This window comes from Budorcas taxicolor, chromosome 6 (assembly GCF_023091745.1).
Source record: "Budorcas taxicolor isolate Tak-1 chromosome 6, Takin1.1, whole genome shotgun sequence".
NCBI classification, from domain to species: domain Eukaryota; kingdom Metazoa; phylum Chordata; class Mammalia; order Artiodactyla; family Bovidae; genus Budorcas; species Budorcas taxicolor.
In genome coordinates, this window is record NC_068915.1 from 3829310 (window position 1) to 3973488 (window position 144179).

General features: G+C 38.6%; 3 protein-coding genes and 1 non-coding gene across 5 annotated transcripts; 2 read left to right on the forward strand and 2 right to left on the reverse strand.

The window, feature by feature from the left end:
* The first annotated feature begins 19914 nt into the window (after nucleotides 1-19914).
* BBS7 (Bardet-Biedl syndrome 7) lies at nucleotides 19915-58602 on the forward strand. The gene is made up of 20 exons (XM_052642129.1): nucleotides 19915-19950; nucleotides 22684-22749; nucleotides 24828-24890; nucleotides 26389-26564; nucleotides 27811-27997; nucleotides 30979-31051; nucleotides 31483-31599; nucleotides 33049-33179; nucleotides 36995-37079; nucleotides 37845-37947; nucleotides 40935-41127; nucleotides 42477-42551; nucleotides 45271-45336; nucleotides 49929-50068; nucleotides 51369-51533; nucleotides 55463-55572; nucleotides 55689-55792; nucleotides 55943-56066; nucleotides 57806-57951; nucleotides 58502-58602. The coding sequence occupies exons 1-19, from the start codon at nucleotides 19915-19917 to the stop codon at nucleotides 57937-57939; spliced, it is 2148 nt and encodes a 715-aa protein (XP_052498089.1). The 3' UTR covers nucleotides 57940-57951; nucleotides 58502-58602.
* Nucleotides 58603-60166: 1564 nt separating this feature from the next.
* Nucleotides 60167-65555, forward strand: CCNA2 (cyclin A2). The gene is made up of 8 exons (XM_052642240.1): nucleotides 60167-60373; nucleotides 61157-61400; nucleotides 62713-62825; nucleotides 63010-63233; nucleotides 63852-64059; nucleotides 64477-64590; nucleotides 65054-65187; nucleotides 65507-65555. Exons 1-8 carry the CDS (start codon nucleotides 60167-60169, stop codon nucleotides 65553-65555), a joined length of 1293 nt encoding a protein of 430 aa, XP_052498200.1.
* Nucleotides 65556-66174: 619 nt separating this feature from the next.
* EXOSC9 (exosome component 9) lies at nucleotides 66175-79138 on the reverse strand. Of its 2 annotated transcripts, XM_052642054.1 has the most exons (12): nucleotides 79001-79138; nucleotides 78572-78666; nucleotides 77811-77930; nucleotides 77584-77686; nucleotides 76531-76668; nucleotides 74061-74143; nucleotides 71097-71229; nucleotides 70004-70092; nucleotides 69193-69339; nucleotides 68420-68604; nucleotides 66644-66722; nucleotides 66175-66316 (listed from the first exon to the last, which is right to left on the reverse strand). In XM_052642054.1, the coding sequence occupies exons 1-12, from the start codon at nucleotides 79064-79066 to the stop codon at nucleotides 66232-66234; spliced, it is 1323 nt and encodes a 440-aa protein (XP_052498014.1). In that variant the 5' UTR covers nucleotides 79067-79138; the 3' UTR covers nucleotides 66175-66231. The 2 variants fall into 2 exon arrangements, with proteins under 2 accessions (XP_052498014.1, XP_052498015.1); XM_052642055.1 differs by lacking the exon at nucleotides 66644-66722.
* A 5750-nt stretch (nucleotides 79139-84888) lies between these two features.
* TRNAW-CCA (transfer RNA tryptophan (anticodon CCA)) lies at nucleotides 84889-84960 on the reverse strand. The gene has a single exon. It is a non-coding gene; the product is annotated as a tRNA-Trp (tRNA).
* Nucleotides 84961-144179: the final 59219 nt, after the last annotated feature.

A 144179-nucleotide genomic window follows, 5' to 3' on the forward strand; every position in this document is an offset into this window, starting at 1 on the left:
ACCACTGAACTAGCCTACAAGATATATTAAAATGTCTTTAAAGAAAGTTTTTTAAAGGCCATAAAAATAAGAAAATATGTTAAGGAAAAAATTTCACTGGTAAAGGCAAATACATAGTATAGGTAGTGGACAAACCACTGCAAAAAGCTAGTACAAAGGATGAAAGACAACATTATAAAAATAAACTATTACTACAATAAATAGTTAAAGAGTTACAGGTAAAGATTTAATACATTACATCAAAAACATAAAATGTGGGGTGGTTTATGTTATGATAAACATGTAGAGCTTTTAGAATGTGTTTGCATTTAATTTCAATCACTGTAAGACAAATGTAGTTAAAGATTAGATATATCTGTATGGAGCTTCCTGGATGGCTCAAGTGGTAAAGAATATGCCTGCAATGCAGAAGACCCAGGTTCCATCCCTAAGTCAGGAAGATCCCCTGGAGAAGGAAATGGCAACCCACTCCAGCATTCTTGCCTGGAAAATCCCAGGGACAGAGGAGCCTGGCAGGCTACATAGTCCATGAGGGTCACAAAGAGTCAGACAGGACTAAGTGACTAACATAGACACACACACACACACATATAAATATTATGGTAACTTAAAAAAAATGATGTACTATAGAACCAAACGGAGAAGGCAATGGCACCCCACTCTAGTACTCTTGCCTGGAAAATCCCATGGACAGAGGAGACTGGTAGGCTGCAGCCCATGGGGTCGTGAAGAGTCAGACACGACTGAGTGCCTTCACTTTCACTTTTCACTTTCATGCATTGGAGAAGGAAATAGCAACCCACTCCAGTGTTCTTGCCTGGAGAATCCCAAGGACAGGAGAGCCTTGTGGGCTGCCGTCTATGGGGTCGCACAGAGTTGGACACAACTGAAGTGACTTAGCAGCAGTAGTAGCAGCATAGAACCAAAAAAAAAAAAATAGGAGCACAAATATAACACTAAAGAAAATCATCAGGCCACAATGGAAGACATGGAAAGGAGAAGAAAAAGAATAGAAAACAACTATAGTAACAAGCAGAAAACAAGTAGCAAAATAGCAATAAATGCATAACTATCAACAATCACTTTAAATGTAGATGGACTAAATACTCAAATCAAAAGACCTATAGTGGCTGATTGGGTAAAAATCAAGACCCACCCATATGCTACCTATGAGACTTACTTAACTGAAGAAACACACAAGCTGAAAATAGGTAAGGTGAAGTTGCTCAGTCCTGTCTGACTCTTCGCAACCCCACGGACTGTAGCCCACCAGGCTCCTCCGTCCATGGGGCATATAAAAAGATATTCTAGGCAAATGAAAATAAAGTTGGGGTAGCAATGTTCATATCAGACAAAATGGACTTTAAAGCAAAGTCCATAACAAAAGACAAGAAGGGCATTATATAATGAAAATGGGTTCAATCCAAGAGGAATGGGTTCAATTCAAATGGAATGGAAGGCCAGCACAAAGATGGAGAGAAAGGGAAAAAAGAAAAAAGTAGGCGGACCTTCACACAGCCCTGGGATATGGCTACCTAGTATAGGTGAGATGTAAATAAAATGGTATGGGGACCCAGGGAAACGCAGAGGAGATGAAAGCTGATCAAGTAGAAGAAGAAGCAAGCAAACCTGTTCTCTGTTTCTCCAAAGAACAAAACTTGGACCAGTAGTCTGAAGCAGCCTTTGGGCTCAATACAAAGGGATTTTTTAACAGCTACTGTTGTCCCAAAATAGACTAAACCAGCTGTCTGGAAAAAGTAGCAGGGTCTGAATCACAGCCCCTGTGATTTATTCAGAGGCTGCACAATGGACATCTGTCAGAGTATGTCACGATAAGTGGTAGGAAAAATGAAAAACACATGATTTCCAAGGTCTCTTCCCTCCCCCAAATTCTGCTCTCTACTTCTAAGTTATTTGTGCTTGTCCAAATCTATCTTGTTACTTTATATTCATACTTTATAGATGGCTAAAATTCAGAGTATAGAACTTGCTGATATCGATCAATTTTGGCTTCTCTGTAGAAGTAAATGAGAAGATGAATGTAAAAATGTGTGATAGAGCACTTAACAATTGTTAGTTGAATTTTGTAATATTTATTTATTTATTTATTTGGCTCCATCAGGTCTGTTTCCGCATACGGGATCTTTCGTTGCGGCACACGGACCCTCTTGCTGTGGTGCACAGGCTCAGTAGCTGTGGCTCGTGGACTTAGTTGCTCTGAGGCTGATGCGTGTGGGATCTTAGTTCCCCAACCAGGGATCAGACCCATGTCCCGGTATTGCAAGGTGAATTCTTAAACACTGGACCAACAGGGAAGTCCTGCCAATTGTTAACTGAACTTGAATCAGTAAAAAATAAGCAAGGAAAAAGAAAAGCTTTGATGCCTTTTGGAAAAGCAGGGCATAGCAAATATCCAACCATCCAAATCTCACTCCTGTTTCCAGTCTTAGTGGAAGACTGAGAAATGAACTTAAATTTGTTTGCAAGAGTTAATGTTTGAGGTAACTACCGCCAAGCTTTCCATACTCTGGACAAAGAAAATCCATAGTCCACTCAATAAAGTAACAATGTCTCCTTTAAAGAGTGACCACAGGCTCATTCAGAGAAATATGGGTAATTCAAGGAGGCCTGCGGAACATGGAAGTTAATTTATAGACTTTCCTTGCATTAGTTGGCAATTTGACCAAGAGGGAAAGAAGATGATTCTGTTATTGACCAATTTAATTTTTGATACTGGCTTTGATTGAACAATCCATTGTAAATATAGGTAGAGATATTATTTTAAATGATACTTTTACTTATTACTTGGAAGTTTCATGATCTTTGCCTGCAGTCCCAACATTATTGGTTAATAAAGACTTTGCTTTATAAAAGAAGCATAAATGCTAATAAGGAATAAAACTAAGGGATGATAGCTATATTAATTAAGCAACTTCTATGTAATTTACTTATATTGCCTTTTACAAGATAGATTCTAATATTTACACTACACAGATAGTCACCAAGATTCCATAGCTTGTAAATAACTGAAAACACATTTAAATCCAGGCAAGTTGGTAGGTTCAGAACTGGTCTAGAGATTCTCAGTGAGCTCTGAAGGGAGGTGGCTGGCTCCAACTGAAGGTGGCAAAATGGTCTTACACCATGGGGTACTTATCATCCTTTATCATCAGTTTGGGGTTTATCAACAATTCTAGGACAAAAGGAAAAATCCTGTTTGACATAAGATTACATGTTGTCTGGCATCCTTCCTAATATGAAAGTTTTAAACTGTCTTAATATGGTTAGCTTCATCAACCTTTTCCTTATGGCTTATCCTTTTAACTTCCCTGTAAGGATGATCCATTGTCCCAGAGCTATTTGTTGAGTAGTCTTTTCTTTCCCACTGATTTGTATTAGTGCCTTTCAAGCTGCTTTTAACTGATAAAGATTTGTTTTTTCTTTCTATAAGAATATGCCTACACTGTCCCCTAAACTTAATAACATACCTGATATGTTGACGTGTCATAGTGAGTTGTCCCAGTAACGTTTCATTGGAGCAGTGATTGTGTTCCATGTTACATCCACAGTGTCTAGTATGGTACCAGGAACAGAGCTACGTATTGGTGAATGAATGAATGAGTCCTGGTTAAGATCTACCCAGCCGTGAGTCTGTCCTGAGGTTCTGATTCCACACAACTCAACACATTTTATATATATTTTATGATGACTGATAATATAGGCTTTTCTTTCTTGATAGCAAAGACTCCCTCTCAACTTCTCTGAGGCAGACGTTTCGAATTATCTTGCATCTCTGTTTTTTACTTGACCTTGGCATCTAGTAGGTCACTTCAGTTCATAATTTTTGCTTTCTTAAAACGGAGGTATATTTTCCACCCTCCCTATATTTGCATTTCAGTTCAGACATTTTTACTTCTTTATCTTTTTAATGTGATGTATGGTATATGCACAAGAATGTGTGCAACACATGATCAGTTATGACGTGATCAATTACACACATACCTAGGAATCCACCACGTCCCCAGGAGAGAAAACCAAGTCTGTCCATTGCCTCTGCCCGGCTGCGGCTCCCGAGGCCACACCCTTGTCACCACCTAAAGGGTAATCACTATCCTGAAATTTGGGTTTCTCACCCTCTTGCTTTGGTTTTCTTTTCAAATATAGGCTTATTACATATATGTTGTTTAGTTCCTAAGTTGTGTCTGATTCTTTGCAACCCCATGGACTGTAGCCCACCAGGCTCCTCTGACCTTGGGATTCTCCAGGCAAGAGCACTGGCATGGGTTGTCATTTCCTTCTCCAGGGGATCTTCACAACCCAGGGATCGAACCCTAGTCTCTGGCACTACCAGGTGGATTCTTTACCTCTTTAACACTGAGCCACCAGGGAAACCCTAATACATATATATACAGTCTGAAAAAAATGCACTATGTAAATTTACTTGTTATTGGGTAAGCTTTATGAGAATATAATTTCATGTTTAATAAAGTCTGCAACTTGAATTTTTTATTCAACATTTATGCTTCTAAGATTCATCCATACTGTTGTGTGTGGCTCTGGTTCATTAAGTTCACTAATTAATTTCATTGGTGAGCAAAATGACATTACATTGTGTAATATACCATGATTTGTCTATTTGGTATTTGTTTGGATTGTTTCCAGGTTTTTTGTCTCTTGGTCCACATATGCAGTTTCTCTAGGCCTTGTACCAAGGAGTGGACTTTCTGGGTGACAGGATATGGAAATGTTTCACTTTAAAAGATAATGCCAAATTGATAAGGGGTTAAGAGGTACAAACTACTATGTATAAAATAAGCTCAAAGATATATTGTATGGCACAAGGAAAGAGAGCCATTTCTTAATAACCAATATTAAATCACTGCATTGTACACCTGAAGCTAGTAGACTATTGCAAATCGACTGTATTCCAGGAAAACAGAGAATGCTGAACTGCTTTTCAAAATGATCTTATACACATGCCAGTAAAGTACAGAAGTTCCATTGATCCACATCGTTTCCAACACTTGGCGTTGTAAGATCTATTAATTTTTCCCTTTTTAGATATAACATTGTATCACTTTTTGTCTTTTTTCGAATTTTATGGATATATAATGGACATACAGCACTGTATAAAGTTAAGGTGTACAGCATAATGATTTGACTTAAGTACCCCACATCCAAGGAGCAGTGACTGCACGGTTGCAGGAGGGCCGAGAGGAGCTACTCCATATTCAAGGTCAGGAGGGGAGGTGGCGAGGAGATACCCCTCATCCAAGGTAAGAGAAACCCAAGTAAGACGGTAGGTGTTGCAAGAGGGTATCAGAGGGCAGACACACTGAAACCATAATCACAGAAAACTAGTCAATCTAATCACACTAGGACCACAGCTTTGTCTAACTCAATGAAACCAAGCCATGCCCATGGGGCCACCCAAGACGGGCAGGTCATGGTGGAGAGGTCTGACAGAATGTAGTCCACTGGTGAAGGGAATGGCAAACCACTTCAGCATTCTTCCCTTGAGAACCCCATGAACAATATGAAAAGGCAAATGATAGGGTACTGAAAGAGGAACTCCCCAGGTCGATAGGTGCCCAATATGCTACTGGAGATCAGTGGAGAAATAACTCCAGAAAGAATGAAGGGATGGAGCCAAAGCAAAAACAATATCCAGTTGTGGATGTGACTGGTGATAGAAGCAAGGTCTGATGCTTGGAATGTTAGGTCCATGAATCAAGGGAAATTGGAAGTGGTCAAACAGGAGATGGGAAGAGTGAATGTCGATATTCTAGGAATCAGTGAACTAAAATGGACTGGAATGGGTGAATTTAACTCAGATGACCATTATATATACTACTACAGGCAGGAATCCCTTAGAAGAAACGGAGTAGCCATCATGGTCAACAAAAGAGTCTGAAATGCAGTAATTGGATGCAATCTCGAAAACGACAGAATGATCTCTGTTCATTTCCAAGGCAAACCATTCAATATTACAGTAATCCAAGTCTATGCCCCAACCAGTAACATTGAAGAAGCTGAAGTTGATCGGTTCTATGAAGACCTACAAGACCTTTTAGAAGTAACACCCCAAAAAGATGTCCTTTTCATTATAGGGGACTGGAATGCAAAAGTAGGAAGTCAAGAAACACCTGGAGCAACAGGCAAATTTGGCCTTGGAATACGGAATGAAGCAGGGCAAAGGCTAATAGAGTTTTGCCAAGAAAATGCACTGGTCATAGCAAACACCCTCTTCCAACAACACAAGAGAAGACTCTACACATGGACATCACCAGATGGTCAACACCGAAATCAGACTGATTATATTCTCTGCAGCAAGAGATGGAGAAGCTCTATACAGTCAGGAAAAATAAGACCAGGAGCTGACTGTGGCTCAGATCATGAACTCCTTATTACCAAATTCAGACTTAAATTGAAGAAAGTAGGGAAAACTGCTAGACCATTCAGGTATGACCTAAATCAAATCCCTTATGATTATACGGTGGAAGTGAGAAATAGATTTAAGGGACTAGATCTGATAGACAGATGAACTATGAACTATGGGCAGAGGTTCATGACATTGTACAGGAGACAGGGATCAAGACTATTCCCATGGAAAAGAAATGCAAAAAAGAAAAATGGCTGTCTGAGGAGGCCTTACAAAGAGCTGTGTAAAGAAGAGAAGTGAAAAGCAAGGAGAAAAGGAAAGATATAAACATCTGAATGCAGAGTTCCAAAGAATAGCAAGAAGAGATAAAAAAGCCTTCCTCAGTGATCAATGCAAAGAAATAGAGGAAAACAACAGAATGGGAAAGACTAGAGATCTCTTCAAGAAAAACAGAGATACCGAGGGAATATTTCATGCAAAGATGGGCTCGAAAAAGGACAGAAATGGTATGGACCTAACAGAAGCAGAAGATATTAAGAAGAGGTGGCAAGAATACACAGAAAAACTATACAAAAAAAGATCTTCATGACCAAGATGATCACGATGGTGTGATCACTCACCTAGAGCCAGACATCCTGGAATGTGAAGTCAAGTGGGCCTTAGAAAGCATCACAATGAACAAAGCTAGTGGAGGTGATGGAATTCCAGTTAAGCTATTTCAAATCTTGAAAGATGATGCTGTGAAAGTGCACTCAATATGCCAGCAAATCTGGAAAACTCAGCAGTGGCCACAGGACTGGAAAACATCAGTTTTCAATAACCTCAGATATGCAGATGACACCACCCTAATGGAAGAAAGTGAAGAGGAACTCAAAAGCCTCTTGATGAAAGTGAAAGAGGAGTGTGAAAAAGTTGGCTTCAAGCTCAACATTCAGAAAACGAAGATCATGGCATCTGGTCCCATCACTTCATGGGAAATAGATGGGGAAACAGTGGAAACAGTGTCAGACTTTATTTTGGGGGGCTCCAAAATCACTGCAGATGGTTGCAGCCATGAAATTAAAAGACACTTATTCCTTGGAAGGAAAGTTATGACCAACCTAGATAGCATATTCAAAAGCAGAGACATTACTTTGCCAACAAAGGTCCCTCTAGTCAAGGCTCTGGTTTTTCCAGTGGTCATGTATGGATATGAGAGTTGGACTGTGAAGAAAGCTGAGCACCAAAGAATTGAAGCTTTTGAACTGTGGTGTTGGAGAAGACTCTTGAGAGTCCCTTGGGCTCCAAGGAGATCCAACCAGTCCATTCTGAAGGAGATCAGCCCTGGGTGTTCTTTGGAAGGAATGATGCTAAAGCTGAAACTCCAGTACTTTGGCCACTTCATGTGAAGAGTTGACTCATTGGAAAAGACTCTGATGCTGGGAGGGATTGAGGGCAGGAGGAGAAGGGGGCGACAGAGGATACGATGGCTGGATGGCATCATTGATTCGATGGAGGTGAGTTTGAGCAAACTCTGGGAGTTGGTGATGGACAGGAAGGCCTGGCATGCTGCAATTCATGGGGTTGCAAAGAGTAGGACATGACTGAGCAACTGAACTGAACTGAACTGAACATCATGAAATGTTTATCATAGTAAGTTCAGTGAACATCCATGATCTCATATAGATATAAAATTAAATAAATAGAAAAATTTTTCTCTTGGGATGAGAACTCTTCAGATTTACTCCTTTATCAACTTTCATATAATGTACTGGAGCATTAATCATACTTATTATGTTGTATATCATGTCCTTTGTACTTACTTATCTTAGTACTGGAAGTTTGTACCATTTGACTGCCTTCATACAAGTCTCCTTTGCACCTCCCCCCTGTATCTCTTGATTATAATTTGCATTTCCCCAAGAAGGCATTTTGAGATTGTTTTATATGCTTGTTGACCATTCACAGTTCCATTTCAGTGAAGTGCCTGTTTGTTTTATGCCTATTTTCCTGTTGGATTATTTGGGTTTTTCTCAATAAAGCTCTTCACAAATCTTGGATCCAAATTCTTTGCATGTTGTAAGTATCACCAATATTTTCTCCCAGTGTGTAGCTTGCTTTCTTTCTGGTATCTTTATAAACAGAAGTTTTAATTGTAATGAATTTGTGTTTATCAATCTTTTCTACTATATTAGAATTTTTAATATTGTTTGAAAAACATCCAGTTGTATACTAAATTTATATTATTCTATACTTTCTTTAAATTATTTAAAAGCTCTGTCTTTCATATTTAAGATGCACATGGGATTCATTTTTGTGTGCTTCTGTGAAGTAGGGCTCCAATTTAATATTTTCTGTATGGATAAGCAGTTATCTTGTAACAGCATTTATTTAATTTGAAATGTAGTTACAGTATATATTATTGTGAGAGGAAAACATAATATAACAATGTATGGTATTTAGAAAACATAATGCATATAGTAATTAGTATATATACAAAATTTTAAAAAGATGTTGGAAAAACATACACTAAAATAACAACAATGATTATCTTTGGCTGCTGGAATAATTGATTAGTTTTGTTAATTTTTTGTTCTCTTTACTCTCCAGATTCTCTGTATTGAGCATAAGTTCACAGATTTCTTAAATAGTGAGAAATATAGTAGTATCTGTAGGTGAGAAGTGTCTATAGATGACCTAACAGAAGCAAAAGATATTAAGAAGAGGTTGCAAGAATACACAGAAGAACTGCACAAAAAAGATCTTCACGACCCAGATAATCATGATGGTGTGATCACTCATCTAGAGCCAGATATCCTGGAATGTGAAGTCAAGTGGGCCATAGAAAGCATCACTACAAACAAAGCTAGTGGAGGTGATGGAATTCCAGCTGAGCTATTTCAAATCCTGAAAGATGATGCTGTGAAAGTGCTGCACTCAATATGCCAGCAAATTTGGAAAACTCAGCAGTGGCCACAGGACTGGAAAAGGTCAGTTTTCATTCCAATCCCAAAGAAAGGCAATGCGAAAGAATGCCCAAACTACCACACAATTGCACTCATCTCATATGCTAACAAAGTAATGCTCAAAATTCTCCGAGCCAGGCTTCAACAGTATGTGAACCATGAACTTTCAGATGTTCAAGCTGGTTTTAGAAAAGGCAGAGGAACCAGAGATTAAGTTGCCAACATCTGCTGGATCATGGAAAAAGCAAGAGAGTTCCAGAAAAACATCTATTTCTGCTTTATTGACTATGCCAAAGCCTTTGACTGTGTGGATCACAATAAACTGTGGAGAATTCTGAAAGAGATGGGAATACCAGACCACCTGACCTGCCTCTTGAGAAACCCATATGCAGGTCAGGAAGCGACTGTTAGAACTAGACATGGGACAACAGACTGGTTCCAAATAGGAAAAGGAGTATGTCAAGGCTGTATATTGTCACCCTGCTTATTTAACTTATATGCGGAGTACATCATGAGAAATGCTGGGCTGGAGGAAGCACAAGCTAGAATCATGATTGCTGGGAGAAATATCAATAACCTCAGATACGCAGATGACACCACCCTAATGGCAGAAAGTGAAGAGGAACTCAAAAGCCTCTTGATGAAAGTGAAAGAGGAGAGTGAAAAAGTTGGCTTAAAGCTCAACACTCATAAAACTAAGATCATGGCATCTGGTCCCATCACTTCATGGGAAATAGATGGGAAAACAATTGAAACAGTGCTAGATTTTATTTTTGCGGGCTCCAAACTCATTAAAAGACGCTTAGTCCTTGGAAGGAAAGTTATGACCAACCTAGACCGCATTTTAAAAAGCAGAGACATTACTTTGTCAACAAAGGTCCTACTTGTCAAGGTTACGGTTTTTCCAGTGGTCATGTATGGATGTGAGAGTTGGACTATAAAGAAAGCTGAGTGCTGAAGAATTGATGCTTTTGAAGTGTGGTGTTGGAGAAGACTCTTGAGAATCCCTTGGACTGCAAGGAGATCCAACCAGTCCATCCTACAGGAGATTAGTCCTGAATATTCATTGGAAGGACTGATGCTGAAGCTGAGACTCTATACTTGGGCCACCTCATGCGAAGAGTTGAGTCATTTGAAAAGACCCTGATGCTGGGAAAGATTGAAGGCAGGAGAAGGGGACGACAGAGCATGAGTTGGTTGGATGGCATCACTGACTCGATGGACATGAGTTTGGGTTAATTCCAGGAGTTGGTGAGGGACAGGGAGGCCTGGTGTGCTGCAGTCCATGGGGTTGCAAAGAGTCTGACACAACTGAGCAACTGAACTGAACTGAACTGAACTTAAAAATGACAACTGCAGGGATTCCCTATCATTTCAGTGGTAGGGACTTCTTGCCTCCACTGCAGGGGCCAAGGGTTCCAATCCTAGTTGAGAAATTAGAATCCTTGTAGCACAGCCAAAATTTTTGTTTGTTTTTAATGAAAACTACAGCTTTCAACACCAATGAGTTGCTATTAGATCTTCTACACTGATAAGAAAGAGCTGAACTAAACTCTTTATGAGCTCTGAAGCCATTACTTGATTAATGCATGGAATCCCAAATCTCAGTCAACACAAAGGTATGTGTTTGTAGCACTGAAATCCAACAATCTATTTTTGGGAACCAGCAAAAAGTCCAATCATGGTCATCTAGAAACAGTCTCAGAGACAGGACTGTAATTGAGTTTTAGTTTAGAAAGGAGAAACCTTATCAGTTGTGCCATAACCTCCCTGAAAACAAAAAAATTAAGTGACTTGCAGACCTAAGCCACCATGACAGCTTCAGAAAAAAAGGAGCTGTCTTCTAAATCCTTTTACACAAAAGAGGAAAATGAATTAATGAGAATTAATGAATTAAAGAGAATTTACAGTTTGGGACAAGTTCTAACTAAAAGAGTGTATCATATAATGTAACCACCTCATTTAATAAATATATTTCCCATATTGATAAATACAACACTTGGTGTGTAGGCTTTCCATAACTCAAAAACAAGGAAGAAGGAGATGGTAGTAGAGAGGCAAGAGAAAGCTCACTGGCTTATGGTCCTAATATGATACTAAATGGTGTGAGAATCCATTTCTTCCATGGAAGCCTTGTGATTTCAAAATTGATCAGTTTATTTCCTATTGCCATATGTGAAAGGAAAATCACCTCCATTTTTTCTTTCTTTGCCATGAAAAGATGAAAAGAATGAATATGTGTTTTGTATGTATTCTTGAATAAGAGTTAGGATTCCTTAAAATAAAAGGTCCTGTCTTTTATATAATAAAAGAACATGGATTATACTTTAAAACATCACAAAGATACCAGGAAGTATCATAAAAGATATGTTTTACGTGTGATTCTATTACAAAATGTTGTTAAAGTGCCAATGATTCGAAGAATCATTTCTTGGATTCAAAATAAGTTCATACCCCCAAAGGTTACTTTTCAAGGTCAGTGACATCTACATTTCAGTTCTTTGCAAGAGAATCCAGTTTTTAACTGAAATCTACAAATTCTTAAAATATTGCCAAGCTAAACTATGGGAATAGTTGTATTTTAGCCAGAAGTTTCCTATAGCCTTCTGTGTGTGTAAACCTTGCGTGGTATCACAACCAAGCTTCTTAATTTCACCATTGCTTGTTGTCTCCTTCTATTAAATACATCATTGCCTGTGCCACACAACCTGATCTGTTCGTTCCCTGACTCCATAGTCATTACCATTGGCTTCCCTAAGAAAAACCTTTCCTCTTTTTCCTTGCTTTCCCTTCCTTCAACCTTAACCTCAAATATACTGCTTCCATGTGAGCATTTGCCTATTGAATAGATTGATTCCTTTTCAGTAATATTTCCTTGACTAGGATTTCCTTCTAGCCTAGCAGTGGGAGATGATCTATGTAGGTGTCAACCCTTATGGCTCAGGGAACCAGAGGAACTCTCTGAAGACAGAAAGGAGATACCCCGATTATAGATTACATCCTGATTATAGATTACTAGTTAACAGATAAATCTGCCATCTGGGAACCCCCAACAGATAAATCACACTGTGTTAAAAATGGGCTGAGCCAGGACAACACTTTAGTTGATGTTTACTTTTAAAACACAGCTGGACTACTGTTATAGCTTTTCCCAAAGTCAGTGCATTTTTAAAAGAAAGCATTTCTTAAACATTTTAAATGAAAAAATCCAAAGTAACCATGTTGGAGATATTATGAGACAGATGTATTCATGTTGTATGAATTTAATTCTTCTCCTTCTTTTTTTTTCTAAATCCAAAGAGCAAATTACCAATTATGTTTTTAATACAAACACTACAGGTGAATTAGAAGAAATCAAGTAAGATATCTCCAGCCTTCATTATGAACTTCTGGGGGACAAGAGCCAGGCAACTGAGGAATTAGCCATTCTAGTTCATAAGCTCAGTGGGAAACTGAACCCAGCATGCTGAGATGTGAATGACTCAGTAACTGGAATTACGGCTTTGACTAGAGCACAACTGTGGGCAATAATAATTCTAAGTATAAAATACTTGGAAAACTACGGTGTAAACTTTTAGTATTGACTACCTTTATCATGTGAATCTTTAAAAGTTAGGTCTTAATGATTTTACTGTTTTATCATATGCAATGGTCTTCATTTTAATGGCTTGCCTTGACATTACAAATAATGACATGTCATTGCATGTAAAGGCCCAATATTAACTACATTACTGACATTTTTTGTCCATTTTAGAATAAACACTATGTCTCTGCACTACCTGTTTGCCTACAAGCGACTGTAAGCTCTTTGGGGATAGGACCCAGGTCTTATTCATCTTTATGTCTCCAGGATCTAGTACAGTGCCTGGCACACAGTAGGTGCTCAATAAATGTTGTCAAAACCAACCAAACTGCCAACAAAATACAAATAAAAATTCAAAGGCCATCATTATGTAGCATATCTTCCCTTGTGCAAATACTGAAGACATTTTTTTTAATAGAAACAGAAAATTTATAAACAGCTATGACTTGGTCAGATTTTCTTAGATTTTTGGCATCGCTGATACTCCTAGAACCTTTGAATCCTGAATGAAGAATTTCACAATGAAATGGGTTAACAGAAAATATAATTACATTACATATTTGTTACATAGACTTGTTCAAAGCAACACATTAAAGGTTTTTCTAAAGTATGTGCTGTTTGCTTACTGTCTTAGATTTTCATTTGTTGTTTTTCAGTAATGTGAATTTAGTCAGCAGGGTGGTGAATTTTTTTTAAGTTGGGGGTTATGCAGGATTGTTAGTTATGACCTCTTAATTTCTGCATCTGATGATTTAATGCTAATAAGTCATCAACAACTGGCTTCATATCTTGGCTGTTAGCTCCACTCTGAGTTTTGGAGGGCACACTATGGGAAGCAATGGAGCAATGGCCATGTGCCTGCAAAGGCACGGCCAAGCATCACCAGCTGTGTTTCATTTCCCTTTGCGGCCTCTCTTGCCATTACAGCTTATGCTGAGTAACACCTTTTTTTTTAATTAAGGCATTTCAGTTACACTTGTTACATGGAATAGATAGTGATATGTCTGTATCTGATTTACTATATAAGTGAGCTGAACACTGGTAATATTGAGGCTTCTTGACTATTAGGAAAGGGGATACAGGCTGGTAAGCTCCCTCATCTCTTCATAGACAATAAAATATGCAAAGTATTTGTTTTTTGACCAGCTAGGTTTAAATCTTTCATTATCATCCTGATTCTCTCCCATCTGTTCCTACCAAATCTATACCAGAATACAAATTATGGTCATAGCTCAAAGATCATTTTATAGGTTCTAAAAGTCAATTAAATATATAATATTTTAACAGTCACTACATCACACAGAAAGGGTTTCTGGATATGAAGACAAACATGAACATTAAAGGAACTACATAAAGCCCTTTAAAGATTATTTCTTAATTTCTACTTTTGGAGACTTAATTAAATTAAGAAAAGAACTCTATACTTGCTAACATTGTAGGATATTTCATTAACTTTTGTGCTATGCTGATAGTATTTTGTCTTAAACATTTTTAAAACTTTATGTATTTTATGTTATGCCTCAGAACTGAATAAAATACTTTTTTCATTGCTATATGTTACCATATTTTATATGAAAACAGTAAAGATATGAAGTTTCCATGATAGACAATACTTTGTCTTATATATAGTATTGTTTAGGCCTCCAAGTGTGAATATTTTTGATTACAGTTATGGAGCAGAATATTAAGTAATAGTTTTAACTGGGGGTGGAAAGATGTTGAATGTAAAAGTGTCAAATTCAGCTAGTTTAAGATTCTTAGAGTCTTGAGTGAAGATGAAATTCATGTGAGTCCATACATCTTATATTTTAGTCCATACCTTTTGCAATTCTAGAACTCTCAACATAGGTTGTTTTTCCATTATTTATTATGTTTGTGTAAAACTAGCATTTTTTTCAGTGTTTAGGAGTTAATTTATTCAATCAATATTTATTGCATGTTAATAGGTGTTTAATAATGTTCAAGGGAAAAATCAGGGTAAATAGCAGACAAAAATCCCCAGTCTCCTGGAGCAATTAATTACAGTCTAACATGAAAATAATATATAACATTTATGTCACACAGAAGCAAAAGTTTCCATGCTGGTGGTCTGTTACCTTTGAGTCTCTTCTTGGGTCATGTCCCCAGGGGCTCCAATTTCAGCATCATGTGTAAAATAAGTATGTTATGATACTTCACATTTTTCCTCTCTTTACACTTTCTGGGTGAGCTTCAAGAGAAGGACGTGACGCCAAGGCGTGGTAGATGCTGGTGCTATTATGGAAGCCCCCCGCCCGGATCCCTTTTAACGGACCAGTGCATGTGTCTCTGAGATCCCAGCTGTCCTGTTCCCCAGGGAATTGCCATCAGATGAAAGAAAGCAGCCTCGTCCTGGTCTGGTAGTCAACAACCAATTTCTGTGAAAGCATGAAAAGCTGTTTTCTTGTGTCAAGGTGGGGCCAACTCTTTTGGTCCAAGTCATGCTTCAGAACTCTAGAAAGGATTTAGTCTATGGCTAGAGTCTAGCAAGGCTTCCATGGTGGCTCAGATGGTCAAGAATCCACCCGCAATGAGGGAGACCTGGGTTTAATCCTTGGGTTGGGAAGATCCTCTGGAGGAGAGCATGGCAACCCATTCCAGTTTTATTGTCTGGAGAACCCCATGGACAGAGGGCCCTTGCAGGCTACAGTCCATGGGGTCGCAAAGAGCACAGCACTCAGCACAGCAGACTCTAGCTGAGACCAACTCTGTTTAGCTTCTTCCCTGTTATCACTTTCAATGGCTGCATAATGGCCCACAAAGTGAATGCACTATATCCCTATTTAGTGGATAGTTAGGTTTCTATTTTAAATAATGCCTTGAGTATGGCTTCTAACCTATTTTTTGTGGTTTTCATAGACTAAATATCCAAAATTGGGGTTATGAGTTAAAAATATAGCCACATAATTTATACATTTGGATACATATTACTAAGTTGCTTTTGAACGTGGTTTTATTAGTAGTTTAAACCATCATGGTTGAGCTCATATTCTCTCTACAGCATATATGGTATCATTTAAATGTTTTTCTCATTCAAAAGGCAAAAAAATGTATCTTACTTTAGTATTATTGATTACAAGTGAAGGTAACACAATTTTATGTGGTTGTGCAGAAGCCATCTTCTTTGTGAATTGTCTGTTCATGTTTTTCTTATTGGAATAATTGTATTTCTTTTTAAAATATTTGTAAGAATTGTTTATAAGAATACTAACTGCACACATTTATCCCATTTATTTTTATATTTTAAAATTTTGTGATATATGAAATGTCTAATCTTTATTTTTCATACTGTTTTCTCCTTTGTGGCATCTATCCCTTTTGTTATTGTTATAAAATTTTTTTTTCTTTGACATCCAGTGGTCGCTTTCTAACTGCCAGAGCCCCTGCTTCCCCTCCCAACCCCTTCTCCCACATGTCCTCTGAGAGACAGCCATTGAACTCCCACAGACCAGACCCCTTGGGGTTAGGATGGTTCTATTCCTTTTAAGATGAGACAGATTTCTTTCTGTTCTGGGCTGAATTGTGTCCCCTCTGCTCCCCTCCTCGTCTCCAAATTCATCTGTTGAAGTCCTAACCCCTAGTACTTAGAATGTGACTGTTTTGGGAGAAAGGACCTTTAAAGAGATAATTAAGTTAAAATTAGGTCACTGGGGTGATTCTTTATCCTTCATGACGGTGTCCTTATTAGAGGAGATTAGAACACGGAAGAACACGGAGGGAAGACGACGTGATGACACAGCGAGAAGACGCCAGTGTATGCACCAAGGAGAAAAATGCCTTCCACAACTGGTTTGGCTCCCTGCTGACACACTAATTTTGTATTCCTACCCTGTGAGGTCTTACAGGAAAATAAGTTTCTGTTCTGTAAGCCACTCAGTTTGTAGTACTTTAATATGGAGGCCCTATTTAACTAATATACCTTCCAACCCCCTACATTCCATAAAATTCTGTAACTATTCTATTTCATCTTCTTCATGGCTTTATTTTTCTATTTACTTCTACAACGTATATGTATTTTTATTGAGTCTAAATTGATATTTTCTCCAAATTGCTGCACAGCTAAACCATCTTCAAGCATTGTTGTATATTTCCATACAGAGTTATTTTAGCCTCAGAAAAGAAAATTGTCCATAATACCCTGGGACCGAGGTAGAACCTTCTCAGATCTCTGTGTAGGAAATCATTTTTTTTTTTCTTAAGAAACTCTTCTCAAGGGATTAATTTTTGTTTCACAAACATCTCTGAACTCTCCCTTAGTAAGCCACAGAAATCATTTGTGAACCCTCTCCTTATAGACCATAGAGACCACTTATTCATTTGCAGTATTTCTGCAGGCAGAGTATGACAGGCACAAAGGACAGACTGGTGAAAGTCAGTCAAGGAATGTCAGTGCTCAGATCCTGGATCACCACTATAGGCCAGCAGCAGTGTGAGGATTCCTTAGGCCTTTTCGGAGATATGTGATTTTGAAGGTATTTTCATAATACTAAGATTCTATTTGCCTTTTTCACTGTGTTGACATTTGTACTGATGGTACAAAAACAAGGGTTAATACTGCTGGTACTTAAGCATGGATCAAGGCAAGGGCTTTAAACTGTTGTAGTAGTCATTTTATTCTTCATCCCTTTGTTACCAACAAGAAACAATGCTTCATGTATTAAAAAAAAAATGTCCTTTATGAAGCAGTGGAAATAGTTAATTTTAAGTCTCTATGCTGGATTATCTTTTTCAATATTCTGTGGGGTGACATGTGAAGTATGCACAGAGAATTTCTAGTGAATACAGAAGTACATTAGTTGTTTCAAGGAAAACCACTTGTAAGATTATTTGAGTTGCTGGCTGAATTCACTGATTTTTTTCCATGGTACGTTTTTTTTGAAAGCATGACTGACAGGCAAATTATGATTATTTAGACTTGGATACTTGGCATATACTTCCTTATTAATTCAAGAAGTGAAACTATCATTTAAAGGAAAATAATTGACATTTGTTGCCAATGCTTAAAATTCAAACTTTTAAGCACAAATTAGGATTTTGCAAAAATTTGTGTCCATCATCTGAGGCTGACAACTTTCCAACACTTCAGATTTTTTCTGATGGAATCTTTGATGACATATACAACATGCTCAAAAGTCTGTTTGTTAAATGAAGCCACATTCCACATTGCAACTAACTTTTCAAAACTACCACTTGTTGAGTTTGGGCCTCATTTTCTTCATATACTTACAGTAACAAAAACAACAAAAACTACATATACCAGTAAATTGTATGCAGAAGTAGATCCCGGACGTCCTTGCTTACTCTTCAGGTGGGCAGTCAATAGATTTGCAAACAAAGCCAGTCTTTTTACTTTTATTTTGGAAAAGAATGCTTTTCATTAAAATATATACATAATGAGTTCATTATCTTTTCAATATTATTTTTAGAAATTAGTTCTTTTTGGTAAGTATCAACAGATAATTCATATAAACAAATGTCTTTAGGGTCCTCAACAGTTTATAAGAGTTTTGTAAAAGGGTCCTTTACAAAATAGGAAAAGGAGTACGTCAAAGCTGTATATTGTCACCCTAGTTATTTAACTTATATGCAGAGTACATCATGAGAAATGCTGGGCTGGAAGAAATGCAAGCTAGAATCAAGATTGCTGGGGAAAATATCAATAACTTCAGATATGCAGATGACACCACCCTTATGGCAAAAAGCGAAGAAGAACTAAAGAGCCTCTTGATAAAATTGAAAGAGGAGAGTGAAAAAGTTGGCTTAAAGCTCAACATTCAGAAAACGAAGATCATGGCATCTGGTCCCATCACTTCATGGGAAATAGATGGGGAAACAGTGGAAACAGTGGCGGACTTTATTTTTGGGGGCTCCAAAATCACTGCAGGTGGTGATTGCAGCCATGAAATTAAAAGACGCTTACTCCTTGGAAGGAAAGTTATGACCAACCTAGACAGCATATTAAAAAGCAGAGACATTACTTTGCCAACAAAAGTCCGTCTAGCCAAGGCTATGGTTTTTCCGGTGGTCATGTATGGATGTGAGTGTTGGACTATAAAGAAGCTGAGCACTGAAGAATCAATGCTTTAGAACTGTGGTGTTGGAGAAGACTCTTGAGAATCCCTCGGACTGCAAGGAGATCCAACCAGTCCATCCTAAAGGAGACCAGTCCTGGGTGTTCATTGGAAGGACTGATGCTGAAGCTGAAACTCCAGTACTTTGGGCACCTGATGCGAAGAGCTGACTCATTTGAAAAGACCCTGATGCTGGGAGGGATTGGGGGCAGGAGGAGAAGGGGACGACAGAGGATGAGACGGCTGGATGGCATCACCGACTCGATGGACGTGAGTTTAAGTGAACTCCGGGAGTTGGTGATGGACAGGGAGGCTTGGCGAGCTGCGGTTCACGGGGTCGCAAAGAGTTGGACAAGACTGAGCGACTGAACTGAACTGAACTGAAGCGGTCCTAGGGCCAAAAGTTTGAGAACTGCTCCTTGTAAACTAACTCCTACGGCGATGAAACATATTTCTTTGAGGGAGCCTTTCCAGTGGCGGTGAAAGAGGTCAGAATCTACCTTGGTTTCAAGTCAGTGCTCCACACACAAAGAGAAAGACTTGGGACTCAGCGCAGTCGTGGCATCGTAGCTCCTCTGCGTCTTGGTCTCCCTGGAAACCACTCTTCTCAGGGCTCCTGAACCCGGCCCTCCTTTCGTTTCCGCCTCTCATTGGAGCGGGGTCAGTCAGTGGGCGGCCTGTCGGGAGGTGGGCGTGGCTTCATGCCCTACAGAGTCCACTCGCAGGAACGTCCTGACGTCACGCAGGGCGCCGCTGCCCTGACGCTCCGCCTTTGCATCCCCCACTGAACCCACCACAGTAGCTGGCGTTACCCCTCAAAGGAGTCGCGAGCAGTTTCCCCTGAGGCCTGGGATACCACACTCTTTGACCCACCTAGCCTGGCCTGGCGCTGTCCGCCGCGTCCGTGCCGCCGTCATGGATCTGAATCTAAACCGAGCGGATTATTTGCAGGTAAACCTGAGGGGTTGGGGCCGACGCTGCGCGTGGTGAGCCCCGCTCTAAGAGAGGATTCGATCCTTCCACTGCCGTTTGTTGGGGTCTGTGGGAGCCGAGCGGTGAAGGAGTGGGTGTGAGTGGAGCCCTCCAGACGCCTTCCGCAGAGGCTTGCCCGCGGGGCGGGTCCGCGGGCACTTGGGAAGAAGGAGAACCGTCCCCGCCCCCCCCACCGCCCCGCCCCGCCCCGGTGTGCAGGCGTCCTGAAGATGCTCTGAGTGTCCTGACGCAATGCGGGATTCCTCCCCAAGGCCCTTCCTTCTCCTCCCGACTGGCTGCAGCTCCCTGTGGGCTTCAAACTCCTGACTCTCCTTCTCTACCCAGTCTCGTGTCCCTCGGGCCAGACACTTATTTCTTACTGTGAGCTGGACCTGGCGACCCGGACAGGAATAAAAGCAATGGTAGCCGTTTTCGAGGGTCTGGTTTATTCTCAGAACTTACCTTTTGTGCATATATTATACTGTTGTTCGTCGTTCAGTCGTGTCAGATTCTTTGGGACCCCATGGACTGCATGCAACACGCCAGGCTTCCCTGCCTTTACTGTCTCCTGGAGCTTGCTCAAACCCATGTCTGTTGAATCAGTGATGCCATCCAACCATTTCATCCTCAGTCATCCCCTTCTCCTGCCCTCAGTTTTTCCCACCATCAGGGTCTTTTCCAGTGAGTCAGCTCTTAGCATCAGGTGGCCAAAGTATTGGAACTTCAGATATATTTTCCTTCACAAAAATTCTCAAAGTCGGTACGTGACTATCAAAGGGAATTTTCATATTAGCCAAACTGATGCAGTTCCTATCTGAAGCAGAGCCTCTTTCTGTTACACCACCCTGCCTCTCAGTATTTCAACCGTAGACTTTCCCTCTTCTCCATCCCCTTTCCCAGTAATCCTCTTTTTGCTAATGGTACAAATGTTTATCCTGCCACTTTACTTGAGACTTATGCCAGATACTTACCACGTTCAGTTCAGTTCAGTTCAGTCACTCAGTCATGTCCAACTCTTTGTGACCCCATGAATTGTAGCACGCCAGGCCTGCCTGTCCATCACCAACTCCTGGAGTTAACTTAAACTCACGTCCATCGAGTCGGTGATGCCATCCAGCCATCTCATCCTTTGTCATCCCCTTCTCTTCCTGCCCCCAATCCCTCCCGGCATCAGGGTCTTTTCAAATGAGTCAACTCTTCGCATGAGGTAGCCAAAGTATTGGAGTTTCAGCTTCAACATCAGTCCTTCCAATGAACACCCAGGACTGGCCTCCTTTAGGATGGACTGGTTGGATCTCCTTGCAGTCCAGGGGACTCTCAAGAGTCTTCTCCAACACCACAGCTCAAAAGCATCGATTCTTCATCACTCAGCTTTCTTCACAGTCCAATTCTCACATCCATGCATGACCACTGGAAAAACCATAGCCTTGACTAGACGGACCTTTGTTGGCATAGTAATATCTCTGCTTTGTAATATGCTATCTAGGTTGGTCATAACTTTCCTCCCAAGGAGTAAGCATCTTTTAATTTCATGGCTGCAATCACCATCTGCAGTGATTTTGGAGCCCCCAAAAATAAAGTCAGCCACTGTTTCCACTGTTTCCCCATCTATTTCCCATGAAGTGATGGGACCAGATGCCATGATCTTCGTTTTCTGAATGTTGAGCTTTAAGCCAACTTTTTCACTCTCCTTTTTCACTTTCATCAAGAGGTTTTTTAGTTCCTCTTCACTTTCTTCCATAGGGGTGGTGTTATCTGCATATCTGAGGTTATTGATATTTCTCCCAGCAATCTTGATTCCAGCTTGTGCTACTTCCAGCCCAGTGATCCAGGTGATCCCACCTTAATATCTTCCATATCCATCTGGTCACCATATTTTGCTGTTTCTATCTCGGAAGTATCTGTTGAATCTGTCACATTTTCTCCCTCCCTCTCTGTTGTCCTAGTTCAGTCCTCATCTCTTGGATAATGGAAATAGCCTCCATCCTCCTCTCCCTCCAACCCATACTTTACAACACTGGCTAGACTGATGTTTCAAAAATACAAATCTAAGTAGATTAGTTTAAACTTTAACACTATTCCATAGAATACAGAATAACAGGATAGATCTGTATTTACAATATGTAAATTCTTTCATGGTCTGTTGTCTCAATTTCTCTCCCTTTGGTCCCATTCTCCTCCCCTAACCATGCCCAACTACTGACATTTCTCTGCTGAGCAAACCATGCTGTTTTCAACTTCTGTATCCTTTGTAAAATAATCTTCATCATCAGTTAGATTGGATGTCATTGTCATCAGCATGTTGGTGTCTTAGCAAAAATCTTCTCTGTTTCATTTTCAATAATAATCTATTTCTAAAGATTTTTCAATACAAACTTCTTTAACAGCTGTCTGAAGTTGTAAAAAAAGGCTTCTAGATATAATTTTTTCGTGTGACGTACCTTGCCAGTAATGTCACATAATTATATTTGACTTGACAACTGTATAGCATGAAGTTTACTGTTTTTGATTGTTTCCTATATTCTGACTTTTGTGGCATATTTTATTAGAAAATAAGTTCACTTCTGATAAGAATTATTTTATATCACTAATTGTAATGAAAAAACTAAGGCTTACTATGATTAGAATCTGCTGGCCCTTTTAATATTTGAGGTATAACTTTAAATTAGTGTATTAGAAAACATTAACTATGCAGCTGATGTGTTTCCTTAGGTGGGGGTGACCTCTCAGAAGACTATGAAGCTACTTCCTGCCTCAAAACATAGAGCCACACAAAAGGTAATGTAGAGATACTGATTCCTCCTTATCTCTCTAGCTCTTACAGAGGAAAGGTTTATATTCCCTTCTTTATTGACAAGTTTTTCTTAAATTTCAAAGCTAAAGTGGAAATAGATTTCTGTTAATTTGAACAGAGGTTGGAATACCAAGGGACACTTATATACAGTAATTTTCTTGTACATTATAAGTATCATGTACAATCAGTAAATAGTATTAGCAAACTAGTTGAAAACCATGTTCCGTTTTTCTGGGAATAATTTTCCCTGAGTGTACTTGTGCATACCAGATTGTATATATGAAAAAAGAAATATAAAACACAATATGCTGTAGAGAAAATACTTTCAAAAAACTTTGTCATATTTTTGAGAGTAATTTTTATTTTAAACGTTATATTTAGCAAACAATATTGATTTTTTTATAGAAATATTAATCCTGAAATTTCTATAAGACAATATAATTTCTTAGTGTACTAATGGGATTCTTTAATAGCTGCAAAATAAATACAGTATTACCATATAATAATTTTATCAAGATAAATCAACAGATTTTTGATTATCATTTATTGTATTCAGTCTACTAAAGCAACACTTTTCAAACTTTTTGGTCTTAGGACTCATTTATAGTATTTTTAAGATCATTTTATTATTTTGTTTATTTTTTATTGAAATATAGTTGGTGTACAATATTATGTAAGTCAGAGGTATGCAATATAGTGATTCATAATTTTTAAACATTATATTCCACTTATAGTTATTATAAAATATTGGCTCTGTTCTCTGTGTAATACAGTATATCCTCGTACCTAATTTTATACATACTAGTTTGTATCTCTTAATCCCTACTCCTGTGTTACCCCTCTTCCTTCCCTCTCCCCACTTGTAACCCCTGGCAGTTTGTTTTCTGTATTTGTGACTGTGCTACTTTTTGTTATATTCACTAATTTGTTGTGTTTTCTAGATTCCACATACAAATGATATATGGTTTGTTTTTCTCTGTCTGACTTATTTCACTAAACATTATGCCCTCTAAGTCCATCCATGTTGTTGCAAATGGGAAAATTTCATTCTTTTTTATGACTGAGTAGTATTCTTTATCCATTCATCTGTTAATGGACACTTACATTGTTTCTATATCTTGGCAATTATAAACAGTGCCATGAACAATGTTTTTGGTTTTTTCAGATATATGCCCAGGAGTGGCATTTCTGGGTCATATAGTAGTTCTATTTTTAGTTTTTTGAGAAACCTCAATATTGTTTTCTACAGTGACTGCACCAATTTATATTCCCACCAACGGAGTACAAGAGTTCCTTTTCTCTACATCTTTGTCAGCATTTGTTATTTATGTTATTTTTGATGATTGCCATTCTGACAAGTGTGAGGTGATATCTCATTGTGGTTTTGATTTATATTTCTCTGATGATTAGTGATGTTAAGCATCTTTTCATGTCCCTGTTGGCTGTTTGCATTTCCTCTTTGGAAAAATGTTTACTCAGGTCTTCTGCCCATTTTTTAATCAGGTTGTGTTTCTAATATTAAGTTGTATGAGCTGTTTATATATTTTGGATATTAAGCCATTATTGCTCATGTTATTTGCAAATACTTTCTCCCATTTGATAGATTTTCTTTTCTTTTTTTTCTATGGTTCCCTTTGCTGTGCAAAAGTTTTTGTCTAGGTAAATCAACTATATTCAATAAAAATTAAAAAACGAAAAAAGCTTTTAAATATATCAAATAGGTCTGTCACAAACTTATTTTCATAATGCTTTAAAAATTAATCTTACAACATTCTTATGCCTTGGTGATGGGGAAAAAGTCAGCTCCTTGCCATATCCATCTGTATTCTCTTGTTCTCTTTACCTTGTAGGAAACCAGCTACTTCTGTAACAACTCCCACAGGCTTCTCTTTGTCCCTTTCTTGTAATTCTTTAGTGAATATTTTTTTGTAGGGCTGTTTTTACTAGGTTTTCTGATCTCTGTTTTTTTAAATTATAATTTCTATATTGTGGATCTTGTTTCCCTATATAAGTTAATAAGGCATAATAACAGTAATTTTAGATTCTCTTCAATCTGTTACAGGTGGTTGTTGGAGATCATGATGGCATAGTTATGTGCTTTGGCATGAAGAAGGGAGAAGCAGTGGTATGTGTATGTTTTCAATACTCCCAGGTTAAGCTTTTTCTAAAGCACAATGAAAAATGGGTTAAGGGAAGTAGTGATATGAAGTATAAGACTTCAGGCAGCATAAGAGTCATTTGCTAGCTGTTTGTAAAACATCTTTGACATTCTAAGGTTTTTCTGCTGTGTAACAAATTACCTCAAATTTAGGGACTAACAGTGAAATACATGTATTATCTCTCAGAGGCAGGAATCCAGTCTCGAGGCCTCATGTGGCTGCAACATGGATGTTAGCCAGGTTCAATTTCTTTCTGGAGCTCAGAGTCCTATTCCTTGCCCACTTGGCTGTTTGAAGAATTCAATTCTTTATTATTACTGAACTGAGATCCCCACTTTATTGCTGTCTATAAACCCAGGCCTGCTTTCATCATTTGAGGCCCCCACACTTCCTTGCCGTGTGATCTTCTCACAGTCCCTCTCACAACATGGCAACCTGCTTCTTCAGGCCAATGGAAAAATCTGTCCAGTCTTCTGAGACAGAGTCTTACCTAACAGAGTGCAACCTGGAAATGACCATCACATCACCTTTACCATTTAATATAGCCTAGTCAAGGAAGTGATTATTACATTATCATATTCACAGACTGTAATTTAAAAGTGATAGGTCTGAGATGTGAACTCTTATCTTCATTATACCTTATATGGAATTTGCAAAAAGATGAAGCAGGTAAAAACGATCAGAAACTCAGTGTTTCCATTATCCATATATTCTTCCAGATATTTTGTTCTCTGTGTATAAAGTCATTGAGGGTGAAGGAAGAAACTGATGCCAATAATAAAATAGAAATTAAGGAAAAAGAAATTAATAATGCAAATACTTCCAATTAAATAGAGAGCTATGACGTTATACACTCAGGTTTTCAGTAGATTCTGTAGTCCTTTGTTTATACTACTAAAATTTTTAAAACTGTAAGGGAACCATGAGAAATTAGTTTTAAAAAGATGATTAAAATACTGGAGGAGGTAGCTGTTTTCTTCTCCAGGGGGTCTTCCCAGCCCAGGGATCAAACCCAGATCTCCTGCATTGCAGACAGATTCTTAGCCAGCTGAGTCACAGGGAAGCCCATAAAAAGATGATTAAAGTGTAAAAACATGTCCATTAGAACCAGATGGGGAGTCTTGGTAAAGTGCACATTCTCATTCAGTAGGTCTACAGTTGAGCCTGAGGGTCTGAATTTCTAAAAGGAAAGTGATGCTGTGCTGCTGCTTAGTGAGCCCTACTTTGAGTTGAAAGAATTTAGATTTTAATGATGTTATTGAAATATGTGTTGGGAATAAAGTTTGAAGATATTTCGCAAAAAATTCCACAAGATGGTTGAAGTAAGCACATTTGTACCTACAGGTGTTCCTATATAGTAAAACTATAAACTTTTGTAAGTTTAAAAGCACTACATTTTTATGGTAAAGGAAAATATTTGCAATAAGTTTGTGTACTTAATTTTTCCCTTAACAATTTTTGCAGACAGTGTTCAAGACTTTACCTGGGCAGAAGATTGCAAGATTGGAACTAGGAGGGGTTCTTAATGCACCCCAGGAGAAAATTTTTATTGCTGCAGGATCTGAAATTAGAGGCTTCACAAAGAGAGGAAAACAGTTCCTCTCTTTTGAAACAAACCTCACTGAAAGCATTAAAGCTATGTATGTTTATTCTTTCTTTTTATTTTTACATGTACATTTACAATATTTTGGATAGATGACAAACATCTGATTAAGTATCATATCTTAATAGGTTATCTAGGAAATAACTAAAAATACTTTATGAGTCAAAAATTGAATTTGACCTGGAATCAATACATAATCAACTGGTTATTGAAATCTTTTCAAGACATTTGTAGTATTTGTATTCAGTTATGATTCATAATCGAAGTGTAGAAGAAGTGAAAGAACTCTCTAGATATTTACATTCAAATAAATATCCTCTTTATGATCATAGGTGATGATAGCTATCTGGTGAAAATAATATATTAGTATATAATTTTTGTCAAATATTTTACCTCCCGCAATGAAAACTTGATTCATTCTAAGAATTAGAATATAGTGATGATTATTATCTAAATTTTATTAACTGTAATTTTAAATGAACTTATTATTTCTTTTTTCAAGTTAAAATTCTAATGAAATCATTTTTTTCCACTGTTTATTATTTAGTTTCAGGTAGATTCAGTTTAGATAGCCTTATTCTATTTAGTGTGGTACTAAGAAAGATATGGAGTAGGAAATGGCAACTCATTCACTCATTCCAGTATTCTTGCCTAGAAAGTTCCATGGACAGAGTAGCCTAGTGGGCTACAGTCCATGGGATTACAAAGAGTCAGACACAACTGAATGGCTGAACATGCAAGAAAGATAACTGTAGAGTTAAAGCTGCCTGAGTTGCAATCCAGTCTACTGTCTACTGTGCATTTAGGCAAGTTACTTAACATTTTATTAATATTATTCCCCTTAAAAAGGGATAATTGTATAAACTAGGAATAATTGTTCCTAGTTTATAGAGTTAGGAGGATTGAGCTAATATATTTAAGTCACTTAGGACAGTGCTTCGCTCAAGTACACATTAAAAAAAACCCTACTTTTTGATATATTAACTGTCTTCAGTTGTAGACAGGTGAATTACCGTTATCCTGTCTTCATTTACAGTTTTTCTGAACTCAATTTTTGAGAAGCCCAAGGCCTTAAGAACCTCATTTTCAGCTTTCAAAATCATGGCTATACCAAAAGACTAGAATAAGTATGGGAAATGAAAACAAACAGTGTTCTCTGAGTCTATGATACAATGATAGTAAACTGTAAATAAATAAACTTTTCATCTCTGAAAATAATTCAGGAGTTTCCTATGCTTCTTTTTTAAAATGTGGATGTCTTAAATTACTTTTCATACTCTCAGGCACATATCCGGCTCAGACCTTTTTCTCAGTGCAAGTTACATCTATAACCATTATTGTGACTGCAAAGACCAACATTATTACCTTTCTGGGGACAAAATCAATGATGTCATCTGCCTTCCAGTGGAAAGACTACTTCGTGAAGTACCAGTGTTGGCCTGCCAGGACAGAGTACTCCGAGTTTTACAGGTTACTGTTATTTGCATTTTTATAGTTTTTCATAATTTAGGTATGTAAATATTGATGAACAATGTATAATTGAGATAAATTACTTTAGTGACCACTACCACTTTAAATATCTTAAAACTATATCTGAAAATTTTTTAATGTTTTACTTGACTAACTTTATTTTTTTTTTTACTTGAGGCAAATGTGTTGAAATCTTTAGCAAGTTTTTAGAGAGGCATATATGGAAAAAAGACTTTTCTCCCTTTCAACCCACACATGATATCTGAGTTAGTTTAATCAGAATGTAGTACCTTTACTACGTTTACTTCCCCACTTTTATTTTTTTTCCCATCTATCACCCTCAGTTCAGGTCAGTCTCGCAGTCATCTTTGTGACCCCATGGACTGCAGCACACCAGGCTTCCCTGTCCATCACCAACTCCCGGAGCTTGCTCAAACTCATGTCCATCAAATCAGTGACGTCTTCTGTTGTCCCCTTCTCCTCCTGCCTTCAATCTTGCCCAGTGTCAGGGTTTTTTCTAATGAGTCAGTTCATTGCATCAGGTGGTCAAAGTATTGGAGTTTCAGTTTCAGCATCAGTCCTTCTAGTGAATATTTAGGACTGATCTCCTTTAGGATGGACTAGCTTGATCTCCTTGCAGTCCAAGGGACTCTCAAGAGTCTTCTACAACACCACAGTTTGAAAGCATCAATTCTTTGGCACTCAGCTTTCTTTATAGTCTGACTCTCACATCCATACATAACTACTAGAAAAACCATAGCTTTGACTATACAGACCTTTGTTGACAAAGTAATGCCTCTGCTTTTTAATATGTTGTCTAGGTTGTTTTCTTCCATGGAGCAAGCGTCTTTTAATTTTATAGCTGTAGTCACCATCTGCAGTAATTTTGGAGCCCCGAAAAATAAAGTCAGCCACTGTTTCCCCATCAGTTTGCCATGAAGTTATGGGACTGGATGCCATGATCTTAGTTTTCTGAATGTGTCTATCACCCTCCTCTCTCCCAAAAAATCAAACTAAAAGAGGAAGTTGGGTTGGGGAGAAGGTGTTAGGCTTTAACAAGGGAGAGTTGAGATCAAGATTGTATCATTTGAGTTTATCCAGCATTTATGACACTATGTTGAACAGAATAAGCACTCAGTAAATATTTGAAAAATCATTTATTATCTTTATATTTTTATTAAAAACTGTGATTGGCTAAAGCAACTACTTAAGGCCATTGTTATTAATAATACTAGTTACAACTGTCTTCTTGAAAGTGACTTTTTTTTTTTTGACCCTGCTGTGCAGCTTGTGGGATGTTAGTTCCCTGACCAAAGATTGAACTCAGACCCTTGGCAGTGAAAAAGTGCAACGTCCTAACCACTGGACCACCAAAGAATTCTGAAAGTTACTTTCAATAAAATAAACCCACTCTCTCATACACACACATACACACACACCCAGGACCCATAAAACAAAGTTTAAATGTAAATGGTAAAAATATAATAAAAGTTTAAATGTAAATATAATGGATGAATTAATTGGATCAAAATTTAGGATGATGATGGTGCAATTGAGCAAAAAGTATAACTATTTATTCTGTACTACCAGATGGCCATTTGTTAGCATCAGCCCCCCTTTTTTAAAATTAATTTTTATTGATGTTTATTTGCTTTAGGATGTTGTGCTACTTTCTGCTGTACAGCAAAATGAACAGCTGTATGTTTAGACATCAGTTCTTTTTTTTTCCCCTATGGGTGACTAAAGTAATGTTCAAGGTTCTCTCTAGCAGCATGAATGACTGATCTCTCCCCTAGCCTATGCTCCCCAATATGAGTTGTTTGAGTAAGGCTTTTAATAGGAGCTGGCTCACATCCATTTAGAAATTGACCTGACTGAATTCTAGGACCCTGCTTTGTTTAACCAGTGACCCATGTGCTTACTGTGGAAAGTAAAAACTTGAAATCTTTCCTCTGACCTGCACACTCTTTCCCTACTTCCCCTCTGCCTCTGTATGCAATCCATTACCCCCAAAGGTAGCCTTTTAAAACAGTTTGTGTTTATATAGTTAGATACAGATATCTGTGAATATTTAATGTTATTCTAAATAAGGTATAAAGCATATGACTCATATATTCTATATGTATTTAAAATGTTTAAACAAAATGGTATATCAGATTTACTGTAATTTTGCAAATGTTTCTTCATTGAGAGATTTATCATATTTTTTCTATGTGAATTTAATATTCTATCTCATTCTTTAACAGCTTCACAAATACTATGCACCAAATTAAAGCATTATAGGTGACAAAATTGAAAAAAAGACAGAATTTAACTTGTTTTCTTATCTAAATAGCAGGGAATTCTGCCTCTTACTAGAGTGGGTTTTGGAGATACAGAAAGGCAAGGCCAGAATTTTCCTTAGGAAGTAGCTTTGAGTCTGTTTGAATGTGCCCCAAGTTAGGACAGAAGATAAACGTTGTTCCTAGAAAGTTTTGATAGGGAAATTTACCAGTGTCAAGTTTTCATGCAAAGTACCTAAAGTGAAAATTATTCAAAGTGGAGAATATTTGAAATACTTATTTCCTTGCTCTCTTTATTATATATATATCAGTTCAGTTCAGTTGCTCAGTCTTGTCCAACTCATTGCGACCCCATGAATCACAGCACGCCAGGCCTCCCTGTCCATCACCAACTCCCAGAGTTTACTCAAACTCATGTCCATCGAGTCAGTGATGCCACCCAGCCATCTCATCCTCTGTCGTCCCCTTCTCCTCCTGCCCCCAATCCCTCCCAGCATCAGAGTCTTTTCCAATGAGCCCGTATAAAATGAGTCAGTGTGCAAAGTTGCTAACAAAAGTTAATATTCACAATCTAGTTTTTTTCAATTGTTCTATTCTAGAGTTCTTTATATGAATATTGATGTTATCTGTGAATCATTTTATTATCAGTATTTTCAATTTGTATTCTGTTTTAGTTTTAAAATACTTGTTCTCCTTCAGGGATCTGATGTGACGTATGAAATTGAAGTTCCTGGCCCACCTACTGTTTTAGCCCTACACAATGGAAATGGTGGTAATCAGGGTTTAATTTTTGACAATCAAATAAGGGAGTGAGTTATGTTATTTAAGTTTAGATGTTTCAGGGTTTTAATCATTTAACTATATGTTAAGTGGAAATGGGAAACTATAAAAAGAACTTGAACTGAAATAGAGAAAGTTGTCTTCTAACTTGCCAGTAGCTAACAGTAATGAGTCACTGAACTTGGCTTTTCAGTTTCCTCATCTTAAGATTACTTGATGAGGAAACCATCTCTTATGGTTATAAAATTCTGCAAATGTATAACCATCTTTCTAAAATAAGTAAATTAATTAAAATCTGTCTTTTCATAATATTTTAAATGAGGTTTTTATAGGAAAGCCAATATATATGAAAGTATTTTAATTTTAAAGGAATAGTGTGAGCTGTGAGATAACCATAATATGTTGACTTTTAACTGTAACTAGGTGACTCTGGAGAAGACCTTTTGTTTGGAACATCAGATGGAAAACTTGGGCTTATTCAGATCACTACATCCAAACCAATACACAAGTGGGAAATTCGAAATGAGAAAAAGAGGGGAGGTATGTTTTTTATGTAACTCAGATTCTGAATTTTAGTGATTATTGAATAAAACAGCCTGGGAATTCCGTGGCAGTCCAGTGGTTAGGACTCCATGCTTTCACTTTCAAGAGCATGAGTTTGATCTTGGTCAGAGAACTAAGACCATGCCTGCTGCATGGTGCTTGGCCACAGAGATAGATAGATAGATAGACCAACCTGCATTGTATAGTTCATCCTGTTTCCTTTATCCGTAAGGCAGAGCAGACCTAGCAATTTACAGAGCCACCTCATGTTTATTTACTATTTGTTTATTTAGCAGGTCTATCAGTTTTGCTGTAATTTTTTAGAGTAAGATGTACTAATGGGGCTTCCCAAGTGGCTCGGTGGTAAAGGATCCACCTGCCAGTGCAGGGAACATAAGAGATACCGATTCAATCTGTGGATCAGGACAATCCTCTGGAGTAGAATGTGGCAGCTCACTCCAGTATTCTTGCCTGGAAAATCCCATGGACAGAGGAGACTGGTGGGCTACAGTCCAAGGGGTCAGAAAGAGTCAGACATAACTACTGAGCACACACACGACATACTAATAGTAATTTGGGATGGATAGGCACTGGAGAAGGAAATGGCAACCCACTCCAGGGTTCTTGCCTGGAGAATCCCAGGGACGGGTGAGCCTGGTGGGCTGCCGTCTGTGGGGTCACACAGAGTTAAACACGACTGAAGTGACTTAGCAGGCTTTTATGGGCTAATGTTTATCTATGACATCAATCTCTGCTCAAATCCGATTTTCATTGTTTGCTGTAGAGAATTAATTGCAATTTGGGAGTACTTGGTATGAGTCAAAGAAGTACAGTGAGATCAGAGAATATTCCTTTTTTTTTTTAAGGAATTTATACCTTTCTAAGGGGAATTTTTATCTGACTTGGTAAATTTGGATGGCTGCTTATAAGTACAGCATGAAATCCGATTGATGAGGAAATGTGTTAACAATGCAAAACATTTAAGGGAAAACAATGTCTGGGAAGAGGAAAAAATAAAGGCAGAGAGCTTGAGGCAGAGATGAATTCTGTTCATTTGAGGAGCAGAAGGAAGACCAGTGTGGCTAAATACGGCATGAAATGAAGTCAGAGGTAGGCTAAGGCCAAGTCATGGAGGTGGTCCTTGGGAGCCTTGGTAAAGGGTTTGAATTTTAGTCTAGGTGCAGTGGAGAGTCATTGGAAAACTGTAAGCGGGAATATGATGTGATCTAATTTACCAAAACTAAAACAAAAACACTCCATAGAGAGTGGATTTGCCAGCAAACAGGTTGAAATTAAAGACAGGGAATTGAATTAGGAAGTTATTGCTATAGTTGTAATTTACTTTTTTTTCCCTACTCTGATATATAGATTTTTTTCATTCATAGTTAGTATATTTGACTGCAATATCAGTATTATTGCTGATTTATCACTTACCTTTTTTTAAAGGTATTTTGTGTGTTGACAGCTTTGACATTGTGGGTGATGGGGTTAAAGATTTACTTGTTGGAAGAGATGATGGAATGGTGGAAGTATATAGTTTTGATAATGCCAATGAGCCTGTTCTACGATTTGATCATGTAAGTTCATTTTTAAGAAGACTATATATGTTTATATTTCATCAAACAATTATAGAAATGGCTGACAGTTTGTGTTTTCTTAAATGATTATGTTAAAATCTTGTGTTTGGCTTAAAATATTGCTGCTTTGATATTATCAAAATCTTGTCTAGACTGCTCTTATGTTTGAATAATAGATATTGCCCTCAAGCTAAACAATAAATTACTTTTTCATTTGATTTCTAAATATTCTATATCTAGAGTATTAAATATTTTACCTTAGTTTCTATAACGCATAATATATTATAGGAGTGACATTTATATGTTTGGGTAACATAAATGAGATTGTGTTGTTTTAAAGTAATAAGGTTTGGAGAATAAACTTCATATTGTTAAGATGATATAAAAAATATCCTTAAACAGAGAGGGCAAAGTAGCAATTTCACTTTTAGTCACCCAAGGTCCACTGTATAAGAAGAAATACTAGATAAGAGTAATTTTTAGCTCACAAATTTTAAGCATAATTAGGCTTCTTTATCCCAATCTTTCATTTTCATAAAGTGGTGTTCTCCTGCCCAGGGTTTCCCTCTTCTGCCTCATGCATTTTGTGTTGAGGCTGTTTAAGAACAACAAAAAGCCACAACTCAGTATCAACTTTTCTTTCTTTGTCTAGTTTCTCTAATTGTGGTAGAAGTTCTCCCAGTACCTACTTTAATTGCATGTCAGTAAATACAGATGTTTTGATGCACAGATAAAGTAAAGTATTATATAGATAATATGGGGATAAAAACGTTATACAACATATTTTCTAGATATATTTCATATTCATCTTACTTTGGTATAAAAAGTCACCTTGTTAATGATGCAAATAATAGTTTAGGCTTAAACATACATAATGATCCTATTTGGGGATCTCTTAGTTTTTCTTATTAACCCTTGGGAAACTTCCCTATTTAGACCTCAAATCTCTTTGACTTCGTTTCCAAATGCCAATAATGACATAGCGTGTGTCCCCTCTGCCAGGTGTGGCACTAAGGATTCCTGTCTTTCAAGTCTTTCTTCTGTTTGTTTGATGATAGAGGTACTGCTTTCACATTATGTTAAAGCTGCAAATTTGTTGTCTCAACTTGATTCCTGATGTCACTCACTTTGCTGTCTTTCTAATCAGGACAAGTCCTCTTGTTTGACACAGTCTGGATTGACAGTTGGTTAATCAAACAAGTTAAGGAGCAGATCATTAAAAGATAATATGCATATACCTTAAACACTGCATTTAAAAATATGTTTTTAATTAATTTATTTTTGGCTGCACTGGGTCTTCGTTGCCATATGCAGGCTTTCTCCAGTTACAGCGAGTGGGGGCTACTCTAATTGGGGTGCGTGGGCTTCTCACTGTGGTGGCTTCCCTTGTGGCAGAGCGTGGGTCTAAGTGTGCAGGCTTCAGTAGTTGTGGGGTGTGGGCTCAGGGATTGTGGTGCAAGGGCTTAGTTGCTCCACAGCATGTGGAGTCCTCCTGGGGCAGGAATCGAACCTGTGTCCCCTACATTGGCAGGTAGACTCACAACCGCTGGACCACCTGGGGAATCCTAAACATCACATTTTAACTTAAACTTATATATTTACTCACCAATATTTTGAACCATGACCAAGGTCTTTTTTTGTGAATTCCCCTAATTAGCATTCTGTGTTGTTACTTACATAAACCATGTCCATACTGTGTTGCCTAGGATCTCTTGTTTTATGGTTTGTGACTGGTTTTACAAAATATAAGTTGAATTAACTAATTCTACAAGTCTAGGACTTTTATAAAAAGATGCTTGAATTTCATAAAGTAAATGAACTTCATTAAAATGTTGTATTGGCAAAAAAATGTAGAAATTATAGTTTTTTTAAATTTTCTAACTTTTCCTGAGTACATTAGGTTAAATAAGGTACTTCTAAGTGAGGAGAGAGTAAGTTATAATTAATAGTCACTTGAGGGGTTTTCCCTGTTGCTCCAGTGGTTAAGAATCCTCCTGCTAACGCAGGGGACATGTGTTCAATCCCTGCTCCAGGAAGACGCCACATGCCTCGGAGCAGCTCAGCCCATGAGCCGCAACTGCTGAAGCCCATGTGCCTCCAGCCTGTGCTCCGCAGCAAGGGAAGCCCCTCCCTGCAGGGATAGCCCCCGCCCGCCAACAAAGGGCGGCCCCCATTCTCTGCAATTAGAGGAAGCCCACAAGCAGTGTTCTTGCCTGGAGAATCCCAGGGACAGGGGAGCCTGGTGGGCTGCCGTCTCTGGGGTCGCACAAAGTTGGACACGACTGAAGCAACTTAGCAGCAGCACAAGCAGCAGCAGAGACCCAGCGCCACCAAAAATAGACAGATAAAAGAAGATAAGGGAGGGAGGGCGGGGAGGCAGAAGGCAGAGAAAAAAGGAAGATGGCTGAAAACAGTAACATAATGAAATAATAAGAACATAACCCTTATAATATTGGTGATAAGAGAATATCCTGAGCAAGATAAAAAAAACTTCAGAAGTCAGAAAGCAAAGACTAAAAGTTAAATAATTTAAATATAGTAATGATGAAAATCTGAAAGTTGAAAAATGTACACAGGAATGGATGCAGTTTTGTTTTTTTCAGAATTAACTTTAGCAGGAACATGAACAAAAAACTTCAAAGAATTCTAGTGTATATTAAGTACACTGGGACACTCATTAAAAATGCACTTATACTAAAGACTTCCCTGGCAGTCCAGTGGTTAGGACTCTATGCTTCTATTGTAGGGGGCATGGGTTCAATCTCTGGTAGGGGGACTAAGATCCTACAAGCCATACAGCATGGCCAAAGGGAAACAAAATGCACTTATGAGCCTAATTTCATGCAGATATTTAATCAAACCTCTGTTACTTGAAACCTTCAGGTAATTGGCTCAGAAACAGCTAAGATAGTGTGATTTGCGGAATAGCTCAGTGGCTTGCCTTCTACAGGGAGGGTGAGGACGACTAGCATTTTTGATGCTGGTGTCCATTCCCTCTACCTTCTCCTTTAGAACAATGGCTTTGGGCTTTGCCTAGTAAGAGTTACCTAGCAGAGCTGCTGGTCAAACCCATTAACGGGTTGCCAGCCCATTTTTTTCCTTAAAGAAAGAGAATAGATTAGAATATATCAGAGTACAATATAGAATACAATATTTAAGCCTTTTAAGTTATTCCTGTTGTTGTCTATGTTCATATGTGAAGTATACCAGATTGCAGTATAAAACTTATTGATTACTTTTCAAATAGCTTGAAAGCCACTGACCTAGAGTGTTTGTTAAGAACAGATTCCTAGTTGACTTATCCAAGTAATTATTGTCAGACAAGTTTGGGAAGTATTGCTTTAAAGAGATACAAACTCCTGAAAAACAGGGTTTCTCTCCATAATAGCAAATTCCCTAAAGGTCCCATGTTAGCTACCATTTTCTTTGTTCTTCTAAAAAGCTACTTGGAGAAAACACATGAGAGGTGGTCTGTGGAATTCAGATAAACTAAATGTGTTAAGAGTTTTGCTTATATAATGTTTTTTAAAAAATAAATTCTTTATATAAATAAATGATCTTTGCTTATTAATGACTACTGTAGCTGAGTGGTACACACAGATACGTGAGTCATTTTCAGTCTCCTTTCCTCATACTGAAAAACACTGGAATTTCTGGCCACTTGTACAGGATTTTCACCTTTCCAATCTCAGTGTCTTCAAATAAGTATTCAGTAAAAATATATTTAATGTTTGGAGATAGGAAAATAAGCTTTGTAGCTTATTTAACTTTGTGAAATTTTATTGATGACGTGCTTGATCTTAAATTCATTGTAGACGTTGTCTGAGAGTGTCACATCAATCCAGGGTGGCTGTGTAGGGAAAGACGGCTATGATGAAATCGTGGTATCCACATACTCAGGTAAGGTAAATGGAAATGGTAATAGCTAGTTGAAAGAATCAATCATAAAAAATATAAATTTGATAAACTGCTTTTAAAGATATGTAAATTTGATAAATTGCTTTTGATTTTTTTTTTCAGTTTATTAGTAAGTATCCCTTACCTATAGCATTAAAAGCTTTATTGGTTAAAAATAAGAAAGAAAGGAGTGTTATTGATTTATAAAATAATCTCTTTATTAATGCTTTTTAAAAATGTTTAGTATATCTTTAGTATCTTTGAAAATTAAATGATATCCTTTGACTTAAAAATTATTTTTTACTGAAATTTAGTTTGTTTTGTTACTATGTACATTTCTTATAAAACTTGCTTTCTTTTGAGTTGGTCATTTTTGGATTTTCACAATAGTTATATGAGATTTTAACTTTCCGTGAAAGTAATTTTTGAAAGGCAACTCTTACTCATCAGCTCTTTTTTGCATTTGCTAGACTATGTTGACTTATTTCATCGCTGAAAGCTAAAGTTACAAATTAAGAAGGATTTCTTTAATTGCAGTATTACAGTATTTCAGGCAAAGCAAAAATGGTATCCGAAGTAATTTCCTTATAGTTTGAATATCTTCCAGCTTGATTTCTTTTGTTTTTTTTTGTTTTGTTTTGCTTATGCTTTTTTGAAAAAGAATAAGTCCAAAACTAAATGAGGTTGATGTTGGTGGACAAAGGGGCATGCATTTGGGGTTTAACACTGGCAGCACTTAATGGTGCACGATTTAATTCATCTCTGCAGGCTGGGTTACAGGTCTGACAACAGAGCCTGTTCATAAGGAAAGTGGACCAGGAGAAGAAATAAAATTTAATCAGGAGATGCAGAATAAAATTTCTTCTTTACGGTAATTTTGGATTTGGGTTTGCCTTTTTTTTTTTTTTTCATTTCATGAAGTATGTGATTGTTGTTTTCTTTATTACTTATTGGTACTGTATATTTTACTGGAAGAAATTATATAATTAATTAATTTATCACCTTTTTAAGTGAAAGTTTATCCATTTGAGAACATTAGCAGTAAGTGCTGATTAATATTTGGAGTTAGAAATACACTTTTTATGTGTATTTAGATCAAAAATCTAAGAAAAACCTAAGAATATGTTTTTGCATTTGTCTATTATAGAGTGTTTTTTTTATAGACATTAGAAAGTAACCAGTATAGATGGCTCCATTCCTCATTAATTCTAATATTCACTGCTATTGTGGACCTTTCTGAATCTATACTTTGGCTTATAAGTTTTGTTTCTGGAAATGAGTAATGTTAACTCCTTTAGACACAGGGATCACTTTCACAGCCTGTTCAGTTTGACAAGTCCTATGACAAGGGCCTCAGGGAAAATTGCTTCATATAGTAAAGAAGTGGGAGTTGCTGAAACTTTTTTTTTTTTATTTTTTTGCTTTACAATATTGTATTGGTTTTGCCATACATTGACATGAATCTGCCACGGGTGTACATGTGTTCCGCATCCTGAACCCTCTTCCCACCTCACTCCCCATCCCATCCTTCTGGGTCATCCCAGTGCACCAGCCCCGAGCACCCTGTATCATCGAACCTGGACTGGCAATTCGTTTCCCATGTGATAATTTACATGTTTCAATGCCATTCTCCCATATCATCCCACCCTCGCCCTCTCCCACAGAGTCCAGAAGACTGTTCTATACATCTGTGTCTCTTTTGCTGTCTTGCATACAGGGTTATCGTTACCATCTTTCTAAATTCCATATATATGTGATAGTATACTGTATTGGTGTTTTTCTTTCTGGCTTACTTCACTTTGTATAATAGGCTCCAGTTTCATTCACCTCATTAGAACTGATTCAAATGTATTCTTTTTAATGGCTGAGTAATACTCCTTTGTGTATATGTACCACAGCTTTCTTAGCCACTTGTCTGCTGATGGACATCTAGGTTGCTTCCATGTCCTGGCTATTATAAACAGTGCTGTGATGAACATTGGGGTACACGTGTCTCTTTCAATTCTGGTTTCCTCGGTGTGTATGCCCAGCAGTGGGATTGCTGGGTCATATTGCAGTTCTATTTCCAGTTTTTCTAAGGAATCTCCACACTGTTCTCCACACGGGCGGTACTAGTTTGCATTCCCACCAACAGTGTAAGAGGGTTCCCTTTTCTCCACACCCTCTCCAGCATTTATTGCTTGTAGACTTTTGGATAGCAGCCATTCTGACCAGCATGAGATGGTACCTCATTGTGGTTTTGATTTGCATTTCTCTGATAATGAGTGATGTTGAGCATCTTTTCATGTGTTTGTTAGCCATCTGTATGTCTTCTTTGGAGAAATGTCTATTTAGTTCTTTGGCCCACTTTTTGACTGGGCCTTTTATTTTACTGGAATTGAGCTGCAGGAGTTGCTTGTGTATTTTTGAGATTAATTCTTTGTTCGTTGCTTCATTTGCTATTATTTTCTCGCATTCTAAAGACTGTCTTTTTACCTTGCTTATAGTTTCCTTTGTTGTGCAGAAGCTTTTAATTTTAATTAGGTCCCACTTGTTTATTTTTGCTTTGATTTCCAATATTCTGGGAGGTGGGTCATAGAGGATCCTGCTGTGATTTATGTTGGAGAGTGTTTTGCCTATGTTCTCCTCTAGGAGTTTTATAGTTTTTGGTCTTACGTTTAGATCTTTAATCCATTTTGAGGTTATATTTGTGTATGGTGTTAGAAAGTAATCTAGTTTCATTCTTTTACAAGTAGTTGACCAGTTTTCCCAGCACCACTTGTTGAAGAGATTGTCTTTTCTCCATTGTATATTCTTGCCTTCTTTGTCAAAGATAAGGTGTCCATAGGTGCGTGCAACTTTTAATGATTATTCTCCTTACTTCAGCCCTTGCCAACTTCTTGGGGGAGTGAAAGTTAATCTTTTTTTGGTGGTAGTTGCTACAGAAGTTTTTGAGGCAACAAATTGCCACAAGTACTAGTTCACTAAAGCCTCACCACCAGTTCACCACAAACCAGTTCACCAGAGTCACTAGGAGAGAAAGTTCTAATATTCTGCAGTAAGGATACCAAGTAGAGTTAATGAATTGCAATCTTATGACCTCAGTACTATACCTTATATTTATAACTAAGTCAACTCCTTCCTGATTTCACTGGAATGTATGCTTATGAGAAGGTTATGTCTGTTTTGTTCATAGAGTCACTCAGTAAATATTTCTTGAGTGAATGAATCTTTTCCTTGGTTAATTGCACAAATCTCTTCCAAGATCCTTCTCAGACTTTCCCCCTAAACTCGAGGTAGCTAAACCTCATATTGTTCTCTCCCAGTTACTGTTTGCTTCGTTTGCATTTGGCCTTTCCTTTTAACTAGAGCAACTGAAAGCAGTGCCTGCACAGTTCAGTCTCTAGCACTTGGAACTTCAGCTGGCTCATGATTATCGTTGATACTCTGCAGTCTTTGTTGTCTGTCTGCTCTAATGTTTCTCTGAAAGGTACATGTTTATTGATTTCACACATTTTGTTTCTTCTCATTAAATATAAGTTATTCTACCCCAGAACAATCAGTTTGTCTTCTGATTAGTACTACATGTAACTGAAGCCAGACTCATGTGTATTTGCAGCTTGCCTTGATTCTTACAACTCTTTATTAATATTGCTGGTATGGGGCTGAGAAGATATTTTAGTTTTTAGATTATAGATAGATAATATGGAACCAGTTGGTCAGTGATAGAAGCAAAAATTTTGTTTCTATTTGTGTTATAGTTCAAGTGCAACCAATTAAAAAAATCCGTTTTGCAGGAGTAAATGTCTGTCAAATTTTTGTAAACATTCTGAGGACCTCAAATGGTTATAGGTGATGAAGTTCTATATTTTCATCTAGGAGTGAATTGGAACAGCTGCAGTATAAAGTGCTACAGGAGAGAGAGAAATATCAGCAGTCTTCTCAGTCAAGCAAAGCAAAATCAGCAGTACCTTCATTTAGTGTAAATGACAAGTTTACATTAAATAAAGATGATGCCAGCTACAGCCTTATCTTAGAGGTGCAGACAGTGATAGATAATGTCTTAATACAGGTAAGTATGCATAATTTCTTTGTTTTATGACTGGATATATTTTAGTGTCCACTAATTATTTTGGACACTTTTAGTTTTAGACAGCGATTTTAAACATTTATCTTAATCTTCCATTAGATAATCAGTTTACTTATAGATTATTTAAATATATCTTTACTTTCACCCTATACATATTAAACAAAAGGCTGGTGAACTTAAGTTTCAGAAAGATTAAGGAAGGACATTTAGGATTTTGTTCTTTGGAGCCTTTAGGAAAATTTTAACAGAGATGTGATTTGTAAAACTTCAATATTTAATATCCTGAATAGGATCTTTAAGTTCCAAATACTGAAGTAAGAGTTTACAGTACAGACTGCTCATTAACCATCAGTTTCCAGCTAGGTCAATAGGCAAAGCAGATGATTTCGAAGGGTGAAACCTAGAGATAATAATGTATAGCACCATTTTTCAATTTATTTAATTATTTTTTTTCTTACACTAGAAGAGAGTGGAAAAGGATGATAGTAGGATAAATGGAAAATAAGAGTAAAGAGGAGGAAGAAGACAAAGTTTGAAAAGATATGGGGGAGGGGGAGGATTATTAATTAAAACTTGAAGGTAGAAATTTCTCTTGAGTAATGTTAGCTCTGGGACTGCTACACTGAACAACTCTAGGTGCATCACTTATATAGAGCACAGTGCAAACTCATTGTCCTAGAAGTTAACTCTCCAGAGTAGATTAAAAATCACCCTCTTTCTGTGTTACAGGTGAAATAAAAAATTATAAAAATGAACTGCTATAAATAAGCATGGGCTTCCCAGGTGGCACTTGTGGTAAAGAACCCGCCTGCCAATACAAGAGATATAAGAGACTCGGGTTCAATCCCTGAGTCGGGAAGATCCTCTGGAGAAGGGCATGGCAACCCATTCCAGTATTCTTGCTTGGAGAATCCCAGGGATAGAGGAACCTGGCAGGATACAGTCCATGGGGTCACAAAGAGTCGATATGACTGAAGCGACTTATCATGCAAGCATGCATAATAAACATGACCATATGTAGCCCATGGTAGCATTTTTAGCACTGACAGAAAGGCCTAAGAAGACTATACTTTAAAAAGAGCAGTGAGAGATTAAAATCTGTAATCTCTGATTAATCCAAATTAGAAAAATAAGTTATAATATGACATTTATTCATATTATATTTATTTTCTAGAAGTACATATTATCAAATATAAGTTTAGAGAGTTCATACTCTCATATTTAGAGATTAACATAAACTAGAACCAAAGAAAACCCTAAAAGAAAATATGGGTTGAAAAATTTCTAGTTTTCTACCTGAACCTTTCTTTTCCTTTTAATATTGATTGTAGAGTGATGTTCCAATAGATTTACTTGATGTGGATAAAAATTCTGCTGTTGTCAGCTTTAGCAGCTGTGATTCTGAGGTGAGTAAAAAATATAAAGAATTCTTTAGATGCTTTCATTTTCATTATGCCATTTTGTATGAAACCTGTAAATGCTATTAGGGTCATTGTTCCTTCAATATTTCCTTCCATAACCTTTCCCTCAAAAGCTGTTTATATTCTCTTTCTCTGTATTCATATAATCCAGAAACTGGAGTGTTGTCTTTTAAATTCTTTCCTTTTTTCTGATCTGTTTAATCCAATTATAGTGGATCCCTCCCTCTTATCTGCTGGAGATACTGTGCATTCTAAAAGCCCCAGTGGATGCTTGAAATTATAAATAGTAAAGAACCCTTGAATAATACTGTGTTTTTTTCAGTATCATTACTTTTGCACTTTGGAGCTATTATTAAGTAAAACATGGGTTACCTGAACACAACATGTCATCTGATAACAGAGATGGTTACTAAGTGTAAGGGGCAGGTAGCATGTATGACATGAATATGCAGGATAAAGGACTGATTCATGTCCTGGATGAGATGGAGTGGGATGTTACAAGTTCTCATCACACTACTCAGAATGGTATGTGATTCTGTAAGCAAAACGTATGAGTTGCTTCTTTCTGGCATTTTCTATTTAATATCTTCAGACCACAGTTGACCATGGGTAACTGAAACCCCAAAAAGCAAAACCACAGATAAGGGGGAGACTACTGTAGTCACTGATTTCTGCCAGTTCTCACTCCCTTGCTCTTAGCTGTCTACTTTGCTTCATTCTACTTCTGTTAACCTTCCAGCTCTCACCATGCTTGCTTGAACCACCAGCTTGCTTGTATCCACCAGTTTCTCTGCCTTCAGTATTGCCTCTCAGTCACAGGAGATGCTATGCACTTCCGTCCAAGAGGCCTTCCTAAAATACAAACATCACTGTGTCATTCCTCTTCTCACAACCTTTTAAAGCCTTTCCTGAGCTGCATGTAAGTCTAGACCTCTCACTGTACCATAAAAGCTTTCCATAATTCAGCTCTGATTACAACTCCAACTTAATCTCTCACCAGCTGCTACCTTCCCTCCCAGGCACATGATTTCTGCCAAACTGAAGTTCTTACAATTTCTTCAAATGCTATATAGTTTCACACACTCCTACAGTTAAACACAATCTGTTCCATCTGCCTGCCTTTCCACACTATCTCTTACTGACTCTTGCTTACCCTTCATTCAGTAGACATTTACTGAACACCTACTCTGTGCAGAGTTCCCCGGGATGAGCCCATAGCCGAGCTTTCAGATGCGTTTGCCGTTCACTTCTCTCTATGTTGGTACTAGCTGACTAGCAGTCTCGGCACTAGGTTCAGCTCCTGAGGAAAAGTTAGGGTACAGAGAAAGTCTGGGGAAGGCAAGCCAGAGAAGAAAGTGTGACTAGAACTGGCATTAAAAAGAGAAGGACAGAAAGAATAGATAAAGAACAAAGTTGATAGTTATATTAGGGAATAATTTTCAAAATAATTTCAGAGTAAAACTTTTTTTTGATAAGAGATTTATCAAAAAGCAATTGTATTGTTATCATATATGCTTTGCCATCCCTGTTTGAGAATAAGATACAAAAGATTAAGACCTATGTTTTTATGATCATTAAAAAAAAATCAAGTTAGTATGAACTTCAGATCTTTAATTCCTAAGTTACAGTGAAAAATTAGCCTGTTTATATCAATGCAGGATTTGAGTATTTTATCCTAATTTAAAACCTGTTTTCTAGAATGATAACTTAAAAAACAAATCTTATAGAGATTTCAAACATATACGAAAGGAAAAGAATAGCACCACCTCCATGAACTCATCACTAACTTTAACATATGACCAGTCTTGTTTTCTGCTCTTTACCCTCTTCTCCCCATGCCAAACCTAACTCCAGACATTTTATCTCTTTTAATTAGTCATTTTATCTGTAAACACTGAGATACATAACATTTGTTTTTAATTACACAAAAGTATGTTTATTTTTAAGTTGGCTTATCCTCTGTGCTTGCTGAGTTTAAAACGTTTGAATTTTCTTTTAATATTAGCGTTCCTTTTATTTCTTCAGGTATTTATTAAAAATAGGAAAATATCAGTACATGAAAATTGCATATCAAATAGTTCATGTTGTTTTGTCTGATTTTGCAATTCATGCACCCAGAAATACTTTTTTTTGTTTTTAGTAGTTTATTATTCTATTTTAAGAAGTTACATTATATGAAGTAACCTCTCCAATTTTATTCAACAAACATGTATTGAATGCCTATGGTCTACTTGACACTGTGCTATTTGCTGGAAATACATAGATGAGATCTTTCTAAGTTGTCTGTAAGTATGTGTGAAAATCAAATATGTTCAACACTGAACATTTATGTTTTTTGCCTTTATAATATAAACAGGAATTTGCACTATCAGTTAAATTTTTGGAAGGACAATTAATATTTTTAAATATTATGGGAGAAATTCAAGATGGAAAGAGCATTGAGCTATAGATATGAATTTGAATTCCAGTGTTATTACTTACTGGCTTTTAGGAAAATTACCTAACCCTTCATGCCCCATTTTCTTCATCTGTTAAAACTTCCCACATAGAGTTGTTTATAGGAATAAGCATAAAGCTCATAGCACAGTGCCACCCAAATGATAGGTGCTCAGTAAAATGATAACCGCTGTTACTATTATTAATGCTGTTGTTATTCTCAAAGACATGGATTGATTCTTCTCTTCAACTTCTGAATTATTCCTAGTCAAATGACAATTTTCTCCTCGCCACTTACCGGTGCCAGGCAAATACCACAAGACTAGAGCTCAAGGTAAAAATGTTTGAAATTACCTTTACTTGAAAGTTCAAACTTTCTTTTTCCTTGGTAAGTCTTGCAACATGCAATATCATTTCTTCGCATTAAATTTCTCCCTGAAACAAGCATTTTGAATGATGTCTTTTGAATGACCTGTTTTTGAGAATCTGAGGTTTCTGTGCTGTGCTGTGCTGTGCTTAGTTGCTCAGATATATCCAACTCCTTGCAACCCTATGAACTATATATAGTCCTCCAGGCTCCTCTGACCATGAAATTCTCCAGGCAAGAATCTTGGAGTGGGTTGCCATTCCCTTCTCCAGGGGCGTCTTTCCAAACCAGGGATTGAACCCAGGTCTCCTGCCTTGCAACTGGATTCTTCACCTATTTGATTTTAATTCAGCCCAAACCACCATCTCTTCTATTAACACGCAACTAGTTACATTCACTAAAATTTTTACCAATCCTAAATTTCCTCTAGCTGGAAATATTTTTTCTAATTTTCTATTATGGAAAGTTTCAAACATACATAAGAGTAATGATTCCTGCTTAAGCAATGATCAATTCATAACAATCTTATTTATGCTGTCACTCTGTTCCAAATTATTTTGAAACAGATACAGGATGTAATTTTTTTTGTATTTCAGTATATATGTTTAAAAGATAAGAACTCTTTTTAAACCTAATCACAATACTGTTATCAAACCAAAAAATTAATAATTCTTTAGTATCATCAAATGTTTAGTGTAGTGGTTTTTGCTTTTAATTTAATGTTTGATTCAGTCATAGTCCAAATAAGGTAATTTGGTTACTGAAGTCTCTGAGCATTTGCCCTGTATTTTCCTATTATCTGGATTTTTCTGATTGCATTCAGTGATGGCATTACTATCTATCTATTCCAGGGAAAATCTTTGAGGCTTCCTTTTGCAATGTACTAGGATAATCATTTTTATAATTAAATACTGTTTTTAGCACACAAATATGTTTTAGTTTCTAGTGTGAGATTAAAAAAAAAACTTTTGGTACATTTATGATACAAAAGTTAAGGACTATATAAATTTTTCCTGGTGTTGCTGATGTTCTGAGACTCAAAGTAAGATTTTTTTCAACAGACATGCTATTACACAATAACTCTTTCACATCTGGTTAAGGAACTTCCAGTTTCTGCTTGTCTAACAAATTGGCAAAAATTTAGAGAAAGCAGCATCATTAGTGACAGGATGAGGAAAAGGACACTGTCAGTCATAACTGAAAGAAATAATTGTTAAAGCCACTTTCGTAAAATAGGCTATAGTCCCACTTGTTGGAATCTATTTCATAGCAATAAAGTCATAGTAGTGTACCCACAGATATATGTATAATTAACTGCAGCATTGTTTGTAGAAGCAGAAAGGTGGAATCAAAGTGAACACTCAGTATTTAATGTTTGATTAAGTAGCTGTTTAACCATTCCATAGAATATTGCACAGCTGCAAGAAAGAATGAGCTGATCTGTTGCTTTTAACATAGAGCAATTTCCATGAAAAACGCAAAATGCAGATAAAAGTTCTATATATGTATATACATATTATCTATAATATGAAGAAATATATAGAAAGAATCAGAGCTGTCTGATATGATAGGTCATACAATAGGGGAAAGGTTTGGGTGGGATGTGAGCGGGAGGGAGATGATAGTATTAGGAGAGGCAGAGATAAGGGAAGATATTAGAAATAAAAACAAAGCTGTCTATGATATAAATAGAATTTATTCATGTGAAATTATGCATTTATTTTTGTACATCTGCATAGAGAGATGTATGAAAGGTTGACTATCAAAATAGCAATAATGATCATCTCTAGGTGGTAGGATTTCAGATGACTCATATGTTAATCCTAATTTTTCTTCATTGTTTGGATTTTTAAAATAATGAATATGAAGTATATAATGAGAAAACATGACTTTTTAAAAATTTATGAACAATTGTATTCTTTTTTAAAAATTATACTCTGTTTATAGTTATTATAAAATATTGGCTATATTCCCTGTGTTATACTAATTACAACATTCAGAAAACAGATCATGGCATCCAGTCCCATCAGTTCATGGCAAATAGATGGGGAAACAATGGAAACAGTGGCTGACTTTATTTTTCTGGGCTCCAAAATCACCGCAGATGGTGACTGCATCCATAAAATTAAGACACTTACTCTTTGGAAGGGAAGTTATGACCAACATAGACAGCATATTAAAAAGCAGAGACATTACTTTGTCAACAAGGGTCCGTCTAGTCAAGGCTATGATTTTTCCAGTAGTCATGTATGGATGTGAGAGTCAGACTATAAAGAAAGCTAAGCACCGAAGAATTGATGCTTTTGAGTTGTGGTGTTGGAGAAGACTCTTGAGAGTCCCTTGGACTGCAAGGAGATCCAACCAGTCCATCCTAAAGGAAATCAGTCCTGAATATTCATTGGAACGACTAATGCTGAAGGTGAAACTCCAATACTTTGGCCACCCAATGTGAAGAGCTGACTCATTTGAAAAGACTCTGATGCTGGGAAAGATTGAGGGCAGGAGGAGAAGGGGACAACAGAGGATGAGATGGTTGGATGGCACCATTGACTCAATGAACATGAGTTTGGGTAAACTCCGGGAGATGGTGATGGACAGGGAGGCCTGGCGTGCTGCGGTTCATGGGGTCACAAAGAGTCGAACACAACTGAGCGACTGACCTGAACTGAACTGATACTAATTATGAATTTACTGTGGAAAAATTTATGTGCCAGTTTAAGCTTACCCCTTAAAAAGAAGCCCTAAAGATACAGCTTTATCAGATGAATTTTTTATTTTCCTCCTGTATTTTTATACTTTATCCTTTTCTTATGTTTTCTCTCTTTGCATTAAGAGAAATATTTTTAGTGTAACATTTGCAAAAAAATCTTGCTTTAAATTTTTATTTATGTTTCCCATTTAGGTAAAACATTGATTTGCTTCCCCCACCTCACATGCCAGGGAAAGTATGAGTTGATATGTCAGTTAAGAAGCTCCCTTTGTAATACAAGATGTTCTACAGTCCGTTTCATGAACTAGAGCAGGGAGGAGTTGAAAGGGGCTGCAGGAGAGAGAAGCTGGACTGCTTTCTAATTCCTCTAAAATTAGGTCTTCACAGTTATATGAATTAGAGTTTTCTATAAGTGCTTTAAATTCTCAGGATATCCAACTAAAAAGGTACAAAGAATTTCCTAATCCAAATATGTCATAATTAGATTATGAGTATGCTTTTCTGTTTTCATAGAAAGTTAAGAATTAAGTTATTGGAAACATTTTTTTTTTCCTGGCAATAGAATTTTGAAAAAAATTTTTGGCTACACAGGCTCCTCATTGCAGCATGAAGGTTTCTCTAGCTGCAGAGCGAAGGTTTCTCTTGTTGTGGCACACGGGCTCTAGAGAGCTTGCACTCAGTAGCTGCAGCTCACAAGCTTAGTCCCTCTGTGGCATGTGGTATCTTAGTTCCCTGACTAGGGATCAAACCCGTTTCTCCTTCATTGGAAGGCAGACTCTTAACCACTGGACCACCAGGAAAGGTCCCTTGCAATAGATTTTTATAATAGCCATATGCTGTAATGCCCCCATTTCTGAGAGAACTAAGTGTTAAGTTATTGACTCACTTGTCCTTTCAACAAAAATGTCTAAATTTTTACCATTTTTTAATGTGAATCTTATACAGTGTATCATACACCTATGTTTTTAGATGTGATAAGGTGGTGTATGAGAATGTTTATCTTTCAGAATGACAAATCTATAAATTCTGTGGTAGGGATGACTTCAGCTCAGTTCAGTCACTCAGTCGGGTCCAACTTTTTGTGTCGCCATGGACTGCAGCACACCAGGCTTCCCTGTCCATCACCAACTCCCAGAGCTTACTCAAACTCATGTCCATTGAGTGGGTGGCACTATCCAACCATCTCATCTTGTTGTCCCCTTCTCCTCCTGCCTTCAATCTTTCCCAGCATCAGGGTCTTTCTCAATGAGTCAGTTCTTCGAATCAGGTAGCCAAAGTATTGGAGTTTCAGCTTCAGCATCAGTCCTTCCACTGAATGTTCAGGACTGATTTTCTTTAGGATGGACTGGTTGGATCTCCTTGCAGTCCAAGGGACTCCCAAGTGTCTTTTCCAGCACCACAGTTCGGAAGCATTAATTCTTCAGCGCTCAGCTTTCTTTGTAGTCCAACTCTCACATCCATACATGACTATTGGAAAAACAACAGCCTTGACTATATGAACCTTTGTTCACAAAGTAATGTCTCTGCTTTTTAATATCCTGTCTAGGTTGGTCATAGCTTTTCTTCCAAGGAGCAAGCATACCTCCTTTGAGTGTTTGAGTATCTCCTGTGGAGGTCCAGGTCAGAGGGATGACTTACAGATGGATTAATTTTGCTTTTGATTGCTAAAATCTTTTAAAATTTTCTTTGACTATAGTGGTAAAAAGTTCCTGTTGAATAGAATGTCATTATTTCCATCAGTGTGTTACAGAAGAAATTAAAGCCTTTGATTACTTGTGTTGAGCATTTTAAAGATAGCATTATGTTGCTAGATTATTCTTATTTTCTTTCCGCTTTTGTGTTGAATCAGATTCGCTCAATTGAAGGCCAGTATGGCACACTTCAAGCATATGTGACTCCAAGAATTCAACCCAAAACATGTCAGGTCCGCCAGTACCATATCAAACCCCTTTCACTCCATCAAAGAACTCACGTTATTGATCATGACAGGTAGGACAAAGGGAGAGTTTATTTTCAGGATATTACATGATGCATATAAACTTTCTTGTTATTTTATTCTGGTAGCAAATTTGTACTTAAAAAAAAAATGCTATGTACAGATTTCCCCTGCTATCTGAAAGTAGGGCATTTTAATGAAACCTTTCATATGCCAAAATAGCATAAAGCAGAGAAACAGTTACCTTAGGACACATCTTGCTAATGGATGCTTAGAATCAATTGTGATAAAGCACCGACGGTCACAGAGTTCAGAGCTTTGCCGCCTGGTGCTCAGAAGCTGAGTGTAGCTCCTGGAGGAGGAGCTTGGTGGGCCTTTCTCGGTGCTGCTGGGGTGCGGGCTACTTCTCTAACAGTTTGCTGCAGAACAGATGCTGAGGCTATTTTTGCTTTGTACCTTTTTTTGTAAAAGCAAAAATCCTCTTTGGATTTTTTTTGGTTACTGAAAATAGGTACTTATATAGGCCTTACATAAAATCAAAATGGCATAAAATGAGCTTTCAAAAAGCGGGGGATACCTGTGTTAATATTTCTAATAGAGGTGAGTCTTTGTCTTCTTTTAGAGGCTGATTTGAGCTGGGCTCTCCTTGGATTATAGTCTTATGTATGTTCCTACATGACACTATGGAAATAATTTAACTCTCTGGGTTTGTTTTTTTTTTAAATAAGGTTCGTGTGGAGATCTCCAAAGTTTCTTCTATTCTGTATTCTCTTAAAATTCTTTCTGTACCTTTAATTTGATAAACTTGTATTTTCTTAACTATCCTTTTGATTCATTTTACATTTATTTAATTTACTTTACAACCTTTTATGTGTATGTGTGATTTGCAGGATAGAAATTTAATTCCATATCCTTGCAAAATAGAAGGTATCATTCCTTAACTTTCCTAGTGGCACGCAGCTAGTGTTTCAAACCCACATCTATCTGTCTTAAAAAAGCCCAGTTCTTTACTTTCACATTATGCTGATTTTTTTTCCTTACCTTGTGTATGTTTTGTAGTTTGTATAGTAAAAATACTAGATGAACTTATGAAAAATGGAATTGACCTAAGTAAACTGAATTTTTATTTGTAAAGGCATATTATAATGAAAACAAGCTATTTATGTCATTTAACTGTTAAAGTACAGGTATAGCAAAATGTTTATCTGATGGGTAAGATTAACCTGAGAAAAATTAAGTGGCTGCTTTTATGTTTGTAACTACTATTGCAAAATTCTGTTTTTTAATGTATTACGTACATATAATACCTCTATGTATTCTCACACAAATATATGTACTTTTATTAAATTGCAGACCCATGAATACATTGACTTTGACAGGTCAGTTCAGTTTTTCTGAACTTCACTCCTGGGTGGTTTTTTGCATGCCTGAAGTTCCTGAAAAACCTCCAGCAGGAGAATGTGTGACATTTTATTTTCAGAACACTTTCCTGGATACACAGCTTGAAAGTACCTACAGGTAAATAAAACTTATTTGTGTTTCACATGTGTTTTTACGTAAATGAAACTTCTAAATTTTCATATGTTTTAAGACAGTAATTTGCAAATAATATAATTTGAAAACTATACTGTTCAAGAGAATCTACTGAAAAGCAAGTGGGACTAATGATTGACTAGCAATAATTATGAAAGATCAATATGTTTCCCATTCTCAACCATAACCAGTTAGAAAATAAATTATTTTTTAAAAATGTTTCAGAGCAACAATAACAAAATATTCATAAAAATATGTGGGAATGCTCTTTCTTTAGAAATATGTAGAACTTCATGAAGAAAACGTTAACATTTTATTGACATAAAAGATTTGATTAATGTGAAGACATTGTAAACATGCAAGTCCTTCTCAAATTGACTTGAACATTTATCTTAATTCCATTTTGAATTACAAGAAGAATGACCATTGAGTTTCTTTATGCAAAAATAAGAAATGGCTCCGAATTTGAAACCTTAGAACATGCAGGCTTTTGAAGCTACCACATTATGAAGTGAAGGTCATCATTCTCTTACACTCTTCCTCAAGCTCACAGTTGCCCTCTTGCCCTCTTCACTGTCACTCCCTTGCATAGGCCTCCCTGCTTTCTGTTTCTGAATATAGTGGAGGCCAAAATTTTCTTCTTCTCTGTTCTTTTTCAGAATGTGTTGGGTAAGGCTGATTTCTCTGTAATCTGCTTTGACCTTGTACCCTTATACTTTTTCTCATTCTCTCACAGCTATAGGTTGGTATTTTCTGTTCGATCTTTTGTTTTTATTTTAATTTTGTTGTTTGGAGGGGAGAGGGCTTCTCATCTTCCCTCTGTTTCTGTCTCTTGATTGTTTCCCTGAGCAGTTTACTGAGGTATTCTACTTCTGCTTTCTAGCTGAGACTTTACCACGCTAAGTTCAGCAAACAGCAGTGAACACATAATTTTACCTTTGAATATAGCCTTTAGGACCAAGAACTCTCAAGAAATCTAATTGGTTTTATTTTTTATATATATTTATCTCCCCAAATCTTGCTTATATAATTGGTTTTAGCATCAGTTCTGAGGGGCCATTTCACTGTACCCTCTAGGGAATCTTATCTGTGTCTAAGCCTGGAATCATGACTTCTGTTTTGGAGTATGACAGCGAACCTCACACTTTAATCATAGTAGACAATTTGACAGGCCCCTGGCATGTTATATATTTTTACAGTAGCACATCTTTGCTTTTTATCATTCTGTATCCTTAAATATTCTTTTCTTAACAGTCAAAACTCTGCTTATTTTTGAAGGTCCAACTCAGTAGCTACATTTTTGAAGTTTTCCTGGATGCTCTTCTCTGTTCCCATAGCATTTTATTCTTACCTGTCTTAGATTTTTATTGTTACTTGTTTGAAGTATGTAATAATTTTTATGCAAGCTAGTCTGTAAACCAGATTGTAAGCTTCTGGGCAGAGTTTATTTCTTTATTATTTTTGTTTGTATCCTCACGTGTCTAACACATGGCTTTGAACATAGTGTTGTTTAGTCGCTAAGTTGTGTTCAACTCCTTTGCAACCCCAGGGACTGCACTTGGCCAGCCTCCTCTGTCCATGGGCATTCTCCAGGCAAGAATACTGGAGTGGGTAGCCGTGTCCTCCAGGGTATCTTCCCAATCCAAGGATCTAACCCAGGTCTCCTGCATTGCAGGCTTATTCTTTACCACTGAGCCAGCTGGGAAGCCCCTTGGACATAGTGGTATACTCAACAAATGTTTTTTGGGTACCTGATTAAGAAATATATATTGAAGAAGACCCTGCAATCTGACTCCTAGGCATATATCTGGAGAAAAACATAATCCAAAAGGTTACATGCACCACAATGATTACTGCTAGCCAAGACATGGAAACAACCTAAACATCCATCAACAGAGGAATGGATAAAAATTTGTTACATATATACAATAGAATATTGTTGTTGTTGTTCAGTCGCGAAGTTGTATCCAACTCTGTACTCTCTCCTGGGCTGCAGCACACCAAGCTTCCCTATCACCGTCTCCCAAAGTTTGCTCAGATTCAAGTCCATTGAGTTGGTGATGCTATCTAACCATTACTCAGCCATTAAAAAGAATTAAATAATTCCATTTGCAGCTATATGGATGGACCCAGAGAGTGTCATAGTAAGTCAGTCAGAGAAGGAGAAATACGGCATGACATCCCTTATATGTGGAATCTAAAAAGAAATGATACAAATGAACTTACTTACAAAACAGAGACTCACAGACTTAGAAAACTAACTTATGATTGCCAGGGGGAATGGTTAGGGACCTTGGGGAAGGTCATGTACACACTGCTGTATTTAAAATGGGTAACCAAAAAAGACCTATTGTATAGCATATGGAATTCTGCTCAATGTTATGTGCCAGCCTTGATGGGAAGGGGAGGGGGCTTACGGGAGAATGGGTACTTGTATATGTATGGTTGAGTCCTTCACTCTTCTCTTGAGACTACCACTACATTTTTAATCAGCTATACCTCCATACAAAATGAAAAGTTTAAAGTTTGGATTAAAAAAAAGAAGAAGTATATACTTTGGAGACAGACATACTTAGGTTTGAATCTGAGTCTGTGACTCACCAGCTATTCGACTTTAGCTATGTTACTTTCTGAGTTTCAGTTTCTTTTCTGAGGAATGGAAATAATAGCACTTACTTCACTGAATTGTAATGCTTAAAGGAAGATAAACTGTGTAAGTCATTCTACAGTGCCAGGTACCCTATATGTATTTAATGTGAAATTTCATTAAAGTTGAAGACTAGTGAGAAAAATCTAATGATTTCTAAAATATAATTCGGATCAAAATAAGTGTGTATTATTAATCTTTCTAGAAAAAAAGAATTAGCGTTTGTCTACAGCTAGGCAATATGAAACCAAATAAAAAGGCCACATTAAATATGTAAAGATAGTATATATTAATTAGGAAAATTTTGGTCATCATAAAAAGGAACCAAATGTAAGCAGGCTTAACTAAATAAAAGGAATTTATCAGCTTGTATAACTAAGTAGTCTGCTTCAGACACAAATGGATCAGAAGCTTAACTGATCCCTTTAAGCCTCTCCATCCTAAGACTTCATCGCTTTTCATTGCTTATCTCTGATTCTGTCTGCTCTTGGTTTTCCTGTGTGGTGCCATGGGGGCCACCAACAACTCCATCCAGCTTTATGTCTTTTCAGGTACCATAGCCTCACTTTGCCACTAGTTCCAATAAAAGCCCCACGATTGATTATCATCGTTAAAACATGAACCACTGTGGTCATGAAGCACACTGGTAAAAGCTTCTTCCTGAAGTCCCAGATATAGGGTTGAGGCCAATGAAACTATAAGGATTGAGAAGGAGGGGAGAGAGAGAAAGAGAGAGAGAGGACAAAGGCATTCCCTAAAGAAAAAGAAGGGTCCTGTGATTATAGATGTTACTCTTAGGTTTGATATTTAAGGATGAAGCATGGAGTCATGCTGTTAATCTATGTGTTACATAAGAACTGATATGAAAGTAAGCAGTTCTAAATGTATTTTATATATATAAGGTATTAGCTATTAGAAATTTTATTAGTGAAAATGAATAAAAAAGTTTTAAATGAAGGACTTAAATTGTCATATCTTTAGGAGGCATATGTCTAACATCTTTTACTCAGTTTTACAAGTATGTTTAGAACTTGAATTACTACAACAGTAGTAGGTTACATGTTTAAATATGCTTTATATTAATAGTGGGATGTGTATATAAAGAAATTTAAAATTAAATGAAGTCTAAACACAAGGTTCTAGTCACAAAATATGTGTTTATGGGACATATTTATTTGATGTACTTCCTTCTAAAACTGTTAATATTAAATAATTAAATAATTTAATTAATAATTTTAATTAATAATTAAAAATATTAATTTTATAGAAAAGGCGAAGGAGTTTTTAAATCTGACAACATTTCTACTATATCCATCCTAAAAGATGTGCTCTCTAAAGAAGCTACAAAAAGGAAAATTAACCTCAACATATCTTATGGTAAAAGAAAAGCATAAAAAGAATCATTCTTTCTGTTTTGGGGGGGTTGTTGTTACAATAAGAATGTTCCTGATCAAAGTGACTTATCTAATTGTGCCTGCCTCAACTTCTTCTAGAGATAAATGAAGTATCAGTCAAACACACATTAAAGTTAATCCACCCAAAGCTGGAGTACCAGTTGCTTTTGGCTAAGAAAGTGCAGTTAATTGATGCTTTAAAAGTAAGTATGTCTACCACGGATTCATGATTATTATTTTATTGTGATCAGATTTCTAAAGTGGTAAAAAACTTAAATTTTTATACTTTAAGTCCACTTTATACTGGATTGAATTTTGAAATTAAGGTGCTTTTATTTTTTATTTTAAATAAGGAATTGCAGGTTCATGAGGGAAACACAAACTTTCTGATACCAGAATATCGCTGTATTCTAGAAGAGGCAGATCACCTACAGGAAGAATACAAAAAGCAACCTGCGCATCTTGAAAGACTCTATGGTTAGTGGACTATTCTACCATACCTTGTCATATTCTTTTCTATTGGCTGTTTGCAAAGGATCACACGAGGGAAGGCAGGCAGAAGGAGATAGGCAAAGATTACAGCAGTCATGACTGAAACAGTAACAGCCAGTGTATTGCGCAGTGTATTTTGTCGAGTTGGTTTTAATGTTTAATATTTTTACTTGATAATATACAAGTAAACATTAACAAATGAAGTAAATGTAATGCAATTAATTTATATATATGAAGAAACCTGGTATGATACCTTATGAAACATTATAATTTAGGCTGTATTACATACAAATAATTTTCAGTTTTCATTGCTATTTTGAAGTATCAAAATACAGCATTTAATGTTTTTATGCAAAATTGAAGAAGGGTTATATATGTGTTGTGTCAATTTATAGTCTAAATTCATTTTGCTTTGGTGGCAAGAAGTTGAGTGTTTCACAATATATTGTGAAAGCAAGAGCAAGAGGGAGATGTGAGGAGGCAGAGAGAGAGAAAGAAAGAACAGCTTAAGGAAATTTTTTTTTCAATCTTTACAGAAGACCTGTATGTATAGTATACCTATTTATTTATGCATCTTTATAATCAGGTGGGATATTTAATCCTTACAACAGTGCTACACGATAGATGGTGCTGTCTCTGTTTTTCATATTTTTTAAAACTGAAATCTGAACTTAAGAATTTGCCCATAAGTAGCTAGTGGCAAAGCCTTCATTAGGACCTCCTTGCCCCAAGATGCATGCTTTTTGCACTGTGCCAAGTCTTATATGGAGTCAATTGGTATCATCTGTCCATACTGATCCTTAAGATCTTCCTAATAGTTTATTTTATGCCCAAAGACTTGATCACAAGCTATAACAATAATATCTGATATCTTAATGTTTACCATGTGGCAAGCACGTGATCTTTTATCTTCATAATAACCTAAAAGATGGGTGGTACAGAATTGCCATCTCTTATCACCAGTTTTGCAGTCCAGAAAGGTTTGAAATCAAAAGCGCTTTTTTTTTGATAAATCATTAGGCAATAAATCGAACTTGATCTGAATTAATAACAGAACCTCACATAAACTGCTATGAGGTTTTTTTTAAATTCCACTTAGTGTGAATATTCATACATTTTGTTGTAGAAATGTTGTTTTGTTGTCAGATGCTGCCACTTACTTTCCATGAGTATTATGCCATACATATGGTATATTCCTTTTATTATCTTACTAAAATATGAAAAACTATGAAACATGACTTAGAGGCTTTAGATAAAGGATTTGACAGCTTGAATTATTTCTACTGTACATATATCAGGATCTTTGAATCTAGAAATATTTGCCTTCAAGTCAAATCCTAAGAATGTTACTTCAAATAAAGCTGTAAGGAACAAAATCTGTCTACACTATGTCAAAATGGTCAAACTGATGGGGAAAGAAAAGAAAACCACTTGTAACTTTATATATACGATAGGAATTCAAAACTGGCCAGCAGTTGATTGTCTGAACTAATAGCTTGTAACCAGTTGTTAAGAGAGTTATTAGCCAAATGATTTATATTTTGAAATTTGCCATAAAATCTCCCCCCCAAATAAATATTTTTTAATGTACCAATCCTTTCAGGTGTGTATGTTAAACAATAGAAATGACAGGTGCTAAGAAATTCTCAAGCAATCACTTCATTAAATAATGTGTGGTTAATTGAATTAATCAATGACAGAAAATTATCCTTTTTTCTTTGTAGGCATGATCACCGATCTTTTCATAGATAAGTTCAAGTTTAAAGGCACCAATGTAAAAACCAAAGTGCCTCTTTTACTGGAAATTCTGGACAGTTATGACCAAAATGCACTGATTGCTTTCTTTGATGCTGCATGAAATATAAACAAGGTAAAGTTCCAAAGAAGTTGTCTGTTTAAATGAAAATTGTTAAAATAGAATTACAAGCTAACTGTACATACTTCTATTTCAAGTGCTTTTTAATACTGTCTAAAATAAATGAAGTATGACTTGTTTTTTGTAGCACTTTTATTTTTTTACAAATGTAATTTTTTTAAAGTAAAGAGAATTTTTATTTTTTTTTTTAATGAAATGATTATAACAGATTTTAATGAATTTTTTTTCAAGAGGCTGTTTTAACTTTCAAATCAAAAAATATTGTTTGGAAAATAGACACATTTAAATTTTTAACAAGCCAACACATATGTATAAACTGCTTTACAGTTTTCAAACTGTATGTACATATGTGACCTCAAGTGATCTTCACAGTATGTTGATTATTTTGTCAAATCATATAAGACAATTGATTCTCAGATTGTGTTTAAGAGGACATGCTGTTATTTCATAAATGTGGGACCCAAGTTCTGGTGCCTCAATTATGTTTTGGTTACTATGTGTGTTGTCAACTAGATGAAATAACCTATAATGTTTTTTTTTCTAGGAATTGAGATTGACTTACAACTGATTTTGCTGTTGCTTGGTAATGTTTTGTGACCCGTACTCAGTTTGTTAAATACTTGGGTTGGCTCATTGCTTTAAATTGTGGCCAGGGAAGTCAGACCTTGCACAGATTGGGGGGATTTTAACTTGATGTGCTGTAACCAGTAGGGCTATACAAATGTACTACATATGAATAGTACAGAAATAGTGATGGCTTCTTAGATTTTCCTGCACTAATAAATACTAATTTCCTTTTTTATCATATATGGAGGGAAATATAACTGTCAATCTTAATTCATATTTATTCATATTCAGGTGAATATTATACTTAAGATTGTGCTTTTTAAAGTGGCATAAGGATTATAATAGAAAATAAACTATTCTCTGTGTTTTCAAGAAGGGCACACTTACTAATTTGTTGGGAAACAACAATGCTCAATTATATACCATTATATTTATTAGTTATGTGCAAGCCTTGTATATTAAATGTGAAAATTTGTTAAAGGCATGTATTTCTATCAGTTTTATTTTAATAAGGTCATATTTTTTTTTTACTATATTTAAACAACCTTCATTTCTAAATGGAACACAATTATATCTAGGTCACTGGAATTTCACTCCATGCTTTTTGTTGGCTGCCATACCTTGGGGGAAAAAGATGAAGGTTAACGGCTGACTAGTTGAATTTCTTGTATATTAGTTTGTTACGTATATCAACAGTAATTCAAGGTGGCAGTTTAATTGCATCTTCATGAAGAAAAATAAAAAGGATAAGACTGTGAAGAAGCACGAAAATGGTAAGATGACACTATAGTCATCCACTTGAGTATCAATTACATAAGCAGCGTATGAAATGATTTATGCACGTTATTTAATACTAATGATAACTTATAACGTGTAGATATTATCACCCCAGTTAACAGATAGGAAAACTAAGAATCAGAACATTGAGTAATTTGAAGAAGACCACCAGGCCAGTATGGCCAGATCCGATTTTAGACCTTGAGAAACTTCAGTCATGCTAACTGGAGGTCCTGTGGCTAAAGGCCGGGTGGTGATGGTGTGGTCTTTAAGTGATGTTTGACTCTGTGACCCCATGGACTAACCCGTCAGACTCTATGTACGGCCCACTAATAATCGCTAAAATGTAACTCACTTTGTACTAGCGGCCGCCCCTGCCCTAAGACAGGAACCGCTTAGCGGCGGTATTTAAAGCCACCATAAGCTTAGGCCCCGCCTCCCCGCCCGGCGCAGGCGTCCTTCCTTCTGCCGCCGTTCTCTGTTTCTTCGTCCCGCTCCGCCCTTGCTCGGGTGCCTTCGCAGCCGCCTTCATTCGCCTGCGACCCCGTCGCCCCGAGTGACGTCACAGGGACCGGCACCTTTCATTGGTGCATTTCAATAGTCGCGGGATACTTGAACTGCGGGAACAGCCGCAGCTCCGGCGGGCTGCTCGCTTCATTTCGGGGGCGTCCTTGTCCCTCCACGCCCGGCAGTTCTTGCCTCCGCCTTTCTCAGTCTCCTCGGTCCTGCACGGTTCCGAGCAGACGGGCAGGCTGGCTCGGGCTGCGGCGGGCGGGTACGGCTGGAGTGTTCCTCGGCTGGTGTGCGGGACTCAGTGCACGCTGCTTGGCGCCGGGCTGATCCCGCCGCGCCCCCGGGAGCAGTGATGTTGGGCAGCTCCGCGCACGGGCCTGCGGCCCGCGAGGCGGGTTCGGCGCTAACATTGCAGCAGTCGGCGTTCCAGGAGGACCAGGAGAACGTCAACCCCGAGAAGTCGGCGCCCGCCCAGCAGCCCCGGACCCGGGCTGGGCTGGCGGTACTGAGGGCCGGGAACTCGCGGGGTCCAGCACCCCAGAGGCCTAAGACGCGACGGGTAAAGCAATGAACGATATCCTCAGGAGGGAGGGCCGAGCGGGGGGTTTGCACGGGTTTAGCCGGCAGAGGAGAGTGGCGAGAAAGCATTCCCTGGGCTTTTCGCGGGAGGCCAGGATCTGGAGTCCCTTGATCCCTGGGTTTCTAGAGTGTAGGACGCCACATTACTGCCATTAGTTACTCTTCCATACTGTTCCTGACAGCGCTGTGCTTTCATGCTGCCTCTCAGCTTTCCATTGGGAGTATTTTTCCATAGATAATGGGATCAAACCAAGCCCCACAACGTTGAGTATGGTCTTTGCCCGCCTCCGCTCCTTTCTGCTTTAAACCCCAGGCACTGTTTCGACCTTCGTCTTCCCCATATGGATGGGTAAAGAAACTACCTCTACTTTGGGCGAAGGTATAAAAAGTACTTTGCTATTGGTCAATTCCGCCATCTTACTGAATTTGCTCTGTTGCTCCACCCTAGGGTGAAAAAGGAAAACCACTTGTTTTTTGCCATCTCTGTTAAATTTGGCATCTTTCGGCCTGCCACTCCAGCCATCTCTGGCCTAGTTTTGCATAATTCCATTTGGTGTGACTGAAATCTTTGGTGTCACAGGAATGCCTATGACAAATTGAAGCATCTCTTCTTTCTCCAGCTACTCAAATTTCCTTGCCTGAACTTTGCCCCCAAAAGTTTTAATTTTCCTGATAGAGGGTTTGGGACTATACTCAGCAGTATAAGGGGATGAAAGTAAAATTCCACTTAATAGGCTCAAAGCATTTAATTATTTCGTTGTAGGTTGCACCTCTTAAGGATCTTCCTATAAATGATGAGCATGTCACTGTTCCTCCCTGGAAAGCGAACAGTAAACAGCCTGCATTTACCATTCATGTGGACGAAGCAGAAAAAGAGATTCAAAAGAGGCCAACTGAATCTGAAAAATCAGAAAGTGAAGATGTCTTGGCTTTTAATTCAGCTGTTACTTTACCAGGACCAAGAAAGCCACTGGCACCTCTTGATTACCCAATGGATGGTAGTTTTGGTAAGTTTTAAAGAAAACTTGAATAAATGTAATTGTTAAATAGGTCGGATTAATATTTTCCTTCTAAGACATTTTACTTGAGCCTTACTACATTATGAGTTAGGCATAACAAGTTTAGAAAGGGTGTGACTTATCTCAGGCCTCACAGCTAATCTGTGACCTGGTGACCTCCAAAAAGATTCTAATCCCGTGCTCCTTCTGGTACACTGCTGCTGCTGCTGCTGCTGCTGCTGCTGCTGCTAAGTCGCTTCGGTCATGTCCGACTCTGTGCGACCCCATAGACGGCAGCCCACCATGCTCCTCTGTCCCTGGCAAGAACACTGGAGTTGGGTTGGTACACTGCTAGTCACATCAATTTCATTAGATCCCAAAGACTTAATTGACCCTCAAAATATTTGCTTAGTTGGGAGAATATATTTCAGTTAAGACTAACTTTGTTCACACCATTTCAGAGAACGCCATCTGAGGATGCAGCTTTAAATACTGAGATAGCCGACATCCCGTCCAGCTCTAAAATTTGTTTCTGTAAAACCCGTCTGAATGATTGTCTGATATCAGAAAGACAGATGTCTTCCTGTGAGTCAGAGTAACTGCTATGGACAGCTCTGTCTACAGTTGTTGTACTTTACCATCAGACTATGGGTTCACTGGACAGCTCACTGAATTCAATATCAGTTTTAGTTGTATAAACGAGAGGTATAGCAGAGAAGTGCTTTGGAAATACAGTAATTTGTGTATTATTTAAAATTCACAGCAAATTTTAACCTCAAAGTAAACTTTGAGCTGAAATAATAATGGATGACATTCATTGCCTCCAAAGATGAATTTTACCAATCAGCCATTGATTGTACCGTTAATATGTTTCAACTGCCCATGACAAACCTGATTTCCTCTTTAGCACACTTGTTAGTCCTGCTTCTAATTGTTGCCTGGATTATGCTTTGCAAATGTTAGACTTTGGGGTCTGCAAACTGTCTTATGACAAATCCTAGATATTATCTCAGAGTTTGGATTTTAACCTTGTTCTAACAGAACCACTGTCTTCCTATCATGCAAGATGAATGATGGTTTAACTTAATAACCTGCTCCTCAAATTCATTTTCCCATTAATGGTCCAACGATATTTTAATTAAGATCATTCCAAAACTAAGTAGACAGAGGTACTAAGATGAGAGTTAAATCTTCTATGTATTTTGTCATAAAAAGCTCTTTTAGTTGGATGAAATAAGCTCATTGGTAGTATGGGACTCCTTACAAGGACAATCAGTTTTGGCTCTTAAGTGAACTTAACTGTATTTTTGAATTGTCCCAGAGTCTCCACATACTATGGAAATGTCAGTTGTACTGGAAGATGAAAAGCCAGTGAGTGTTAATGAAGTACCAGACTACCATGAGGACATTCACACATACCTTAGGGAAATGGAGGTAACTGCTCCCTGAATCTACTCTCTATACTGCTGTTTATTTACTGTGGGGAAATGAAATTAAGATGATGTTTTAAAATTTTTTAACTGCCAGTTGATTACTTTAATACTATATTTAAGTTTCTAGCATGTAGCTGGTATCTGTTAATGATAGAATATCTAACTGCAGTTTTAACACTCAACAGGTTAAATGTAAGCCTAAAGTGGGTTACATGAAGAAACAGCCAGACATTACCAACAGTATGAGGGCTATCCTCGTGGACTGGTTAGTTGAAGTAGGAGAAGAATATAAACTGCAGAACGAGACCCTGCATTTGGCTGTGAACTACATTGATAGGTTTCTTTCATCCATGTCTGTGTTGAGAGGAAAACTTCAACTTGTGGGCACTGCTGCTATGCTTTTAGCCTCGTAAGTCCAACTTGGTTCGTTGGGTTAAAAGTGATTAGTATTTTTCTGTGTAGGGAAGAAATTGTGATTTAAGATACATTTATTTGGCAAGTGTGATGTTTTAACATATAACACAAAGCAGGACTCACAACTACGTGAGGGGTGGTAGTGTAGATGAAACTATCAATTTAGGACATTCATTTGCCTAGATCAGTCTTTCAGGGCACTTGAACCTACAGACTGGCAAGATTTTAATACACTAGGACCAAGTTACAAAGTATGGTTCCTTTCACGGAAAAGTACCTTCTGTTAAATAAGCAAAATCTTACCTTTCCCCCATTAAGATATGAAAACTAAAATATAAAGCATTTCTTTTTCTAAGGAAATTTCCCACATTTTCAGTTACTTGATGACCTTGCTCCCATCTTGGGAAGTCAGTCTCTCATTTCCTTGGACTTCAGTGGAAGACATATATGGGGGCTTTTAATTAGCATTTAACCAATTTCAGCTAAAAATGGTCAAGTATCAGTGGAAACAGGGAACTGGTTTCAGATTCATTCCATTGAATCTGCTTAAGGGATTTCAAGTTGGGATAAACAAGCTTGCTTTTCTAAGGACTAATTGCTTCTTTCATTGTAGAAAGTTTGAAGAAATATACCCACCAGAAGTAGCAGAGTTTGTATACATTACAGATGATACATATACCAAGAAACAAGTTCTGAGGATGGAGCACCTAGTCTTGAAAGTCTTGGCTTTTGACTTAGCTGCACCAACAATAAATCAGTTTCTTACCCAGTACTTTCTGCATCAGCAGCCTGCAAACTGCAAAGTTGAAAGTTTAGCAATGGTAAGTTCCTTTCATTCTGTTGAATGAAGATTCTAAGGTCACAGTTGGGGCAAGCTGTAGTTTCATTATACAGTCCTGGTCAAGGAATATACTATTCTGGGACAGATGAGTGCTGCAGCACATGAGAGCAAGCCCATCACTCGCAAAGGATAATGTAAATTGGGAAAGCGTTGGGGATATGAGAATGGAACATAAGTGGTAGCCAGAAGGGTTGTTCTAAAGGCTAGAGGAAAAATGCAGGATGAGAATGAAGCAAAACTATGCAGTAGTGGGTATATTTAAAGATGTGACTGAGAGTTTTTATATGGTTGCTGTACGGCCAGTCTTCAAAGACAAGAAAAAATTAGGTCAGAAAAGGCGGACTTGAGGTTTGAATTCCAGAGCTCTTATGATCAGTTATTTACTTTTTCATTCCAGTTTTTGGGAGAGTTAAGTTTGATAGATGCTGACCCATATCTAAAGTATTTGCCATCAGTTATCGCTGCAGCGGCCTTTCATTTAGCACTCTACACAGTCACAGGACAAAGCTGGGTATGTATCACATCTTCACACGTCTACTTTTTGATTTTAAACGCCTGTGCCAGATAACTGTCGTAGACAATTGATGGTTGTCTAAATGTACTGAACTGGAAGAGCTGTTCAACCATCTACTCTGTTTAAAGCGTCCTGTCTTAGAAAGCTTAGTTACTTTTGCACATTTGAAAGATGTGCTTAAAGAATTTGGGCAACAAGGCCTGCCACCGGCAGGGAAAATTGTAAAAACTGAAGTCAGCAAAAAGGAGCTTAAGAAAACCGGAAAATGTTCAGATCAGTCACTCAGTCGTGTCCGACTCCTTGTGACCCCGTGGCCTGCAGCATGCCAGGCCTCCCTGTCCACCATTGGAGGTGTTAAATACTGAAGTTTAACAAAACTCAAGCTTAATGCCAACTACTAACTTGTGTTTAGTGTCTGTTACAAAAACAAAGTCCAGTGGTTTTCTCCTCCCTCCTGCAGCCTGAATCATTAGTACAGAAGACTGGATATACTCTGGAAACTCTAAAGCCTTGTCTCCTGGACCTTCACCAGACCTACCTCAGAGCACCACAGCACGCACAACAGTCAATAAGAGAGAAGTACAAAAATTCAAAGTAAGAATTAACAGCAGTAGATATTACACAAGTTTGCTTTTCCAGGCTATCCTACAGTTCAGAGTTCCTTAATATTTTAACTTATTATTTAAGCAACCACTCTCTTAGCAGCCATGTGTTTTGAGCTTTCTGTCCTATATTTGAGGGAGAAGAGGGGAGAGGAACAGGGCATGCATGCATGTTTGGGGGACCAGACTGGTTTTGTAAATATTAAATCAAGTGGGCAGAAATTTGTGAGTTCCTGGTATGTGTATAATTCCATGATCTGCTTCACCCAATGAATGTTTATTAAAAATGGATTTCTTTTTCCTACTTACAGGTATCACGGTGTTTCTCTCCTCAACCCACCAGAGACACTAAATGTGTAACAGTGAAAAGACTGCCTTTGTTTTCTAAGATGTAAATCACTCAAAGTATATGGTGTATAGATTTTATCTTAGGTTTTAATTTTACAATCATTTCTGAATACAGAAGTTTATGGTCCAGTACAAATTATGGTATCTATTACTTTTTAAATGGTTTTAATTTGTATATCTTTTGTAAATGTAACTATCTTAGATATTTGGCTAATTTTAAGTGGTTTCTGTTAAAGTATTAATGATGTCAGCTGTCAGGATAATAATTAATAAACTGATTTGGAAAATTTGGTTTGTAACTCAAATTTAATTTGAAGTAAAAATTTGACTTCAGGATTTCACTCAGAAAAATTCATCAGGACTGGGAAGGCGTCTCCTTCCAACACACAGGTGCTGACATTCACTTCCTTAAGAAACTGGGCCAGCTGTGACTTGGGAATAATCTGAGACTGTCAGGCCTGTGTACACACTTCTTACATTCGTCAACTTTTAGTACACTTGACCTACCAAAATGACAGCTATTTAAAACCTGTAGAGTTCTCCAGACATTTATTTTAAAGCATAATGTAAAAAACTGTATAAAGAAGTAGATTTTATGATGGATTTGTGAATAAAATACTCAAGATTGTTAGCACTGAATAAATACCTTTTTAATAGTTATATACACAAATATACAACTTTGTGAACTTTAATTGGCCGCTCTCTTCTTTTTTCTTTTCTTCACTGGCTTTTTACTTGGTGCTTTTACTTGTGTTGCACTGATGGTCTGTGTTCTGTGAACAAAGTAAATTAACGTTTCAACAGTATTAGTACTATGAGCTGATTCCACAAATGGTTTTTACCAACCTTACTTCCTACACTGCCCCCTACTTTGGTGATCCAAACTACTTTTTCCAGTAGGCTGGATATTTACCAACTATGGCAGAAGAATACTGTAACCTTGAAAGGCACCCATGCAGATTTATAGAGAAACCACAGAAAGAAGATCTGGATTGCTAATGAAAAAGGTGTCTGTTGAGAGGGTAAGATGACAATAAACCAGAGAGCAAGCCTCTAAAGAGTCCTGAGTATACATTTGAAATAAATGAGAAATTTGTTACCTTATTTTCTTTGGATTCTTATCTGGTTCTAAAATGATCATTTCTTCTTCTTCACTGTCTGAGAGCACTATAGGGGCATCTTTAAGAAAATGTTAGAGGAATTAGATTTCAGATAGAAGAGGCCCAGTCATTTTGGCTGGAGGCTTACAGATCTGTTTGGTTCTTCTCTTCCCTGAGTTTATTCATTGGAGCTCTGAAAAACCATGTGTGCTGCTTTCACAGAAAAGTTAGGGGGGTAAATCTATATATTTTGTAGATACAGTGCATCTTTAATAGAACTAATCTGGAAACAAGTCAATATGCCAACTCAATTCCTTGTGCTTTTTAAAAGATTTTTGCCAAACTCCTCCAGAAACTGTGTCAATTTAAATTCCAAAAAACAGTATATGAAGAATCCATTTCCTACAAATCCATTTCCGATCCACTAAGAGTTTTCCATTTCTTCCTTTGTTAGTATGTGTGTGCTAAGTTGTGTCACTTGTGTCCGACTCTTTGCGACCCTAACGGACTTGTAGGCTCCTCTGCCCCTGGGATTCTCCAAGCAAAAAAACTGAAGTGGGTTGCCACTTCCTCCTCCAGGGGATCTTCCCCACCCAGGGATTGAATCCGTGTCTCTTAGGTCTCCTGCATTGGCAGGTGGGCCACCTATATATATAAAGGCATATATAGTTTAAAAAAAAAAGTATCAAGCTGAGTAAGGGTCCCAATCAATGGGGAATTTTTTTTTTTTTTGCCTTACAAAAAAACCCCCAGTAGGTTCTTAGTAATATTTATAGGTAATAATCTTCCTCAAAGGTAGGCAGGTATGTGCAACTATTTTCTCAGCCAGATTTAGTAACTGTCCTTTAGGTCTCTACCAACCTACTTTATGTCTATATAAATAATTCATGATAGAATTTGACTTTCCTTAAAATATCCACAGGTGAGAACCATTTCTATAGTTCTGTTGCTTTCAGGATGCCAGGAACATCTGGGACTACCACTGTTCATGCACATTTAGAATGTTGTGGGTTCTCATACAGCTCTGTTATGGTAGCCCCATGTGGCTACTTAACTGTATCAATTAAAATTCAGTATTCAGTTACACAAGCCACATTTCACTGCTCAACAGCACTGGCCTAGAGGCTACTATGCTGGACAGCGTAGACAGAACATTTGTAACACTGCAGAAAGTTGTATGGACAGCACTATTCTAATACACGTATGACACTTCCTTTTTATATTTGAGGCTTCCCAGCTGACTCAGTGGTAAAGAACCCGCCTGCCAATGCAGGAGAGGGGGGTTTGATCCCTGGGATGGGAAGACTGCCTGGAAGAGGAAATGGCAACCTGCTCCAGTATTCTTGCCTGGGAAATCCCACAGAGCCTGGCGGGCTATACTCAGTGGGGTCGTTAAGAGTCAGAGGCAACTTGGTGACTGAGCATGCACTAAAAACTATACAAAGAAAAAACAGCGTGCACGAATGAGGTTTAAGAAACTTATCCTTTTACAACTGCCCTGGATATATAATCAAAAGAAAAAAAAACCTTTTATGCCACTCTCCTCACATATCAAAGAATACCACTGTTCTACAAAGTATATTCTTAGAAAAGAACTAGGAGTTAACATTGCAGTTAGCCTCAACAGTTGAAATTTAAATCAACATTTAGTCCCTCTAAATAAGTAACTGCTAATATAGAAATAAGATTTCTAAGATATATATGAGTGTGTGTGTATATATATATATATATATATACACACACACACATTACATACAGCCATAAAGTATCACATACCTTGGCTTCCAATATGAGAGACTTCTACTCCTGTGTCCATTTTCATACCATCAAGAATGATAGCTTCATCACTGCCACCCTCATCCTCGTCTTCCTTCTCAGAGTCTTCAAGATGACCCCAGGAGTTTTCTATTCCCTCTCCAATTTGGGCGGTCCCAGGAGTCCACAGCACAGGTTTAGAAACACTTGGCAAGTTAAGAAAACTGAATAACAAATATACTGCTATTTGATGCAGTGTTGAAAACAATTAGAATATAAGTTCTCTTCTGTTAAGTCTGAAGTTCACCTCAAATTATTAGAAAAAAAATTATTAACGGCTATACTATGGATGGCTGAACAATGAAGAAAAAATATAATTCAGGTTAAGATTTTATGGACAGAATGGGTGACAAATATCAAGACACACACACTGGCTTGGAACATTTCAGTTGTAGTAATAAATTTGGTGAATGAATCAACTTTAAGAACAATGTAATGATGTATATATAGGGTTTGACTATGTCACTGAGATTCAAGAATTTTTCCAAAGGAAAATAAAACACTAAAAGTTGTTAAAATATAAAATTTTCTGATTTCTGAGAAGAGAAGTTGGAAGAGAAGGTAGATGTTACACCATCAATTTACCTCATCACTCTTGTCTTGTAAATGTTTTTTTCTAACTGTTTTCAGAAAACAAATTTCAGTATGCACGTACTTCACACAGCCCTAATCATGCCACAAGTATTATAAATCTTATTTTTACTGGAAAAAAAAAAATCACCCAGTAAAGATACACTTCTGAAGGAGGTTCAGCTTCAGAAATGATTTCTTCTGCTTTCTCTTCTACATCGGAGGTATCAATAGGGGCCTTTTCCATTTTAAATGCTGTAATCCTTTGATTTGCCATAGATTCTGCAAAGCCAAACTTTCCACCTTCTTTCCTATGTGGATTTTTTTAGGGAGTGGGGAGGGAAAGGGAGAATGAGATGGAAGAGAAGACAGGAAGGAAAAAAAAGTTAACTATTTTATCCTTATGATAGATGAGAGACACTGGATGAGAAATCATTTGACTAACTTAATCTAACCCATTTATTTGGCCTATCAAGAGAGATAATAGAAAGCTACTATAATTAACCATTTATTAAACCACATGCCAAGCATGTGCTATGTGCTTGAGGTATATTATTCTCCAAACCTCAAACCAGCCCCACCCGGTAGGCAGTAAGCTCCCAGACCACAGCAGACACTGAAGTGCCAAGACAAACTATCACTTAACATCACAGAATAAGAAGAGATGGGGATCAACCCTAGCTTGTGTTCTGTTAGTATAAGTTACCAGATTCTCTTTTTCCTAAGAAAATGTTATTTAAAAAAAAAAAAAGAAAAGCATTGTGTGGCTTTTCAGTACAGATTATGCTTAAACGAAATCCAATACAATAAACAGTTTGATCAACTTTCAAAAACATTAAGTACTATATTCAACTGAGACTATTAGATAAGGAAAGATTTGAATGTAAAAACTGTATGGTTATGCTTGTGCAAGAAAAGTCATTAACAGAAAAATTTATAACAAGACCATTCAATTCTAAAAAAAAATAAACTTACCTAACTTTCTGGTCGTTCTCCAAAGCTTTCTGTATTAGCTCTGTAATTTCCACTACTTTCACACCAGCTATTTTACTACATCTCAAAACCTATTTATAAAAGTGAATGCTATTATTTATAGACAACAAATCAAAGAGTTTTCTTTAGCAAAACTAAAAACATAAGATTAGTTTTACCTTTGCAATTTAAGCCTTACTTTTTTTTCAAATTAGAAAATAATACAATATAAAAACACAAATTAAGGCAAGATGTAAGAGACTTTTAATTAAGTGAAGTGACCCAAAAACTTTTCTATGACAATGTAAGATACCACTAAAAAGGCCACACATACACTCACTTCCTTTCTGTGAGTGATCCCTATCTCTGCTCAAGACAGAGCCGCAAAGTGTCCCATCAGAAGCTTTCATAAAGCAGATTCCCAGGCCTCAGGGACCAGTGGATCAGAATCTCTGGAAATAACATTTACTGTATACTTAATTTATGCTACACAGTTCAAAAGTATCCATATTGATCCTTACATTCTCCTAACAAGAAGGTGCTGACAGTAAGATTACTTCCTATTTTACAGATAAAGAGACTGAAGCACAAAAAGATGAATTAATCTGCCGAAGGTCAGTTAGTGTAAAGGCAGAGCTGGAATTCCAACCAAGTAGCCTTGTGCTCCTAACCAGCTGCACCATGTGCTACGTGGCAATCTATTTTCTAAAAGCCCCCACGTGAACCTTATATGCAGCTGGATTTGAGAATTTCTGCCCACTGTACCCAAATCTCAAAAGTAAAATTTATACCTAAATCTACTTTACGACACTTAAAAAAAAAAAACAGGGATATAAACCCCTTTCCTCACTGGGAAGAAGAGTATTCCTCTATGTCGAGGGGCTTAGACTGGGGAGCGCCACACACAGGGGAGGAAGGGAGGAAGGACCCCTTGTAGCATAAGGACAACAGAGCATAAGGACAGTCATGGAACCAGAGTCTAACAGAGCCTAGGATCAATCACGGAAAGTACCTGTTGGATTTTAGGCAAAAATCAAGAAAAAGCTTCTAAAAACATGAGACCTATTCTTAATGGAACATCAATCAAAATACTGACTTGATCTTTTAGCAGCATTATCCCACCACTGGACTGGATGGTACAAATCTCTCGATGCTTATTCATGGCAATCACCAGCAAGCCATCCATTACACGTTCTTCTCGTTCACTGGGATCCACCAATAAATATGTTCTGAAATGAATGTTAAGTTTACCTGAACAAATGTGACACTGAGTGCTTGTCAATTTTCCTAAATTGGATAATTGCTTTACCCTACTGTGTTGGTTTCTACCATTTATCAACCATCTATCAGCCATAGGTATGCCTATGTCCCCTCCCTCCCACCTCCCAGCCCATCCCACCCCTCTAGATTGTCAGAGCGCCAGATCTGAGCTCCCTGCGTCACACAGGGAGTGTCCACTGGCTGTCTAATTTTACGTATGGTTATGTTTCAAAGCCACTCTCAATTTATTCCCTCCTCCTTCCCTGCGTCCACAAGTCTGTTGTGTGTCTGCATCTCCATTACTCCACTGCAAATAGGTTCATCAGTACCATCTTTCTAGATTCCATATGTATGTGTTAATATATATTTGCCATTCTCTGACTTAGTTCACCCTGTATAATAGGCTCTAGGTTCATCCACCTCATTAGCACTGAGTTAAATGTTTTTCCTTTTTATGACTGAGTACCATTCCACTGTGCATATGTACCACAGCCTCTTTATCCATTCATCTGTCAATAATCATCCAGGTTGCTTCCATGTCCCGGCTATTGGAAATAGTGCTGTGATGACACTGGAGTACATAATGTCTTTTTCAATTATAGTTTTCTCAGGGTATAAATATATATAAATAAATACATATATATATATATATATATATATATATATATATATGCGCCCAGTAGTGGGATTGCTGGGTTATGTGGTGGTTTTATTCCTCATTTTTTAAGGAAATTCCATACTACAGTAGTTGTATCAATTTGCATTCCCACCAACAGTGCAAAAGGGTTCCCTTTTCTCCATACCTTTTCCAGCACTTATTGTCTTTAGATTTTTTCATGATGGCCATTCTGACTGGTGTGAGGTGATACCTCACTGTAGTTTTGATTTTCATTTCTCTGGTAATGAGTGATGTTGAGCATCTTTTCATGGGTTTATACACTATGTGTATAGTCATGGGCAATGTTGAGCATCTTTTTTTATGTGTTTATATGCCATGTGTATGTCTTCTTTGGAGAAACATCTGTTTAGATTTTCTGCCAATGTTTTGATTGTTGTTTGTTTTCTGGTATTGAGCTGAATGCTGCTGCTGCTGCTGCTAAGTCACTTCAGTCATGTCCAACTCTGTGCAACCCCATAGATGGCAGCCCACCAGGCTGCCTGGGAGTCCCTGGGATTCTCCAGGCAAGAACAGTGGAGTGGGTTGCCATTTCCTTCTCCAATGCATGAAAGTGAAAAATGAAAGTGAAGTCACTCAGTTGTGTCCAACTCTTCACAACCCCAAGGACTGCAGCCCACCAGGCTCCTTCGTCCATGGGATTTTCCAGGCAAGAGTCCTGGAGTGGGGTGCCACTGCCTTCTCCATTGAGCTGAATGAGCTGCTTGTATATTCTGGAAATTAATCATTTGTCGGGTTTGCTACTATTTCTCCCATTCTGTGTCAGTTTTAAGATAATGGATATTTTAAAAAGATTTGTTATTGTTCAGCCAAGTCATGTCTGACATGAGCTGTAGCCCGCCCAGCTCCTCTGTTCATGGGGTTTCCCAGGCAAGGATACTGGAATGGGTTACCATTTCCTACTCCAGGGAAAACTTCTCAACCCAGGGACTGAACCCACATCTCCTGCACTGCAGGCACCTTCTTTAACACTGATCCACTCCGCCTATCAATGCAGGAGGCATGGGTTCAATCCCTGGGTCAGGAAGAATTAGGAAGATCCCCTGGAGAAGGAAATGGCAACTCACTTCAGTATCTGTGCCTGAAAAATCCCATGGACAGAGAAGTATCAATTTAATCACATCATTTTTAAAAGACAGCACTATAATAACATCAAGAGAGTGTATGCAGGTCTGAGCCTATGAATTTGAGTCACTTCAATGTAAAGAGACAACAGAATTATTAAAACATTAATTTGGTTAATTTTAAAGCTTCCCTAATATTCTGTACTTTGAAATTCTTTCAGATTCTGCTTATGGCTCATTAAAAAAATGCAAAATATCTAAGGAATAATTTTTAAGATACTGATTACATATTAAAATAATATTTTAGATATACTAAGTAAAATAAACTATATCAAAATTAATTTTACCCTTTTAATGTGGCTACTAAAACTACATATATGGCTTATGTAGTAACTCTACTGCACAGTGCTATTTCCCTCTAATAAAATTCAGTGACTGAAAGATGAAAGCTTTTCTCCAATTCTCAGTTATAAAATTGCTAAAATATTTATACCTTTGTTTCTAAAGAGACTTAAGGCTCAGGTTTTCATTTAAAGGCACATAAACACCATTTAAAGGACCTAAGATTTCAGGTTTTCTGTTGTAGGAGGAGTTAGCAGTGAGTTGTGAAGAAACTGCTGGAGAGCTAAAGGAACCTAGATTTTTACCCATCTGTGAACCATTCCCCCTTGTGACTTGCTCTTATCCTATAACTATTCCATGCTCTTCAAATATACTCCAAAGTCTTCTTCCATGAACCCACAGTCTCATCCACGCTCCAATTAGAGCCGAATATCTAAGGAAGATACACTAACATGTTGTGGTAAACTCATAAATTTCTAAGTAATCCATGAAAAGAAAAATGTCAAGTCTCTTCGTTAAAGGAGAGTTTATCACTTCTATTGAGGAAATTCTCAGTACTGAGCGTTTGTCAACTAATGCTCTTAAAAAGAAAGAAAAGAACTATAAAGTACTTTAGTATTAAAGGAAGGATTTGTTCATTTGCCTATGGCATGTTTGAGTGGAACAAAAAATTTCTAGCTTCATTAATAATTTTGGCCATGATGAGGATGAGACTTACCCTTGCTGGAAGAAGGCAAAACTGACACAAATGGGCATGTGATGGATGCTCAATGGTACAGGATCACGTTCTTCAAGTGTATACTGTTTGAAAATAAGTTTCAATAATTACAGTCCCTAAGTTATAAACATATAAAAAATCACTTTGTATATCAAATATTAAGGTAAAAGATGAAATCCCTTTAATCCTGAGTACCTAAATAACTTCTTTTGCAATTACCTGTTTGACTTTGCCATTCACCTTTCTTATAACTTTATGTATTTGTCAAAAAGGTTTATTGAGGTATAATTTACATACCATAAAGTCCACTAATTGTTAATAAATAATCCACTTTCTAGTAAATATATCAGTTCAGTTCAATTCAGTTGCTCAGTTGTGTCCGACTCTTTGTGACCCCATGGACTGCAGCACGCCAGGACTCCCTATCCATCACCAACTTGAGGAGTTTACCCAAACTCATGTCCACTGAGTCGGTGATGCGATCCAGCCATCTCATCCTCTCTCGTCCCCTTCTCCCACCTTCAATCTTTCCCAGCATCAGGGTCTTTTCCAGTGAGTCAGTTCTACGTATCATGTGGCCAAAGTATTGGAGCTTCAACTTCAACATCATAGTTGTGTAATTATCACCACAATCCAGTTTTTTTTCAAACATTCTCATTACTCACCTCAAATCTCTTTAGCATGTCTGAAGTTGATCACCCTCACTCCCAAGTCAAAGCAACCACTGATTTGTCTCTAGAAATCTGCCTTTTCTGGGCATTTTATGTAAGTGGAATCAATTTTCCATCTCCTGCATCTGCCTCCTTTCAGCTGAGCCTGTTTCATCCACCTTAAAGTATACATGACATCAGCAGCTTGGTCCTTTTTGCTATGAAATAATATTCCACTGTGTAGATATACTACACTTTGCTTTCCCATTCACTAGTTGATGAACATTTGGATAGTTTCCAGTTTTTGGCTATAGCAAACAATGCTGCTATGAACATTCATATAGAAGTCTTTAAGTGAATGTATACTTTCATTCTCTTTGAGTACACTCTTAGGGATAGAATTGGTGGGCTGTATTAAGCTTACACTTAACTTAAGAAACTGCCAAACTCTTCCAACATGGCTGTACCACTTTACCACCATCAATATTGAGTATCTTTTTTGATGAATAATTAATTTACTTAGTTTGGGCTGTGCTGGGTCTTTGTTGCTGCATGGGCTTTTCAGGGCTTACTCTCCGGTTATGTGGGCTGCTCGCTGTGGTGGCTTCTCATGTTGCAGAGCACAGGCTCTAGGCGAGTAAGCATCAGTAGCTGCAGCGCGTGGGCTCAGCAGTTGCAGCTTATTGGCCCCAGAGCGCTGGCTCAGTGTCTGCAGCTCAGGGGCTGAGGTGCTCCGTGGCCTGTGAGCTCTTCCTGGATCAGGGATTGAACCTGTGTCTCCTGCACTGGCAGGCGGATTCTTCATCACCCAGCCACGAGGCAAGTCCTGTACAGTATTTTTTAATAAGTGTCTTTTTTGCCTACTAATCAGACTATACTTTCTTATTTCCTTATACCAACTCCCTTCTCTAAAGGAACATCTCCACTGTTAACAAAACTTTGTCTACATCTCTGTCTTTCAAGAGTCTGCTGCTGCTGCTAAGTCACTTCAGTCGTGTCCAACTCTGTGCGACCCCATAGACGGCAGCCCACCAGGCTCCCCCGTCCCTGGGATTCTGCAAGCAAGAAAAATGGAGTGGGTTGCCATTTCCTTCTCCAATGCATGAAAGTGAAAAGCGAAAGAGTCTGTTCCAACTTAATTCCTAAAAATAGCATCATGAATGACAGCTTAGAGAATCTGGGCATCTGATGTTTCCTTTTGTAAATTCAAAAATCAAACCATCACCACTGTGCACTTCCACTATCCTAGCACATAATTTATATAAATTGAAATTGAGATACTCTGTACACACCAAAAAGGACAATGGAAATAGTGTAAGTCCATGGTTTTCAAAATGTGATCCTTATACCACCACTATCAGTATCACCTGGGAATGCTGTTAGAAGTACAAAGTCATACATCCTATCCCCATCCTACTCTGAGGATGGACACTAGCAATATGTTTTAACAATCTTTCCAGGAGTTTCTGATGGCTTTTGCCACAGAATAAGAATAAGACAAAGCATCTCCCTGTGAAAATACTGAAAACTGTATATTTCTCACACACCCCCTAAGCAAAAGCCAACCACTTTATCTAATGCTCAATCCAATCTAGTTCTATTCTAAAATATCAAGATAGCCTGTACTTCTATCGACAAAACTTCTGTATAGGAGATTTAAGAGATTTCAAGGGCAATTATGAGCACATGTAGTTTTTGCCTTGTGAACAAATTTTAGAACATATCTAACTGCCATTTACAACAAAACTTCATTTAAAACAAGTTGTCCTGCACGTCATTCATTCTTAAGAAGGAGCCTGGCTCACATCATGGGAGCTTACCAATGTTACTGCATCTCCTTGGACAGAGACATCAGGCCTTCGGAAGTGACATAAGGCTACAATTGCAGCAATGCTGGCAGCATCGATAATATTTCCATCATGATTTAATAAATGTAGGTCCACGCGTATTTGCCAAACCTAAATGTGAATTTAAAACAAAAATAAATCCTAACTGGTCACAAGCACACTTTATTTGTAAGGAAAGATAACACTGTGTGCAAATTTTTCTCTTGCTGTTAAAACATGCCTTTATTCCTTCCAATGTACCAGTAAAAACATATTTAGAAAAATATTAATCCAGACCAACACCTGAAATACCAATAGTTCACCTTTCTATGAGTCATTTGACAACAGTAAAATATATACTCCAACTGAACAGAACCACTCTTATGTTTAGTACTAAGATTTCCCTAACTTCCAAGACTAATGTATTTTTATTGTCTCCGAACTTAAAAAACTCAAACACTTAGGTTCCTGGACAATACTTATGATAACCTTACAAGTAAAGGAAGTATAATATTCAAGTATGTGATGTGGAAAGATTAAAGTGACTTCTCTGAAGCCAAAAAGATGGTTAAAATACCCTAATCAAGAATAAAGTTTTAATATTATTAAGCAGCACAATATGTTGACAGTAATATTTCCAATGTCAGACTACCAGTGACTCACTATGAGGCCCTGTGTAGGTCAATGAACTTATCCAAATGAAGGATTTAATCAGTTCTTTAGTTCTTCATCCATAAAAAAGGAGAATATTACCTGCTTCCATCAACTCACTTATAACATAAGAAAGAGACATGAGAATATGTAAAAACCACAAGTTCTTTGAATAAAGAATTTGTATGCAAATCTAAGCTACTATTTTCACCAATGTTTTTTGTCCCTCCAAAGAGAGATTCTATAGAAAGTTCTATAGACAGCACTCTGTAACATCTGAAGTGAACCAGAATAAAACTGAATTAACTGAAGCTCTGGGAATAAAAGCATAGGTAGAGAGATCCACAAATCAACAGCACTTATCCCAAGATTAAGAATTTTGGGTATACTGCCCACCTTTTCACCAGCAACAACACAGAGAGATTCAGTGTCTATACACTTCGAATTTCTTAGACATCTTTCCAAGAGGCGATTCAACTTCACCAAGAGATCTGACTGCCTGTGAAAATAGGAATGGGCTAATGTCATGAAATGTAACACCAGGCATTAAAACAATAGCTCATCCCTGTTAGGCTTTCCTCTGGTTAAAGCAGTTTTTTAAAAAAAAAAAAAGATTTAAATACCTGCCAGGTTCAAAAGCTGGGGCAGCCATCTGCGAGAGTTCAAGGTTAAAAAAAAGAATACCTTCTGTTGCCCTATTGAGTTTTGGAGAAACAAGTTCACAGGAAACCTGTCCAAGAACTCTGCAAAAATAAAGTGCAAATCTGTTAACTAAATGTTCAGTATGATATATCCCTATGGTTGAAGTTACACACAAAGTACAGTAGTAGAATATATACAGAAATAAAACATATATTGGTATGCACCAAAACATTTATTACAATATTTACTATTCCACAGATTTTTAAGCATCAATGACCATTACTCCTCTTTTCACAAATATTTAGTGATACAATCGGACATGCAACCTTGAGACATCTTAAGTTTTCATATGGCATAGTTCACCAACATTATCTGACCAATATCTCCACAACTTCCAAATGAACATTAAAAATCAAATTCTCACGTCACTCAGGAAAAGAAGGAAAGCAGGCCTTTCTCAATGACAACAAATGTCTAAGGAATAAATTCAGTGCAATCACTGCTGGCTGCATATATGATTCACAGAGATCAGAAACAACTATGTGTGGCTCGTGTCGACAGAAAATATATTTATGATTAAAAATGTAAAGTGTAGTTATAAAACTAAAGTCCTACATTAAAGAAAATATACTTATTTTGGGCAGCTAAACAAAGTACTGTTCAGACTTCTTATGCTTTGTAAACTGAGCCAATAAAGTTCTTTTAAATTTCTATTGAGCTTATACCTAATTTGAATTGTTACCTTGTTTTCCCAAGCTCCACAATGCAGCACCCATAATCTGTTCCAAATGAAATCTTGATGTTCCTGTAATCATAGGTTTGTCTGCCATCCAGCCGCTGTAAGCAGAACATTCATTCGTTTATTCCTAATACAAATATCTATCACTCTTTGCTAGGCAGGCCCCGGGCTAAGAACTTAGCGGTAAGTGTGATACTAACTACTCCACATGGGAGAGTGGAAACTAGGTGCCCGGGTACTGACAGTCGCTGGCATGACCCGAACCTTGAAAAGACCCCACCTGAGCCAAATAAATACTGGGGGCTTGGGGAAGCACTGGCGGCTACTCCTGGGGCTCCCCGGGCCTACGAGAGCTAAGTCCAAGCATCCAGGCCGGAAGGCTGCGAGCCGCCTGCAACCGAACCGCTGACGCAGCGCTAATTCCTAGTTTACCTTCTTCTCTTCAATGGCGCGGAGTAGAAAGCGGCGCTCGCAGTTTGACAGTGGCGTTTCCTTCATACTGTCAAATCAGGAGACCAACAAGTACTGGAATTCGCAGGGAAAACAGAACTCGAACCTCTTCACGCGCGCCCAGCTCGCACCGCGGCGCAGAGGATTGACGTCATCAAAGCGCGGTGGCTGAAGCTGAGAAAGCAGAGGCTAGCGGGGCGTCGCTAGTGCGCAAGCTCAAAGCAAAGCTACGCCTTCCTGACTGAACTCGCCCTGCTGTGAAGCGAAAGGAGGCAAAACTCAGAGAAAACCGGAAAGATCTGTTTCTTTTATTACAAAGTAAGCAGAATAGGCGGAGAAGGCAGTGGCACCCCACTCCAGTACTCTGGCCTGGAAAATCCCATGGACGGAGGAGCCTGGTAGGCTGCAGTCCATGGGGTCACGAAGAGTCGGACGCGACTGAGAGACTTCACTTTCACTTCTCACTTTCATGCGTTGGAGAAGGAACTGGCAACCCACTCCAGTGTTCTTGCCTGGAGAATCCTAAGGATGAGGGAGCCTGGTGGGCTGCCGTCCATGGGGTCGCACAGAGTCGGACACGACTGAAGCGACTTAGCAGCAGCAGCAGCAGCAGCAAGCGAGAAAAGGACCCCGACAAAACCACCACTGATAGAAATTAGTATCAGTAGAGCACTCTCACACTTCTACACTTCTATCTTCAGTTCTAGCGGAGTAGACTAGACGGTATTATTGGTACTTTACAGATGAGGAGGTTGAGATGTGGCTACTAAAAAGCTGCAGAGGCAGAGTTTGCTACACATTCATTGGAGAAACACTAGAATTGGAGAAACGCCGTTAAGTGAAGAGTTGGGGACGGAAGAAATTTGAGATGGTGAATTAAGGTACTACCGGCTGACCGTGTAACCTCGTAAGCCTTGAAAAGCTGACAAGAATTGAGAATATTCGCAGTTTGTAACTGATCGTGTTATACCTACCACTGACTGAAAATTTTCTGTTTATTTCTTACAGTCTCCCCAGTTATTTTAAGGTATTAACCTCCTTTTATAGCAGGCGTAGAGGACTTTTTAGTGTGTTCGTCTGCCAACCACTTGGCTTTTGGGGAGAGACAGAATCAAGAAGTACAGATCTTCCTCCACTTAGGGTAGAGTTATGTGCAGATAAAGCCATGTTAAGTCAAAAATATATTAATACACCTAACCTAAGAATGTCATGGGTTAGCCCAGCCTGGCTTAAACTTGCTCAGAACACCTACATTAGCCTACAGTTGTGCAAAGTCATCCAACACAAAGACTACTTTATAATAAAGTGTTAAATATTACGTGCAATTTACTGAATATTGTCCTGAATGTGAAAAGCAGAATAGATTTATGGGTACAAAACGGTTGTATCAGTTGTTTGTTGGTGGTTTAGTCACTAAGTCTTGTCCAACTCCTGTGACCCCATGGACAGTAGCCAGCCAAACTCATCTGTCTGTGGGATTTCCCAGGCAAGAAAACGAGTGGGTTGCCATTTCGTTTTTCAGGGGATTTTCCTGACCCAAGAATCAAACCCAGGATTTCCTTCATTTCAGGTGGACTCCTGGATGGCTAAGGGAGCGGTGGTTGCTACCAGTATTCGACATGACCATAGAGTATCCGACTACATATCCATTGCCTGGGGAAAGATGAAAACTTGTAAGTATGGTTTCTACATATTGCTTTCAAGCCATGGAAAAATGGAAAGTGGAACCATTGTACTCCAGGACCGTCTCTAGTTAAAAGCAGGAATTAATTCCACACTAAGCCCAGATTCTGACTCTGCCCTTTAATTTTTCTGTGACCTTCACCAATGTAGCCTGTATATTTCACTTTTATTCATCTGCAAAATAGCAATGATAAATTTATTGATTATGAGTAAAATAGGTTAGCACATGTCAAATGCTTAGAACAGGGCCTGGCTTGGGATTGGGCCCTGAATAATAGTATTCGCATATTATTGTTGTTTTATTTGCTTTAGTAATTGGCAATGTAACTCCTACACAGGCTCCATTCCACTTCTATCTCTTCTCAAGTGTGTTTTCCTAACAGTGATGCATTATAGTCTCAATTTATACCACTTGTAATAGGTGTACTCAATTAATTACTTCTATTACTTGTGAGAGCTTCTTGTGTCCTAAGAAAAATTCAAGAGCTGGGATAACAGGGTGGACAAGCTCCTGACCCTTAAAAAACTGTATATTCTCTTTGGAGGAGATAAACAATTAAAACATACACAAATAAAACAGTTTCACATACTAAATGTTATCTGAGAAGTCTATTTTAATAGAGCTAGGTGCTGGAAGAGGTCACTAGGTAGAGGTGACATCTGAGTTAAGTAAATCATTCATGATGAGAAGGCTCAGCCAGAATATCATCTGCAGGAGAGAAAAAGTCTTTCAAGAAGAAGGACCCATGTGAACCAAGACTGAGGTAAGGAAGAGCTTGACATTGTCTGAAGACAGAAATTGTGAAGAAGGGAATTGAACAGATCTTATATCTACATATTCAGACAGCTGACTGATTTTTTAAAAGGGGCAAGGCAATTGCAGGATATAGGTCATTTAAGTTCTTTAACAACACAATTCATGTTTATAGCTTTGCAACAGAACTCCTAGCTACTAAGTTTATCATTTAAATCTTTGGGTTATTTTAGTGGGCATTTGGTAATTTCTCTTTCTTGTCAGAAAGGATATAGGCCTTTACTGAAATAGTCTGTCCTTTCCTGGAAAACAACTTGGTGGTAGAAAAAGAATGGACTTTGACTTCAGATGAACTTCAGATCAAATGGACTCTAGGTGAATTAAATAATCTTCAGCTTCTGTGTCTTTAGGTTGGAAACAATTGCTTTGTGTTAAGTGGTCTGAATGAAAGCCTCTGACATGTTTTTGACATAATAGCTATTCAAATTGTTAGTTTCCTTCCTTTTTTGATTTGGCAAGGCTTTTCATGAAACTGCCCCAATACACCATGTCTGATCGCTATTCTGAGATTGCTGCTTGAATACTTTGCCTATGTTTGCCTACCTTTCCCCTGTGCCCCTTCCACTTTTATATCATTTCCATCATTCCTTCCTTCTTTAGTATTATAGGATTGTAATTTTATCACTTGAGCATTTGCCTTTTATTGGAGTCAATCCAAAGGTGTATAAGCCATTTCCACTCCCATCTACATACTATTATGAAATATATTTACTTCATAACCTTGTTTTTAGTAAGAAATTTTTGAAATGCCCCAGGAATATATTTGTTTGCTTTCAGGGGGAAATCCTTTTGTAATTTGAGAAGAGATTCAGATAATGTTGTACATTCTGCCCCTTAAAAAGAATCAGTTTGAGTCAGTATTTTGACCTAGATGATCCATCTAAATATAACCTGGTTTTCAACAAAATCTTTCAGTATAGATCTTCTCTCCTCTTTATTGGACATCTGTTGCTTTGTCTGATCAGCATTCTTCTGTTTCTTGGTAAAGTGCCTTTTCCTGACCCTACGTGATTCTGGTGTTATTGTTAATAGCAGGCGTGGGTGTGATCAGGCCCTGCTAATTGTAGAACCCCATCCCCTCTCTCCTCATTGACTGTACACCCAGGCTGGGCCAAAAGAATTCCTCCATCAGTCTTGAACATGTGAACTCTGAGAGAGAATAGGTCTTTCCTTCTCTAGGATTATAAACACTAAGGTTCATAAAAGTCTAGAACTATGAGGGGCCATCTTGCCACCACAGGGAGAGAACTTGTTTGAAGATATTCTCTAGAAGAGAGAGAGAAGTAGATCCTTTATGTAGAAGTAGCTTGTACCAATTTTTGGACTTCCCAGTTGTGAGTCAATACATTTGAGCTGGTCTTTTGTTAAATGTGTCCAAAAGAATACTGACCACATATACTTCTATAAGAAGTGTATAAAGATAGCCATATTGTATTAACCTTTATAGCACCCACTGAGATTGGTGGAGTACCTTGTGAAGAAGTGGACGAAAGGCCTATTTCATAGCACATCTGGTGAAAGAAACCAATGGGCAGATCTCAGAATAAACAAATGGAAACTTACACTTTATTTACTGTATAACATAATATATCTGCTATGCAATTTGCCTATATAGAAATTGGTTTTCTATAAATTATCATGGAAAGAAATAATGCAAAATGTTAAGATGATTATTTCTATATAGTGGGAGTTGAGGAAATTTTTCTTTTCCTTTTGAATTTTTTCTTCTATGAATTTCCCAAATCTTCGGTATAAGGCATGTGAGTAGCTTTTATGATCAGAAAGAGTTAAAAGCAATATCTTTTCTTGTTCTGACACATTTTATTATTTCTTTATTTAAAGGAATTTTGGCATTCAAGCATTTTATCAGAGATATTTGTTTTGCTGTTTTTCAAGATTCAAACAGGAAGCTACATGATCAACATCTGAAAAGATTTTACACCTTGACAACTCCTATAGTGTGAATGTTTGTGTCTTGCCAGATTCATATGTTGAAATCCTAATCCCCAAAGTTGATAGTGGTTGAAGGTGGGGCCTTTGGGAGATGAGGTAAGGGTGGTGCCCTCCTGAATAAAATTAGTGCCCTTATTACAGAGGTCCCACAAAAGCTCCCTGGTTCCTTCCACCATGTGAGGATACTATAGGAAGTCTGCAGCTTGAAGGAGATGGTGGCACAACCGTCAGGGTGCCATGGTGGCCACGGTGGCACACTGATTTCAGGCTTCCAGTCTCCTGAACTATGAAAACTAAATTTCTGTTGTTTATAAGCCACCCAGTCTGCAGTATTTTCATTATAGCAGCTTGAATGGATTAAGACAACAACAGTTGAACACTAATAAGTCACATGTAGTATATACTTTCCTTCCATATTTTTTACTTCATGTAATAAAAACCTTGAGCTTATCAAGTTTTGTTCTGGTTTCTGTTGAATAATTGAAAGAGTTTCTGCTTCCATTTTTATCATTCACTATGCCAGGAATCTATCTCTTCTGTTATTATTAAGCTCTTCTATATGTTCAGAGGAATTAAGTCTTCAGCTTGTCATAAATACAACAAAATGAGGGGGAAGAGATGCAGGGGACCTGTTGATTTTCAGTGCACTCAGACTACTGTAATACATGGGTAATCCTATGCCAAAGAAAATTATGCATATGGCTCTGTCTCAGGCATGTAACTGAAGTCCTTTGACTCATTCTCTTCTATAAAAATAAGATTCATACTCGTTGATAAAAATCTGTAGGAAAATACTTCTGGCTTTAAAGATTGAGGAGGGTGTGCAAACCAAGGAATGTGGGCAAGCCACTAGAAGCTGGAATAGGCAAGAAAAGGGATTTTCCTCTAGAGCCTCCTTTCCAAAATGAAAGTGGCCTTGGGGACATATTTTAGATTTCTTACCTCCAAAACTTCACTTACAAAACTGTAAGATAGTAAATGTTATGTTGCTTTGAGCCATTAAGTTTGTAATAATTTGTTAACAGCAGCAATAGGAAACTAGCATAGATTGCCAGATAAAATACAAAATGCTAATTTACAATTGAATTTCAAATACACAATAGTTTTTTGGTTTTTTGTTTGTTTAGTATGAAAGGGAAAAGTGAAAGTTTAGTTTCTCAGTCATGTCTGACTCTGCAACCCCATGGACTGTATAGCCTTCCATTCTCCAGGGGATCGTTTCGACCCAGGGATCAAACCTGGATTTTCCACACTGCAGGCAGATTTTCTACCATCTGAACCACCAGGGAAGTGAAGTGAAGTCACTCAGTCGTGTCCGACTCTTTGCAACCCCATGGACTAGCCTACCAGGCTTCTCCATCCATGGGATTCTCCAGGCAAGCATACTGGAGTGGGTTACCATTTCCTTCTCCAGGGGATCTTCCCGACCCAGGGATTGAACCTGGGTCTTCTGCACTGGGGGCAGACGCTTTAACCTCTGAGCCACCAGGGAAGCCCATGTCCAATTTGTTTTCCAAAGATTTCTATAGGGCATACTTATACTGAAAAAAAAATTCTTTGTTGTATATCTGAAATTCAAATGTAACTGGGCATCCTATATTTTAAACAAAATCTGGCCACCTTAAACTATTATCATTTGCCTTATTATTCACATATGTATTAATTTCTATCTCTAGTTTTATATGTGAAGTTTTCTTAAGATGCTTCTGTTCATCATAAGCTATATTGTTATGGAGAGTCATAGTATTCACAAAGCAGTTTTTACCTGAATATTTTTCATTGCAGTGTGAAGATACATAGTTACTGTTGTTCATTCTCCAAGTCGTGTCCAACTCTTTGCAATCCCATGGACTGCAGCACCCCAGGCTCCTCTGTCCTCTACTGCCTCCTGGAGTTTGCTCAGCTTCATGTTCATTGAGTCAATGATGCTATCTAACGATTTCATCCAAGCACATAGCTAAAAGTATTGGTTGACAAAGGCTCTCTTTTGTATGCTTGTAGGAGGGAAAGTTATGACCAACCTAGATAGCATATTTAAAAGCAGAGACATTACTTTGCCAACAAAGGTCCATCCAGTCAAGGCTATGGTTTTTCCAGTGGTCATATATGGATGTGAGAGTTGGACTGGGAAGAAAGCTAAGCGCCAAAGAATTGATGCTTTTGAACTGTGGTGTTGGAGAAGACTCTTGAGAGTCCCTTGGACTGCAAGGAGATCCAACCAGTCCATCCTAAAGGAGATCAGCCCTGGGTGTTCATTGGAAGGAATGATGCTAAAGTTGAAGCTCCAATACTTTGGCCACCTCATGTGAAGAGTGACTCATTGGAAAAGACTTTGATGCTGGGAGGGATTGGGAGCAGAAGGAGAGGGGGACGACAGAGGATGAGATGGCTGGATGGCATCACTGACTTGATGGACATGAGTTTGAGTGAACTCCGGGAGTTGGCGATGGACAGGGAGGCCTGGCGTGCTGCAATTCACAGGGTCGCAGAGTCGGACACACTGAGTGACTGAACTCGACTGAGAAACTTCTCTGGGTACAATAGGAAAGCCTACAGGTAATATCTCATAATTTCAAAACTATAATGGGTCTGATAGATCATTAAGTATAGGATTTGGAAAGTCAAATGACTCACAGGTTATAAATGAGTGAAGCTGGTCAGTTTGGGACTTAGGAAGTGATGGGGACTATGGTAATCTACACGGGACATGCCCTGTCTAAATGTATCAAAAAATCATTATAACTTTCTGAGAGCAAAACAAAACATGTGCTTTTAGTTTGCTTAGTCTCCCCCTCCTAGTCTTCATCACCCTGTCCATCCAAATAAGCTCTTATTCTAAGTAAATATAGTGTATTTGACAAGTAGATGCAGCCTTCTGAGCACTTCCTTATTCCCTTTCAGCCAGATTGCTGGTCCCAAGCTCCTATATAAATTCCAGAATGTCTACTGAGAAGATTTCATCTTTAAAAACCATCAAAATTCTTGTATCTTCTAAATGTGATCCACTGACTGGTAGCATCAATATCGCCAGGGTATCAGTTGACAATCCAAATTCTCAGGCCCCACTGCAGACTTACTGAATCAGAATCTTTGCAGAAGAGTCCCTGCAGTCTGTTTTAACAACTTCTCTAAGTGATTCCTACACACACTAAAGTCAGAGAAGCCCTGATCTAAATGTCTTAGGGAAAAAGGTACATCCAATTCTGGCACATAGCCCTGGGATTCCCAGTCTGTTTTGTGCAGAATGTGCCTGCAGTCGTCATCCACTCCCCTCTCCCCAGGAGATACTGCTAATGGAGGACTTACAGATTTCTGGAGTGAGGTAGAGACAGAGAAGGTTTTATGGACCTCGTACTATTGGTGCCAGCAAAGTTGTGATTTCCTTAGGATGATTTCCAACTTGCTCTTTACTCAGGAGAACTTTAAGCCACAATCTAAACCTGAGCTATGTTTTAGCAGCATGAATTTTTAAAAACTTAATAGACATTGTTAAGAGCACAGCAAGACTGAGTGGAAAATACACAGTTCCTATATACCTCCCCTCCAAGTATACATACAACTTCCCCACCGTCAACATCCCCTATCCATGTGCTATATTTATTACAGATGAGGAATCTACATCAGTATCACCAAAAGTTCATAGTTTATTTTATGGTTCACTTTTTATGTGCATTTTGTGGGTTTTGACAAATGTATAATGATATGTATGGGCTTCCCTGGTAGCTCAGCTGTCAAAGAATCCACCTGCAATGCAGGAGACCCCAGTTCGATTCCTGGGTCAGGAAGATCCTCTGGAGAAAGGATAGGCTACCCACTCCAGTATTCTTGGGCTCCCCTGGTGTCTCAGCTGGTAAACAATCCACCTGCAATCCAGGAGACCTGGGTTCGATCCCTGGGTTGGGAAGATCCCCTGGAGAAGGGAACAGCTACTCACTCCAGTATTCTGACTTGAAGAATACCATGGGATATAGTCCATGGGGTCAGAGTCAGATAATGACATGTATCCACTATTATCATATCATACAAAATAATTTTACTGCCCTAGAAGTTATTTGTGATCTGCCTAGTCATCTAGTCATCCTTCCTTCTCTCCTAACCCCTGGAAACAACTGATCTTTTTACTGACTCTTTTTTGCCTTTTCCAGAATGTCATATGATTGGAATCATACAGAATTTGGCCTTTCGAGGTTGGCTTCTTTAACTTTGCAATATGCATTTAAGGTTCTTCCATGTCTTTTTGTGGCTTGATAGTTCATTTCTTTTCATTACTGAATAATCCATTGTAAGGATGTTCCACATCTTGTCTATCCATCCACCTATTGAAGAATGTCTGCATTGCTTATACTTCCTTATTGTTGAGTTCTTTGCATATTTTGGATAATAGAACTTCAGCAGATTTGTCTTTTGCATTATTTTCTCTCAGTCTGTGGCTTGTCTTCTCATTGACAATGTCTTTCACAGAGAAATTTTTAATTCTAACAAAATTCAATTTATCAGAATTTATTTTGTGGATTGTTTCTATAGTGTTGTAGCTAAAAATTCACCTCCAGTCCCAAGATTATCTAGATTGTCTCCTGTGTTCTGTGCATTGTGCACTTTTTCTAGTCGAGCCCTAGAGTATAAATGATAGTTATTTTAAATTCCTAGATTGATCATTCCAATATCTTTGCTATAACTGAAACTGGTTCTGATGTTTGCTCTGTCTCTTCAAACTGTACTTTTTGTCTTTCAGTATGCCTTGTAATTTTTTGTTGAAAGTTAGACATCATGTGTAGGATAAAAGGAACTGAGGTATATAAGTACTTTGTGATGTGTTGGTAGGGTGTGTGGGAGAAGAGCATTCTATAATCTTACATTTTGGTCTCAGATTTTTAGCGAGCCAGCATGACCTTTACAAGTGGTCCTTAGGTGATACCATAAGGCTGGGAGGGATGAAGCTGGGTCTTTTCTCTTTCCCCAGATTAGTGAAGCTATGGTAAAATCCCAATCTGTTGGACTCTGCTTGCATACTTGCTCCGTTGCATCAGTCATATCTGACTCTGTGACCCTATGGACTGTAGCCCACCAGACTCCTCTGTCCATGGGATTCTCCAGGCGAGAATACAGGAGTGGGTTGCCATTTCCTTCTGCAGGTGATCTACCCAACTCAGGAATCGAACCCATGTCTCCTGTAGTTTCTATTAATATGTGTTTCTAAGAATAGAGTTTCTGCTCTAGTAAATTGTGGTTTTCTGTATCTGCCTGGCTGCCTGGCCAAATTCTGTGGCAGTGGCTTATCCTGTGACCTTACTTCTATGATAAATCTAAGAAAAGTTATTGACTTAGTTTGTTCAGCTTTCTTCTCATTGTATGAACAGGGATGACATTTCTAAGCTGACTGTGTTGGACCAGAAACTGGAAGTTGTATAACATAAAAACTTAAATAGATTTTTTAAATTTAAGAAACATGAATATAACACTTACTATATCCCAAGGCCTGATTTAATGTGTTATAAATATTAATTCTAATAATTAACCTTTGTTGTTGTTCAGTCATATCCAGCTCTTTGCGACCCCATGGACTGCAGCATGCCAAGCTTCCCTGTTCTTCACCATCTCCCGGAGCTTGTTCAAACTCATGTCCATTGAGTTGGTGATGCCATCCAACCATCTCTTCCTCTGTCATCCCCTTCTCCTCCAGCCTTCAGTCTTTCCTAGCATCAGAGTCTTTTCTAATGAGTCAGCTCTTCACATCAGGTGGCCAAAGTATTGGAGTTTCAGCTTCAGCATCAGTCCCTCCATTGAATATTCAGGATTGATTTCCTTTAGGATGGACTGGTTGCGTCTCCTTGCAGTCCAAGGGACTCTCAGAGTCTTCTCCAACACCACACTTCAAAAGCATCAGTTCTTCGGTGTTCAGCTTTCTTCACAGTCCAACTCTCACATCCATACATGACTACTGGAAAAACAACAGCTTTGACTATATGGATCTTTGTTGGCAAAGTAATGTCTCTGCTTTTTAATATGCTATCTAGGCTTGTCATAGCTTTTCTTCCAAGAACTAAGTGTCTTTTAATTTCATGGCTGCAATCACCATCTGCAGTGATTTTGGAGCTCAAGAAAATAGAGTCTCTCAGTGTTTCCATTGTTTCCCCATCTATTTGTCATGAAGTGATGGGATTGGATGCCGTGATCTTGTTTTTTTGAATGTTGAGTTTTAAGTCAGCTTTTTCACTCTTTTCCTCTTTCACCTTCAACTAAAGATACTCTTTCATCTTTCAACTAAAGATGCTCTTTAGTTTCTCTTGGCTTTCTGCCATAAGGGTGTGGCATCTGCATATCTGAGATTATTGATACTTCTCCTGGCAGTCTTTATTCCAGCTTGTGCTTCATCCAGCCTGGCATTTCACATGATATACTCTGCATATAAGTTAAATAAGCAGGGTGATAATATATAGCCTTGACATACTTCTTTCCCAGTTTTAACCAGTTCGTTGTTCCATGTCTGGTTCTAACTGTTGCTTCTTGACCTGCATAAATGTTTCTCAGAAGGCAGATAATGTGGTCTGGTATTCTCACCTCTTTATGAATTTTCTACAGTTTGTTGTGATCCACACAGTCAAAGGCTTTAATGTAGTCAATGAAGCGGAAGTAGGTCTTTTTCTGGAATTCTGTTGTTTTTTCTATAATCCAACGCATGCTGGCAATTTGATCTCTGATCCCCCTGCCTTTTCTAAAACCAACTTGAACATCTGGAATTTCTCAGTTCACATACTGTTGAAGCCTAGCCTGAAGCATTTTGAGCATTACTTTGCTAGCATGTGAAATGAATGCAATTGTGTGGTAGTTTGAACATTCTTTGGCAGTGCCTTTCTTTGGGACTGGAATGGAAACTGACCTTTTCCAGTCTTGTGGCCATTGCTGAGTTTTCCAAATTTGCTGGAATATTGAGTGCAACACTTTAACATGAGGTAGGTAAAATTATCCGTTTTACAGATGGGGAAACCCAGGGCACAGAGAAACTGAGTGATTTTTTTCCGTTAAGGTTACACAGTTAGTAAATCATACATCCAGCATTCATACCCAAACAGTCTGTCTCAGGAGACTGTGTTCATAGCTACTATACCATTGTGCTTCTTGTAAATGGGAATCCATGTCTATGCTAAGTGTGTGAACTTCATTTTAACACTGAACCTGCTTATTTTTTCTCTCTGTGAGGATCTTAACTTTCCTCACTCGATTACTTTGCCTTTGACATCTGTATAGATAAGAAAGGTACTACCATGGGCAGAGGAGCCTGGTGGGCTACAGTCCATGAGGTCTCAAAAGAATCCAATGTGAATTAGTGACTAAACAGCAACAAAATTATTAGATTATCAAACTCAATTTTTTATGCTTAGATTTGACACATAGTTAGAAGTACAACCAAGAGGTGGGGCACATTAATGCAAAGAGACGTGAGCTCCAGCTGTAATCCCAAAGCTTGCATACAGGCAAGAGTGAGTAACAAGCAGTAGAAGAAGCTGCATGTACAGAAGTAGTGTCCGTTCTTGACCGAGAGCCTCTTACAGACTATATCATTTGTACAACATTCCCCTCTCTCCTTCAGCCCAAAGTTCAAGGATGCTGCACCTACGTAATGACCAATTCGTCATTCAAATTTATGACTTCAGGAAAAAAGTTTCTACCTTTTCTTGTTTTCACCCTGTTTTCCTCTTTTTAAAGTTGCCTAGGGAGAAATGCTTAGGTTGATTCAGAAGCAGAAGCGTTAGCAGGAGTGGGAATACACTAGATGATGCTGACTCTCCAGTGAGGTATTAGTGGACAACCAAGGCCAAAAGGTGGTATCAGGTGGCCTCGTGTCTTTCACAAAAAATATGGTTTTATCTTGAGATAGTACTTCAGTGGTAGACAGCTTTTAAGATGACCCCCAGTGATCCCCACCTGCTTGCCTTCAGGGCCTGTGTAATCCTCTCCCTTTGAGTGACTTGCATCTGGCCAACAGAAAATCACAGCACCAAGGGGATGACGCTTCTGTGATTAGATGGACTGCAGTTTCCATCCTTCCAGCAGGTTCTCTCTTGTGTTGGTTTTGATGATTCAGATTTCTATGATGATGCAAAGTTTCATGTGGCAAGGAACTAAAGGTGTCCTCCAGCCAGGAGCCTAGTAGATATTGAAACCCACAATCCACAGCACAAGTAGAATTGAATACTACCAACAATCACATAAGTGACTGTGGAAACAGATGCATCTCAGATTAAGCTTTCAGATGACAACCCAGCCCTGGCTGACTCTTTTTTTTGTTTTGTTTTTTTGCTGCACTGAGTCTTCATTGCTGCTCTCAGGCTTTCTCTAGTTGCAACAGGTGGGACCTGCTCTCTAGCTGCGGTGCGCAGGCTTCTCTTTGTGGTGGCTTCTCTTATCGGCAGAGCATGGGCTCTAAGGTGTGCGGGCTTCACTGGCTTTGGCACACAGCTTAGCTGCCCTGTGACATGTGAGATCTTACCAGACCAGGGACTGAACTGATGGCCTCTGTACTGCAAGCTTGATTCTTAACCACTGGACCACCAGGGAATTGCTCTGGCCGATATCTTGACTGCAGCCTTTAGAGAGAATTGTAAGCAGGCCCAGCTGAGCTCTGTGTGTATTCCGGACTTCACAGAAACTGTGAGATAATAAAGGTGTGTTGTTTAAGCTGCTAAGAAAGAATAGACAGCTAGTGCCATTTCTACCACAAATTCTTCTCAGTAAGCATTACTTTTGGATTTCAAATTCCGTTGGCCTTGTCTCATCTTTGCCAACAAAGGTCCATCTAGTCAAGGCTATGGTTTTTCCTGTGGTCCTGTATGGATGTGAGAGTTGGACTGTGAAGAAAGCTGAGCGCCAAAGAATTAGTGCTTTTGAACTGTGGTGTTGGAGAAGACTCTTGAGAGTCCCTTGGACTGCAAGGAGATCCAACCAGTCCATCTTAAAGGAGATCAGTCCTGGGTGTTCATTGGAAGGACTGATGCTGAAGCTGAAACTCCAATACTTTGGCCACCTCATGTGAAGAGTTGACTCATTGGAAAAGACCCTGATGCTAGGAAAGATTGGGGGCAAGAGAAGAAGGGGACGACAGAGGATGAGATGGCAGGATGTCATCACTGACCCGATGGACATGAGTTTGGGTAATCTCCAGGATTTGGTGACAAACAGGGAGGCCTGGTGTGCTGCGATTCATGGGGTCGCAGAGTCGGACACTACTGAGTGACTGAACTGAACTGAGTCTCATCTTTTGGAAAGAAAGAAATGCAAAGAAAACTCTATTTGATATTTTTTGCAACCTTCAAATCCATAAAAATGTTGCTAGAATATTTTATGAAGAAATTTGTAAAACATAAAATGTCAGATCTATATCATTGACATGTGCTTTCTTTAGTGATTAGGAAAATTTTTAATGATCTTTAAGAGGTGGCATGAAAGGAAAGCATAGTTTGCATTTCAGGAATCTTGTTTTAGCTAAGTATTACTGGATTAGAACTATAATTTCTACCTCTGAAAATATAAAAGGCAGGGAAACGTGACTTCTAATGTGCAAATGGAAAATCTTTGACCAATTTTGCTTTTACTTAAGAAAACAAAAGTAAAACAGCCTGAAAGGGTAACTTATTGAAGGTCACTGACAAACAATTCATTCAGAATTGAATTTTTTATTTGATCTGATAATGTTATCTGAAAAAGTAAAATCATATCCGAAGCTCTGTTACGAGAGTGTACACGTGTATGTGTGTATGCACACTCAGTCGTGCCTGACTCTTTACGACCCCATGAACAGTAGCCCACTAGGCTCCTGTGTCCATAGGATTTCCAAGGCAAGGATGCAGGAGTAGGTTGTGAAAGAAATAGTATCTGCTTATAAATAGGGTCTGGAAGGAAGACTGAAATTTGTAGAGATTATATATTATATCTGATCATGGTAGTTTTATTCAATCTTTGTTTCTGATACTACTGATAAGTTAGATTGTATAACAAGCATATGTAAGAATTCAATTATTTATAGAGATATTTTTTGTCAGCATATGACATACCATGGTTTATTCTAAATACTGGAATAATGTAGTAAAACAAAATATACAAATCCCTTGGAGTGTTTGTTACAGATACTGGTGGACACTAAAGGAATCAACAAATAAGCAAATGAAAAATGCCTGGCAGGGGTGAGTGATAGAAAGAAAAGTAAAGCCCAGCCAGGCATGGGTAAGGGAGAGTGGCTAGGAGGTTACTGTGAGGTCAGCGTCGTCATGAAGATGGCCTCCCCAGTGATGAGGCATTTGAGGAAACCTGGAATGAGGGCAATGAATGATTAAGTCAGTGGACTTTAGCAATCAAAATAACCAAAGAGGCTATGAAGAGGCTTGCTGGAAACAAACAGGATGACGTCTTTGAGGTTCTTTAGCAAGTATTTAGTACCCTTGGATGTGGTTTCTTGATATGGAGTTTAATGGATCAGTTCAGTTCAGTTCAGTCGCTCATTCATGTCCGACTCTTTGCGACCCCATGAATCGCAGCACGCCAGGCCTCCCTGTCCATCACCGACTCCCGGAGTTGACTCAGACTCACGTCCATCGAGTCAGTGATGCCATCCAGCCATCGCGTTCTCTGACATCCCCTTCTCTTCCTGCCCCCAATCCCTCCCAGCATCAGAGTCTTTTCCAATGAGTCAACTCTTCGCATGAGGTGGCCAAAGTACTGGAGTTTCAGCTTTAGCGTCATTCCTTCCAAAGAACACCCAGGGCTGATCTCCTTCAGAATGGACTGGTTGGATCTCCTTGCAGTCCAAGATCTCCAATTACCTGATTTGAATTCCAGATCTTCAACTTGCTTGCTGGGTGATCCTGGACAGGTTGTAAACCTCTCTGAAAAAAAAAAAATGGGGCTCATAATACCCTGATAAAGTGGTCGTGAGGACTGAATAATATGTGAAAAGCATTTAGGAGAGACCTCAGTTCATATTTAACAGTAATAAACACTGCCTATGGCTCTTACTAAACTTACTCTGTTACAATATTCTTTTTTTTAATTTTATTGAAGTGTTGTTGATTTACAATGTTGTGTTAATTTCTGCTGTACAGTAAAGTAAATCAATTGTATATATACTTTTTCATTTTCACAGGATATTGAATACAATTCCCTGACCTATAGTGTAGGAGCTTGTTTTTTTATCAATCTTATGTGTAATAGTTTACATCTACTAACCCCAAACTCCCAGTCTTTCTTTCCCCCACCTGTCCTTTACAACCACAAGTATGTTCTCTATGTCCATGAGTCTGTTTCTGTTTCATAGATATTTTCGTTTGTATCATGTATTAGATTCCACATATAAATGATATCATATGGTATTTGTCTCTTTCTGAGTTGCTTCTCTTAGTATGATAATCTCTAGTTCCATCTATGAGAATGGCATTCTTTCATTCTTTTTAATGCCCAAGTAATATTCCATACTGGAATAGGAAATGGCAACCCACTCCAATATTCTTGCCTGGAGAATTCCATGAACAGAGGAGCCTGGAAGGCTAAAATCATGAGGTCGCAAAGAGTTGGACATGACTGAGCACACACACAATTTTCCATACAGTATTTATTTTTTTATTAAATTAAGTCAACACATGTGACTCTCCAGACATATAACCATATGCCTTTGATATATGAGGGCTGTAGCCTTCAAATTTGCAAACCCAGTTTCCTCAATAGCTTTTCTGGCATCTAGGAAAGTTTCAGCACAAGATCCCAGAAATAGCTTCCCAAACAACTTAGGTATAAAGTACATTGTTAGGACAAAGGTATAAAGAAATGTGTGGATATCAAGGATTCTTCAAAATCATTTAAGAATCCCACACACTTTTAAAAATATAAATTTTATGGTTGTTCAGGGCATGGGCTTTGATCTCTGCAGTGGATTTAGATCCTGGCTAGAGGAACTGTAGTATTTTGGATATGTCATCTTACTTCTCCAAAGTGGAGTTGTTACAGCTGACATTCTTAGAATTTATTATGCACCAGATACTTTTTTAAGACGTGTACATACATTAGCTCATTTAATCTTCACAGCCCCTTTTGAAGGGAGTTACTATTATTATCATCATGTTACAGATGATCAACACAAGGCAGAGATCAAGTGACTTTTCAAGGTCACACAGCCATTTAAGTGATAGAGTCAGGATTTGAAAGGATGCTATCTGGCTTCAAGTCTGTGCACTTAAGCCATACACTCCACTGCCTCTTGATAACAACAGTTTCTACCTCATAGGTTCAGTTCAGTTCAGTCCCTCAGTCATGTCTGACTCTTTGCAACACCGTTGACTGCAGCACACCAGGCTTCCCTGTCCATCGCCAGCTCCAGAGCTTCCTCAAACTCATGTCCATCGAATTGGTGATACCATCCAACCATCTCATCCTCTGTCGTCTCCTTCTCCTCCTGCCTTCAATCTTTCATAGCCTCAAGGTCTTTTCCAGTGAGTCAATTCTTTGCATCAAGTGGCCAAAGGATTGGAGTTTCACCTTCAGCATCAGGTGAGTGAGTGAGTGAGTGAAGTCGCTCAGTCGTGTCTGACTCTTTGCGACCCCATGGACTGTAGCCTACCATGCTCCTCTGTCTATGGGATTTTCCCAGCAAGAGTACTGGAGTGGGTTGCCATTTCCTTCTCCAGAGGATCTTCCAGATCCAGGGATTGAATTGTGTTAAAACAAGTGGTGTATAAGCAGTTAGCATGGTGCAAGACACAGAGTAAGTGCTCAGTAAATATTTGTCACAAGTCATAGTAAATTATAGTGAGAAGAAAACCTGCATGCTCTGTTATAGGTGGCTCTAGTGGTAAAGAACCCACCTGCCAATGTAGGAGATGTAAGAGACAGACATGAGTTCAATCCCTGGGTTGGGAAAATCCCCTGGAGAAGGAATGGCAACCCACTGCAGTATGTTTGCCTGGAGAATCCCATGGACAGAGGAGGCTGGCAGGCTACAGTCCATAGGGTAGCAAAAAGTCGGACACAACTGAAGTGACTTAGCAAGCACACATGCTCTACTATGGCTGAATAGTTAAATTATTTTTACTTTTTAAGGTTCCTTTGTGTGTGTTCCATCAGCTTTGCAAATCCATTAGTCTAGTAACTCTATTTTGTTAGAACATTGACTTAGCTAGTGAAATTTGTTTGTACTGAGCCCATGGTGGTTCCTGATGATCACCTCTTATTTTTCTAAATGCTCACAGACCATCTGTTTGAGACTCTATTTTAGAATTTTGCTTGCAATCAGTGTCAAGCTCATAATTTACATATTTGCCTTTTTTCATTCTTTTGGAATTTGGGAGACCTCTAGCTCTCTTCAGGGTGAAAATCTGGTTTATGTTACTAGTATACTTCATTAGTGATGAAAACTGTTAGAAATTTTCTACATAATTTCAATTTTTTGTTTAAGTAATGAGATATCTGTGTTGTTCTCAAAGAGCGTTTGAATCATACAACTAGCAACTCTCCTGTTTCAAACCCATGGCTGTATCAAACTGTGGGGCTGATCCAGCATAAAATAAGATTACTCATCTGTTAGAGGAAATTTTCCAGCAGGAACAGAAAAATTTAGGTAGGATATGAGTCATATGATCTGACATTCATCTGCTATCTAAATAAATCCTATTTCTTTTAACTAAACCATATGCTTTAAAGGAGTAAAAAAAAAGAAAGAAAATGTAAAATTTTTATACATTGAATCCTTTGACCAATTAGAACTTTTAGACATTTGAATTTCTAAGTTATACTTGGACTTCAAAAATGTGTCATTTGTCTTCTTTGTAGTAAACCTTTTCAACTGCATGTTTTCCGTAATTTCTGATCATCTAAATATGGCAAAGGAATTAAGGTATGCATGTTTGTGTCTATAAATGGTATTGTTTAGATCAAAAGCTAGCAGTAAAAGTTCTTAAATGTTAAAATGTATAGTCCAGGGTCTCCTGTCTTAAATCTTGCAAAAGGCAATTGAGTTATTAGAGACAAAAATGAAAAGTCCTAACTTCAGTTGGCCAGGTCAGCATTTTATTAACACAATGTACTTTTGAAATGATAAGTGGCATCCATTTCCATACCATAGCTGGAATCCAGGTACCACTGAAACGGATTATGCCTTGGTCACCAAACTTTAAGTTGCCCACCACCCCTGTTTTATCTTTTGGTCTGATGAAGGCTATAGGTAAGTTGCAGTGCAACTACAAAGGATACTTGTGGGAAGAGAAGACAAACAAGACAGACCAGAGATGGTGGATCTTAGAAGAACCCTAACCTATTATATGAGGATTTAAAGTCTGTGTGAGTTTATGTATATGCATGTAAGTGTGTGTGTGTGTGTGTATGAAATTTAGATTGACTTACACCTCCTTGCTGTTAAAACCAATGAAATCTGAATTCTCTTACTTGGTTTTTCGATAACATTTGATGTCATTTGTCTTCTTGAGGTACTTCTTTCCCATGACTTTTGTGACCTTCTTGAAATACTTTTTTCTCTTTGTTGTTGTTGTTTGAGTTGCCCAGTCATGTCCTACTCTGTGACCCCATGGTCTGCAGCATGCCAGGCCTCCCTGTCCCTCACCATCTCCCGAAGTTTGCCCAAGTTCATGTCCATTGCATTGGTGATGCCATCCAGCCATGTCATCCTCTGATGCCCTCTTCTCCTTCTGCCCTCATTATTTTCCAGCATCAGGGACTTTTCCAGTGAGTCAGCTGTTGTCATCAGATGACCAAAATACTGGAGTTTCAGCTTCAGTATCAGTCCTTCCAATGAATATTCAAGGTTGATTTCTCTTAAGATTACTGGTTGGATCTCCTTGCAGTGCAAGGGGCTCTCAGGAGTCTTCTCCAACACCACAGTTCAAAGGCATCAATTCCTTGGCGCTCCACCTTCTTTACAGTCCAGCTATCACAACCATAGTGACTTCTAATTCATCTGATTTTTCTACCTGTTTGGCCATTCCTTTTCAATCCGTTGTGGGGATTCCTCTTCCTCACTTCATTTGTTAAGTGTCTGTGTGTCATGGGATTCTGTCCCAGAGAATGTCTCCATTTGTATACTCTCAGTTTTCCACTTCCATGGTTTCATTGACCAGCTATCTGCTGATTACTCCCAAATATACTGTGCCACCTCTGACCTCTTCTGGACTCTGAAGGTCTCTAAATGTTCTATGGACATTTGAAATTTATTTTGTCCACAACTAAACTCATTATCTTTCTTCTCAAACTTGTTCTTCCTTATAGTCTCTCTAGCAAATGCCAATACCCTGGTTGCTGGTAAGCCAGAGTGGCATTCTCATATCCTTTCTCGCTACACCCACCTCTCTCATAAATCACCAATTCCAGTTGTTGACATCTGCTTGAACACCTAACCCATTTGTTTTTTTCTGATGCTATCATCATGACCAAAATTCAGGTTGCTGTTTTCTTTTGCATAAATTATTGTACCAGCCACAAACATGGCCTCCTGGTCTTCAGTCTTTCTTCTTCAAGTTCATTTTCTGCATTATAACGCTTCCCAAACACAAAGCTAACCATGCTGTTTTACATAACAACCAATGACTTCCCATTGATTTTAAGATAAATTCCAAACCCTACACTGTGGTTTCCAGTGCCTTTTCTAATTTTTGTTTGTTTGTTCATTCGCTCAGTCACATCTGACTGTTTGCAACCCCATGGACTGTAGCATGCCAGGCTTCCCTGTCCCTCACCATCTCCTGGAGCTTGCTCAAACTCATGTCCATTGGGTCAGTGATGCCATCCAACCGTCTCATCTTCTATCGTCCCCTTCTCTTCCTGCCTTCAATCTCCCCAACATCAGGGTCTTTTCCAGTGAGTTGACTCTTTGCATCATATAGCCAAAGTATTGGAGCTTCAGCCTCAGCATCAGTGCCTCCAATGAATATTCAGGACTGATTTCCTTTAGGATTGACTGTTTTGATCTCCTTGCAGTCCAGGGGATGCTCAATAGTCTTCTCCAACACCACAGTTCAAAAGCATCAGTTCTTCAACCCTCAGCCTTCTTTATGGTCCAACTCTCACATCCATACATGACTACTGGAAAAACCATAACTTTGACTAGACAGACCTTTGTCGGCAAAGTAATGTCTCTGCTTTTTAATATGCTGTCTAGGTTGGTCATAGCTTTTCTTCCAAGGAGCAAGCGTCTTTTAATTTCATTGCTGCAGTCACCATCTGCACTGATTTTGGAGCCCCAGAAGATAACATCTGTCACTGTTTTGTTTCCTCATCTATTTGCCATGAAGTGATGGGACCAAATGCCATGATCTTGGTTTTTTGAATGTTGAGTTTTAAGCCAGCTTTTTCACTCTTCTCTTTCACCTGTATCAAGAGGCTCTTCAGTTCCTCTTAGCTTTCTGTCATAATGGTAGTGTCATCTGCATATCTGAGGTTATTGATATTTCTCCCTACAGTCTTGATTCCAACTTGTGCTTCATCCAGCCTGTCATTTTGCATGATGTACTCTGCATATAAGTTAAATAAGCAGGGTGACAATATACAGCCATTTATAATTTAGTTCCTATTTATTGCCCCAGTCTCTTCTATGAACTCTTCTGTCTTTATCTAGTCCTTGGCGATATTGAATTATTTTCAGTTACTCAAAGGCACCAAATTCTCTCTCACCTCCAAGCAGTTGCAGTGGAGTTCCCTCTGCATGAGTACTTTACCTCACTTTTTTTGTTTTCTGGCCAACTTCTAACCATTCTTCACTTCTCAGCTCAGAGAAAAGAAAAAATATTTCATGAAAACCCAGACTGGATGAGCCCCTTCTTTGTGTTCCTGAAGCATTCAATGCATACATGTTAAGTGGTCTGTTTGTCTGGCTGTGTCTCTCACTCATCACCCTCTGGAGGGCCTGTTTCATTCACTTTTCTGTCGTTAGCACCTGAGCCCAAGACATGGTAGGTACTTAGTAAATGCTGAGTAAGTGAGAGAAGAGCAAGAATAGGATGGAGATGGGAACATATTTACTGGGATCCACGAGGCCTGCACTGCGCTACCAGCAAAAGCAATCTTCAGTTACTTTTGCCTTCCTATTGTGGTCCAGGCACTGTTCAGAGCAACTGCCTTACATTTAATTTTCCCAACGACCCTGAGTAGAAGAGGATTTTGATGCTTAGATAAATAAGGTAACTTATAAGAAATCAGATGTCTTTAATTTGAGGCTTTCTCCTCTTTGGTAGAGGAGCTGTGTGTTCACCAAGTCTAACAAGGCAGATTACTAACAGTATTTTGCATGAAATACCACCAACATGATTATGATAGACTTAATAAACACATATTCTTCAAATTAGAAAACGTCATTTCATTTTAAATAGCCATAGATCCTTGTTATGAGAAAACTGTTGACTATTTTTAAGAACCTTTGCCACCACTGTATAAATTAACTAAAATTTTAATGAAACTACCCTCTTTCAAAATAGTTTTCAAACCTTCTCAAGAAGGATGGATGGTGTTTTCATCATAAACAATAGTATGGATTATACCAAAGCCAGTGAGGTGAGCCAAAGCACCACATACCTTTCAACCAGGCTGTCGATTTAAGACGTATAAATAAATTGGTTCAGTAGTGGGAAACTTTACAGATTAAAAACAAACAAACAAACACGTATTTAGCCATCTAAAATGTATTTCACCAGCTGCTTAGTGCATTGTATTTTTCTGTAAGAGATTAGTCAATAGTTTGGTAATCAGGACTTGGAAGGCAGTTTGAAATTTTGCTTTTCACAGAGAAAGTGATCAGTATATATTTTCCTGAAGTGATTTTAAATGGCAATACTCTCAATTTTATCACAAAGGGACTACAAGCTAGTTGATTAACTTTGTGTGAAAATAAATCCATAGCAATAAGTACTGGAAAGAATTATAGAAGACTTATATTAATGAATGTGCTGGAGTCGTGGGATGTTTTCTCCCGTAATTTGACAGATGCTGTGTTTGCCATCGATAAAAGTCAGGGACAAGTAGAAGGTCTGCCAGCAGTGTATGCCTGGGCAGCCTCTTGTATCTGGCTCACATCTACTGAAGCTCTTATTAAGCAGCCCTGTGGACTGGAAGTAGATGGCTTCAACCTGTAATCACTCTGCTCAGGCTATGATGTATGTCTATTTTGGCTCAAGACTCATGACACCAAGTAACAAAATTCATTTTGTTCCAAAGTGCAAAGCAAATTGTACGGATTAGCCCAAACTCTGTGTGCTATGCTCAGTAACTCACGATTGTGTTGGGTACTTAAGAGCTTTCAGTGGAGCCCAAGGATAGAAACGAGGATGCTGGCCGTTGATTTCTCCCCTACTCCTTACTGTAGGCGTCACATGGGTGGCTGGGGAAAAAATAGAGGAACAGCTGGAGCGAAGCAGGGCCCTTGGCAGCAGAGCAGGGTGTCAGAACCCAATTTGGCTAAGCAGGGTGCCGTTGGTAGTTGTATCAGAAGTGCCAGAGCCTTTCAGGCTGCCAAGAGAGAGCAACTGTTGGTGGGTGGGTAGAACAAAGAGGCAAAGGGAAGAACGCGAGCCTGTTTCCAAGGAGGGGTGGGAAATAAGCAATGGATAAGATGCCTTCAGAGATGCGACATGTTAGAGGCTATTTTCTGTGTGTATGTGGGGAGGTCAGGGGTCATAATCTATATTCAGTGAATTACATATAAGGTAAGGTCGGTGTGTGTAAGGAGATGATACACAGTGAGGAACTTCCAGTGAAGCCAAGATGGGCTTTGCTCATGGGCTCACTCTGACTCTAAACCTCTACAAGAGGTTTAGAGACAAGTACAGGGCTTTGAGCATCTCTATGACAGGGTGGGCTTGGCACAAGAACTAACCCATTAGAACTGTGAGGCTCTCGTGTGACTCCTGGTCAGAAGAGGGCTTCTTGGGTTTCAAGGAGACATGATATTAGAACCCCAGGAATCCACCAGGCTTGCCAAAGCAGACTAAGTTGTCCAGTTTACCAGGTATGATCCCTTGAAAATAATGTGTCTAACATATGAATGAGTGACCTCTGGGTAGGATTAATAAAATATTAATATTTGGCTTATTGATGGCTTATCTGTAGTTCATTTAATACAGATTTTGACCTTCTATGAAGAAACAACTCCCATCTCTGCAGGCATCTCCCCCATTGCTAATTACCCACCACTCCTTGGTAATTTGACCTATCTGCCTTTTTGTTCTGCACCCTTCCCCCCTCCACCCTGCAGACCTTCTTTCTTAGCAGCTCAGTAAATAAGCAATGGGTCCAAAGGAAATCAACTAGAAAATCTTGAAATAAATGTTTATGTCAGTTTTATCTTACTATTTCCACCTCAGTCTGCTTGTTTATATCACTTTGATACACACTATATTAAATTATAATACTCTTTTCCATATTCTGCCCTGGAATTGTTTTCTACTTTTTTAAATCTCTGAATGTAGTTTCTTCTTATGCAAAAAATAACAATTCCTGAAAGTTGGGGATGCACTTTTATTGTTTGGTGTTCTATCTAATGCATAAGGATTGAAGTGTGGATGATGCAGATATAATGTTAATACCAAGTGTTTTTAATTCTTAGTACCTGAAACAGTACATGTGCAATTAGACCTTTAGAACTCTTTTGTCCATTAACTCGATGGCTCTTATGTGTTTTTAAGAGTGAATCTCTCTTGGATAAACTGTTTGACCTCTTTCAGCACAGTTTTATTAATATGCTTTCCAGATCTAGATTTTTATGATATAATAATAAAACCAACCCAGTCAAAATCACTACTTTATTATGTTTTTTTCTAAAATACTCTGAAATATAACAACAAAGTATATTTGGCTGAAGATATTGACATCATTAAATTTGAAGATAATTATAAATGACTCTCTGGGCTTAAAGTATGTTCATCTTTGAAAACAATTCAGGAAACTCTACTCATCTCTTCACATTGTTGGAATTGAATTTGCAGAACGTACTTTGCTCTAAATTGGAGAAGGTAGTTAGGATCAAATTAGATAATGTATATGAAAGTGCCCTGTTAATTCCTCTGTAGCTATGTCATTAGTATCATTAGTGATGATGATAGTTGTGGAACAGCCAAGAATACATTTAGGTGCATTTGGAACTAGAACCTCACTGGGTGGGGCTGTCACCCATGAGACAACTAGGGGCCGCCAAGCTAATGCTTCTCAAATTGAATGTGCCTAGGGATCATTTGGCAATGTTGTTGAACTACTGTTTTTGATTCCAAAATCTGGAGTCTGGCCTGGGTGTCTTCATTTCCAAAAAGCTTCCAGGTGATGCCAACACTGCTGATTCAAAGAAAACACTTCAATCAGTAAGGTTGTAGGCCTTCATAAAACTTTGCTTAATAGAAAAAAAAAGAATATTTGGCAGAATGAAGCCAAGCCTATGTTCTCTGGAGTGCAGACCACATGTAATCCATTCTCACAGCAAATTTATGAAAATAGGCAGAGAAAGAATCTTTATATCCTATTTTGCCTTTGTTTTAAATTGTAAATATTTTATGTTCAATTCAATTGATCTCAAAAATATTTATTGAGCAACTAACTATTGGGAGAGTGGACTCAAATTACATAACTTTTGTACCTGGCACCCTTAAACACAAACACAGAAACACACACACCCTCAAAGTGCCTGAATAATTCCAGCTGAGTATGAGAATGGAGGAGGTGGTGGTGGTGGTAAAAATTAGCATTCTAGTATTCTTTTTTTTTTTTTCTTTTTTGGTCATACCACATGCCAAAAAAGAAAACAGGAAACATGTGAGATCTCAGTTCCCTGACCAGGGATTGAACCTATGTTCCCAGTAGTGGAAGCATGGGTTCCTAACCACTAGACCACCAGGGAAGTCCCTGACAGTCCTAAGATTCTTTTCAGTATATTTTTTATCACAGTCCCTCTAAAAGCTACTTGAAAAACTCTCTTTCCCCAAAACATTTAAAATTGACATCTAAAAAATTTCATTATAAATGTATAGTACAAAAGTATGTTGTTTAATACACATTGCAAATATCTATTTTTTTAAAGCAAACTATCACTCTTCAGTGGAAATAAAAGTACCACAGTGATTTGAACTTGACACCATCCATTTAAAACACTAAAACGAGCTTCTCTCAATCAGAAATTTCATATTGCCTCTTTTTCTTCTTCAGCTTCCATTTCTATTACATTTCTCCCATAGATTTTAATCCAAGGCTTTTACATGCCATGTAGGGCCACCCAAGACGGACGGATCATGGTGGAGAGTTCTGACAAAACATGGTCCACTGAAGAAAGGAATGGCAAGCCACTTCAATATTCTTTCCCTGAGAACCCCATGAACAGTATGAAAGATATGACAAAAAGATATGACACTGAAGCATGAACTCCCCAGGTTGGTAGGTTTCCAGTATGCTACTGGAGAAAAGTGGAGAAATAACTCCAGAAAGAATAAAGAGATAGAGCCAAAGCTAAAACAAGGCCCAGTTGTGAATGTGACTGGTGATGGAAGTAAAGTCCAATGCTGTAAACAGCAACATTGCATAGCAACCTGAAAGGTTAGGTCCATAAATCAAGGTAAATTAGAAGTAGTCAAATAGGAGATGGGAAGAGTGAACATCAACATTTTAGGAATCAGTGAACTAAAATGGACTGGAATGGGTGAATTTAATTCAGATGACCATTTTATCTACTACTATGGGCAAGAATCCCTTAGAAGAAATGGAGTAGCCCTCATAGTCAACAAATGAGTCTGAAATGCAGTACTTGGGTGCAATCTCAAAAATGACAGAATGATCTCTATTTGTTTCCAAGGCAAAACATTCAGTATCACAGTAATCCAAGTATATGCCCCAACCAGTCATGCTGAAGAAGCCAAAGTTGAGCAATTCTATGAAGACCTACAAGACCTTCTAGAACTAACACACACAAAAAAAGATGTCCTTTTCATCACAGAGGACTGGAATACAAAAGTACGAAGCCAGGTAATACCTGGAGTAACAGGCAAATTTGACCTTGGAGTACAGAATGAAACAGGGCAAAAGCTAACAGTTTTGCCAAGAGAATGCACTGGTCATAGCAAACACCCTCTTCCAATAACACAAGAGAAGGCTCTACATATGGACATCACTAGATGGTCAATACTGGAATCAGATTGATTATATTCTTTGCAGCCAAAGATGAAGGAAGTCTATACAATCAGCAAAAACAAGACCAGGAGATGACTGGCTCAGATCGTGAACTCCTTATTATTAAATTCAAACTTAAATTGAAGAAAGTAGGGAAAACCACTAGACCATTCAGGTATGACCTAAATCAAATCCCTTACACTTATACAGTGGAAGTGATAAATAGGTTCAAGGGACTAGATTTGATAGACAGAGTGCCTGAACAACTATGGATGGAGGTTCATGACACCGTACAGGACCATTCTCAAGAAAAAGAAATGCAAAAAGGCAAAATGGTTGCCTGAGGAGGCCTTAGAAATATCTGAGAAAAAAAATAGAAGCTAAAGGCAAAGGAGAAAAGGAAAGATACACTGATTTGACTGCAGAGTTCCAAAGAATAGCAAGGAGGGATAAGAAAGCCTTCCTCAGTGGTCAGTACAAATAAATAGAGGAAAACAATAGAATGGGAAAGAGTAGAGATCTCTTCAAGAGAGAAACCAAGGGAACAGTTCATGCAAAGATGGGCACAATAGAGGACAGAAATGGCATGGACCTCACAGAAACAGAAGATATTAAGAAGAGGTGGCAAGAATACACAGAAGAACTGTACAAAAAAGATCTTCATGACACAGATAACCACGATGGTGTGATCACTCACCTAGAGCCAGACATCCTGGAATGTGAAGTCAAGTGGGCCTTAGGAAGCATCACTGCGAACAAAGCTAGTGGAGGTGATGGAATTCCAGTTGAGCTATTTCAAATCCCAAAAGATAATGCTGTGAAAGTGCTGCACTTAATACGCCAGCAAATTTGGAAAATTTAGCAGTGGCCACAGGACTGGAAAAGGTCAATTTTCATTCTATCTTTAAGAAGGGCAGTCCCAAAGAATGTTCAAACTACCACACAATTGACTCATCTCTCATGCTAGCAAAATAATTCTCAAAATTCTCCAAGCGAGGCTTCAACAGTATGTGAACCATGAATTTCCAGATATTCAAGCTGGATTTAGAAAAGGCACAGGAACCAGAGATCAAATTGCCAACATCTGTTGCATCATTGAAAAAGCAAGAGAATTCCAGAAAAACATCTATTTCTGCTTTATTGACTATGCCAAAGACTTTGACTGTGTAGATCACAACAAACTGTGGAAAATTCTTCAAGAAATGAGAATACCAGACCAACTTACATGTCTCTTGAGAAATCTGTATGCAGGTCAAGAAGCAACAGTTAGTACTGGACATGGAACAACAGACTGTTTCCAAATTGGGAAAGAGTATGTCAAGGCTGTATACTGTCACCCTGCTTATTTATATGCAGAGTGCATCATGAGAAATGCTGGGCTGGGTGAAGCACAAGCTGGGATCAAGATTGCCAGGAGAAATATCAATAACCTCAGATATGCAGATGACACCACCTTTATGGCAGAAAGTGAAGAGGAACTCAAGAACCTCTTGATGAAAGTGAAAGGAGAGTGAAAAAGTTGGCTTGAAACTCAACATTCAGAAAACTAAGATCATGGCATCTGGTCCTATCACTTTGTGGGAAATAGATGGGGAAACAATGAGAGACTTCATTTTCTTAGACTCCAAAATCAGATGGTGACAGCAGCCATGAAATTAAAAGACACTTGCTCCTTAGAAGAAAAGCTATGACCAACCTAGACAGCATAATAAAAAGCAGAGACAGAATCAGGTGCCACCTTCACCGTGAATCCTCATTGGAGCATAGCTGCCACAGGCAAAAAAAAAAAAATCTTGCTTCTATGCACTCAGGGTCACTTCTGTTGTGTCCAATTCTTTGTGACCCTCTGGACTGGCTTGCCAGTCCTCTCTGTCAGGGGGGTTCTCCAGGCAAGAATACTGGAGGGTATTGGCCAATAGGTTACCATACCCTTCTAGAGCACTATATTTCCTGCTGTCCTGGCCGCCAACTCCCCTGAGTATCTGGTGGCTACCAGAACCCCTGTGACCCAAGCAGCTGCACCACCTCCATACCTCGCCCTCACTTGGGCAGACTGATGCCCTCCAGGCAGCCTCAGGAGCAAACCCAAGTATGTGGGATGACACACATGCAGAGGTGGAAATAAAACCACAATTGAAACCCAGGGGCAGTGTGGCTAAGGAAGGCCCAAGACTCTCCCACCAGCTGCACAAGCTGCAGATTATATCCACATGATCAACTAGGCAGACTATGTCTATGGAATATATGAAAGGACATTGACAGCTCCCACAAAAGAAAACATACTAGTTCTGATAGCTGAGGACATTGGAAGCAAGAACATACAGGAGCAGGACCAGTTTAGAATCTGAGCTGTCCCCGCAGCAGTTTCCGAGTCCAGCACAGTGATGGAGGGCATCCTAGGGAGAGATCAATTCCTGAGCCTTTGGAGTGGGATCACTAACTCCAAGACCCTAGACTACCAGAGAACTAACCCGAGGAAGTTTCAGATAGTGAGGACTCACACAAAGGAACCACTTGAATACAAGACCTGGCATCACCCAACCATCAGTAGCAGCCTGTGCAGAATGCCTCATCTAAATAACAAACAAAACAAAAATACAAACCCAATCATCAGCAGACAGGATTACCACATCACTTAGCCTTTCCCATCAGAGGAACAACAACAACAAAAAAAAAAAAACTCAGCACAAATCTCACCCGATATGTAGTTTACACAAACCACTGGACCAACCTTCAGAGGACAGAAACCAAAAGAAGAAAGAATTCAACCTTGAAGCCTTGGAAAAGAGACCTCAAACACAATAAGTTAAAAAAAAAAAAATTAAAAGGCAGAGAAATACTACACAAATGAAGGAACAAACTAGAAGCACAGAAGTCCAAATAAATGAAGAGGAAATAGGGAAACTACCTGAAAAAGAATTCAGATAGTGATAGTAAGGATGATCAAAAACCTTGAAAACAAAATGGAGAAAATGTAAGAATCATTTAATAAAGACCTACAAGAAGTAAAGAATAAAGCATACACAGACAAACAGCACAATTACTGAAATTAAAAACACTCTAGAACGACTCAATAGCAGAATATCTGAAGCAGAAGAATGATTCAGTGAGCTGGAAGATAAAATGGTGGAAATAACATTTGAAGAACAGAAAAAGGAAATAGAATGAAAAGAACTGAAGATAGTCTCAGAGACCTCTGGGACAATATCAAATGCACTGACATTCGAATTATAGGGATCCCAGAAGAAGAGAAAAAGAAAGGATACAAGAAAGTTTTTGAAGAGATTATAGTTGAAAATTTCCCCAACATGAAAAAGGAAATAGTCAATAAAATCTAAGAGGTTCAAAGAGTCCCATACAGGATAAACCCAAGGAGAAACACACCAAGGCACATACTAGTCAAACTAACAAAGATTAGACACAAAGAAAGAATATTACAAGCAGCAAGGGAGCAGCAACAAGTAACATACAAGGGAAACCCCATATGTTTAACAGCTGATCTTTCAGCCAGAAACTCTCCAGGCCAGAAGGAGATGACAGGATATATTTAAAGTATTGAAAGTGAAAAATAAACAAGATTACTGTACCCAGCAAGGGTCTCATTCAAAATTAATGGGGAAACCAAAATTTTTCAGACAAACAAAGGTTAAGAGAATTCAGTACCACAAAACCAGCTTTACAACAAATGTTAAAGGGACTTACATAGTCAAGAAATACAACAGAAGAAAAAGATCTCCAAAATCAAACCCCAAGCAGTTAAGAAAATGGCAATAGGAGCATATATATCAATAATTACTTTAAATGTAAATGGATTAAAGGCTCCAACCAAAAGACACAGACTAGCTGAATGGATATAAAAACAAGAAGTGTACTTCAGACCTAAAGACACATATAGACTGAAAGTGAGAGGATGGAAAAATATATTCCGTGCAAATGGGAAGCAAAAGAAAGCTGGAGTAGCGATCCTCATATCAGACAAAATAGACCTTAAAATATAGAATGTTACAAGAGATAGGGAAGGACACTACATAATGAGCAAGGGATCAGTCCAAGAGGAAGACATAACAATTGTAAGTATCTATGCACCCAAATATGAGCACCTCAGTACATAAGACAAACACTAACAGACATAAAAGGAGAAACTGACAGTACCACAATAATAGGAGGAGACTTTAACACCCCCACTCACCAATGGATAGATCATCAAAACAGACAATTAATAAGGAAACACAGGTCTTAAATAATACATTAAATGAAATGGATCTCATTGATATCTTCAGGACATTCCATCTAAATGAACAAGAATACACCTTCTTCTCAAGTGCACATGCAACATTCTCCAGGATAGACCACATCTTGGGTCACAAATCAAATCTCAGTAAATTTAAGAAAATTGAAATCATATTAAGTATCTTCTCCAACCACAACGCTATGAGACTAGATATCAATTACAAGAAAAAAAGCTGTAAGAAACACAAACACATGGAGATTAAGCAATACATTTCTAAATAACCAACAGGTTACTGAAGAAATCAAAAGGTAAATCAAAAAGTTTCTAGAACAAATAACAATGAAAACATGACAACTCAACACCTATGGAATGCAGGAAAAGCAGTTCTAAGAGGGATGTTTATAGTAATACAATCCTACCTCAAGAAACAAGAAAAACATCGATTAGACAAGCTAAATTTACACTTAAAACAACTTCTTTATACTTAAAAGAAGAACAAAAACACCCCAAAATTAGTAGAAGGAAAGAAATCATAAAGATTTGAGCAGAAATAAGTGTAGAAGAAATGATAGAAACTATAGTAAAGATTAATAAAACTAAAAGGTGATTTTTGGAGAAGATAAACTGGACAGACATTTAGCCAAACTCATCAAGAAAAAGAGAGAAGAATCAAAGCAACAAAATTAGAAATGAAAAAGGAGAGATTACAACAGACAATGCAGAAATACAAAGGATTATGAGACTTTTATTAACAACTATATGGCAATAAAATGGATGACCTGGAATAAATGGACAGATTCTTAGAAAAGTTCAATCTCCCAAGACTGAACCAGGAAGTAATAGAAATTTGAACAAGCACTGAAATTGATGCTGTGATCAAAAATTTTCCCCAAAAAACAAAAGGCCACGGCCAGATGGCTTCACAGGAGAATTCTGTCAAACATTTAGAGAAGAGCTAATGCCTATCCTTCTAAAACTCTTTCCAAAAATTGCAGAGGAAGGAACACTTCAAAACTCATTCTACAAGGCCACCATCACCCTGATACCAAAACCAGTCAAAGACAACACACAAAAAGAAAACTACAGGCCAATATCACTGATGAACATACATGCAAAAATCCTCAAAAACTTTTAGCAAACAGAATTCAGCAACACATCAAAAAGCTCATACACCATGATCAAGTTGGGTTTATTCCAGGAATGCAATGATTCTTCAATATATGCAAATAAATTAATGTGATATACCATATTAACAAATTGAAAAATAATAACCATATAGTCATCTCAATAGATGCATAAAAAACCTTTGACAAAATTCAACACCCATTTAAGATTAAAGCTCTTCAAAAAATGGGAATAGAAGGAACCTACCTCAATGTAGTAAAGGCCATATATGATAACGTTATTATCAATGGTGAAACATTATTCTCAATGGCGAAAAACTGAAAGCATCAAAGACGGTAATGATGACCCTATAATGCAAGACAGAAAAAGAGACATGGATGTATAGAACAGTCTTTTGGACTCTGTGGGAGAAGGCGAGGGTGGGATGATCTGAGAGAGTAGCATTGAAACATGTATATTGTCACATGTGAAACAGATCACCAGTCCAGGTTCGATGCATGAGACAGGGTGCTCAGGGCTGGTGCACTGGGATGGCCCAGATGGGATGGGATGGAGAGGGAGCTGGGAGGGGGGTTCAGGATGGGGAACACATGTAAACCCATGGCTGATTCGTATAAATGTATGGCAAAAACCACTACAATATTGTAAAGTAATTAGCCTCCAACTAAAATAAATAAATTTTAAAAAGAAAGAAAACTGAGTCTTAAAAAATAAAAACAAAACTGAAAGCTTCGCCTCTAAGATCAGGAACAAGACAAGGGTGTCTATTTTCACCCACTCTTATTCAACATAGTTCTGGAAGTCCTAGCTACAGCAATCATAGAAGAAAAAGAAATAAAAGGAATCTAGATTGGAAAAGAAGAAGTGAAGCTCTCACTGTTTGCAGATGACATGATACTGTACATAGAAAACCCTAACGATAGTATCAGAACATTCCTAGAGCTAATCAGTGAATTTAACAAAGTCACAGGATACAAAATCAATACACAGAAATCACTTGTATTTATATGTACTAACAATGTCAGACTTTATTTTTTGGGGCTCCAAAATCACTGCAGATGGTGACTACAGCCATGAAATTAAAAGACGCTTACTCCTTGGAAGAAAAGTTATGACCAACCTAGATAGCATATTCAAAAGCAGAGACATTACTTTGCTGACTTAGGTCCATCTAGTCAAGGTTATGGTTTTTCCTGTGGTCATGTATGGATGTGAGAGTTGGACTGTGAAGAAGGCTGAGCGCTGAAGAATTGATGCTTTTGAACTGTGGTGTTGGAGAAGACTCCTGAGAGTCCCTTGGACTGCAAGGAGATCCAACCAGTCCATTCTGAAGGAGATCAGCCCTGGGATTTCTTTGGAAAGAATGATGCTAAAGCTGAAACTCCAGTACTTTGGCCACCTCATGCGAAGAGTTGACTCATTGGAAAAGACTCTGATGCTGGGAGGGATTGGGGGCAGGAGGAGAAGGGGACGACCGAGGATGAGATGGCTGGATGGCATCACGGACTCGATGGACGTGAGTCTGAGTGAACTGCAGGAGGTGGTGATGGACAGGGAGCCCTGGCGTGCTGCGATTCATGGGGTCGCAAAGAGTCGGACACGACTGAGTGACTGAACTGAACTGAACTGAACTGAACAATGAAAAAGCAGAAAGAGAAATTAAGGAATCAATCCCATTCACCACTGCAACAAAAAGAATAAAATATCTAGGAATAAACTTACCTAAGGAGACAAAAGAACTATACACAGAAAATTATAAGACACTGATAAAAAAATCAAAGATGACATAAACAGATCGAGAGATATTCCATGTTCCTGGATAGCAAGAAACAATGTTGTGAAAATGACTATTCTACCAAATGCAATCTACAGATTCAGTGTGGTCCATATCAAATTATCAGTGTCATTTTTCACAGAACTAGAACAAAAAATTTCACAGTTCATATAGAAACACAAATGACCCCAAATAGCCAAAGCAGTCTTGAGAAAGAAGAATGGGAGCTGGAGGAATCAACCTTCCTGACCAGATTATACTACAATGCTACAGTCATCAAGACAGTGTGGTACTGGCACAAAAACAGAAATATGTACCAATGGAACAAGATAGAAAGCCCAGAAATAAACCCATGCACCTATGGGTACCTTATTTTTGACAAAGGAGGCAAGAATATATAATGGGACAAAGACAGCCTCTGCAATAAATGGTGCTGGGAAAACTAAACAGCTACATGTAAAAGAATGAAATTAGAACACTTCCTAACACCATACATAAAGATAAACTCAAAATGGATTAAAGACCTAAATGTAAGATCAGAAACTATAAAACTCTTAGAGGGAAATATAGGCAGAACACTCAATGACATAAATCAAAGCAAGATCCTCTATGACCTACCTCCTAGAGTAATGGAAATAAAAACAAAAGTAAACAGGTGGGACCTGATTAAGCTTAAAAGCTTTCTCACAGCAAAGGAAACTATAAGCGAGGTGAAAAGACAACCCTCAGAATGGGAGAAAATAATAGCAAATGAAGCAACTGACAAAGGATTAATTTCCAAAGTATATAAGCAGCTCATACAACTCAATACCAGAAAAACAACCCAATCAAAAAGTGGGGAAAAGATCTAAACAGACATTTCTCCAAAGAAGACATACAGATGGCTAACAAACACATGAAAAGATGCTCAACATTGCTTATTATTAGAGAAATGTAAATCAAAACTACAATGAGATATCACCTCACACCAGTTAGAATTGCCACCATCAAAAAGTATACAAACAATAAATGCTGGAGAGGGTGTGGAGAAAAGGGAACATTCTTGCACTGTTGGTGGGAATGTAAATATACATTTACAGCCACTATGGGAGACGGTATGGAGATTCCTTAAAAAACTAGGAATAAAACCACACCATATGACCCAGCAATCCCACTCCTAGGCATATACCCTGAGGAAACCAAAATTGAAAAAGACACGTGTATCCCATTGTTCATTTCTGCACTATTTACAATAGCTAGAACATGGAAGCAACCTAGATGTCCATCAACAGATGAATGGATAAAGAAGTTGTGGTACATATACACAATGGAATATTACTCAGCCCTAAAAGGGAATACATTTGAGTTAGTTCTAATGAGGTGGATAAACCTAGAGCCTATTATACAGACTGAAGTAAGTCAAAAAGAGAAAGAGAAATATTGTATTCTTATGCATATATATGGAATCTAGAAAAATGGTACTGAAGAATTCATTTGCAGGGCAGCAGTGGAGAAACCGTCATAGAAAATAGACTTATGGACATGGGGAGAGGGAAGGAGAGGTGAGATGTGTGGAGAGAGTGACATAGAAACTTACATTACCATGTGTAATATAGATAGCCAATGGGAATTTGCTATATGTCTCAGGAGACTCAAACAGGGGCTCTGTATCAACCTAGAGGGGTAGGGTGGGGAAGGAGATGGGAGGGAGGTTCAAAAGGTAAGGGATATATGTATACCTATGGGTGATTCATTTTGGTGTTTGACAGAAAACAACAAAATTCTGTAAAGCAAAATATTACTTTGCCAACAAAAGTCTGCCTCGTCAAAGCTATGGTTTTTCCAGTAGTCATGTATGGCTGTGAGAGTTGGACTATAAAGAAAGCTGAGCACCGAAGAATTGATGCTTTTGAACTGTGGAGTTGGAGAAGACTCTTGAGAGCCCCTTGGTCTGAAAGGAGATCAAAGAAGTCAATTCTAAAGGTAATCAGTCCTGAGTATTTATTGGAAGGACTGATGCTGAAGATGAAACTCCAATGCTATAGCCACCTGATGTGAAGAACTGAGTCAATGGAAAAGACCCTGATGCTGGGCAAAATTGAAGGCAGGAGGAGAAGGGGATGACAGAGGATGAGATGGTTGGATGGCATCACTGACTCGACAGAAATGAGTTTGAGGAGGCTCTAGGTGTTGTTGATGGACTGGGAAGCCTGGTGTACTGTGGTCCATGGGGTCGCAAAGAGTCGGACACAACTCAACGACTGAACTGAACTGAGTAGGCTTTTCTATTGAATTTGCTTTATTGTCATTCATATCATGCTGCTTTCACCTCATATATGTATTCTATGATAAACATAGTAATACATATTTGATTGATTAGGACATCATAAATTATAAATTTTGATAAACAATTATTTGATGACTTTTAGTTGGCACTAATATCCATGGGTGTTTGTTGGATGGACTGATGCTAAAGCTGAAACTCCAGTACTTTGGCCACCTCATGCGAAGAGTTGACTCATTGGAAAAGACTCTGATGCTGGGAGGGATTGGGGGCAGGAAGAGAAGGGGATGACAGAGGATGAGATGGCTGGATGGCATCACCGACTTGATGGACATGAGTTTGGGTGGACTCCGGGAGTTGGTGATGGACAGGGAGGCTTGGTGTGCTGTGATTCATGGGGTCGCAAAGAGTCAGACATGACTGAGCGACTGAACTGAACTGAATTAAATATCCCTGAGCAACACACACAGGAGGTATGCAGCAAGGCTTAATGGCAAGTCTTACATCTAAGACACAGCAGAAGAGCACACAGGATTTCTCCATCTCATCTTGCCATTAGAGGCATTTAGACCAAGGACCCCACTTATGTAAATTATGGCACTGAGAATGGACAGAAAGCTTTTGTCTAACTATGTAAGAACAGGTTCTTCCTAGAGGTGAGATGACTTTCTTAGAAAAGAGTAGTTGGAGCTTAGTGAGGCTGACCTCAGCTAGAAGCTACCTCCCAATATTTTTAGCTGAATCATTGCTAGGCTGTCTAATGGGGCAGGGAGATAGAGCCATTGAAGCCTTTCAGCAAACAAAGGGTATGTTCCTTGTCACCTAAATAGTAAAATTTACTGGAAATGTATTTCTTAATGAGATGTACAGGGGAGAATGTGTTATGGTTTCTTCATTAAAGGAGTTGTTAAAAGGATTATTCATTTGGCAAAGTATAGTATTAAGATTCATAGTCAGTCATAAGTTGCTCAGTCATGTCCAACTCTTTGCAACCCCATGGGCTGTAATCTACCAGGCTCCTCCATCCATGGGATTTTCCAGGCAAGAATACTACAGTGGGTTACCATTTCCTTCTCCAGGTATTAAGATTAGGACTAGGTAAGATATATGACTTTCTTGTTGAAATAGGAGGAAATTTGGAAAGAGGAGTATGAGAAGAGACCCGTGACATTGATAGCTGAAAGAAAGCAATCTTAAAAAGCTACATGCTGTATGTTTCCAACTATGACATTCTGGAGAAGACAAAACTGTGAAGACTAAAAAGATTAGGAATTGCCAGGGAAAAGGTGGGAGAGAGAGGAATAAACAGGCAGAACACAGAGGATTTTTAGGGCAGTGAAACTATTTTGTATGATAGTATCATGGTGAATATATGTCATTGTTTTTGTCAAAATCCACTGAATGACCTGTATGCAGGTTAGGAAGCAACAGTTAGAACTGGACAAGGAACAACAGACTGAATCCAAATAGGGAAAGGAGTATGTCAAGACTGTATATTGTCACCCTGCTTATTTAACATCTGTGTAGAGTACATCATGAGAAATGCTGGGCTGGATGAAGCACAAGCTGGAATCAAGATTGCTGGGAGAAATATCAATAACCTCAGATATGCAGATGCCACCACCCTTATGGCAGAAAGTGAAGAGGAACGAAAAAGCCTCTTGATGAAAGTGAAAGAGGAGAGTGAAAAAGTTGGCTTAAAGCTCAACATTCAGAAAACGAAGATCATGGCATCTGGTCCCATGACTTCATGGGAAATAGATGGGGAAACAGTGGAAACAGTGGCTGACTTTATTTTTTCAGGGCTCCAAAATCACTGCAGATGGTGATTACAGCCATGAAATTAAAAGATGCTTACTCCTTGGAAGGAAAGTTATGACCAACCTAGACAGCATATTCAAAAGCAGAGACATTACTTTGTCAACAAAGGTCCATCTTGTCAAGGCTACTATTTTTCCAGTAGTCATGTATGGATGTGAGTGTTGGAGTATAAAGAAAGCTGAGCGCCGAAGAATTGATGCTTTTGAACTGTGGTGTTAGAGAAGACTCTTGAGAGTCCCTTGGACTGCAAGGAGATCCAACCAGCCCATCCTAAAGGAAATCAGTCCTGAGTGTTCATTGGAAGGACTGATGTTGAAGCTGAAACTCCAATATTTTGGTCACCTGATGCAAAGAGCTGACTCATTTGAAAAGACCCTGATGTTGGGAAAGATTGAAGGCAGGAGGAGAAGGGGACGGCAGAGGATGAGATGGTTGGATGACATCACCGACTCAATGGACATGAGTTTGGGTGAACTCTGGGAGTTGGTGATGGACAGAGAGGCCTGGTGTTCTGTGGTTCATGGGGTCGCAGAGAGTTGGACACGACTGAGCGACTGAACTGCAACTGTATTGAATGTCCAATGTTAAGAGTGAACTTTTATATGAACTATGGACCATGGGTGATAATGTGTCCCTGCCTACTAAGCACTTGTAACAAAGGTAGCACTCTGGTAGAGGGTACTGATGGTGGGGCATGCTGTGCATGTGTTGAGGCCAAGGGTGTATGGAACTGTACTTTCTAGTCAGTTTTACTTTGTATTTGAAACTGCTCTTAAAAACAGTCTACTTAAAAGAGAGAAAGAGAGAGATCCTTGGTGACTGGCATCTTCCTAGGCAAATGATTTTACGAAAATATAAGTGGAAGTTGAAGATCTGTATATGACCACCAAAACCATCCATGCTCATGTGCCATTTCATATATCTTCAAGCATAACTGAAACCTGGTTTGAAGATTTGTTTTAAGCTTATGGGAGATGAATAGACACAGAAAAGTAATATGAAAAGAAAAAAGAGGTATTCATTGAACAAACGGTTTTGGGAAAACAAGGTAGTCTTATGGAAAAAAATATGGGTGGATCTCTACCTTACACTTCACCAAAAATTAAATTCTGGATGTATCAACAGTTTAAACATCAGGAGAAAAAGCTATAAATGTAATAGCAGAAACATGACCGGGAGACACTGCCAGATGTGATTAGTGAGGTAGACAGTGAATCACATAGTGGTTTATGTCTTCACAGATGGGCACTGTGGCTGCTGTTACCATCCTGATGTGTGAAATAGTTGAGAATAATAGTTAACTTTTATGGGCACTTACCACATTTTGGGCAGTGTTCTAAGCTCTTAATGAATCTTCCCTGGTGGCTCAGACGGTAAAGTGTCTACAATGCAGGAGACCTGGGTTCGATCCCTGGGTCAGGAAGATTCCCTGGAGAAGGAAATGGCAACCCACCCCAGTACTCTTGCCTAGAAAATCCCATGGACGGAGGAGCCTGGTGTCCATGGGGTCACAAAGAGTTGGACAAGACTGAGCGACTTCACTTTAAGCTCTCAATACATATTAGTCCATTTAATCTTCACCACAGCCCAAAGTTGAGGGTATCATTCCCTCCTCCATTTTACAGATGAGGCAACCAAGTCACAGAGTTGAAGTCACATGCTGGTCAGGGAAGCCAAGACTTATTAATTCAAGCAGCCTGGCTCTAGAACCCAGGCACTTAATCAGCATACTCGATTATGAAGCAATGCTTAATTATGTGCTTTTAAAACATGCTAGATACATAGGTTAGTATTAAATTTTGACAAAGTTGTATCCACAGCAGTAAGTTTAAACAATTTGTACATTTACTTTCCTTTAGGAAAGCTTAAAAGAGTGTTTTTCATTAAAAAGTGAATTATTTTATCCCTTATGTATTTTAGTAACTGGCGAGTATAATTTTGACATCTTTGCAAGGTTTCTTTCACAATTTAATTTCATGGTATATATTTTTTAAAAATCACAGTATGTAAACTTGCTTTAAAAACACACTGCCATTAAGCATGACCTGTTTAACAAACATGATTATCAATAGTTTGATGAGCAAACTATTGTCTCTTAACTTAATATTCTGCTTGTGTTGAAATGAAGTGCAAATGTTGTCCCATTATTTCCTTGGTAGGGTAAACCTCACTGGAAAAGCATGAATACCAAATAGCACCCCAAATACACTAGCTTTATAATACTGTCATTAAATGATTAGTGTAATGTTAAAGACAATGTATTAATGTAATAATGGACTGTCAACTGCTTAATAACAAAAACACTCAATACTCTTTAGTATTAAATAATCCTTAAGATGAGATCAATTTTGGTTCAAAATTAGATAAAAACTAATAAAGCCTTTTTCTTAGGGTGCTAGGTATTTAGAAACTTCATTTTTAAGCCTGTACAATGGAGTTTTACTCATTCCAAGCTGAAAGAGGAGAGACATAGTGCCTGCAATTGCATTGACATGAGTCCTATCCTCAGCATCTTACCTGGGAGGTCTTAATAATCTTTCTCACACATACTTTCTTATTTGGAAATTATTTGGGTTTGATCAGAGAGGTTCAAGAGTTACATGTAATACTCTTGGGAAAAAAATATCTTCTTGGCAGCTGATTGGAGAATTCCTGTTGGCAGGAACTTTATTTAAAAGAGAATTTAATAAACTTACAATTAGAAGCTAGCTCAGGTTGGTGCTCAGGTTTCCGCTTAATGAAGAAAGCAGGTAGGGAAAATAATGACTCTGGGGAAGAAAGGGTTAAAAGAAGTGCACACCTGAGTTGCCCAGCAGTCCATCAGGGCCTTTGGGAGCAGCAGAAATGTCCAGTGCATGTTTGTTGGCTCCGCAGTCTAAATTCTTCCTTCAGTAAGTTCTGTGTTGTTCAGTGAGGCTTTGTAGCATGATTTTCCCTTTAGAAGGAACCCCTGATGTGCTGAATCCTGCACATAGTGAAAAAGTGACTGCTTTGGGGAGCACTGATCTGTTGGTTACATGTGAAAAGCTCTGCTTCCTTAAAGTTAAAAGGAAAAATGTCATGGTGGGGGTTGAGCAATGAGCAGTGGTTCACTGACCTCTGTTAATGTGTCAGAGGCCCTTCCCAGAGCAAATTGCTTTCCTGAAAGAAGGCACCCTGGGTTCCAAGCCTACCCCATCATCATGGCAACTGGGAGCAATTCACTCTTATAATTTCACTCTTCCACCACCCCTGGTTTGGGCAGTAAAAATGATAAGTCATTTGAATTTTGGAACCAGAAGGGACATGGCTATCTTTATGTTCAAGTCCCCTAATTTAGGAAGCAGAAGCATAGAGAAGTTAAAGACATGCCCAGTGTTACATGACTCTGCAAGCATGGGATGGTTAGCCAGGCCTTTTGTTTCCCACCAGTGTTCTTCCCACAACAGAAAAGTTGAAGTAATGTGGAAAAGGAGGAGGAAAATCATACTGGCAAGTATAGCTAAGGCATCAGCAAAAACGACAAAGCTGATAAATGGCTGTTTTCTTCTAGGACCAGACTTTTTCATTTGAAGAAATATACAAGATAGAAGAAAACATGAAGAACCAAAAAATATATTGGTAGCAGGTGCTGAGTTTTGTATAATGAGTCGTGTGTTCTTCACTTCTCATAGGTGAGAAGAGGGTGGGTGGAGAAGCGCAATTCTTGGTGGTGTCTAGTGACAGAGCCCGCCTGCTCAGCCATACACCACATGAAGAGACCATGATTAGGAAGGGCACACGGAAGAGCCAGGTGTGCAACAGCCAACAAGGAGTATACATTTTTTCCAGATGTCACAGAGCTTCGTTTTCATTATCGAGTAATCATGGTAATCACATCACTTAGTGCAAGCAACAGTATCCGCAACAGCAAAAGAAAACCTCCTGACGGTATTAGTAGTCTAGTGCCACCAGTTTCACACACATCCTGAGCTTTCTCTTTTTACAGGTTTTCACTGTAGGTCATAGGAAATGATGGGATGATCTCTATATTGCTGAAGTTATCAACTATAACATTTACGTTCTTGAAAATGTGCCTTAAAGGTTGCTGTCTCCAAGATGCTGATCCTCTTGGTGTTTAGGCACTCAGTTCCACAAATTAAAAGAAAGTGAATGAAGCCATACAGAGGCTTTGCCTGTCCCAAGCCTGCAGTCTCCTGTCTGAAGTATCAATTTCTATGAGTGGGTGGCAGAGGAGGTTAGAAGAGTCCTCGGCCTGATTCACAGATGATGCAAAAGCCAGAGGGAAGCTTGGGTAAGCAGTCATTTGTTGCCTGGTTTATGATGATGATTACAAAAGGAATATCCAGGTATATTTCCTAATGAAGGCCTTAGTCTCTCACCGAGAGTTTCTGTTGTAGATTCCAACCAGCATTTGTGATAGCAGGCCTTCTAATATGACATATCACAGAGGCAATAATACCAGGCCTATACCTTAGCCACTGTGGAGTTGGCCTAAGTACTGAAAACCCCGAGGAGAATTATTTTTCACATATACTAAATAGTGTGATTTTCTGCATTAAGAATTTTCAGCTCCTCAGGAAATAGCTCTTTAGGAAGGATATTTACATGCCTTCCTATAACCTACAGTCAAAGTAGATTATTTAAATACTTTAGATCATGTGGTAAAGCTCTTGTTTTACTCAGAATAAAGCATATTTATATGGGTGGTAAACACATAGAATGGAATATGTATTAGTCAAAGATCTCCAGAGAAGCAGCAGAAAATAGGATACCTAGTGAAACAGAGACAGATAGATATGGTTCATTATAATGAATTGGCTCATGTCATTACGGAGGATGAGAAGGTCCACAGCCAGTGAGCTAGAGACCCAGAAGAGCTGAAGATGTAGTTCCAGTTTGAAAAACAGCAGGATTCTATTGATAAGAAAGAGATATGAGGTGCTTGGTAGGCAAGCAGGGATGTCCAAGGTCACCCAGCCTGCAAGAACGAAGCCAGGATACATATCCAAGCCCGCCAGGCTGGAAACACTGCACAGTGTGTGGTACAGGGACGAGTCTACTGGACCGGGGCCCAAGGCTGTCACTGCAGCCTGCACCCGTGTGTCTGTGCCTGGAGGACAGCTTGGATCCCCCGGCCTGGGAATGCAGGCCCTACTGGTTGGGTCGTCAGAGCTCACAAGGTGGCATTTCTCTAAGGGAGTATGCATGACAACAAATTCTACTTTTTCCTAATTCTTTTTTCCCTTGGGGCAATCCAGTTTTAGCCTCGTGTATGTACATTATTCTGCAAGCCCACAGCTCTGATCGTTATCAGCTCACATAGAAGCTTGCAGACTTTCCATTAGTGGTGACAGTTTCACCACTGTCATTATTAAAGTTGTGCTGAACAAAGGACATATCGCTTTCTCTAATGCTCAGGCATTTCATTTTGCCATATGGCATGGTAATGATCAATTCTAGGGTCAGTCACAGTTGCATCAACTTTCTCCAGTGTTCCTGTTAACTTGCTGGAAAGAGTCTAAATTAAAGAAATAGCATTTGGATGTTACCACATCTGTCACTTAATATTTTTCTTTTTTAATATTGGACAGACTTGGATATCTTCCTTTGTGTTTTGAGATATTTGAAGCTAAGGGCGGGATCTAGAGTTGCTGTTGTCATTGTTTCCATAGAATTATTCTTAGTGTTGAATCCTGGATTCATGGTCTACCACACAGCATGATCTCCTACATGCCCCTCAAATAAATTTCTCCCATAGATTTCCTTCCCTCCCTTCTACCCTTCCTTCCTTCCCTCCTTCCGACTCACTGGAATTTCTGAATGTTTATATCAGATTTAAGCAGCCCGTCATGCACATTTTATTTATCTCCTTATAGCTCATTTTGTCAGCATTGCATAACAGCCCAGCTCATTCTTTTTGGGGTGGAATGGGGGAAGAGGTGAGGGTGTTAGAATGTTACAGTAACTGTTGATTAACTTTAGATAACTCGCCATGATAGAATAATCCACTTTTCTCTCCTACAGTAGTGAACATTATCATAGATTTTCTAATTCTGATCTTGAGGCTTTTAGGGATGATAAAGTATGTAAAAGGCAATTTCAGGGAGGCCCAAATGAATATGGTGTTATATCTGTACATGAGACAGGAGCAAGGGAGATGAGGCATTGAAGGAACATGGATAGTTTGGAGCCATTCAGAGTTGCCAGGATCACTAGGACGGATTCAGGCCCTGACTAGCTAGGACAGAGCTGCTTAGGGCCTGGAAACTTCCCTAGAGCACGGACCTCATTCCCAGCACACACACAGGCACTTTAAAAGACATTCCATCTAAGCATAAACCAATGACCCAATTTTTATGTATCTGTATCAACAATACATTTTGAGGCCATGGTACAAAATATTTCTTTCATTTCCTTTGGATTTATTTCAGGCCAAATTGAGTCAGCCTTGCGAAGCTGCCTGCAAATCTCTTTTTCTCCAGTCTCCTGCTCTTATCCTGCCTTTGTATTAGGGAAGTTGCTTCTATCTAGCAGGCACCCCCAATAGGTAGGTCCCATCCTGGGATCTTGACAGATTTTTACAGCCCTGAGTGTCTTCTTAGGGCTCCAGGCTCTTTAGAGACACACAATTACAAGGCAGCCTCTTCTGTTACTGTTAATCACTTCCCATAAACACCTTTGATGCTCCTTATGATAAAAGACCCCCCTTGCTTTTGGAGGTGAGGGTATGGAAGAACAAAGGAGGCAAAGGGATGGAGAGCCCCATCCTGCTACACACCCTGGATGTCCATAGGCAGGGACTTGGAGCAGTTATTTTGAGACTCATGAAGAGGGGATGGAGGAGTTGAAAGTGTGCCTCTGAGTGCTGGATGAGGCTTGCTGTGTTATTAAAGTATACGCAGGGTCCCCTCTGTGGGCAGTGCTATTCCACCTTACCAGTGTGTGCACCAGGGCTTTCTCTTTAAATGATGGAACTGGCCAGGCTCTTATCTACAACGAGTGCCCTTTCTGGCTTTTAAAATTCATAGATTTGCTTTGTAAGGATTTCTACTGAATGCATATTTAGGCGGAGAAAGATGGTGTCTTATTCCTATGGAGTCATTTGTAATAACGTGAACTGGAATTCAGACCATCTTATGAGATATATAAATATGACCAGAGGCTAAAAAACATTGGAAGCATCTAATAAATGTAATATGTTATTTTTGTGGCAGCAATATTATTTTAAATACAAATTTTATTGAGAGTGAATATAAAGATTTATTAGTCATTATTTGTAAATTCATTTAAGCTGCTGAGATAAAAGGATAATCTAAATAGTTACGGTTAGGAAGGCTGAAGTGGATTTCAATTTGGTGACATAAAATCCTCATTTCATGGCCTCTTTCCTCGGCATTCTGTAGGGAAACACTGGTTTATTAGAAGCTCCAACCTTCAAGATTTCAAAGGAAGGAGCCGAGATGTATGTAAGTAGAAGGTATGTGTCTCTTTGTTTCTTTCAAGTGTGACACTCAAAAAGAAAAAAACAGTCATTGATTTGACAGTCAAAGACAAGAAAAGAGCATTTCCCCCCATGAAATAATATAAGGGTTGAGAATGCAGGCTACCACTTACCAGCTGTGTTCTTAAGCAGGTCACTTAACCTCTGTGTGCCTCAATGTTCATTCTTTAATGGCTTGACTACCCAGATGGCAATGTGCCAAGTGGCATATGCCTTTTCTACCAAACACCTTGTTGATTATGAGTGCTTAACATATGCAAAGTGTGTAAGTCACACCTCCTTTTTCAGTCAGTATTCTCACCTGCAAGCTGTCATTAACCATTAATGCTTTTCTGCAATAAACAGATTTACTGGAAAGCCAGTGGGGGTTCACAGAATAGGAAAGAGGCAGTTTAGAAAAAGGGCAGGAGTCAAGGATACCACAGAAGCAGAAGCAAGAGCCACGCCTGTCACTCCGGGAACAGGTCTGGCCTAGGAGCCCCTCTGCCACTTAATGCATCTGACCTCCAAACATTTTGTCCTGTTCCATCTGCTCCCAAACTTCAGACTCCTGGAAACAGGGATACGTGGGTGAGTTTCTGGCATGGCTCTTCCTGCCCTCCCTGCACTATATCAAGAATGGGTAGAAGATATATCTGACCCCCTCAGTTTCCACAGTAGGAGGTGGCAATGGAGAGCAGTCACTGGGATCTGTCGTTTTGCCAACAGTACATAAAATAGAGAATTCTACCAGTAGGAATATGTGGTGCCTAGAGTAGAGGTGTGTGGATTCTGGGTAGTCAAAAACAAACAAACAAACAAAAAAAAATCACAGCCATCTGCTTTACTCATATAAGGCTTCAGACTTTCCTCAGTAGTTCTGTAAGCAGTGATATGCTGCTAAGTGTTTAACAACTGGTTCTCTGGCCTTGATTTGTAGCACTTGTACATTTCCACAGGGCAAATGCTCCTGCTGCTGCTGCTGCTGCTAAGTCGCTTCAGTTGTGTCTGACTGTGTGTGACCCCATAGACGGCAGCCCACCAGGCTCCCTTGTCACTGGGATTCTCCAGGCAAGAACACTGGAGTGGGGTGCCATTGCCTTCTCCAATGCATGTGGCCAATTTAAAGCTACCCGCATGACATCGGGGCAGATGGAGATACACAGTAGTGTACTGCTGTATAACATTTCAGCTATGTAGCCTGGCCAGACACGAATAACCTCCAGTGCATGGATGACAGTAAAGTGTGGCGAAATAATTAGGGAGTGGTGAGTTTTGAGTATTCGTTACCTTTGTTAACATAATTTATTTAATTGTAAGTTTATACAATAAGGAAATGACCAGGTGGCTCAATTGGTAAAGAATCTGCCTGCCAGTGCAGGAGACACGGGTTCAATCCCTGGGCTGGGAAGATCCCCTGGAGGAGGAAATGGCAACCCTCTCCAGTATTCTTGCCTGGACAATCCCATGGACAGAGGAGCCTGGCGGGCTACACTCCATGGGATCACAAAGAGTAGGACATGATTGAGCACTCCTGCATGCCCTTAAACGATTTCATTTTTAATGATAGCTGTATTTTAGCCACATGACTTGCAAAATTTTTGAGAAAATCTTTGAGCCAGTTCCAGCATTCTGTTGCCCATGAAGTGGGTCAGTAATGTTATTGAGAGAAACAGATCGAGAGATTTGAGAGATTCCTTACACAGCAAGATGCTTGGTGGAGAGGCCTAGGGCCTGGGGATTTTTCGCAGCAGTCTATAACAATGGGGACTCTCGGCAACAGAATAATAATAGTGTGTGTCATTTACTCAGCAAAACACATTCTTACTCAACATTCCACTCATTTTTGATCCTCACAACAAACTCAAGAAAAAGGGAAGCAAGATATGTAACAGGTAAGGAGATGGAGAGTCAGAGAGCTGAAGTGACCCCTGACGTGGAGCTGACACTAGAATTGGGACTTTGAGACTTCCAGTTCACAGCTTGTCCCATGCCATCCTATTTCTTTGAACCCCCTGCCTTCACTGGGAGAGCCACTTATTACAGACAGCCCATTACATAGTCTGGGATGTTGTACATCAGCCCTTATTCCCCAAAGTCATTTCAGGGGCCTCTCTTGTGTCTTCACAAATAAAGAATGAAATAAAGTCGGAGGCTCATAGAGTGGGCAGTGATGACCCATTGTGTTAGCAGCTTTGATAGCTGCACCCCACATTGGCCACCAATGATCCTTACCCCCTGGTATTCATGTCCTCGGACCCCTACATAGAAGAGGGCTGACCTGTGCGACTGAGTCAGTACTGCAGGAGTGACCGCCTATGCCTTCTGAAGCCAACTGTTAATGGCGCTGCAGCTTCTGCCTCCTTTCAGATCCCTGGGGGAAGTGCCTTCAGATCTTATGCTTTGCAGGTTGCCAGCAGAGGGCTGTGCAAACACCCGAGCAGCGCTGTGGGAAGCCCACTCTGGAAGGAACTGAGAGCCCCGACAGCCAGCGCCACTTGCTAGCCCTTAAAGTGAGCCACCTCGGAAGTGGACTCTCCAGCTCCCGCCAAGCCTTCAGAGGACTGCCTCTTGGGCTAACATCTGACGGTGTAGGCTCATGAGAAACCTCAAGTCAGAATCACCCAGCAAAGTGCTCCCAAATTATTGACCCACAGAAACTGTGAGCTATGACCAATGTTTATGTTGTTTTGAGCCACTTAGTTCTTAGGTAATTTGTTACACAGTGGTAGATAAGCTGGATTTTTTTTTTTTTTCCAGAGCTGTACCATATGGGCTGTGGGTAATCTTAACTACAGAGAGTTGTTAGGGGCTTAAGGAAGCATTTTAAGTAAATTGTTTTTTGTGTTGTTTTTGTTTTCCACCAAAAAAATTGGATTCTCAGTCGACCTTAGAGGGTTTTGTACAGTTTAACTAGAAATGCATTTTCTCTTTAATGCTTTTCTAAATGAGTGCCGCTCTATACTGAGAACATTTGCAAATCTGAAGAGCAAGGCGCTTGAACTGGCACTCACTCAGGCACCCTTAAGCCATCTCACAGCCCTTTGGACCCCGCCTTCACTGTCACTTTTGGGTCTCTGGGCCATGGCTTTGCCTGCCCTTTGGAAAAGCCTGAACAAGGGAAAATAACGAAACAAATCTACTAGGAAGGGGAAAGGGTAGAGATCCCACTAAATGTTGGAAGTGGAAATCTTAAAATCATTTGCAAAACATCAGCCCCAACACCCGCTGGGAGGCTGAGCCGTCACCTCTTCTCCCTGTCTCCTCCCACTGAAGTTCGCTCCTAGAAAAATCTGCTCATGTCCCCAAGAGCTCTGAGAGGATCTCGGCATAGAGAGGCTGTTGTGGCTACTGGGAGGGTGGGAGCCAAGGTTACACCGGCTCCTTGGCGCGTTTGCTCTGAGCTGGACGAAGCTGCCTGTGGACCTCCGAACCGTGGCCCAAGACGAGGCGCCCTTGCGCGGGCGGGAGGAGCCTGGAGGTGGGACCCTGAAGGCGCGCCACGCCGGCAAAGGCAACCCTCGCGGAGCGCGCACGGCCACTGAGCGCCGGCGCCTCCAGCATGGAGTGGGAGCTCAACTTTCTGCTCTACCTGGCGCTCTTCTTCTTTCTGCTCTTCTTACTTTTCCTCCTGCTCTTCGTGGTCATCAAACAGCTGAAGAACTCGGTGGCCAATACGGCCGGGGCGCTCCAGCCCGGGCGCCTCTCCCTCCACCGGGAGCCTTGGGGCTTCTCCCGCGAGCAAGCGGTGTGACAGGCGCCGCGCGGACACTGGCGGGAGGGCATGGAACTGTGCGGGCACCGGGCTGGGGCTCGGCCTCTATTCTCTGGCCAAACGGCCGCCCGGGTGCCTCGCTGGCAGGTCCGTTTGGGCATGGGAGCTGTTAGCAAATGGGCGAGTTTCTCTGCTCCTCCGGGAAGCTAGGGGCTCACGGCGCGCTGGGATGTCAGGGATGACAGATGCCTGGGGTCTGGGCTGGTGGTGTGCTTTTAGGGAGGGACCCTAAGCTTTTCCGGGGTGGGAAGAAAAACAAAAAAGAAAGCAAGGTTAGCTTTTGAAGCCAGAATGGCTCTGAGCACCTGCAAGCTCTTCTTTCCAGTCCAACTGCATTTTTATCTTGTACCCCAGGGATCCAAAACTAAATTATTCAGATGATTCAGTCCAGGCACTTTCAAACAAAATCAAATGTCAACCTAACCTTTGGGATAAGAGACAGGAGAAAACAGGTCACACTCGGAGTATTCCACATACTGCTTTGAATGTCTGTGCTGCGGTAGACCCTATGTGGGACTCAAGTGGCAGTGCGTGGGAGAGAGGGTTGAGTGGCCCATTTGTTATGGGGTATCTCCCCTTCCTCCCGATCCCTGCTCCTGTTCTAGACTCCGACCCTGGAGGTGCCTGCGGATTGCTGTGGCGGGTAGGTATAGAATCAGCAGGAGGGTGAGCGTTAGAGTGGGAGTCACTGGGAGATTTCTTGGGGTTGCCATGGAGGGCTGAAGAAATGAGGCCATTTACGCGTGGTAGGGCAACAGGGATGGATAACACGGGAAGATCGAGGCTGACTTTTCTGCCAGGCTGTCCTAGGTGATTAGAATGATTAGATTGATGGGCTGAAGTAACTTCTCACCCGTGTGCCCTAAGTAACCTCCGGGCAATGTTAGTTTGGGAAATAACTTCATCTTCCAGGTGCTCTTTCCTCGGTCTTTGCCATCTCAGGTTCTGGAGCGGAGCTGCTGCCCTGGGCTGGTGTGTGGAGGATGGTGGAGTTACGGGCCGGTCAGGCGGGAGTAACCAGAGACAGACGACTTCTGCGATGGTAAGCAGGGACCACCCTTGGTTTTGCTTTGTCCCTGGGTAAACTTCTAAGGACCCAGGCCCTTACAAAAGTGAGGGTTCAAGATGAAGGAAATGGGTGCAGTGACATAAACGACTCCTCTTCTACTCAGAGCCAGTGAACTTCTATAGGAACCAAGGAGCCAAACCAATTCCCAACCTAGTACAGCATCTTGGTAGAGGATCATAAAAATTAGAATGGAATGTGAGAAATGATTGCGACTGATAAATATGCCCTATTGGAAAATAGAACAGGGGTTCTTGAAGTTGAAATATGTAATGCAGATATAGTTTGTCTTTTCAATAAGGGAAGATTTGGGTTCAGCCACATTTAGGGTAAGATAAGCCATCCAAATCATGACTATAACACTGAAAACACATTAATTTTAGGCACAAAGACAGACTATGTAGAAAGGCTAAAAACAACAAAATACTAAGTGTTAACCTAAATTGAGAATATGAAAGTGAAGTGGAAGACAATTATTTTAATAATTCAGTAGAAGGAAAAATAGTCTCACTACTTATGGGGAAAGTTTTGGTCTGAGACATTCAGATAATTTCCTACATTTTCTATTTCACTTTACTGGAATGGTGCTATTGTGAATAAAGTAAGCAGTTTATTTTAAATATAAGGTCATAAATAAATTCACATATATACATTCATATATATACATATATATGAATTCATATATATATGAATTTTAAATATGTCATGAGTAAATCCACACATATGAATTCATATATATGTATATATACACACACACATACCTCTCTTTATGGGAGGTGTAATAAGACTTTATTTGAATTCCCAGTTTGAATCCCAGAATCAACTACAGTGATTCTAAATTGCACTTTGAACAGTAATTCTCTAATTGGTTGACACCCCTACAGTGACATCTAGTTATACAGTTGTGTGGTTATTACAGACTTTGAAGATGAGTGTGGGAGTAGTTAATAAGCATTAATAGTTTATAAGGATGAAAACAATCACTTCCTACTTTGTAAATAATCAGAATGCAAATTATTTTAACCACATGTTTGACTTGATTTTATAATCCTTTATTCTTCCTAGTAATGCCACTGGTGTCCAAAGGTTTAAACCACCCTTGACTCTTCTAGACAGGAGACTAGAGAACTCAGGGTGAGTAGTTTGCTGCTATCCCAGTTTTAAGTCAATCTCTTTGCTGGTTCTATTAACTCAGCTTCCTACAAAAGGAGTGGTTGCCTTTCTCTTTTGTGGCCAGTGCCATTTTACGACCTCCTCAGAAGCTAATTCATGAGTTCCTAAGTTCCCATTTCTACAGGAAAAAAGGAATACTTATTCCTATTGTCCAATCTCTGCCTTGAGCCTGCGCTAAATCCTGGGAATTAAAGATTCTCATACTGCCTTGTTCTATTCATTTATTCAGTCGTTGTTTTTCAAAACCCGACACAGACTGGTCTCTCACATTAGAACTACTTTTGAATTCAAATTTTTTGCTACCTGTATACATTCTTTTTTAAAAAAAAAATATCTATTTACTTGGTTGTGCCCTTATTGGCATGTGAGTTGCAGCATATCTTAGTTGTGGCATGCAGTATGTAGTTCCGTGACCAGGGATTGAACCCAAGCCCCTGCATTGGGAGCTCAGAGTCTTAGTCACTGGACCACAGGGAAGTCCTAACCTGTATACATTCTTGATCTAGTGCTCCAGCATCCACAGTGGTTTAGGTCATAGGCTTGTAGATATTGATTGCTCTCCATCCACTGGCCACACCCTGGTCCTGACAATCACTACACTAAGTCTGTTTTTGAAGACAGTGTACATATGAGCTAGACATTAAAGCATTTGAAAAGTCAGGAACATTTTAAATAACTGCTCATTATATAAGTATAACTTGATTATTAAAAATTGCTATATTTTATTTTCAGTAAGAGGTTTTTAGTGACTCTTTAGCAATGTTGGATTTCCCTTGTGGCTCAGATGATAAAGCATGCAGGAGACCCGGGTTCAATCCCTGGGTCGGGAACATCCTCTGGAGAAGGAAATGGCAATCCACTCCAGTACTATTGCCTGGAAAATCCCATGTACAGAGGAGCCTGGTAGGCTACAGTCCATGAGGTCGCAAAGAGTCGGACACGACTGAGCGACTTCAGCAATATTAGAAGCTGAGTTGAATTTCTTACATTATAAGGAAATGGGCCATAATTCAGTTGTTATATTAATATTCTATTTCCAGTGTTCTTATTTCATTGTTGTTTCTAAATTTCAGCTATTTTAAATGACTCAAATTTTATTAGGATGATCCTGATTGTTTCACTGATTTCCAACCTTTAAAATGCAATGAACCTGCAGTTCTACTTGAAAAGATAAACTTTTTAAGTTGGCTAAGAATGACATCACAGTCATACCTGAAATCTAAAATGTCTTATAAAGTCAATTCCTGTGTCTCAACTTCAGTTTTAAGCACAGCTGTAGACGCAGGACTCATGCCATCTGGTGTGATTCCACAGAATAAGAGAAAGTTTTCCCAGAGTGTGCCATGCACTGGCTTTTCTGGGAATGACAAGGTGCCAGGATTTGTTTTTGGTTCACTTGCAGGGGTGGAAACTTGGAACTAGGTGAGTAAAAAAAAAAAAAAAAAAGCAATATCCCATTTTTAGCTTGACATTTCATGTTTCCAATTTTGCCTATAGTTTCAAAATAAGTGCAATAGAGTCGAACATTTTTAATGGCCAAAATTCTGAACATTGTCAATGGTAAAACCATTTAGGATAGTGGTAAATGCTTTTTTTTTCTAATCTATACCTACTAATATAGGGACTTGCAGAATACTAAGGGTATACTGATGTAATACGAAGAAAGTACTTGCAGAATACTGTACTGTTTTTAATTTTTATAACTCCTCTAAGGTACCTATGCTAATTTAAGCTAAATTAATTAAAACTCTGAAACCATTAGGAAATTGCTGTCAGATGTCTATGTTACATACAAGGGAGAATTAAAAATTGAGTTGTAGTTTGTTGATGTTGATATTTCTTTTTTGGGTGTTTGAATTAAGGATATCAATGATAAATTCTTCATTTTTTACTTTGTCTATACGAAATAAAGTTATCTATGAAATAATGATCTGATTAAGTATCTGAGTAGTTAGCATCTTATCATATAAGAATTAGGATAAGCAGAAGGGTAGACCTGTGTTCAGAAGAGTAATCAGAACATAATAGACACTCAAAAAAAAAACCTCCTGATGGATTAATCTAAAAATCCTCTTATAGCAGCTATTTTACACAATAAACCTGCTCATTTCCTCCACCTCTGGTCTGTTGAGGCTTTGGTGGGTTCAAATAGACTTTTGTTCTATTAATATGATTCTGCTGCTGCTGTCACATCAGTCGTGTCCGACTCTGTGCCACCCCATAGACGGCAGCCCACCAGGCTCCCCCATCCCTGGGATTCTCAAGGCAAGAACACTGGAGTGGGTTGCCATTTCCTTCTCCAATGCATGAAAGTGAAAAGTGAAAATGAAGTCGCCCAGTCATGTCTGACTCTTCACAACCCCATGGACTGCAGCCCACCAGGCTCCCCCATCCCTGGAATTCTCCAGGCAGGAGTACTGGAGCGGGTTGCCATTGCCCTCTCCTAATATGATTCTCTGAAGTTACTTAAACTTACTGAATATGCACATATTCCTCAGGCAAGATATTTTTTACTTTCAGATGAAAATTTTCTTTTTGGTAGAGGTTTTGTTTTGTCCTCATGTAGCATGGAGGTTGGGGGCTCAGCTACTTCTGGTACTGCCTGGTTCAGCAGCTCACAGACATCAGGGTCAGAATGGCCCTAAGGTTCCCGTGGCTTTTCCCCTAGGTTCCAAGACGGTTCTTTTGGTTCCCAGCAAGAAGACGGAGGAAGACCAAGAGGAAAACAGGGCATGCCAGTGTGAGGCTACCTCTTTTTAAAGAGCTTTCTCAGCAGTCCAACAACTTTTGCTCACATCTCATTGGCCAAACGGTGTTATTGGCCCCTGCTATCTCTAAAGTTGTCTGAGAAATGTGGTTTTTGTAGGTGGACATGTAACTACCTTCAACAAAAATCTGAGTTCTCTTCATAAGGAAGAAGGTAACAGAGTATCTTGGGTGAACAACTTGTAGTCTGTGCCCCAAATACAAAATACAGTGGTAAAGAAGCATAATGCTTGAGACGGTTCAAAACGACAGCTCCTTCACAACTGGCAGCACACCAAGCAGACTGCTGTGACCCAAGTGTGACTAGAGTGAAACAGGCCAGGTTTTCTCATGAAACACTTACCAGGACTGACTGCTCTCTCAGCCGGTATACCTGTCCCCATCAGGCTTCTCTAGTCCCTGGGAACCCTTGGACTTTCTCAGAGGACGTGCTTGCTTCTTGGAGGCTTGAAACGAGATGAGGAATGTTTTACCTTGATGCTTCCACATCTGTGTTGTTTATCTTTTTTCTCTTTTACCTAAAAAATTTTTGGTGCAGTCTAGTTGTGCATTTGATCCCCATAAAAGGATCATTCTTTTCATGTACAGGGCAGGGTAATCTATGTAGAGAAAGGCTACTTGACTCCCTTCTGTGTCTCCACCACCTCATCTAGGAATATCATGGAAGAATTGCTTCTCAGAGCTGCCTCCATAAACAGCCTACATCCTGTCTAAGCAAAGAGAGAAGAAACACTTCCCACATCCAGGGCTGTCCAAAAGAACTTTCTGTGATGACAGAAATGTTCCGTATCTGCAGTGTCTAGTACAGCAGCCACTAGCCACGTATGGCTAGTGAACAATTGAAATGTCGCTACTGTGACTGAGGCAGTAAATTTTAATGTTATTTAATTTTAAATACTTTAAATGTAAATAGCCACATGTGGCTAGCGACTAGTGTTGTAGACAAACCTTTGTCTTCCTTGTGTTTTACAACTTGCTGGGTGTGTGTGTGGGTGGGGGGTGTTGACTAAGTTGTATGCTTGGCATTCCGTGGTCTTTACTATTCCACCATCGAACTTGTCTCCCAGAGGAAAGGTAAAAATGGTATTTTGGAACGAAATTCAGATGTTAACTTGACATTTACACGTTGAACATATGTATTTGTATGTGTTCCTGTGTGAACAGAATGGTCTCTGGGAATAGGTCCTGTGGTTGATCGCTGATGACGGGAAAGCGGTGGTGCTGGCCGCTTTACTTTCCTAGTGAGCACTGCATGTTCCTTGTCATAGTCAGTAGAGATTCTGCTGCACAGTTCACTCTGTTACTTTATTTTTGTACTACTGTGGCTGCTAAATGATTATTCCATGTCTGTTTTTCAAAATACTTTGTGGTTTATATTTTTTGAAAGGCCATGAAATAAAAATAGTAGCTCAGCCTTGTGTGTAAGTGAATTATTATTACCCATACCCTCTGAAGAGTTAATTAGGATGAGATAAATGGGTGGAAGGAAATATTTATTTTTGTATCAGATTTTATTTATAATGGTTGTGTCTCTATACCAGTTAATGTTATCTTTTAAAAATATTTAATGACTCTTTCATTGTATACAGAGTTTGGGTAAACCGTCGGCGGGAGGGGGGGCGGAGGGCAATGGTATCTTCTGCAAGTCTCTAGATGTTTTTCTACACTGAGCATCACTTGACTCTTGTTTACCTGAGTTGTTTAGGTTTGTTTGTCTTTTATTACTGAGTTATTCTTAAAAATATCCTGGACACTGTTTCTTTATCTAGTGTGTGCTTTTTTCCCTAGTTTGTGGATAGCCTATTCATTTTCTTAACATATCTTTAAAAGAGAAATTTTTATATGGCTGATTCATGTTGATATATGGCAGAAACCAACACAATATTGTAAAGCAGTTATCCTTCAATTAAAAATAAATAAATTTTTTTAAAAATAAATTTTTAAAAATCTTTTTAAAAAAGATTTAAATTTAAATCTCTTCACTTTTTTTGTGTTATTGCTTTCTCTGTACTCTTTAACAGAATTCTTCCCTTCTTTTGAGTCACAGAAATATACTCCAGTGCTTTCTTCTAGACTGGAAGTTTTATAGTTTTAACGTTTATTGTGTCTGTTATCCACCTCAGTGTAAATTTTTGTGTATGCTGTGAGGTAAGGATTGGGTTCTTTCTCCCCTCACCTCATATTTTTCCTCCTTTTATTGAAAAGGCTTTCCTTTCCCTATTGGACTACTTTGGCCTCTGTCAAAAATCAAATGACCATATAAATGTGGGACTATCTCTGGGCTCTCATTTCTGTTCCATGGGGTCATCCTAAACGACTGCCCCACTGTCTTCCTTACTGCGTTTTCACCCCAAGTCTTGGTATTCACCACAATGTTATCAATCCTAACTTTGGTAATAAACTTCTACTGAAGAGTTAGCCTGTGTGCATAAAGACACTTGAACAATTTCAGTTGAAAATATTTAAATTCAATAAGAAACCCCCACCTGATACCACGCTTCCTTTACTCTAGCTTGTAGCTCCACCTGTAATCTAAATCTAGATCTGGAATAGAACATGGTCAAAAAACTTGTCATAGGTAGAGAATATCCTTTTTTTCCCCCATTACTGCAGTTGAGAGAAAACTGTACTTTAAAGTGATACAAAACAAAACAAGCACAGAAGCTCGTGAGTTGTTAGGGTCCCAGCTTCTTTACCAACAGAAGTCTGGCCACAGATGGATTGCCTAGCTCAAGTATCAGGACATTCATTTGAATGTTTTCTACTTGTCTGCGTGGTGTCTTGACCTTTGAGTAATTGGATAGTGCTTTTTAGAAATTTGGCTGAGGTGGTTTGATTGGCACCAAATCATGTCTCATGCCCCCTTTTATTTGCATTCAGTTTTCCAGACTCCCAGTTTTCGCATGTTCTTGTCCTTTACATGTCTCAACTGGGGCTTCACTGGGAAGAATCTTCTCATTATAGAGACAGTAAAGGGTCTCATCCATCTCCTACAACTATAATCTCACTATGTTCCTTGCAGCTAACAGTTATTAACAGTTTGCTACGTATCTTTTGAGATGATTTCCTGTGTATTTTCATGGTCTTACCATGTGACTTTGACATTGAGAGACAATGTCTGTGTCCCTTCCCCTTGAATCTGGGCAGGCTCGTGACAGAAGAAATTTTCAGAAGCAACACTGTCTTGTGAAGCTAGATCAGGAGAGGCAAGGCAGTCTCTACATTGTTTGATGGAATATCTACTTTTGGAGCTCTGAGTCACCATGTACTGTGGGAATATTCTGAGGCTATCATCATTTTTCTGAAGAACCCCAGGCCCAGGTTCCATGTAGGTGCTGTAGTTGAATGTTCCCACAGATGAACAGCTCAACGAATGATGGGTCCTGCCAGCTGAGCTTCCAGGCTTCCTGGAGCAGAGACCAAGCCATCTCACTGTGCCCTGTCTGACTTTTGGTGGTTTTCTTAAGTCACTAAGTTTGGGAGAGTTTGTTATAGCAATAGTAACTGGATAATATGTCTCAGGAAGTTGTATAGAGTACTCAGCAATGTAACAAGTATATGCTGTTTAAACATTAAATTTGTTGCCAGTTTTGTACAGATTTTATTTATACAAGTACGATTGCTGGATTAGTGGCTTAGAAATCTCAAGAGTTGGTTGACAATCTCCATACTAAATGACTATGCCGGTATATACCTATCCATGTTCCTACACTATTTGACATTATGGATCTTTTAAAAATTTTATGTTGTAGTCAACAAAAAACAATAAAACCTCATTGGTTTGATTTGAAAGATTACGAGGGACCTTGTCCCTCTTGTTTTATATTTATTAGTAATTTTAATTTCCTCAAATCTAAGTGCCTATTCATATATTTTATCTATTTTTTTAATAAGTTATCTTTTAATAAGTAATTTATATACAGTAGAGATATATAATGACTACATATATAATATATTCATATACATAAGATGATACATATATAATGACCATACGTTGTCATTGTTGTTTCATTGCTAAGTTGTGTTCGACTCTTTTGTGACCCCATGGACTGTAGCCCACCAGCCTCCTTTGTCCATGGAATTTTCCAGGCAAGAATACTGGAGTGAGTTGCCATTTCCTTCTCCAGGGAATCTTCTTGACCCAGGAACTGAACCTGCATCTCCTGCATTGCAAGTGAATTCTTTACCACTGAACCACCAGGGAAGACCATTATAATGATTATGTATGGCATATAAAATCACTAAATGCATATGCATGTATATATACAATTATTAATCATTCATCAGCTAGAAGTTGAAAATATTTTCTCCTGGTCAGTTGTTTCTGTTCCCTTTACTCTTGTTAATTCTGCATTTTGCAGATCTTTTTAATTTATAAATTTGATAGGTAAAAAGTGATTATTTGTTTTTATTAGGAATCATTCTATTATTAGTTTGAGTACTGATCATTTCTCCTTCTTCTTTTGTAAGCTGCTTACTCATATCTTGCCCACTTTTTCTATTGGTGCATTTTTTAGTTCCTTATTGAATTCTTTGTTGATATTTAGTTTTCTTTTCTTTTCTTAAAGAATTTTATTTATAAATGTGAACACAATGAGGTTAAGTCTTCTGCCTCTCCATAACTACCAGTTTCCATTTTGTCTTCTTGGATACCAGATTCTTATGTATTTTTGTGGACTTATAAAATATATTTATTATATTCATTCATATGTATTTATGTCTTTTAAATTTATATAAATTAAGTCACACTATATGCACATTGTTCTATTCCTTACTTATTTATCCAGCAAATATTTATTGAGTGCTCATCATGTGTTAGGCACAATCCAAGTTATTTGGGATTTGAAAGTGAAAGTGAAAGTAGCTCAGTCGTGTCTGACTCTTTGTGACCCCGTGGACTAAACTGTCTGTGGAATTCTCCAGGCCAGAGTACTGGAGTGGGTAGCCTTTCCCTTCTCCAGGGTATCTTCCCAACCCAGGAAACGAACTGGGGTCTCCTGCATTGTAGATGGATTCTTTGATTTACCAGTGGGGAAAAAAAGACAATGGACCCCTTCTCTCATGGAGCTACTCTACAAATGAGGCTGCTGCTTTTTAACTATAGTATTCCATGCACTGTAGTATTCTATGAATAAAGGAAGCACCATTTACTTATCTTTTTTTTTTGTAATGGGTATTTCATTGTTCCCAGGCATTTGTTATTTCTAAAAATACTACATAATCCTTTGACATAAATCTTTAACAAATGTTTCCATATATTTATAGGAATAAAATCCTAAATGTGGAATCTCTAGACATGTACATTGTGTAAATTTTTGTTAAAGAAATTTAAAAGATATATAAATGAAGGAATATTGCTATAAATTTTTATTCTTATTGATTATTTAAACATTGTATTAATTTTTATTTGTTTGCTTTGAATAATATTCCATTGTCTGAGTGTAACACAAATTGTTTATCCACTTACCTATTGAAGGATGTCTACTTTCATGTTTGGGTAATAATAATAATAATATAAAAATAAATAATAATGAAACCTGAAACAAACTTCTGTATGCAGGTTTTCATGTGGACACAGTGTTCCATCCATTTGGGTTGAAAGAAGCACAATTGTGGATCATATGATAAGAACATATTTAATTTTGTAAGAAACGGCCAAAGAGGATTTATAGCTGAGATAAGGTGTTTTGTGGAGGTGTCTGTTTAGATCTTTTGCTCATTTTTAAGTTGGGTTGTTTTCTTACTGTTGAGTTTTAAGGATTCTTTATGCATTTTGGATAGCAGACCTTTATTTACAGATATGTCTTTGTAAATATTTTCTCCCAGTTTGTGGCTTGTCCTTTTGTTCTCTTAACAGTGTTTTTTGCAGAGCAGATGTTTTTAATTTTAATACAGTCTATTGTGTCAACTTTTTTCTTTTATGGGTCATGATTTTGGTGTTGTATCTAGATTTTCTTCTATGTTACCATCTAGGAGCTTTATAATTTTGCAGTTTATGCTTAGGCCTATGATCCATTTTGAGGTGATTTTTGTGAAAGGAATAAGATCTGTGTCTAGATTCTTTTTTTTTTTTTTTTTTGCATATGGATGTCTAGCACAATTTGTTGAAAAGACTCACTGATTTTTTAAAAAGCAAAGTATGTCAGTGGAAGATGAATCCTCATCTCTTCATGCTCCAAAGTTTTGCTCATTAAGTTGCCTGTCTATTTTTATCTGTTTTACCAAATAGAAGTGATTGACATATTCTGAATTTAATGGATTATCAAGCTCTTACTGGATTAGACTACTGGTCCTCCTTATTTTCCTGTTGCCTTTTGGTTGCAAGTGAGAGAAATCCAAACTCAAACTGGCATAAACAAATAAAATTTATTGTGTTAGTAAGTGAATGACCTCGGGGTAGATTTCACTGAGGTACAGATATTCAAACAATGTCATTAAAATCCAATTTTTCCTTCAACTTTTAGCTCTATTTTCAGATGTTTACCATTCAGTCATGTCTATTAACTAATTCCGGGAGACAGCGAAGGACAAGGAAGCCTGATGTGCTGCAGTCCATGGGGTCGCAAACAGTTGGACATGACGGAACGACTGAACAACAACAACATACATATTAAGTGCTACATCTACCCTGTAGCACTGCTTTAGATGCTGCAGAAGCAGTGGAAATAAGATAAGAAAGGAAGTCCCCTACTTTTATTGGGTTCAAAAGTGAAAATGAAGTCGCTCAGTAGTGTCCAACTCTTTGTGACCCCATGGACAGTAGCCTACCAGGCTCCACCGTCCATGGGATTTTTCAGGCAAGAATACTGGAGTGGGTTGCCATTTCCTTCTCCAGGGGATTTTCCCAACCCAGGGATTGAAGCTGGGTCTCCTGCATTGCAGACAGATGCTTTACCATCTGAGCCACCAGGGAAACAGTGAAAGTTTTAAGACTCAGTCTGATTGGACTAGTTCAGATCACATACTCACCTGATGAACCAGTCACTTAGCCAGCTGGGGGCTGATCTGACCTAAACCTCGGTAATATGTTCCATCCCTAGGACTAAGGATGGGCCTGGACCACATGGGCTAAGAGTGGGATGGGGCTAGGTACCCAAATGAAGACCAGAGATGATGGTGAGAAAAGGCAGAATGGATGCTGGAAGACAAGTGATAAATATCTTTTTAAATTATGTTTTTGGGAGATTGACTAAAAAAATTCTCCAAGAAGATATTTCTTTAACCACAATTCTTTAAGATTTAGGATATATTAGGACAAACTGGCAAGCTTTTACAACATTCGTGTCTCTTGGGTCTCTGTGAACCTGATTTTATCCAGAGTTGTACATTTGAGACTCCCTTGCCAATGAATTAAAGGCTCACATTGCTGGACAGTGTTCTCTCTTTAAAAGGAGAAAGTGCTCGGGCAGACCCTGTGGCCCTTTCTGCCTTTCTTTTTCATATTGCTTCAAGTGTGGCCATGGTGGCTCCCTCTCCAGTAGGGCCCTGTACCGTGAGCCCACCGTTATGATGAAAGCCTGTGCTGAGAATGGCAGGTGTCTACAGAGTGCTTCCTGTAGGCATAGGAAGAGTGGTCCTCGTGGTCACCTCTGTGTGTATGATTTCATGTGGACAAAGTCTGTTTACCTCAAATTTCTTAGGTAATAAATGCCTAAATTACTCAACATACTTATTCCTCCCACATATTATTAATGTATGGGTGTTTCTGAATTCTTCTGAGATTTAGAAAAGATGAATTTCTAATCAACATAGATGCTAATTAGATATGAATTTTTGTTCACATTAAATTACCACAGTGCTAATTTTTATGTGGGGCATGAAGTACATATAGACTTTTTATGGGACCACTTGTAATTATTCATTGAACCATGATAAACTTTTCTAAGAATCACCTGAAATCACATTGTAATAGCAAAAATAGTTTTCTTAGTCATAATATTTACTGAGTTTCAAACCATGCATAGTAAACATGATAAGGATTCAGGACACCTTGAGGGGACTCACTATGTCCTGACGCTTCTGGAAAATGTATTTATTCCTCAAGAATATCCCAGGAGAATGAAGATCAAACAGTGAAATTCTTTGAAATTAGAGAATATAATGGAGAGGTCTGGGAATGCCAAGAGGGCAATATAATGAGATTTCCTTTTTAAAGTTTGTTCTTTCTTTCTTTTTCTTTTTTTTTGCTCTTTATTTTTTATATTTTTTACTTTACAATTGGGCTAGCAAACCTGATAAAGTGTTTTTCTTTTGATGTTTCAGTATAAGTTTTAAAAAATGATTATATGGCTATTTCAGTTTTTATCAGCTTTATACATTATTTTAATTGCTTTTGTTCCTGTCCTAGAGCCTTATACCCAGATGTGAAAATACTTGAAAAGTTAAAATTGCGCTCACAAATGTGAGTTACTGATCATGACCATATCATTATCCTGCCAGCTTTTGGTCTGAAATAATATCAAAAAAGACATAATCTTTGAAGAAGAACAAATGAAAATAGGAATTTTATACATCCCCAATATGACACCACCCATATGGCAGAAAGTGAAGAGGAACTAAAAAGCCTCTTGATGAAAGTAAAAGAGGAGAGTGAAAAAGTTGGCTTAAAGCTCAACATTCAAAAAACGAAGATCATGGCATCCGGTCCCATTACTTCATGGGAAATAGATGGGGAAACAGTGGAAAAAGTGTCAAAATTTTATTTTTTGGGGCTCCAAAATCACTGCAGATGGTGACTGCAGCCATGAAATTAAAAGACACTTACTCCTTGGAAGAAAAGTTATGACCAACCTAGACAGCATATTCAAAAGCAGAGACATTACTTTGCCGACTAAGGTCTATCTGGTCAAGGCTATGGTTTTTCCTGTTGTCATGTATGGATGTGAGAGTTGGACTGTGAAGAAGGCTGAGCACCGAAGAATTGATGCATTTGAACTGTGGTGTTGGAGAAGACTCTTGAGAGTCCCTTGGACTGCAAGGAGATCCAACCAGTCCATTCTGAAAGAGATCAGCCCTGGGATTTCTTTGGAAGGAATGATGCCAAAGCTGAAACTCCAGTACTTTGGCCACCTTATGTGAAGAGTTGATTCACTGGAAAAGACTTTGATGTTGGGAGGGATTGGGGACAGGAGGAGAAGGGGACGACAGAGGATGAGATGGCTGGATGGCATCACTGACTCGATGGACGTGGGTCTGAGTGAACTCTGGGAGTTGGTGATGAACAGGGAGGCCTGGCGTGCTGCGATTCATGGGGCTGCAAAGAGTCGGACACAACTGAGCGGCTGAACTGAACTGAATACATATATGTTTGGGTTAATTTAATAATTCCAGTATCCCCCCCCCATGACTCTGTATGACATTATCTCCTAAATTTACTAATTTTTTGTGGATCGTAGATTTTCTTCATGTGCTTTGCAGTTTCTTAACAGTTATTTGATGTCCCTTCTGTTTGGTTGAAATTCTAACAAAGGGACATAAACTCAAATTCCTTCAAAAGTCAGGTAGGTAGCATAAAGACAAAAGTATATGCGTCTGTGTGATATACATATGCATGTATGTGTGTATGCATGCAGTTGTACTTGTATGTGTATGTGTGATTGAATGTGTTGATTGTATGTTCAGTTTGGTTGTGTTTATGGTTACATGTTTTTGTAGTTGTTTGTAGTTGTGTGTATTTGTAGCTATGTCTTTATGTGTATGTTTTAGTTGTGTGTATATTTGTAGTTGTGTGTGTGTGTATGGTTGTGTGTGCTTCTGCATTGTACTGTAGTTATGTGTGTTTATATGGTTGTGTGTGTTTGTAGTTGTGTATTTGTAGTTGTGTGTGTTTGTATGGTTGTGTTTGTGGATTATATGTCCAGTTGTGTGATTGTGATTATATGTAGAGTTTCCATGATTGTGTGTGTTTGTAGGTGTGTGTGTGTGTCTGTAGAGGTGTGTGTGTATGACTGTGTACACACATGTACATGGGCATGCCCATACACATGAGGTGAGAGGTCAGCACTATGGCTGCATGGTACCTTCTCTTTTTAAATGTGCTAGTTCAGAAGTTTGTAAAATATCATGCTGGCCAAATAAAACAATATAAAACAAGTCATTATGCTCAGACTTAAAATGCCTTAATATTAGTATAAGGCTGTTAAAGTTGTTCTTTGTTTGTTTATAGGAAAACTTACATGATTTTTAAAGGTTGTACTGGTAGCTCAGACGGTAAAGCAGGATACCCGGGTTCGATCCCTGGGTCGGAAAGATGCCCTGGAGAAGGAAATGGCAACCCACTCCAGTATTCTTGCCTGGAAAATCCCATGGACGGAGGAGCCTGGTAGGCTACAGTCCATGGGGTCACAAAGAGTCGGACACGACTAAGCGACTTCACTTTCACTTTCACTCCATTTACAGTTATTACAAAACATTGGTTATGTTCCTCATGTTGTGTGATACCTCCTTGAGCTTACCTTATAGTAGTTTTTACTTGCCACTCCTCCACCCTTACATTGTTCCCTGCCCCCTGCCACTTGGTAACCATTTTTTGCTCTCCATATCTGTTGAGTCTTCTTCTTTGTTATATTTATGGTTTGTTGTATTTTATAGATTCCACATATTAGTGATAGTATACAGTATTTGTCTTTCTCTGACTTACTTCACTTAGTGTTATCTCTCCCCAAACCATCCATGTTGCAGCAAATGACACAATTCCATAATTTTTTAAATCACTGAATAGTATTCCATTTCATATATGTATATGTACACACCAAATCTTCTTTATCCATTCCTCTATTGATGGGGACACTTAGGTTACTTCTATATCCTGGTAATTGTAAATAATGCTGGTATGAACACTGGGGTACATGTATCTTTTTAAATTAATGGGGTGGGTTTTTTTGTTTGTTTGTTTGTTTGTTTGGATATATACCCAGGAGAGAAATTGCTGGGTCATATGGTAATTCTATTTTTAAATTTTCTGAGGAATCACCATACTGTTTTCCTTAGTGGCTATACCAATTAACATTGCCAGTGTTCCTTTTTTTCTCTCCAACATTTGTTATCTTTTTTATTTTGATAATAGTCATCCCAGGAGCTTCCCTGGCAGTCCAGTAGTTAAGACTCTGTGCTTCCACTGCAGGAAGCACAGCT

Excerpts from the sequence above, each read along its gene's own strand:
- BBS7 (XM_052642129.1), top strand. The coding sequence starts at position 19,915 with ATGGATCTGAATCTAAACCGAGCGGATTATTTGCAG. Across the intron at positions 37,948-40,934 it reads AATAAAATTTCTTCTTTACG|GAGTGAATTGGAACAGCTGC; the intron begins GTAATTTTGGAT and ends ATTTTCATCTAG. Across the intron at positions 42,552-45,270 it reads TTAGCAGCTGTGATTCTGAG|TCAAATGACAATTTTCTCCT; the intron begins GTGAGTAAAAAA and ends AATTATTCCTAG.
- EXOSC9 (XM_052642054.1), bottom strand. The coding sequence starts at position 79,066 with ATGAAGGAAACGCCACTGTCAAACTGCGAGCGCCGCTTTCTACTCCGC. Across the intron at positions 71,230-74,060 it reads TTTGCCTTCTTCCAGCAAGG|AACATATTTATTGGTGGATC; the intron begins GTAAGTCTCATC and ends CATTCATTTCAG. Across the intron at positions 66,317-66,643 it reads AAGAATCCAAAGAAAATAAG|AACACAGACCATCAGTGCAA; the intron begins GTAACAAATTTC and ends CTTTGTTCACAG.
- CCNA2 (XM_052642240.1), top strand. The coding sequence starts at position 60,167 with ATGTTGGGCAGCTCCGCGCACGGGCCTGCGGCCCGCGAGGCGGGTTCG. Across the intron at positions 63,234-63,851 it reads GCTGCTATGCTTTTAGCCTC|AAAGTTTGAAGAAATATACC; the intron begins GTAAGTCCAACT and ends CTTTCATTGTAG. Across the intron at positions 64,591-65,053 it reads CAGTCACAGGACAAAGCTGG|CCTGAATCATTAGTACAGAA; the intron begins GTATGTATCACA and ends TCCCTCCTGCAG.